At 44.7% G+C, this 144,179-nt stretch overlaps 1 non-coding gene and 1 pseudogene across 1 annotated transcript; one reads left to right on the top strand and one right to left on the bottom strand.

The window, feature by feature from the left end:
- Window positions 1-65,197: 65,197 nt before the first annotated feature.
- On the top strand, window positions 65,198-65,269 carry TRNAA-UGC (transfer RNA alanine (anticodon UGC)). The gene has a single exon. It is a non-coding gene; the product is annotated as a tRNA-Ala (tRNA).
- A 6,744-nt stretch (window positions 65,270-72,013) lies between these two features.
- LOC141221835 (uncharacterized) lies at window positions 72,014-134,467 on the bottom strand (annotated as a pseudogene).
- Between the last annotated feature and the right edge of the window lie 9,712 nt (window positions 134,468-144,179).

The following is a 144,179-nucleotide window of genomic DNA, read 5'->3' as shown; positions in this document are numbered from 1 at the left end:
AGTACATAGCTAACGCACATAGTGAGGTCACAGTACATAGATAACGCACATAGTGAGGTCACAATACAGAGATAATGCACATAGTGAGATCACAGTAAATAGATAATGCACATAGTGAGGTCACAGTACATAGATAACGCACATAGTGATGTCACAGTACATAGATAATGCACATAGTGAGGTCACAGTAAATAGATAATGCACATAGTGATGTCACAGTACAAATATAATGCACATAGTGACGTCACAGTACATAGATAATGCACATAGTGATGTCACAGTACAAAGATAATGCACATAGTGATGTCACATTACAGAGATAATAAATACAGTGACGTCACAGTACATAGATAATGCACATAGTGAGGTAACAGTACATAGATAATGCACATAGTGAGATAACAGTACAGAGATAATAATCACAGTGATGTCACATTACAGAGATAACACACATAGTGATGTCACAGCACAGAGATAATGCACATAGTGATGTCACAGTAGAGAGATAATAAACACAGTGATGTCACATTACAGAGATAATACACATAGTGATGTCACAGTACAGAGATAATGCACATAGTGAGGTCAAAGTAGAGAGATAATAAACACAGTGATGTCACGTTACAGAGATAATACACATAGTGATGTCACAGTACATAGATAATGCACATAGTGATGTCACAGTACATAGATAATGCACATAGTGAGGTCACAATACATAGATAATGCACATAGTGAAGTCACAGTACAGAGATAATGGACATAGTGAGGTCACAGTAGAGAGATAATAAACACAGTGATGTCACATTACAGAGATAATACACATAGTGATGTCACAGTACATAGATAATGCACATAGTGATGTCACAGTACATAGATAATGCACATAGTGAGGTCATAGTACATAGATAACGCACATAGTGATGTCACATTACAGAGATAATACACATAGTGAGGTAACGTTACATAGATAATGCACATAGTGAGGTCACAGTACAGAGATAATGCACATAGTGAGGTAACGTTACATAGATAATGCACATAGTGAAGTCACAGTACAGAGATAATGCACATAGTGAGGTCACAGTAGAGAGAAAATAAACACAGAGATGTCACATTACAGAGATAATACACATAGTGAGGTCACAGTACATAGATAATGCACATAGTGAGGTCACAGTACATAGATAATGCACATAGTGAGGTAACAGTACAGAGATAATGCACATATTGATGTCACAGTAGAGAGATAATAAACACCGTGATGTCACAGTACAGAGATAATACACATAGTGATGTTACAGTACAGAGATAATAAACACAGTGATGTCACATTACAGAGATAATGCACATAGTGAGGTCACAGTACATAGCTAACGCACATAGTGAGGTCACAGTACATAGATAACGCACATAGTGAGGTCACAATACAGAGATAATGCACATAGTGAGATCACAGTAAATAGACAATGCACATAGTGAGGTCACAGTACATAGATAACGCACATAGTGATGTCACAGTACATAGATAATGCACATAGTGAGGTCACAGTAAATAGATAATGCACATAGTGATGTCACAGTACAAATATAATGCACATAGTGACGTCACAGTACATAGATAATGCACATAGTGATGTCACAGTACAAAGATAATGCACATAGTGATGTCACATTACAGAGATAATAAATACAGTGATGTCACAGTACATAGATAATGCACATAGTGAGGTAACAGTACATAGATAATGCACATAGTGAGATAACAGTACAGAGATAATGCACATAGTGAGGTCACAGTACATAGATAACGCAAATAGTGTGGTCACAGTAGAGAGATAATGCACATAGTGATGTCACAGTACATAGATAACGCACATAGTGAGGTCACAGTACATAGATAATGCACATAGTGAGGTCACAGTACAGAGATAATACACATAGTGAGGTCACATTACATAGATAATGAACATAGTGAGGTCACAGTACAGAGAAAATGCACATAGTGAGGTCACAGTAGAGAGATAATAAACACAGTGATGTCACATTACAGAGATAAAACACATAGTGAGGTCACAGTACAGAGATTATAAACACAGTGATGTCACATTACAGAGATAATTCACATAGTGAGGTCACAGTACATAGATAATGCACATAGTGAGGTCAGAGTACAGAGATAATGCACATAGTGAGGTCAGAGTACAGAGATAATGCACATAGTGATGTCACAATACATAGATAATGCACATAGTGAGGTCACAGTACATAGATAACCCACATAGTGAGGTCACAGTACAGAGATAATGCACATAGTGAGGTCACAGTAAATAGATAATGCACATAGTGAGGTCACAGTACATAGATAACGCACATAGTGATGTCACAGTACATAGATAATGCACATAGTGAGGTCACAGTAAATAGATAATGCACATAGTGATGTCACAGTACAAATATAATGCACATAGTGACATCACAGTACATAGATAATGCACATAGTGATGTCACAGTACAAAGATAATGCACATAGTGAGGTAACATTACATAGATAATGCACATAGTGATGTCCCATTACAGAGATAATGCACATAGTGAGGTCACAGTACAGAGATAATGAACATAGTGATGTCTCAGTACATAGATAATGCACATAGTGATGTCACAGTGCAGAGATAATGCACATAGTGAGGTCACAGTACAGAGATAATGCACGTAGTGGGGTCACAGTACAGAGATAATGCACATAGTGATGTCACATTACAGAGATAATAAATACAGTGATGTCACATTACATAGATAATGCACATAGTGATGTCCCATTACAGAGATAATGCACATAGTGAGGTCACAGTAGAGAGATAATAAACACAGTGATATCACAATACAGAGATAATACACATAGTGATGTCACAGTACATAGATAATGCACATAGTGAGGTCACAGTACAGAGATAATGCACATAGTGATGTCACAGTACAGAGATAATGCACATAGTGATGTCACATTACAGAGATAATAAATACAGTGATGTCACATTACAGAGATAATACACATAGTGAGGTAATGTTACATAGATAATGCACATAGTGAGGTCACAGTACAGAGATAATGCACATAGTGATGTCACAGTACATAGATAATGCACATAGTGATGTCACAGTACAGAGATAATGCACATAGTGATGTCACAGTACAGAGATAATGCACATAGTGATGTCACAGTACAGAGATAATGCACATAGTGATGTCACATTACAGAGATAATAAATACAGTGATGTCACATTACAGAGATAATACACATAGTGAGGTAATGTTACATAGATAATGCACATAGTGAGGTCACAGTACAGAGATAATGCACATAGTGAGGTCACAGTAGAGAGATAATGCACATAGTGAGGTCACAGTACAGAGATAATGCACATAGTGAGGTCACAGTAGAGAGATAATGCACATAGTGAGGTCACAGTACAGAGATAATACACATAGTGAGGTCACAGTACATAGATAACGCACATAGCGAGGTCACAGTACAGAGATAATGCACATAGTGATGTCACAGTACATAGATAATGCACATAGTGATGTCACAGTACAGAGATAATGCACATAGTGATGTCACAGTACAGAGATAATGCACATAGTGATGTCACATTACAGAGATAATAAATACAGTGATGTCACATTACAGAGATAATGCACATAGTGAGGTAATGTTACATAGATAATGCACATAGTGAGGTCACAGTACAGAGATAATGCACATAGTGAGGTCACAGTAGAGAGATAATAAACACAGTGATGTCACGTTACAGAGACAATACACATAGTGATGTCACAGTAAAGAGATAATGCACATAGTGAGGTCACAGTACATAGACAATGCACATAGTGAGGTCACAGTACAGAGGTAATGCACATAGTGAGGTCACAGTAGAGAGATAATAAACACAGTGATGTCACATTACAGAGATAATACACATATTGATGTCACAGTACAGAGATAATAAACATAGTGATGTCACATTACAGAGATAATACACATAGTGATGTCACAGCACAGAGATAATGCACATTGTGATGTCACAGTAGAGAGATAATAAACACAGTGATGTCACATTACAGAGATAATACACATAGTGATGTCACAGTACAGGGATAATAAACACAGTGATGTCACATTACAGAGATAATGCACATAGTGAGGTCACAGTACATAGATAATGCACATAGTGAGGTCACAGTACATAGATAATGCACATAGTGAGGTCACAGTAGAGAGATAATAAACACAGTGATATCACATTACAGAGATAATACACATAGTGATGTCACAGTACATAGATAATGCACATAGTGAGGTCACAGTACATAGATAACGCACATAGTGATGTCACAGTACAGAGATAATGCACATAGTGAGGTCACAGTACAGAGATAATGCACATAGTGATGTCACAGTACATAGATAATGCACATAGTGATGTCACAGTACAGAGATAATGCACATAGTGAGGTCACAGTACAGAGATAATGCACATAGTGATGTCACATTACAGAGATAATAAATACAGTGATGTCACATTACAGAGATAATACACATAGTGAGGTAACGTTACATAGATAATGCACATAGTGAGGTCACAGTAGAGAGATAATAAACACAGTGATGTCACGTTACAGAGACAATACACATAGTGATGTCACAGTAAAGAGATAATGCACATAGTGAGGTCACAGTACAGAGATAATGCACATAGTGAGGTCACAGTACATAGATAATGCACATAGTGAGGTCACAGTACAGAGATAATGCACATAGTGAGGTCACAGTAGAGAGAAAATAAACACAGAGATGTCACATTACAGAGATAATACACATAGTGATGTCAAAGTACATTGATAATGCACATAGTGAGGTCACAGTACAGAGATAATGCACATAGTGAGGTCACAGTAGAGAGATAATAAACACAGTGATGTCACAGCACAGAGATAATGCACATAGTGATGTCACAGTACATTGATAATGCACATAGTGAGGTCACAGTACAGAGATAATGCACATAGTGAGGTCACAGTAGAGAGATAATAAACACAGTGATGTCACATTAGAGAGATAATACACATAGTGATGTCACAGTACATAGATAATGCACATAGTGATGTCACAGTACATAGATAACGCACATAGTGAGGTCACAGTACATAGATAATGCACATAGTGAGGTCACAGTACAGAGATAATACACATAGTGAGGTCACATTACATAGATAATGCACATAGTGAGGTCACAGTACATAGATAATGCACATAGTGACGTCACAGTACATAGATAATGCACATAGTGATGTCACAGTACAAAGATAATGCACATAGTGATGTCACATTACAGAGATAATAAATACAGTGATGTCACATTACAGAGATAATGCACATAGTGAGGTCACAGTAGAGAGATAATAAACACAGTGATGTCACATTACAGAGATAATACACATAGTGATGTCACAGTACAGGGATAATAAACACAGTGATGTCACATTACAGAGATAATACACATAGTGATGTCACAGCACAGAGATAATGCACATAGTGATGTCACAGTACATAGATAATGCACATAGTGAGGTCACAGTACATAGATAATGCACATAGTGAGGTCACAGTACATAGATAATGCACATAGTGAGGTCACAGTAGAGAGATAATAAACACAGTGATATCACATTACAGAGATAATACACATAGTGATGTCACAGTACATAGATAATGCACATAGTGAGGTCACAGTACATAGATAACGCACATAGTGATGTCACAGTACAGAGATAATGCACATAGTGAGGTCACAGTACAGAGATAATGCACATAGTGATGTCACAGTACATAGATAATGCACATAGTGATGTCACAGTACAGAGATAATGCACATAGTGAGGTCACAGTACAGAGATAATGCACATAGTGATGTCACATTACAGAGATAATAAATACAGTGATGTCACATTACAGAGATAATACACATAGTGAGGTAACGTTACATAGATAATGCACATAGTGAGGTCACAGTAGAGAGATAATAAACACAGTGATGTCACGTTACAGAGACAATACACATAGTGATGTCACAGTAAAGAGATAATGCACATAGTGAGGTCACAGTACAGAGATAATGCACATAGTGAGGTCACAGTACATAGATAATGCACATAGTGAGGTCACAGTACAGAGATAATGCACATAGTGAGGTCACAGTAGAGAGAAAATAAACACAGAGATGTCACATTACAGAGATAATACACATAGTGATGTCAAAGTACATTGATAATGCACATAGTGAGGTCACAGTACAGAGATAATGCACATAGTGAGGTCACAGTAGAGAGATAATAAACACAGTGATGTCACAGCACAGAGATAATGCACATAGTGATGTCACAGTACATTGATAATGCACATAGTGAGGTCACAGTACAGAGATAATGCACATAGTGAGGTCACAGTAGAGAGATAATAAACACAGTGATGTCACATTAGAGAGATAATACACATAGTGATGTCACAGTACATAGATAATGCACATAGTGATGTCACAGTACATAGATAACGCACATAGTGAGGTCACAGTACATAGATAATGCACATAGTGAGGTCACAGTACAGAGATAATACACATAGTGAGGTCACATTACATAGATAATGCACATAGTGAGGTCACAGTACATAGATAATGCACATAGTGACGTCACAGTACATAGATAATGCACATAGTGATGTCACAGTACAAAGATAATGCACATAGTGATGTCACATTACAGAGATAATAAATACAGTGATGTCACATTACAGAGATAATACACATAGTGAGGTCACAGTACAGAGATAATGCACATAGTGAGGTCACAGTAGAGAGATAATAAACACAGTGATGTCACATTACAGAGATAAAACACATAGTGAGGTCACAGTACAGAGATTATAAACACAGTGATGTCACATTACAGAGATAATTCACATAGTGAGGTCACAGTACATAGATAATGCACATAGTGAGGTCAGAGTACAGAGATAATGCACATAGTGAGTTCAGAGTACAGAGATAATGCACATAGTGATGTCACAGTACATAGATAATGCACATAGTGAGGTCACAGTACATAGATAACGCACATAGTGAGGTCACAGTACAGAGATAATGCACATAGTGAGGTCACAGTAAATAGATAATGCACATAGTGAGGTCACAGTACATAGATAACGCACATAGTGATGTCACAGTACATAGATAATGCACATAGTGAGGTCACAGTAAATAGATAATGCACATAGTGATGTCACAGTACAAATATAATGCACATAGTGACGTCACAGTACATAGATAATGCACATAGTGATGTCACAGTACAAAGATAATGCACATAGTGATGTCACATTACAGAGATAATAAATACAGTGATGTCACATTACATAGATAATGCACATAGTGAGGTCACAGTAGAGAGATAATAAACACAGTGATATCACATTACAGAGATAATACACATAGTGATGTCACAGTACATAGATAATGCACATAGTGAGGTCACAGTACATAGATAACGCACATAGTGATGTCACAGTACAGAGATAATGCACATAGTGAGGTCACAGTACAGAGATAATGCACATAGTGATGTCACAGTACATAGATAATGCACATAGTGATGTCACAGTACAGAGATAATGCACATAGTGAGGTCACAGTACATAGATAATGCACATAGTGATGTCACAGTACATAGATAATGCACATAGTGAGGTCACAGTACAGAGATAATAAACACAGTGATGTCACGTTACAGAGATAATACACATATTGATGTCACAGTACAGAGATAATAAACACAGTGATGTCACATTACAGAGATAATGCACATAGTGATGTCACAGTAGAGAGATAATAAACAGAGTGATGTCACATTACAGAGATAATACACATAGTGATGTTACAGTACAGGGATAATAAACACAGTGATGCCACATTACAGAGATAATACACATAGTGATGTCACAGCACAGAGATAATGCACATAGTGATGTCACAGTACATAGATAATGCACATAGTGAGGTCACAGTACATAGATCATGCACATAGTGAGGTCACAGTAGAGAGATAATAAACACAGTGATGTCACATTACAGAGATAATACACATAGTGATGTCACAGTAGAGAGATAATAAACACAGTGATGTCACATTACAGAGATAATACACATAGTGATGTCAGAATATAGAGATAATGCAAATAGTGAGGTCACAGTAGAGAGATAATAAACACAGTGATGTCACATTACAAAGATAATACACATAGTGATGTTACAGTACAGGGATAATAAACACAGTGATGTCACAGCACAGAGATACTGCACATAGTGATGTCAAAGCACATAGATAATGCACATAGTGAGGTCACAGTACATAGATAATGCACATAGTGAGGTCACAGTACAGAGATAATGCACATAGTGAGGTCACAGTAGAGAGATAATAAAGACAGTGATGTCATATTACAGAGATAATGCACATAGTGAGGTCACAGGACATACATAATGCACATAGTGAGGTCACAGTAAAGAGATAATAAACACAGTGATGTCCCATTACAGAGATAATACACATAGTGATGTCACAGTATAGAGATAATGCAAATAGTGAGGTCACAGTAGAGAGATAATAAACACAGTGATGTCACATTACAAAGATAATACACATAGTGATGTCACAGCACAGAGATAATGAACATAGTGATGTCACAGGACATAGATAATGCACATAGTGAGGTCACAGTACATAGATAATCCACATAGTGAGGTCACAGTACAGAGATAATGCACATAGTGAGGTCACAGTACAGAGATAATGCACATAGTGAGGTCACAGTACAGAGATAATGCACATAGTGAGGTCACAGTAGAGAGATAATAAACACAGTGAGGTCACAGTACAGAGATAATGCACATAGTGAGGTCAGAGTACATAGATAATGCACATAGTGAGGTCACAGTACATAGCTAACGCACATAGTGAGGTCACAGTACATAGATAACTCACATAGTGAGGTCACAATACAGAGATAATGCACATAGTGAGATCACAGTAAATAGATAATGCACATAGTGAGGTCACAGTACATAGATAACGCACATAGTGATGTCACAGTACATAGATAATGCACATAGTGAGGTCACAGTAAATAGATAATGCACATAGTGATGTCACAGTACAAATATAATGCACATAGTGACGTCACAGTACATAGATAATGCACATAGTGATGTCACAGTACAAAGATAATGCACATAGTGATGTCACATTACAGAGATAATAAATACAGTGACGTTACAGTACATAGATAATGCACATAATGAGGTAACAGTACAGAGATAATAATCACAGTGATGTCACATTACAGAGATAACACACATAGTGATGTCACAGCACAGAGATAATGCACATAGAGATGTCACAGTAGAGAGATAATGCACATAGTGAGGTCACAATACATAGATAATACACATAGTGATGTCACATTACAGAGATAATACACATAGTGATGTCACAGTACAGAGATAATGCACATAGTGAGGTCAAATAGAGAGATAATAAACACAGTGATGTCACGTTACAGAGATAATACACATAGTGATGTCACAGTACATAGATAATGCACATAGTGATGTCACAGTACATAGATAATGCACATAGTGAGGTCACAATACATAGATAATGCACATAGTGAAGTCACAGTACAGAGATAATGGACATAGTGAGGACACAGTAGAGAGATAATAAACACAGTGATGTCACATTACAGAGATAATACACATAGTGATGTCACAGTACATAGATAATGCACATAGTGATGTCACAGTACATAGATAATGCACATAGTGAGGTCATAGAACATAGATAACGCACATAGTGATGTCACATTACAGAGATAATACACATAGTGAGGTAACGTTACATAGATAATGCACATAGTGAGGTCACAGTACAGAGATAATGCACATAGTGAGGTCACAGTAGAGAGATAATAAACAGTGATGTCACGTTACAGAGACAATACACATAGTGATGTCACAGTAAAGAGAAAATAAACACAGAGATGTCACATTACAGAGATAATACACATAGTGAGGTCAGAGTACATAGATAATGCACATAGTGAGGTCACAGAACATAGATAATGCACATAGTGAGGTAACAGTACAGAGATAATGCACATAGTGATGTCACAGTAGAGAGATAATAAACACCGTGATGTCACATTACAGAGATAATACACATAGTGATGTTACAGTACAGAGATAATAAATACAGTGATGTCACATTACAGAGATAATACACATAGTGATGTCACAGTATAGAGATAATGCAAATAGTGAGGTCACAGTAGAGAGATAATAAACACAGTGATGTCACATTACAGAGATAATGCACATAGTGAGGTCACAGTACATAGCTAACGCACATAGTGAGGTCACAGTACATAGATAACGCACATAGTGAGGTCACAATACAGAGATAATGCACATAGTGAGATCACAGTAAATAGACAATGCACATAGTGAGGTCACAGTACATAGATAACGCACCTAGTGATGTCACAGTACATAGATAATGCACATAGTGAGGTCACAGTAAATAGATAATGCACATAGTGATGTCACAGTACAAATATAATGCACATAGTGACGTCACAGTACATAGATAATGCACATAGTGATGTCACAGTACAAAGATAATGCACATAGTGATGTCACATTACAGAGATAATAAATACAGTGACGTCACAGTACATAGATAATGCACATAGTGAGGTAACAGTACATAGATAATGCACATAGTGAGATAACAGTACAGAGATAATAATCACAGTGATGTCACATTACAGAGATAACACACATAGTGATGTCACAGCACAGAGATAATGCACATAGTGATGTCACAGTAGAGAGATAATAAACACAGTGATGTCACATTACAGAGATAATACACATAGTGATGTCACAGTACAGAGATAATGCACATAGTGAGGTCAAAGTAGAGAGATAATAAACACAGTGATGTCACGTTACAGAGATAATACACATAGTGATGTCACAGTACATAGATAATGCACATAGTGATGTCACAGTACATAGATAATGCACATAGTGAGGTCACAATACATAGATAATGCACATAGTGAAGTCACAGTACAGAGATAATGGACATAGTGAGGACACAGTAGAGAGATAATAAACACAGTGATGTCACATTACAGAGATAATACACATAGTGATGTCACAGTACATAGATAATGCACATAGTGATGTCACAGTACATAGATAATGCACATAGTGAGGTCATAGTACATAGATAACGCACATAGTGATGTCACATTACAGAGATAATACACATAGTGATGTCACAGTACAGAGATAATACACATAGTGAGGTAACGTTACATAGATAATGCACATAGTGAGGTCACAGTAGAGAGATAATAAACACAGAGATGTCACATTACAGAGATAATACACATAGTGATGTCACAGTACATAGATAATGCACATAGTGATGTCACAGTACATAGATAATGCACATAGTGAGGTCATAGTACATAGATAACGCACATAGTGATGTCACATTACAGAGATAATACACATAGTGATGTCACAGTACAGAGATAATACACATAGTGAGGTAACGTTACATAGATAATGCACATAGTGAGGTCACAGTAGAGAGATAATAAACACAGAGATGTCACATTACATAGATAATGCACATAGTGAGGTCACAGTACATAGATAATGCACATAGTGAGGTAACAGTACAGAGATAATGCACATAGTGAGGTCACAGTAGAGAGAAAATAAACACAGAGATGTCACATTACAGAGATAATACACATAGTGAGGTCACAGTACATAGATAATGCACATATTGATGTCACAGTAGAGAGATAATAAACACCGTGATGTCACATTACAGAGATAATACACATAGTGATGTTACAGTACAGAGATAATAAAAACAGTGATGTCACATTACAGAGATAATACACATAGTGATGTCACAGTATAGAGATAATGCAAATAGTGAGGTCACAGTAGAGAGATAATAAACACAGTGATGTCACATTACAGAGATAATGCACATAGTGAGGTCACAGTAGAGAGATAATAAACACAGTGATGTCACAGCACAGAGATAATGCACATAGTGATGTCACAGTACATTGATAATACACATAGTGATGTCACAGTGCAGAGATAATGCACATAGTGAGGTCACAGTACAGAGATAATGCACGTAGTGGGGTCACAGTACAGAGATAATGCACATAGTGATGTCACATTACAGAGATAATAAATACAGTGATGTCACATTACATAGATAATGCACATAGTGATGTCCCATTACAGAGATAATGCACATAGTGAGGTCACAGTAGAGAGATAATAAACACAGTGATATCACATTACAGAGATAATACACATAGTGATGTCACAGTACAGAGATAATGCACATAGTGAGGTCACAGGACATAGATAATGCAAATAGTGAGGTCACAGTACATAGATAATGCACATAGTGAGGTCACAGTACAGAGATAATGCACATAGTGAGGTCACAGTAGAGAGATAATAAACACAGTGATGTCACGTTACAGAGACAATACACATAGTGATGTCACAGTAAAGAGATAATGCACATAGTGAGGTCACAGTACATAGATAATGCACATAGTGAGGTCACAGTACAGAGGTAATGCACATAGTGAGGTCACAGTAGAGAGATAATAAACACAGTGATGTCACATTACAGAGATAATACACATATTGATGTCACAGTACAGAGATAATAAACATAGTGATGTCACATTACAGAGATAATACACATAGTGATGTCACAGCACAGAGATAATGCACATTGTGATGTCACAGTAGAGAGATAATAAACACAGTGATGTCACATTACAGAGATAATACACATAGTGATGTCACAGTACAGGGATAATAAACACAGTGATGTCACATTACAGAGATAATACACATATTGATGTCACAGCACAGAGATAATGCACATAGTGATGTCACAGTACATAGATAATGCACATAGTGAGGTCACAGTACATAGATAATGCACATAGTGAGGTCACAGTACATAGATAATGCACATAGTGAGGTCACAGTAGAGAGATAATAAACACAGTGATGTCACATTACAGAGATAATGCACATAGTGAGGTCACAGTACATAGATAATGCACATAGTGAGGTCACAGTACAGAGATAATAATCACAGTGATGTCACATTACAGAGATAACACACATAGTGATGTCACAGTATAGATATAATGCAAATAGTGAGGTCACAGTACAGAGATAATGCACATAGTGAGGTCACAGTAGAGAGATAATAAACACAGTGATGTCACATTACAGAGATAATACACATAGTGATGTTACAGTAGAGAGATAATAAACACAGTGATGTCACATTACAGAGATAATACACATAGTGATGTCACAGTACATAGATAATGCACATAGTGAGGTCATATTACATAGTTAATGCACATAGTGATGTCACAGTACATAGATAATGCACATAGTGAGGTCACATTACAGAGATAATACACATAGTGATGTCACAGTACATAGTTAATGCACATAGTGATGTCACAGTACATAGATAATGCACATAGTGAGGTCACAGTACATAGATAACGCACATAGTGAGGTCACAGTACTAGTGTTGAGCCACCCCCGTAGTGTTCGAGTTCGGTTCGGTTCGTCGAACACCTTCGAACACCGTTAAAACCAATGGCAGGCAAACAAAAACACATAGAAACACATAGAAAACACCTTCAAAGGTGTCCAGAAGCTGACAAACTGCTCAGAAGACACAACTAACACATGGAAAAGTGACAAGTACATATAGTCATGCGAAAAGAAAAGAGGTGGAGGAGTAAAAGGAGGGGGAGACACAGATATAGGCATGTCATGCCCTTCTAAAATCCAAAAAGTGAGAAGCCGACACGTTCAGTCCGCTCCTGCCCGTGCCACCTCCGTGTCGCCGGGTTTGTGCCAGAGCCGCGGTGAACCCTGACGGCCAGCCCCCCTCTCCCAATACTGGTGCCTGTCCGCTGGTGGGTCGAGCGAGCCCCCCTGTGGTGGAGGCAGCTCTAAGCTTTTTAATTTAAATTGTCTCTCTAATTTGAATGAATACACTTTAAATCCATTTACAAGGATCTATTGGAGGGCAAGTCTCATGCCAGCAGCCGCGTAATTCCAGCTCCAGTAGCGTCCACTAAAGCTGCTGCAGTTAAAAAGCTTTTATAAGGATCGAGCTCGGCTGTCCACCGCAAGGCATCCTACTGTCAGTCCCAGCCCCTATGCCTTGGGGTGCCTCCTGATGCTCTTCACTGAGTATCCCGTGGTCCCGAAGCATTTCCTTTAAAAAAATTAAGTGTCCAAACTACAGGTGGTGTAGCTTGCTTAACAGCCGGGATAATCCGCTGACTAGCAGACACTGCTACTAGGCACAAAGTATTTCCTGGGCTAGATGCAGTTAAAAATTTGTAATTAGATACTCTCGTTGGATGCTGAGAAAGCATTCCATAGAGTCTCCTGGCACGCCATATATGATTCTCTTAAAAAGCTTGGAGTAGGGGTCTAGGGGACCCTTTTATAGCCAAAATCACGGCCCTGTATCGCAATACGTCACCTAGGCTGAAGATAAATGGAACTGTAGCACCCTGAGGGCTCGGTTGCTACAGAGGTATTGCACCTCACCCAGAGGTGTGATATCTCACTCTCAGGTAAGGATGGAGTGTGGATCAGGACCCGACACCTGCATGCATTACACCACATTGCCGTGGGGCAGGGCGACCAATATGCCCCTGAGATGGGCACGACAGTCCCTGTCCCTGACTGGAGTGGGGGGAGGGAACACTGAGGAAGGGGAACCCTGTAGTGCAGGAGCAGGGAGGAAGCAGTTCCTGGGTGCATTGAGAAGGGAGTATAAAAGGTGGGCACCATCTTAGTTCAGTGCAGAGAAGTCTGAGCAGAAGTGGCAGGGAGCAGGGGCTCTGCGTGAGCTTTGCTCCGGAGGCGGGCCTAGTAACAGAGGCCCAGGCCTGGAAGAGGGAGAAGGAAGGAAGAGGAGCGGAGAAGGCTCCAGGAACGAGGAACGAAGGGATCCCAGGGGTGCGGACGAGCGAGTCGCCACCGCACGCCCGAATCCACCTGCGTGGAGGGGTCAGGCCAAAGGGGGAGACCAGTCCCCGAAACTAGTGGAGGCAGGAAACGACCCTCAGCTAGAAACCAGAGGCTGTGACATTTTATGTGGCGAAGCCCCTCGCTACAACCGCTAGGAGGGCAGCACATAGGGTCAGGGAAACTGGCGCCAAGTTACCAAGAGGAGGCCCGAGGCAGCCGGACAGAAGGGTTGGTAAGAAAGGCCAGACAAAGGACACACAAAGGGGGTCCTGTGAAGCGCTCCAAAGTTATCTGGGAGTTGTCTGAGCCCCTCACCTGGTGAGCACAGTACGACGTGGGCAGCCGTTACCTGCAGACGTGGTCTGGATAATAAGAACTGTGAGTAAAGGCCCTGGACTGCATCACTGACTCCGTGTCGTTACTGCTGCTGCCCTGCACCATCACCCCCATCCTCCGCATACACTGCCCTGAGGCTATACTCCTCCCGTGGGGAGTTATGCTACGCTCTGCTGCACCCACAACACCAGCCTCAGCGGTCTGCCCTGCAGCGGCGGTTCACTCTGACCGCAATCCACGGGTGGCGTAGTCGGACATTTAAACATCAAAACCACATAAATAGTTCCGCCACTGGTTTGACCACCCTGAGCCACGGAACCGGGTCGCCGCCACGAAGACTACAACCACCAGCATCCACCAAAAAGGGTCCGGCTCCGGGTGTCCCAAGGCCCAGGGGGTGCATCAGAACATTTTCATCACCTTTCACAATCACCAATGGGACAAGGCAGGGATGTCCTCTGTCCCCTCTCTTATACATCCTAGTGACGGAGCACCTGCTCTCATCAATTCGCCATAACCCCAATATTAGGTGGATTGAGGTGGGAGGCACCGAGTACAAGTGCTCTCTATTTGCTGATGATGTCCTAGTATATATCACTCAATCACATATATCCATCCATGCTGTTATGGCTGAAATAGATCACTTTGTTACATGGTCAAATTTTAAAATCAATGCAGCGAAGTCTGAGGCCCTCGATATCTCCCTCCCCAAATCCATATAGGATTCCATCCAGTCCAACTTTCCCTTTGCCTGGCCCTCACAGGGTATCAAATACTTAGGAATTCCTATTCATAGAGACCTCTCCCATCTATGTTATCTTAATTTTGGGCCCTTTATTGAACAACTCCATACAGACCACGGTTGGCAAGTTAGAACTGTAAGATTCACTACGTGAACCACTGGTGTTTTGTGGAAAAGCACATGTACACTGTGTTCCAAATTATTATGCAAAAAGTGTTTAGGAGTGATAAGGGAAGAATTTGTTTGTTTGTCAGTTAAACTCATTGATGGTGATGTGTGTCAGGGCTCTTTATATCACTGTAAGCAATTGCAGACACCTGTGCTAATTAGTTTGGCAGGTGTGTCCAATGAAAGGCAAGACTACTTAAGAAGGCTGTCTCACATTATTAAGCAGCCTACATTTTCTGCCAAAATGGGAAAGAAAAAGGATGTGTCGGCTGCTGAGAAGCAACAAATTGTGGAGTGTTTAGGTCAAGGCATGACTACAATCAACATTGTGCGATGATCAGGATGAAGTGTCTTGGCAATCAAGAAGTATGTAGCTGATTCACAGTACACACGTGTGCGTGCTGATAAGGGCAAATTGAGGACTCTTTCCTACAGGCAATTACGTCAGGTTAAAAGAGCAGCGGCAAAAAAGCCTTGTCATAGCAGCAGACAAGTTTTTGAAGCTGCTGGTGCCTCCAACGTCCCCCGAACAACAAGATGCAGGGTCCTTCAGAGGTTTGCAGCTGTGCATATGCCATCCTGTCGACCTCCTCTATCCACTTCACACAAGCAGAAACGGCTCCAGTGGGCCAAACATTACATGAAGACTGATTTCAAAACTGTTTTGTTCACGGATGAGTGCCGTGCAGCGCTCGATGGTCCAGATGGATGGAGTGGAGGATGGCTGGTTGATGGACACCCCACGCAAACACGGCTACAGCGCCAACAAGGAGGAGGTGGAGTAATGTTTTGGGCTGGAATCATGGGGAGAGAGATTGTCGGCCCCTTTAGGATCCCTGAAGGCGCTAAAGATGAACTCCATAATGTATGTGGATTTTCTCAAACAGCACTTCCTGCCATGGTTCAAGAAGAAGAACCATGTATTTCACAGCAAGATCATTTTTTTGCATGATAATGCACCATCTCATGCTGCACATAAAACATCTGCATCTCTGGCTGATGGGCATAAAAGGGGACAAACTTATGGTGTGACCCCCATGCTCCCCTGACCTCTACCCCATTCAGAACCTCTGGAGCATCATCAAAAGGAGTGTCTATGATGGCGGGAGGCAGTTCACATCTAAGCAACAGCTATGGGAGGGTATTCTGTCCTCATGCAAAACAATTGAAGCAGAAACCATCCAAAACCTGACAAATTCAATGGACGAGAGAGTTCAGAAGCTCCTTTCGAACAAGGGGTCCTATGTGAAAATGTAACATCACCTAGAATAAAGTTTTGAGTTGAAAACTGTTTGATTTCAGTTTCTAATAACCTGCTAATGCTTATAATTTCAAAAATGACCATTTTTTTGGTCTTTATTAAAATGAAAAGGTTGATCGAAAAGTTTGGGGGATCTAAGAGTGTGGCAACCCAGTAGTCATGATTACTTCGAATTCTGACAATATGAGGGTCATGCTGCAGGTAGTGCAGCAAGAAGGCACTTATGTGTCTTGCGCATCTCGGAGCCCCAAAATTATTTTCCGGGCTAGATGTGCGACACCCCAGGGGTCTGGTTGCCACAGTAATAGAGATATTATGTCTGAGAGCAAGTGGGAGGTTTCTCTGGTCAGGATCCCTAAGCATGCAACACGGTCCGCCCAGACCTGGGAGGGGAGGAATCTGCCCTTTTAAACTGGGTCTGGGGCGGGATTAGAGCAGTCAGAGTGAAGCTGCAGACAGAGTCAGAGTCTAGAGAGGGAAAGTGAGATCAGGAGCTCTGGAGGAGCAGTAGCAGAAGTCCAGGGGCTGGAGCTGAGCAGAGTTCGCCCTGGACGAAGATACTAAAGCCGGACACAGGAGTCCGAGGCTGTGGGGACTGATATACACCCAGCAGCAGAAACCAGCCGGCAGGGGATTCCAGGTCCTCTGGCCATAGAAGCCCGGAGGCTCAGTCACAGAGAAGGGACCAGCGCCGCCATCCAGGAGCGGAGGCTAACAGAAGGCCCCAAGTCACCAGCCATACGGGTGAGCACCACACGGTATACTCAGGGACGTGGGCTACCTGTAACCGCTGATAGCAAGGTAGCCAGGAAGAGTGCAGATTAACAGGGAGGCCTACAACTCCACCTGGCCAGGGGAACTCCTGCTTGCTCGCAGACTGACCAGGCCCCTTATACTAGCCAGTACTCCCGGGAGGGTCTGCCTTGTACCATCAGTAAATACCCTGAACTGCACCACACGTCTCTGTGATTCCTTGCCGCTCCAGCACCATTAGCACTGGGACCCTCACACCATCACTCCCATCATCTTCCACATTAGCTGCCCTGAGGCAATACTCCTCCCGTGGGGAGTTATCCCATACTCGGCTGCGCAACCAACATCAGCCTCAGCGGTCGGCAGCGCAGCGGCGGTCCCCACTGACCGCAATCCACGGGTGGCGTAGTCGGACACTTATTACAATACAAATAGACTGCCACTGGTTTGACCGCCCTGGGCACGGACCGGGTCACCGCCACGGAGAACTACAACCCCCAGCGATCCGGCTCCGGGTATTCCCCCTGCACAGCAGCAGCACAGGCCCAGGGGGCGCGTCAACTTTGGCGTATTCGGCAGGATTTCGTGCCCGCAACCACCTGGTACTGCGTGCCTGAAAAAGAGACTTTTGTACTTACCTGTGGTGAAGTTTCCCGCCGTCCGGAGTCGTTTCCCGCCATCCGGAGCCGATTCCCGCCATCAGACGCCATCTTGGACCGTTTCCAGCCGTCTTCTGCCTTCTTCCCGCCATCCGCAGCTGCTTCCCGCCTTCGGACGCCATCTTCGGGACGCCGCACGGGAAGAAGAGGGGCGTGGACGCCGAAAGCGCGCGAGATCCGAAGCTCCGCCCCACGCTCTGACGCTGCGCAAGGTTCTGGAAGGAAGGAAGAGCGACGCTGACGTCATCGGAGCGCGACGCCAGGTCCTCAACTGCGACTGCGGAGCCGCGGCCTACGGAAGAAGAGCATCGCAAGGTAGGCCACGGTCCACTAGGGGGGAGGAGGATGCCGGATACCGAGGGGAGCTCCACTGCCACAGCCACCGCCAGCGCAACCGCTGCAGCAGTCATGCCATTCACCATGCCCTATATCCCGGGGGCAACCTGGCTACCCCAGTACTCAGGGGAGTCACATACTCTAAATGACTTTAGAGAAAGACTGGATAGCCTCTTCCAGGTGTACCCCCTCACAGAAGGGCAAAAAGTGAGCATCCTGGTGGCCCAATTAATCGGGGCAGCCCAAAGGGAGGTAAAGCCCTGGCCACCTGGGAGGAAGAGGACTGTCAGAGACATACTAACCCGGCTGAAAGACACATTTGACACCCGCACCTCAGCCGAAATAAAACTAAGATTTTATGGGTGCAAACAGCGAGCACATGAGAGTATAAGAGACTATGCTCTAAACCTACAAGAGGCCCTGAGAGCCATTAAGCAGGCAGACCCTGACAGCGTGGGAAATGAAGATAAGCTGTTGACTGAACAATTTATTGAGGGTCTACTGTGCAATGCCCACCGAACCCAGTTGCGGGCAATGGCCTTACAGGACCCTGACCTGGACTTTGCACAGTTCAATGACAGAAACATCCGGGTGCTCCGAGAACTGGCACCAGGTGGCGCTGTTACCCACAGGCGCCCTGCTATCACTAACCACCAGGAGACGGCGCCCTTGTCTGCAGGGCCTGTGGGAGCTGATGCGCAGGCTTTAAACAGTGACCCGGCTACAGACCTGCACCATCAGGTCCAAGAGCTGACTAAGAGTGTTGCCGCGCTAACCAGAACTGTGCAGTCTTTACAGGTCTCTTCTCCAGGAAAGATCCAGCTGGCATCCGGACCGGAGGACGTCCCGTGGCACCGACTGAGGAGGACCCCACCGGCCAGAGGAAGACCCAGCAACAGATACAACGAGGACGGACGACCCATCTGCCGCCGCTGCAATCAACCCGGACATGTGGCAAGGTACTGTCATTTAAACGGGCACAACCTGGGGTAGAGGGCCAACCCCCAGGCATAAGACCATCAGGCCCATCAAACTGGCGTGATAAATACGTAGGGGGACGTCCAATCTTGCCTGTGGTACTGGATGGCATTCCTATGAGTGCCCTACTAGACACCGGGTCACAGGTCACCACTATCCCGTACGTGCTCTTCAAGCAGTACTGGAATGACTCGGACATAACCCGCTACCCAGATGACGACCTGAGTATCATCGCCAGCAATGGTCAGCCCGTGCCGCAGGTGGGATTCAAAGAGGTGACCATTAAGATCGGTAAAGTCGAACTGGCGGCACAAGGACTGATAATAGTGGACATAGACCGTCATGAGAGTCACCCTAGAATAACCTTGGGAACTAATGTGATTGAAAATTGTCTTGCAGAGGTGATTCTCATTTTACAGCAGGTTGCCAAGAACGCCAGTTCCGGCCAGCAGCGTGTGCTCCAAAAAGAGATCCGGGCACTGATGAAGCGGCAACAGGTGGAACTATCTGGTGGTGAGATAGGTAGCGTGAGAATGTGTGACCCGTTCCCTATTGCCATGCCCCCAAAAAGTGAGATGATGATTTGGTGCCGGGCAGCTATTGGTCTAAGAGGTAGAGACTACCAAGCAATGGTAGAACCCGTCTACTCAGACAGTAGGCCCACCATTTTGACAGCACGGGGGGTGGTCGATGTACGCCATGGGAGGGTGCCCGTTCGCATCATAAATATCGGGGAGAGAGAAGTATACCTGCCCCGGTATGCCACGCTAGCCAAATTGTTCACCATAAACCAGAATTCTGTACAGGCCGTGGAACCCTTGCCTCCATCTCAACCAGAGGAAGGTAACGGCTCTAAGAAACCAATGGAGGACTGGTGTCAGCAACTGCATTTGGGTACTGACTCCACTCCTTCACACCAGAAACAGGGAGTCTATCGGGTGGTTCGAGAGTACGAGAGAGTGTTTAGTAAACACCCGCTAGACTTCGGGCGAGTAAAGGGAGTAGAACATCACATCCCAACGGGAGACCATCCTCCCATAAAGGAGAGATACCAACCCGTACCCCCTGCACACTATCAACACGCCAAGGGGATGCTTAGAGACATGAAGGAGGCTGGGGTAATCAGGGACAGCTGTAGCCCCTGGGCAGCTCCACTAGTCTTAGTGAAAAAGAAAGACAACACCATGAGAATGTGTGTAGACTACAGGAAGGTCAACCGTATCACACACAAAGATGCGTACCCGTTACCAAGGATAGAAGAGTCCTTAGCTGCATTAAAATCTGCTAACTTCTTCTCTACTTTGGATCTCACTAGCGGGTACTGGCAGGTTCCTGTAGCAGAGGCGGACCGGGAGAAGACCGCATTCACCACCCCGATGGGTCTCAGTGAATTTAACTGCATGCCGTTCGGGCTCTGCAACGCACCAGGAACCTTCCAACGGTTGATGGAATGCTGTCTGGGACACCGGAACTTCGAGACGGTCCTGTTATACCTGGACGATGTCATCGTCTATTCCAAGACCTACAAGGACCACCTGAAACACCTGGCAGAAGTGTTTGAAGCTCTGGCAAACTACGGCCTAAATGTGAAACCCTCCAAGTGTCACCTCCTGAAACCAAAGGTGCAGTACCTGGGACACGTGGTGAGTGCTGACGAAGTGGCTCCCGACCCTGATAAGATCACCGTAATTAAGGACTGGCCAAGACCCTCCAGCATAAAGGAAGTGCGGCAGTTCCTCGGGTTGGTAGGCTACTACCGAAGATTCATTCCCGGTTTCACCAAAATGGCAGCCCCTATGCAGGACCTCCTGATAGGTCAATCTTGGAAAGCCAAAAACCAGAAGCCGCCCTTCAGGTGGGAAAAGCTGGAAGAGGAGTCCTTCTGCCAGCTGAAGATGGCCCTCACGGGGGATGAAATCCTGGCATATCCAGACTACAGCCAGCCCTTTATCCTCCACACGAACACAAGCAACATCGGGCTAGGAGCCGTACTGTCCCATATCCAGCAAGGGAAAGAACGGGTAATCGCTTATGCCAGCCGAAAGCTACGGCCCACGGAGAGGAACCCTGAGAATTATAGCTCATTCAAGCTGGAGTTCCTGGCAGTAGTGTGGGCAGTGACCGAACGTTTCAAGCATTACCTTGCCTCCTCCAAATTCACCGTGTACACAGATAACAACCCGTTGACACACCTGGACACTGCAAGGCTCGGTGCCCTGGAACAGAGATGGATGGCCCGCCTGTCCAACTTTGAATTCACCATCAAATACCGGGCAGGACGATCAAATGCGAACGCGGATGCCCTGTCTAGAATGCCAAACTTACCGGACGTAGGGGAAGATCCAGAAGATCTGGAAGAAGTTGAGCTCCCTGCGTTCCACCGTCATGGGATTACCCTGTATTCCCACCGTGTGAAGGACAGGTGCTCCGTGACGTTCAATCCCTTGCCCCACTACAACTGGGCGGAGACGCAAGACAGTGATCCCGCAGTCCATTTGGTGAAGGAAATGCTGACCCAGGCCGATGCCCGTCTTGACCCAGATGTTCCAGAGGAGACCAAGCAACTGTGGAAGGAGAAAAGTAAGCTGTTCCTCTACAGGGAGAAGCTGTGCCGGAGAATGGTTAACTCTCGAACACATGAGTTGACCTGGCAGGTAGTGGTCCCAAGACGAGACGCGGCTATGGTTCTGGAGGCATACCACAACGGAGCAGGGCATTTCGGATGGAAGAAGCTGGAGTTCTTGTTGCGTGAACGGTTCTACTGGGTAGGCATGAGAGGAGCCATCGAGAGGTGGTGCAGAGACTGTGGCCCGTGCCACCTGAGAAGAAAAGACCGAGCCAGCCAGAAGACCCCCTTGCAGCCCATCATCACCAGACAGCCACTGGAACTGGTAGCCCTGGACCATGTGAAACTGGCTCCAAGCAGATCTGGGTATGTCTACGCCCTCACAATCGTAGATCATTACTCCCGGTTCCTGGTGGTGGTCCCGGTCAAGGACTTAACGGCTCAAACAGCAGCTAGAGCCTTCCAGCAGCACTTCTGCCGTCCACACGGGTACCCGGACCAAGTGTTGACAGACCAAGGACCAGCCTTCGAAGCAGAGGTCTTCCAGGAGTTCTGCAACCTGTATGGCTGCAAGAAGATAAGAACAACGCCCTATCACCCTCAAACCAATGGACTCTGCGAGAAGATGAACCAGGTGGTGATAGATCTGCTAAAAACGTTGCCCCTGGAAGAACGCAGTCTGTGGCCTGAGAAACTGCCCGATCTGGTGGACCTGTATAACCACATCCCTGTAGGTTCCACCAACTGTACCCCGGCTTACCTAATGAGAGCAAGACCTGGTAAGCTGCCTATTGACCTGGATATGGGAGTCCTGATGCCTGAGGACACCTCGCCAGAGGCAGACTGGGATACAGAACGGCAGCAGCAGTATCGGAAAGTACAGGAGAGCGTCGAGCGAAGTCTGTCTCAAGCTAGAGAAAGGCAAGAGAAGGCTTATAACCAGTATGCTCCCGCTGTTCCCCTGGTACCTGGAGAGCAGGTCTTGAAGAGGAAGAGGCGGTTCCACAAGTTGGACGACCAGTGGGAGAAAGACCCGTACACCGTACTGCCATCAAGCCATGAGAACCCAAAAATCTGCGTAATCAGTAAGGATGGAGGAGAAACCACAGCCATTGTCTCCAGAGACCACCTGAAGAAGTGTCCCGAGCAGCTGCAAAGCCCTGAAGAACATCAAGAAAACCCTCAACCCGCAGAGGAAAGGGAAGAAATGATCAGTACTGTACTCGGAGACTTCCCCCGGTCTTGGACACAAGTAAACGGCGCTGTCGTAGTACCCGTCCTCACCTTTCTCCAGCCAGCCCCGCAAGTGCCTACAGAGGAACCGGTAGAGCTGGAAGAGCAGCCGGCCCAAGAGGCAGAAGAGTCCACACCAGCAGTACAGGAGGATCAACCCTCTGCTAGTAGTGAGCCTGCTGTGCCCCTAGTGAGCCAAAGAGTGCGCAGAAAGCTGCCCAGCTTGCCCATAACACCTCCTACACCCTGTAGTGCAGAACCAGTTAGTGAGCTCCGTAGGTCCACTAGAGTCACTAAAGGTCAGATGCCCGCTCGCTGGAGAATCTAAACCAGTGCACTGTAAAGTTGACTGTTTATTGAAAAATGTTTATGGTTTATGTTTGTTGCCTGTTACTAATTATGTTTCTCAGTTACCCTGCAGATTTATTTGGACTAACAGGTTATGGACACTGGATAACCGGAACAGTTTTGTAGATAGTTGCACCTTGGTGCCTCTTGTGAAGATGGCCGCAGAAGAGAAAACCTGTCTGGCGTGGCCTACTGGCGGCCCAAAGTAGCTAGCTCCAGCCTTGCAGCCACGCCCAAGGACAACGCAAGGGGTTTGCTTTGGACAGGTCCCCTACTTCCCTTAAAACTTCACCTTGGGTGATATGGACACCCGGTCACGGAAACGCCGTGACCTCTACAGACTAAAGCTTCTTGTAAATATGTTGTCTTGTTATTGTTATACCTTGTATTTATGTTTCTTTAAAAAATGTGTTTAGTCCCGGAGTACTAAAATTTACTAGGGGGGAATGCGACACCCCAGGGGTCTGGTTGCCACAGTAATAGAGATATTATGTCTGAGAGCAAGTGGGAGGTTTCTCTGGTCAGGATCCCTAAGCATGCAACACGGTCCGCCCAGACCTGGGAGGGGAGGAATCTGCCCTTTTAAACTGGGTCTGGGGCGGGATTAGAGCAGTCAGAGTGAAGCTGCAGACAGAGTCAGAGTCTAGAGAGGGAAAGTGAGATCAGGAGCTCTGGAGGAGCAGTAGCAGAAGTCCAGGGGCTGGAGCTGAGCAGAGTTCGCCCTGGACGAAGATACTAAAGCCGGACACAGGAGTCCGAGGCTGTGGGGACTGATATACACCCAGCAGCAGAAACCAGCCGGCAGGGGATTCCAGGTCCTCTGGCCATAGAAGCCCGGAGGCTCAGTCACAGAGAAGGGACCAGCGCCGCCATCCAGGAGCGGAGGCTAACAGAAGGCCCCAAGTCACCAGCCATACGGGTGAGCACCACACGGTATACTCAGGGACGTGGGCTACTTTTAACCGCTGATAGCAAGGTAGCCAGGAAGAGTGCAGATTAACGGGGAGGCCTACAACTCCACCTGGCCAGGGGAACTCCTGCTTGCTCGCAGACTGACCAGGCCCCTTATACTAGCCAGTACTCCCGGGAGGGTCTGCCTTGTACCATCAGTAAAGACCCTGAACTGCACCACACGTCTCTGTGATTCCTTGCCGCTCCAGCACCATTAGCGCTGGGACCCTCACACCATCACTCCCATCATCTTCCACATTAGCTGCCCTGAGGCAATACTCCTCCCGTGGGGAGTTATCCCATACTCGGCTGCGCAACCAACATCAGCCTCAGCGGTCGGCAGCGCAGCGGCGGTCCCCACTGACCGCAATCCACGGGTGGCGTAGTCGGACACTTATTACAATACAAATAGACTGCCACTGGTTTGACCGCCCTGGGCACAGACCGGGTCACCGCCACGGAGAACTACAACCCCCAGCGATCCGGCTCTGGGTATTCCCCCTACACAGCAGCAGCAGCACAGGCCCAGGGGGCGCGTCAGATGCAGCTAAAAATTATTATTAATTTTAAATCTGGTGGAGCTTAGTATAGATGGCCTAATAGGATCAGTGCTGCACACTGCTACAAAGCCCAAATTATTTTCCAGTCAAGATACAGATAAACATGATTAGTAATTTGAAAGCTTAAAACGGTTGGTAGGGTGAATTTAACCAATCATCAAGCTTTTACTCTCCCCAGGATGACACAGGGGTAGAAAAGTCGTTTCGGATCCATGATTTGTTCATCTTTATGAACGTGAGTCTGTCTACATTATCAGTGGAGAGCCGCGTGCGCTTATCTGTCAGCACACCACCAGCAGCGCTGAACACACGTTCAGACAGAACGCTGGCTGCGGGGCATGACAAGATCTCCAAGGCGTAAGTGGCGAGCTCCGGCCATTTATCCAGATTGGAAGCCCAAAAAGAGCAAGGGTCCAGTGACACAGTCGTGGCTTCAATGTTTACTTGGAGATACTCCTGTACCATCGTCTCTAGGCGTTGACTATGTGTCAGACTTCTTGTCTCCTGTGGCCTTGCAAAGGATGGGCTAAAAAAGTGGTGAAATGATTCCGCAAAATTGATGTTACCAGCAGATACTGTGGTTCTGTTACGGTTTGAGTGCTGAACACTTGACAGTCCCACGGTTGGCAAGTTGGAACTGTGAGATTCACTACGTGCACCACTGGTGTTTTGTGGAAAAGCACATGTAAGATTCTGCAACAGTCTCTGCTGATACTCCTGCATGCGTGCATCCCTTTCTATGGCAGGAATAATTTCTGCAAATTTACTTTTGTACCGGGGATCTAACAGTGTGGCAACCCAGTAGTCAGGATTATTTCTAATTCTCACAATTCGAGGGTCATGTTGCAGGTAGTGCAGCAAGAAGGCACTCATGTGTGTTGCGCATCCAGGAGCACCAAGTCCCTGTTGTGTTGGTGGCGAGGTAACAATCATGCTTCCTTCCTCTGTCCTCTCCCCCCAACCTCGCACAACAGAAATGTGATCAAGGTCTCCCTCATCTGATGAGTCTTCCATCAGTTCGTCCTCCACTTCTTCCTGGGCTCCTGCACCTTCCTCACTTGTTTGGCTGCTACCATGCGCCCTGGTAAAACCATCTCCCCCACCCTCACATGCCTGCCGCCTTGGTGCTGCCGACCGTCTGGACCTTGCAGATGTTAGCCCTTCCGCATACAACTCCTCCTCCTCTACTTCCTCCACCTCCTATTGTCGCACCACCTGACTCCGAATTCTGTTTAACATGTGCTCCAGCATGTAAATCACCGGAATAGTCATGCTAATAATGGCATCGTCAGCACTAAACATCTTCGTCGCCATTTCAAAACTGTGCAGAAGGGTGCATAGGTCCCTGATCTGAGACCACTCCTCCAGCGTGATTTGCCCCACCTCCGGATCTCGTTGGCCCAGGCTATACGTCAGAACGTATTGCACCAGGGCTTGTCGGTGCTGCCACAGTCGCTGCAACATGTGCAGAGTTGAATTCCACCGGATAGGCACATCGCATTTTAGCCGGTGAAGTGGCAAGCCCAACGACTTCTGTAGAGATGTAAGTCGCTGAGCTGCGGGATGCGAACGGCGGAAGTGAGCACACAGCGACCGTGCCCTCTGCAGAAGGCCATCTAGTCTGGGATAGTGGGCTAAAAATTGCTGGACAACCAGGTTCAACACGTGAGCCATACAAGGCACGTGTGTGACATTGCCCCGGCGAAGGGCCACACCCAGGTTTGCAGCATTGTCGCACACGGCCTTCCCTGGTTTCAGGTCCAGTGGAGACAACCATTCATGAAATTGGTTCTCCAGAGCTGACCACAACTCCTCAGCTGTGTGACTCACATTTCCCAGACATTTCAAAGTAAAAACCGCCTGATGACGTTGAGCCCTACTGCCAGCATAGTAAGGAGGTGTGCAGGATCCCTTCTGCGCAGTTAGAAAGCTTGTGGCATGACCAGACAGGCTTTGGGTGCAGGTGGAAGACCGAGAGGAGGTTGAGGAGGCAGAAGCAGTGGAGGAACTTTGACATAAAGAGGATTGACGCACAACTCGTGGGGACGGCAAGACTTGGACAGCAGCCCCTTGTCCTGCTGTCACCATAGTTACCCAGTGCCCAGTCAGCGACATGTAACGCCCCTGTCCATGCCTACTCGTCCAAGTGTCTGTGGTGAAATGCACCCTGTCACACACAGAGTTTCTCAAAGAAGCGGAGATGTTGTGTGCGACATGCTGGTGGAGCGCAGGCACACCTTTCTTTGAGAAGTAGTGCCGACTGGGCATCTGGTACTGGGGCACTGCGAAAGACATAAGGTCTCGAAAATCCTCTGTGTCCACCAGGCGGAAAGGCAGCATTTCTGTAGCCAAGAGCTTGCAGATGGTGAAATTCAACCTCTTAGCTTTCTCATGGCTAGGAGGAAATGGTCTTTTACTTGTCCACATCTGAGGGACCGAGGGCTGGCTATTGTGCTTAGACGGGGTTGATAAGGGTGTCCCCGGCAAACTGCCGGTCTGTGAGGAAGATGCAGGCGGACATGTTAGGTTGCCTTGATCCAAAGGTGGTGCTATCGATGTCGGACAGCGCTCAACACCAGCTGGTGTTACCACCTCCAAAGAAAATGATGACCTGCCAATCACGCTGGCTGTTGCGGGTAAAGAGGTGGCAGGTCTGCGCCCCAAAACAGGTGTGACTGCTGTCCCCCAAGTCACAGAGGATGAAGAGGCCGCGGATGCACAAGATATGGCAGACGGTGGTTGGCCCGGCCGGCTAGGCCGCATTGTAGCACACTGAGCTTCCCACTGCAACTTATGCTTCATGTCCATGTGCCGGTTCATGCATGAAGTACTCAAACTATGTATTTTTTGGCCTCTACTTAGCTTTTGCTGACAAATGTTACAGATAACACGAGTTGGGTCATCTTTATCGATCTGAAAAAATGCCCAGGCTATGCAAGGCTTAGCACCCATGCGACCTGAAGAGCCACCACGACTTGTGGTGAGAGGCAGAGTTGTGTTTGAGGATGCAGTTGTTGACGTGCTTCCAGTACTACGTCTCTGTCCAGGAAGGCGCAACCTGACCTCGTCGTCACTAGCATCTTCCTCCACCTCCTCTGCTGACCTCATCTCTTGGCTGACTGTGGGTTGACAGTAAGTGGAATCTCCAGCCTCATCATCATCACCCTGTGCGTTATCACACCCGTCGTCCTCAGAGCCAACCTGTTCCTGCCCTGACAAAAAACTAAAGTTGTCGCTCCAATCAGGTATTTGAGTCTCATCATCGTCTTCCTCATTGTCTCCACCAACAGGAGTTACAGTTTGGGAATGAGGGTCTACATTATGGTCAGAACCTTCTGCGTCTGGTCCTGGATCCGATTCATAAAGATTCTGGGCATCAGTGCAGATCATTTCCTCGTCTGGATTCACAGAAGCGCTGGAGTCGACCTCTGATTCCCAGGCTATAGTATGAGTAAACAGCTCTGCAGACTCAACCATCTGTTCTACCTCATACTCAGACGGGCAGCTGGAGATTTGGGAGCTGTGAGGAAGCAAGTGCGATTGGGGTGACACCTTTGAGGACTGGAGTATTTGTGATGTTGAAGTTGATGTGGAGGAGAGCCCACTTAAAGGAGCACTTGATATCCGTTGAAGCACCTGCTGTTTTTGTGCCTCATCTGGAATTTGTAGCGATTGGCGTGGCCGTAAGAAAGGGATCTTATCACATTGTCCGCTAAAAGAAGTAGACATTTTAGTTTGGCTGGAAGATGGTCTTTCTTCTGCAGATGTTACTGTTGCTTTAACACCTACCCCACGGACACAACCTTTTTTCCCCTTCCCAACACGCCTATTCCCCTTTCCACCAGCAGCAGGCCTTTTTTCCACTCATTTTGGTGGTTAACTAATTCACAACTCTGGAGTTGTTTGCACAAAAAAACAATGGATGGAAACCGAGCAGAGCTGAGTGGCCAAACTGTGGTATTAGGCCAAAACTATTGGCTGGGTTAGATGCAGAAAAAAATTATATTCAATTTGCAACCTGATGGAGGTCAGTATAGATGGACTAATAGAGAAAGTCCCACACACTGCTAGAAGCCCAAATATTTTTTCAGAGCTAGATGCAGAAAAAAATTATTTTTAATTTGCAACCTGATGGAGGTCAGTATAGATGGACTAATAGAACAAGTCCCACACACTGCTAGAAGCCCAAATATTTTTTCAGAGGTAGATGCAGAAAAAAATTATATTCAATTTGCAACCTGCTGGAGGTCAGTATAGATGGACTAATAGAATGATGCTATGCCCAAAAGATTTTACTTCACTAGGTGCAGTAAAAATGGTATTCTATACACAGGTGGTATATCTTGCAACACAGATAGGCTACTCCACTGACTAACACACTCTGCAATAGGCCAAAAAGGATTAGCTTTGCTAGATTCAGCCAAATGCTGTGAAAAAAACTTGCACAGCACTGGCACAGACCTGCCTGGCAAAAACTGATAGGAACTGATGTAACCTAGTCCTGAAAAGGACTGCAATTACAATTAGTCTTTACTCCCACAATCTATCTATTTAAGAGCACAGACCTGCCTGATAAAAGTCGTAGGAAATGCTGTAACCTAGTCCTTAAAAGGACTGCAATCACAACTATTCCCTACTCCCAAGCTATCTGTAGATTTGTGCGAAAATTGGCTTGAAATTAACAAGGTATAGCACACACAGCAACAGCGGTGCCGTCTAACACGCAGCTGCAGCAGTGAGAAAATGGTGGCGACGGGGAAAATGGCTTGGTCTTATAGGGCAAGGACATGTGACATACACTGCCAATGACACATGCCCTTGCTTGTGTGAAAATAAGCACTTCGCTCCGTGTGTGCGCTGCTGATAGGCTGACAGATTGCACCTCCCCACTGTAAATGCGGGAAAGAGAAAAAAAAATGGAGATCTTCATTGTTCCTGCAGAGATCCATCCCCTGCCCCTCCCCCCGCCCCGCTGTACACTCAAACTGCGTATTAACATTAATTTTCATCATTACTGAGAAAAAATCCAGTTATGATTTTGGTGCACGAACAGTTATCGAACATAACCTCGAACAGCCGAATTTTTCTCAAATTGTTCGTGTTCGCCGAACGGCTCGAACACCGCCCAAAACAGCTCGAATTTGAGATTGGCGAACAGTTCGAGTAGAACAACGCTCATCTCTACACAGTACAGAGATAATGCACATAGTGATGTCACAGTACATAGATAATGCACATAGTGATGTCACATTACAGAGATAATACACATAGTGAGGTCATATTACATAGATAATGCACATAGTGAGGTCACAGTACAGAGAAAATGCACATAGTGAGGTCACAGTAGAGAGATAATAAACACAGTGATGTCACATTACAGAGATAATACACATAGTGATGTCATATTACAGAGATAATACACATAGTGCTGTCACAGCACAGAGATAATGCACATAGTGAGGTCACAGTACATAGATAATGCGCATAGTGAAGTCACAGTACAGAGATAATGCAAATAGTGATGTCACAGTACATAGATAATGCACATAGTGAGGTCACAGTATAGAGATAATAAACACAGTGATGTCACATTACAGAGATAATCCACATAGTGAGGTCACAGTACATAGATAATGCACATAGTGAGGTCAGAGTACAGAGATAATGCACATAGTGATGTCACAGTACATAGATAATGCACATAGTGAGGTCACAGTACAGAGATAATGCACATAGTGAGGTCACAGTACAGAGATAATGCACATAGTGATGTCACAGTACAGAGATAATGCACATAGTGAGGTCACAGTACATAGATAATGCACATAGTAAGGTCACAGTACATAGATAATGCACATAGTGAGGTCACAGTACAGAGATAATGCACCTAGTGAGGTCACAGTAGAGAGATAATAAACACAGTGATGTCACATTACAGAGATAATACACATAGTGATGTCACAGTACATAGATAATGCACATAGTGATGTCACAGTACATAGATAATGCACATAGTGAGGTCACAGTACATAGATAATGCACATAATGATGTCACAGTACATAGATAATGCACATAGTGATGTCACAGTACAGAGATAATGCACATAGTGATGTCACATTACAGAGATAATAAATACAGTGATGTCACGTTACAGAGATAATACATATAGTGATGTCACAGTACAGAGATAATGCACATAGTGAGGTCACAGGACATAGATAATGCATATAGTGAGGTCACAGTACATAGATAATGCACATAGTGATGTCACAGTACAGAGATAATGCACATAGTGATGTCACATTACAGAGATAATAAATACAGTGATGTCACGTTACAGAGATAATACATATAGTGATGTCACAATACATAGATAATGCACATAGTGAGGTCACAGTAGAGAGATAATAAACACGGTGATGTCACATTACAGAGATAATAAACAGTGATGTCACAGTTTAGAGATAATGCAAATAGTGACGTCACAGTAGAGATAATAAACACAGTGATGTCACATTACAGAGATAATACACATAGTGATGTCACAGTACAGAGATAATACACATAATGAGGTCACAGTACAGAGATAATAAACACAGTGATGTCACATTACAGAGATAATACACATAGTAATGTCACAGCACAGAGATAATGCACATAGTGATGTCACAGTACATAGATAATGCACATAGTGAGGTCACAATACATAGATAATGCACATAGTGAGGTCACAGTACAGAGATAATAAACACAGTGATGTCACATTACAGAGATAATACACATAGTGATGTCACAGTACATAGATAATGCACATAGTGATGTCACAGTACATAGATAATGCACATAGTGAGGTCACAGTACATAGATAACGCACATAGTGAGGTCACAGTACAGAGATAATGCACATAGTGATGCCACAGTACATAGATAATGCACATAGTGAGGTCACAGTACATAGATAATGCACATAGTGAGGTCACAGTACAGAGATAATGCACATAGTGATGTCACATTACAGAGATAATAAACACAGTGATGTCACATTAGAGAGATAATACACATAGTGAGGTCACATTACATAGATAATTCACATAATGAGGTCAGAGTACAGAGATAATGCACATAGTGAGGTCACAGTACAGAGATAATGCACATAGTGAGGTCACAGTACAGAGATAATGCACATAGTGAGGTCACAGTAGAGAGATAATAAACACAGTGATGTCCCATTAGAGATAATGCACATAGTGAGGTCACAGTAGAGAGATAATAAACACAGTGATGTCACATTACAGAGATAATGCACATAGTGAGGTCACAGTACAGAGATAATGCACATAGTGAGGTCACAGTACAGAGATAATGCACATAGTGAGGTCACAGAACATAGATAATGCACATAGTGAGGTCACAGTAGAGAGATAATGAACACAGTGATGTCCCATTAGAGAGATAATGCACATAGTGAGGTCACAGTAGAGAGATAATAAACACAGTGATGTCACATTACAGAGATAATGCACATAGTGATGTCACAGTACATAGATAATGTACATAGTGATGTCACAGTACATAGATAATGCACATAGTGAGGTCACAGTACATAGATAACGCAAATAGTGAGGTCACAGCACAGAGATAATGCACATAGTGATGTTACAGTACAGGGATAATAAACACAGTGATGTCACATTACAGAGATAATACACATAGTGATGTCACAGTACAGAGATAATACACATAGTGAGGTCATATTACATAGATAATGCACATAGTGAGGTCACAGTACAGAGAAAATGCACATAGTGAGGTCACAGTACAGAGATAATGCACATAGTGAGGTCACAGTATATAGATAATGCACATAGTGAGGTCACAGTAGAGAGATAATAAACACAGTGATGTCACAGTACAGAGATAATGCACATAGTGATGTCACAGTACAGAGATAATGCACATAGTGATGTCACAGTACATAGATAATGCACATAGTGAGGTCACAGTACAGAGATAATGGACATAGTGAGGTCACAGTACATAGATAATGCACATAGTGTGGTCACAGTACAAAGATAATGCGCATAATGATGTCACAGTACATAGATAATGCACATAGTGATGTCACAGTACATAGATAATCCACATAGTATGGTCACAGTACAGAGATAATGCACATAGTGATGTCACAGTACATAGATAATGCACATAGTGAGGTCACAGTACATAGATTATGCACATAGTGAGGTCAGAGTACAGAGATAATGCACATAGTGATGTCATAGTACATAGATAATGCACATAGTGAGGTCACAGTAGAGAGATAATAAACACAGTGGTGTCACATTACAGAGATAATCCACATAGTGAGGTCACAGTACATAGATTATGCACATAGTGAGGTCAGAGTACAGAGATAATGCACATAGTGATGTCATAGTACAGAGATAATGGACATAGTGATGTCACAGGACAGAGATAATGCACATATTGATGTCACAGTACATAGATAATGCACATAGTGAGGTCACAGTACAGAGATAATGCACATAGTGAGGTCACAGTACAGAGATAATGCACATAGTGATGTCACAGTACAGAGATAATGCACATAGTGAGGTCACAGTACATAGATAATGCACATAGTAAGGTCACAGTACATAGATAATGCACATAGTGAGGTCACAGTACAGAGATAATGCACCTAGTGAGGTCACAGTAGAGAGATAATAAACACAGTGATGTCACATTACAGAGATAATACACATAGTGATGTCACAGTACATAGATAATGCACATAGTGATGTCACAGTACATAGATAATGCACATAGTGAGGTCACAGTACATAGATAATGCACATAATGATGTCACAGTACATAGATAATGCACATAGTGATGTCACAGTACAGAGATAATGCACATAGTGATGTCACATTACAGAGATAATAAATACAGTGATGTCACGTTACAGAGATAATACATATAGTGATGTCACAGTACAGAGATAATGCACATAGTGAGGTCACAGGACATAGATAATGCATATAGTGAGGTCACAGTACATAGATAATGCACATAGTGAGGTCACAGTACAGAGATAATGCACATAGTGATGTCACATTACAGAGATAATAAATACAGTGATGTCACGTTACAGAGATAATACATATAGTGATGTCACAGTACAGAGATAATGCACATAGTGAGGTCACAGGACATAGATAATGCACATAGTGAGGTCACAGTACATAGATAATGCACATAGTGAGGTCACAGTACATAGATAATGCACATAGTGATGTCACAGTACAGAGATAATGCACATAGTGATGTCACATTACAGAGATAATAAATACAGTGATGTCACGTTACAGAGATAATACATATAGTGATGTCACAATACATAGATAATGCACATAGTGAGGTCACAGTAGAGAGATAATAAACACGGTGATGTCACATTACAGAGATAATAAACAGTGATGTCACAGTTTAGAGATAATGCAAATAGTGACGTCACAGTAGAGAGATAATAAACACAGTGATGTCACATTACAGAGATAATACACATAGTGATGTCACAGTACAGAGATAATACACATAATGAGGTCACAGTACAGAGATAATAAACACAGTGATGTCACATTACAGAGATAATACACATAGTAATGTCACAGCACAGAGATAATGCACATAGTGATATCACAGTACATAGATAATGCACATAGTGAGGTCACAATACATAGATAATGCACATAGTGAGGTCACAGTACAGAGATAATGGACATAATGAGGTCACCGTAGAGAGATAATAAACACAGTGATGTCACATTACAGAGATAATACACATAGTGATGTCACAGTACATAGATAATGCACATAGTGATGTCACAGTACATAGATAATGCACATAGTGAGGTCACAGTACATAGATAACGCACATAGTGACGTCACAGTACAGAGATAATGCACATAGTGATGCCACAGTACATAGATAATGCACATAGTGAGGTCACAGTACATAGATAATGCACATAGTGAGGTCACAGTACAGAGATAATGCACATAGTGATGTCACATTACAGAGATAATAAACACAGTGATGTCACATTAGAGAGATAATACACATAGTGAGGTCACATTACATAGATAATTCACATAATGAGGTCAGAGTACAGAGATAATGCACATAGTGAGGTCACAGTAGAGAGATAATAAACACAGTGATGTCCCATTAGAGATAATGCACATAGTGAGGTCACAGTAGAGAGATAATAAACACAGTGATGTCACATTACAGAGATAATGCACATAGTGAGGTCACAGTACAGAGATAATGCACATAGTGAGGTCACAGTACAGAGATAATGCACATAGTGAGGTCACAGAACATAGATAATGCACATAGTGAGGTCACAGTAGAGAGATAATGAACACAGTGATGTCCCATTAGAGAGATAATGCACATAGTGAGGTCACAGTAGAGAGATAATAAACACAGTGATGTCACATTACAGAGATAATGCACATAGTGATGTCACAGTACATAGATAATGCACATAGTGATGTCACAGTACATAGATAATGCACATAGTGAGGTCACAGTACATAGATAACGCAAATAGTGAGGTCACAGCACAGAGATAATGCACATAGTGATGTTACAGTACAGGGATAATAAACACAGTGATGTCACATTACAGAGATAATACACATAGTGATGTCACAGTACAGAGATAATACACATAGTGATGTCACAGTACATAGATAATGCACATAGTGAGGTCACAGTACATAGATAACGCAAATAGTGAGGTCACAGCACAGAGATAATGCACATAGTGATGTTACAGTACAGGGATAATAAACACAGTGATGTCACATTACAGAGATAATACACATAGTGATGTCACAGTACAGAGATAATACACATAGTGATGTCACAGTACATAGATAATGCACATAGTGAGGTCACAATACATAGATAATGCACATAGTGAGGTCACAGTAGAGAGATAATAAACACAGTGATGTCACATTACAGAGATAATACACATAGTGATGTCACACTACATAGATAATGCACATAGTGATGTCACAGTACATAGATAATGCACATAGTGAGGTCACAGTAAATAGATAACGCACATAGTGAGGTCACAGTACAGAGATAATGCACATAGTGAGGTCACAGTACATAGATAATGCACATAGTGAGGTCACAGTACATAGATAATGCACATAGTGAGGTCACAGTACAGAGATAATGCACATAGTGATGTCACATTACAGAGATAATAAACACAGTGATGTCACATTAGAGAGATAATACACATAGTGAGGTCACATTACATAGATAATTCACATAGTGAGGTCAGAGTACAGAGATAATGCACATAGTGAGGTCACAGTACATAGATAATGCACATAGTGAGGTCACAGTAGAGAGATAATAAACACAGTGATGTCACATTACAGTGATAATGCACATAGTGAGGTCACAGTACAGAGATAACGCACATAGTGAGGTCACAGTACAGAGATAATGCACATAGTGAGGTCACAGTACATAGATAATGCACATAGTGAGGTCACAGTAGAGAGATAATGAACACAGTGATGTCACATTACAGAGATAATGCACATAGTGAGGTCACAGTACAGAGATAATGCACATAGTGAGGTCACAATACATAGATAATGCACATAGTGAGGTCACAGTACATAGACAATGCACATAGTGAGGTCACAGTACAGAGATAATGCACATAGTGATGTCACAGTACATAGATAATGCACATAGTGAGGTCACAGTACATAGATAACGCAAATAGTGAGGCCACAGCACAGAGATAATGCACATAGTGATGTTACAGTACAGGGATAATAAACACAGTGATGTCACATTACAGAGATAATACACATAGTAATGTCACAGCACAGAGATAATGCACATAGTGATGTCACAGTACATAGATAATGCACATAGTGAGGTCACAATACATAGATAATGCACATAGTGAGGTCACAGTAGAGAGATAATAAACACAGTGATGTCACATTAGAGAGATAATACACATAGTGAGGTCACATTACATAGATAATGCACATAGTGAGGTCATAGTAGAGAGATAAAAAACACAGTGATGTCACGTTACAGAGATAATACACATAGTGATGTCACAGTACAAAGATAATGTACATAGTGATGTCACAGTACAGAGATAATAAACACACTGATGTCACATTACAGAGATAATACACATAGTGAGGTCACAGTACAGGGATAATAAACACAGTTATGTCACATTACAGAGATAATACACATAGTGATGTCACAGTATATAGATAATGCACATAGTGAGGTCACAGTACATAGATAATAAACACAGTTATGTCACATTACAGAGATAATACACATATTGATGTCACAGTATAGAGATAATGCAAATAGTGAGGTCACAGTACATAGATAATAAACACAGTGATGTCACATTACAGAGATAATACACATAGTGATGTCACAGTACAGGGATAATAAACACAGTGATGTCATATTACAGAGGTAATACACATAGTGATGTCACAGCACAGAGATAATGCACATAGTGAGGTCACAGTACATAGATAATGCACATAGTGAGGTCACAGTATAGAGATAATAAACACAGTGATGTCACATTACAGAGATAATCCACATAGGGAGGTCACAGTACAGAGATAATAAGCACAGTGATGTCACATTACAGAGATAATACACATAGTGAGGTCACAGTACATAGATAATGCACATAGTGAGGTCAGAGTACAGAGATAATGCACATAGTGAGGTCACAGTACAGAGATAATGCACATAGTGAGGTCACAGTATATAGATAATGCACATAGTGAGGTCACAGTAGAGAGATAATAAACACAGTGATGTCACAGTACAGAGATAATGCACATAGTGATGTCACAGTACAGAGATAATGCACATAGTGATGTCACAGTACATAGATAATGCACATAGTGAGGTCACAGTACAGAGATAATGGACATAGTGAGGTCACAGTACATAGATAATGCACATAGTGTGGTCACAGTACAAAGATAATGCGCATAATGATGTCACAGTACATAGATAATGCACATAGTGATGTCACAGTACATAGATAATCCACATAGTGAGGTCACAGTACATAGATAATGCACATAGTATGGTCACAGTACAGAGATAATGCACATAGTGATGTCACAGTACATAGATAATGCACATACTGAGGTCACAGTACAGAGATAATACACATAATGAGGTCACATTACATAGATAATGCACATAGTGAGGTCACAGTACATAGATAATGCACATAGTGAGGTCACAGTAGAGAGATAATAAACACAGTGGTGTCACATTACAGAGATAATCCACATAGTGAGGTCACAGTACAGAGATAATAAACACAGTGATGTCACATTACAGAGATAATACACATAGTGAGGTCACAGTACATAGATTATGTACATACTGAGGTCAGAGTACAGAGATAATGCACATAGTGATGTCATAGTACCGAGATAATGGACATAGTGATGTCACAGGACAGAGATAATGCACATATTGATGTCACAGTACATAGATAATGCACATAGTGAGTTCACAGTACAGAGATAATGCACATATTGATGTCACAGTACATAGATAATGCACATAATGAGGTCACAGTACATAGATAATGCACATAGTGATGTCACAGTACATAGATAATGCACATAGTGATGTCACAGTACATAGATAATGCACATAGTGATGTCACAGTACAGAGATAATGCACATAGTGATGTCACATTACAGAGATAATAAATACAGTGATGTCACGTTACAGAGATAATACATATAGTGATGTCACAGTACAGAGATAATGCACATAGTGAGGTCACAGGACATAGATAATGCACATAGTGAGGTCACAGTACATAGATAATGCACATAGTGAGGTCACAGTACATAGATAATGCACATAGTGATGTCACAGTACAGAGATAATGCACATAGTGATGTCACATTACAGAGATAATAAATACAGTGATGTCACGTTACAGAGATAATACATATAGTGATGTCACAGTACAGAGATAATGCACATAGTGAGGTCACAGGACATAGATAATGCACATAGTGAGGTCACAGTACATAGATAATGCACATAGTGATGTCACAGTACATAGATAATGCACATAGTGATGTCACAGTACAGAGATAATGCACATAGTGATGTCACATTACAGAGATAATAAATACAGTGATGTCACGTTACAGAGATAATACATATAGTTATGTCACAGTATAGAGATAATGCACATAGTGAGGTCACAGTACATAGATAATGCACATAGTGAGGTCACAGTTGAGAGAAAATAAACACAGTGAAGTCACATTACAGAGATAATACACATATTGATGTCACATTACAGAGATAATACACATAGTGATGTTACAGTACATAGATAATGCACATAGTGATGTCACAGTACATAGATAATGCACATAGTGATGTCACATTACAGAGATAATAAACAGTGATGTCACAGTTTAGAGATAATGCAAATAGTGAGGTCACAGTAGAGAGATAATAAACACAGTGATGTCACATTACAGAGATAATACATATAGTAATGTCACAGCACAGAGATAATGCACATAGTGATGTCACAGTACATAGATAATGCACATAGTGAGGTCACAATACATAGATAATGCACATAGTGAGGTCACAGTACAGAGATAATGGACATAATGAGGTCACAGTAGAGAGATAATAAACACAGTGATGTCACATTACAGAGATAATACACATAGTGATGTCACAGTACATAGATAATGCACATAGTGATGTCACAGTACATAGATAATGCACATAGTGAGGTCACAGTACATAGATAACGCACATAGTGAGGTCACAGTACAGAGATAATGCACATAGTGATGCCACAGTACATAGATAATGCACATAGTGAGGTCACAGTACATAGATAATGCACATAGTGAGGTCACAGTACAGAGATAATGCACATAGTGATGTCACATTACAGAGATAATAAACACAGTGATGTCACATTAGAGAGATAATACACATAGTGAGGTCACATTACATAGATAATTCACATAATGAGGTCAGAGTACAGAGATAATGCACATAGTGAGGTCACAGTACATAGATAATGCACATAGTGAGGTCACAGTACAGAGATAATGCACATAGTGAGGTCACAGTAGAGAGATAATAAACACAGTGATGTCCCATTAGAGATAATGCACATAGTGAGGTCACAGTAGAGAGATAATAAACACAGTGATGTCACATTACAGAGATAATGCACATAGTGAGGTCACAGTACAGAGATAATGCACATAGTGAGGTCACAGTACAGAGATAATGCACATAGTGAGGTCACAGTACATAGATAATGCACATAGTGAGGTCACAGTACATAGATAACGCAAATAGTGAGGTCACAGCACAGAGATAATGCACATAGTGATGTTACAGTACAGGGATAATAAACACAGTGATGTCACATTACAGAGATAATACACATAGTGATGTCACAGTACAGAGATAATACACATAGTGAGGTCACAGTACAGAGATAATAAACACAGTGATGTCACATTACAGAGATAATACACATAGTGATGTCACAGCACAGAGATAATGCACATAGTGATGTCACAGTACATAGATAATACACATAGTGATGTCACAGTACAGAGATAATACACATAGTGAGGTCACAGTACAGAGATAATAAACACAGTGATGTCACATTACAGAGATAATGCACATAGTAATGTCACAGCACAGAGATAATGCACATAGTGATGTCACAGTACATAGATAATGCACATAGTGAGGTCACAATACATAGATAATGCACATAGTGAGGTCACAGTACAGAGATAATGCACATAGTGAGGTCACAGTAAATAGATAACGCACATAGTGAGGTCACAGTACAGAGATAATGCACATAGTGATGCCACAGTACATAGATAATGCACATAGTGAGGTCACAGTATATAGATAATGCACATAGTGAGGTCACAGTACAGAGATAATGCACATAGTGATGTCACATTACAGAGATAATAAACACAGTGATGTCACATTAGAGAGATAATACACATAGTGAGGTCACATTACATAGATAATTCACATAATGAGGTCAGAGTACAGAGATAATGCACATAGTGAGGTCACAGTACATAGATAATGCACATAGTGAGGTCACAGTACAGAGATAATGCACATAGTGAGGTCACAGTAGAGAGATAATAAACACAGTGATGTCCCATTAGAGATAATGCACATAGTGAGGTCACAGTAGAGAGATAATAAACACAGTGATGTCACATTACAGAGATAATGCACATAGTGAGGTCACAGTACAGAGATAATGCACATAGTGAGGTCACAGTACAGAGATAATGCACATAGTGAGGTCACAGTATAGAGATAATAAACACAGTGATGTCACATTACAGAGATAATGCACATAGTGAGGTCACAGTACAGAGATAATGCACATAGTGATGTCACAGTACATAGATAATGCACATAGTGAGGTCACAGTATAGAGATAATAAACACAGTGATGTGACATTACAGAGATAATCCACATAGTGAGGTCACAGTACAGAGATAATAAGCACAGTGATGTCACATTACAGAGATAATACACATAGTGAGGTCACAGTACATAGATAATGCACATAGTGAGGTCAGAGTACAGAGATAATGCACATAGTGAGGTCACAGTACAGAGATAATGCACATAGTGAGGTCACAGTATATAGATAATGCAGATAGTGAGGTCACAGTAGAGAGATAATAAACACAGTGATGTCACAGTACAGAGATAATGCACATAGTGATGTCACAGTACAGAGATAATGCACATAGTGATGTCACAGTACATAGATAATGCACATAGTGAGGTCACAGTACAGAGATAATGGACATAGTGAGGTCACAGTACATAGATAATGCACATAGTGTGGTCACAGTACAAAGATAATGCGCATAATGATGTCACAGTACATAGATAATGCACATAGTGATGTCACAGTACATAGATAATCCACATAGTGAGGTCACAGTACATAGATAATGCACATAGTATGGTCACAGTACAGAGATAATGCACATAGTGATGTCACAGTACATAGATAATGCACATAGTGAGGTCACAGTACAGAGATAATACACATAATGAGGTCACATTACATAGATAATGCACATAGTGAGGTCACAGTACATAGATAATGCACATAGTGAGGTCACAGTAGAGAGATAATAAACACAGTGGTGTCACATTACAGAGATAATCCACATAGTGAGGTCACAGTACAGAGATAATAAACACAGTGATGTCACATTACAGAGATAATACACATAGTGAGGTCACAGTACATAGATTATGTACATACTGAGGTCAGAGTACAGAGATAATGCACATAGTGATGTCATAGTACCGAGATAATGGACATAGTGATGTCACAGGACAGAGATAATGCACATATTGATGTCACAGTACATAGATAATGCACATAGTGAGGTCACAGTACAGAGATAATGCACATATTGATGTCACAGTACATAGATAATGCACATAGTGAGGTCACAGTACATAGATAATGCACATAGTGATGTCACAGTACATAGATAATGCACATAGTGATGTCACAGTACATAGATAATGCACATAGTGATGTCACAGTACAGAGATAATGCACATAGTGATGTCACATTACAGAGATAATAAATACAGTGATGTCACGTTACAGAGATTATACATATAGTGATGTCACATTACAGAGATAATAAATACAGTGATGTCACGTTACAGAGATAATACATATAGTGATGTCACAGTACAGAGATAATGCACATAGTGAGGTCACAGGACATAGATAATGCAAATAGTGAGGTCACAGTACATAGATAATGCACATAGTGAGGTCACAGTACAGAGATAATGCACATAGTGATGTCACATTACAGAGATAATAAATACAGTGATGTCACGTTACAGAGATAATACATATAGTGATGTCACAGTACAGAGATAATGCACATAGTGAGGTCACAGGACATAGATAATGCACATAGTGAGGTCACAGTACATAGATAATGCACATAGTGAGGTCACAGTACATAGATAATGCACATAGTGATGTCACAGTACAGAGATAATGCACATAGTGATGTCACATTACAGAGATAATAAATACAGTGATGTCACGTTACAGAGATAATACATATAGTGATGTCACAGTACAGAGATAATGCACATAGTGAGGTCACAGGACATAGATAATGCACATAGTGAGGTCACAGTACATAGATAATGCACATAGTGATGTCACAGTACATAGATAATGCACATAGTGATGTCACAGTACAGAGATAATGCACATAGTGATGTCACATTACAGAGATAATAAATACAGTGATGTCACGTTACAGAGATAATACATATAGTGATGTCACAGTACAGAGATAATGCACATAGTGAGGTCACAGTACATAGATAATGCACATAGTGAGGTCACAGTTGAGAGAAAATAAACACAGTGAAGTCACATTACAGAGATAATACACATATTGATGTCACATTACAGAGATAATACACATAGTGATGTTACAGTACATAGATAATGCACATAGTGATGTCACAGTACATAGATAATGCACATAGTGATGTCACATTACAGAGATAATAAACACGGTGATGTCACATTACAGAGATAATAAACAGTGATGTCACAGTTTAGAGATAATGCAAATAGTGAGGTCACAGTAGAGAGATAATAAACACAGTGATGTCACATTACAGAGATAATACACATAGTAATGTCACAGCACAGAGATAATGCACATAGTGATGTCACAGTACATAGATAATGCACATAGTGAGGTCACAATACATAGATAATGCACATAGTGAGGTCACAGTACAGAGATAATGGACATAATGAGGTCACAGTAGAGAGATAATAAACACAGTGATGTCACATTACAGAGATAATACACATAGTGATGTCACAGTACATAGATACTGCACATAGTGATGTCACAGTACATAGATAATGCACATAGTGAGGTCACAGTACATAGATAACGCACATAGTGAGGTCACAGTACAGAGATAATGCACATAGTGATGCCACAGTACATAGATAATGCACATAGTGAGGTCACAGTACATAGATAATGCACATAGTGAGGTCACAGTACAGAGATAATGCACATAGTGATGTCACATTACAGAGATAATAAACACAGTGATGTCACATTAGAGAGATAATACACATAGTGAGGTCACATTACGTAGATAATTCACATAATGAGGTCAGAGTACAGAGATAATGCACATAGTGAGGTCACAGTACATAGATAATGCACATAGTGAGGTCACAGTACAGAGATAATGCACATAGTGAGGTCACAGTAGAGAGATAATAAACACAGTGATGTCCCATTAGAGATAATGCACATAGTGAGGTCACAGTAGAGAGATAATAAACACAGTGATGTCACATTACAGAGATAATGCACATAGTGAGGTCACAGTACAGAGATAATGCACATAGTGAGGTCACAGTACAGAGATAATGCACATAGTGAGGTCACAGTACATAGATAATGCACATAGTGAGGTCACAGTACATAGATAACGCAAATAGTGAGGTCACAGCACAGAGATAATGCACATAGTGATGTTACAGTACAGGGATAATAAACACAGTGATGTCACATTACAGAGATAATACACATAGTGATGTCACAGTACAGAGATAATACACATAGTGAGGTCACAGTACAGAGATAATAAACACAGTGATGTCACATTACAGAGATAATACACATAGTAATGTCACAGCACAGAGATAATGCACATAGTGATGTCACAGTACATAGATAATGCACATAGTGAGGTCACAATACATAGATAATGCACATAGTGAGGTCACAGTACAGAGATAATGGACATAATGAGGTCACAGTAGAGAGATAATAAACACAGTGATGTCATATTACAGAGATAATACACATAGTGATGTCACAGTACATAGATAATGCACATAGTGATGTCACAGTACATAGATAATGCACATAGTGAGGTCACAGTACATAGATAACGCACATAGTTAGGTCACAGTACAGAAATAATGCACATAGTGAGGTCACATTACAGAGATAATGCACATAGTGATGTCACAGTACAGAGATAATGCACATAGTGAGGTCACAGTACATAGATAATGCACGTAGTGAGGTCACAGTACATAGATAATGCACATAGTGAGGTCACAGAACAGAGATAATGCACATAGTGAGGTCACAGTACAGAGATAATGCACATAGTGAGGTCACAGGACATAGATAATGCACATAGTGAGGTCACAGCAGGGTCGGACTGGGGTGTCTGGGGCTCACAGGTAGAATGACTCTAGGGGCCACCTACAGCCATATGCAAATATCTGTTATCCGCTCTCCCTGTTATAGTGGAGCATTGACTGGCGGCTCCTGCACATCTACTGTGCGACACTAACTGGGATGAACGATTACGGTAATTTGCTTTAAAGGGCTTCTTTGGTTAAAACAAGTTATCACCGATCCATGGGCTCTACAGGATCGGTGATCACTTATTGATCGTTTGGGTCCGAACATTGGAAAACGCACCTATCGGAAGAATGGGGAAGTTTCATCCCTGACAGGACACTTATCCCCATTTTAAAATGCAGCGGCAGGTGGGACGTCTGACCGCAGCTCTATTCATTCTCTTTGGGGCTTCCAAAAAAGAGCAGCGCTCACAGTCACTGAGGGAATGAATGGATCAGTGGTCGCATCTCACATGCCGCTCCAGTCTAATGGGGAGAAAAGCTTCACATTCTGCCGATTCTGTGCCAGCAGTCAGACCCCCACCAATCAATATCATCACTGATCCTGTGGAGAAGTGATTACTTGTTTTCACCGGAGAACCCCTGTAAGTGCATCTCTGCCGCTCTGGTCCAAGTATTTAATCTCTAAAGCCACGGCCCCACTATCAGTATTGGGTCAGTATTTTTTCTCAGGAGTGGGAGCTAAAACCAGGTGAGGAACAATCAGAGAAAAGGTATAATAGAAACAAGTCACCAATTCTGCATTTATCACCCACTCCTGGTTTTGGCAGCGACTCCTGAGAAAAAATACTAACCAAATACTAATGGTGGGGCTGTGGCCTAATGGAAAAAAATCTTTTCCTAGTTAATATCAGCAAGAACAAAATGACCGCCATACACAACACAGTCCACTATATCAACACCAATAATACCACATACAAAAGGGACAAATATCGCCAGACCATGACTAGATCACATATTACCACCACATAGTGACCGAATAATACCACATACAAGGAACAAATACGGCCACACCATGACCAGACCACATATTACCACCCCAAAGTGACCAAATACTACAATACTGATCATGAATACAAACCACAATACTAACAACACTGTTATTACCACCAGCGACATTATACACAGGAGCTCTGTATATAGTGTCAGTGTACAGGTAATACAGGGATCACCAGTGACATTATACACAGGAGCTCGGTATATAGTGTACAGGTAATACAGTGATCACCAGTGACATTATACACTGGAGCTCTGTATATAGTGTCAGTGTACAGGTAATACAGGGTTCACCAGTGACATTATACACAGGAGCTCTGTATATAGTGTCAGTGCACAGGTAATACAGTGATCACCAGTGACATTATACACTGGAGCTCTGTATATAGTGTACAGGTATTACAGTGGTCACCAGTGACATTATACACAGGAGCTCTGTACATAGTGTATAGTGTACAGGTAATGCAGTGATCACCAGTGACATTATACACAGGAGCTCTGTATATAGTGTACAGGTAATACAGTGGTCACCAGTGACATTATACACAGGAGCTCTGTATATAGTGCACAGGTAATACAGTGGTCATCAGTGATATTATACACAGGAGCTCTGTATATAGTGTACAGGTAATACAGTGGTCACCAGTGACATTATACACAGGAGCTCTGTATATAGTGTACAGGTAATACAGTGATCACCAGTGACGTTATACACAGTAGCTCTGTATATAGTGTATAGTGTACAGGTAATACAGGGATCACCAGTGACATTATACACAGGAGCTCTGTATATAGTGTCAGTGTACAGGTAATACATTGATCACCAGTGACATTATACACTGGAGCTCTGTATATAGTGTACAGGTAATACAGTGGTCACCAGTGACATTATACACAGAAGCTCTGTATATAGCGAATACGTAATACAGTGATCACCAGTGACATACACAGGAGTTCTGTATATACTATATACACACGTGGTCAGAATTGTTGGTACCCCTCGTTTAATGAAAGAAAAACACACAATGGTCACAGAAATAACTTGAATCTGACAAAAGTAATAATAAATTAAAAATCTATGAAAATGAACAAATGAAAGTCAGACATTGCTTTTCTGCTTCCACTGAATTTTTAAAAAAAATAAACTCATGAAATAGACCTGGACAGAAATGATGGTACCCCTGAAAATAATGTAACAAAAGGGACATGTTAAATCAAGTTGTGTCCACTAATTAGCATCACAGGTGTCTACAATCTTGTAATCAGTCAGTGGGCCTGTATATAGGGCTACAGATACTCACTGTGTTGTTTGATGACATGGTGTGTACACACTCAACATGGACCAGAGGAAGCAAAGGAAAGAGTTGTCTCAGGAGATCAGAAAGAAAATTATAGACAAGCATGTTAAAAGGTAAAGGTTATAAGACCATCTCCAAGCAGATTGATGTTCCTGTGACTACAGGTGCACATATTATTCAGAAATTTAAGATCCATGGGACTGTAGCCAACCTCCCTGGACGTGGCCGCAAGAGGAAAATTGATGACTAATCAAAGAGACGGATAATATGAATGGTAACAAAAGAGTCCAGGAAAACTTCTAAAGAGATTAAAGGTGAACTTCAAGCTCAAGGAACATCAGTGTCAGATCGTACTATCCACCGTTGTTTGATCCAAAGTGAACTTCATGGAAGACGACCAAGGAGAACACCATTGTTGAAAAAAAAAATAATAAAGAAGCCAGACTGGAATTTGCCAAACTACATGTTGACAAGCCACAAAGCTTCTGGGAGAATGTACTATGGACAGATGAGACACAAATGGAAGTTTTTGGCAAGGCACATCAGCTCTATGTTCACAGACGGAAAAATGAAGCATATCAAGAAAAGAACACTGTCCCTACTGTGAAACATGGGGGAGGCTCTGTTATGTTCTGGGGCTGCTTTGCTGCATCTGGTACAGGGTGTCTTGAATCTGTGCAGGATACAATGAAATCTCAAGACTATCAAGGGATTCTAGAGAGAAATGTGCTGCCCAGTGTCAGAAAGCTTGGTCTCAGTCGCAGGTCATGGGTCTTGCAACAGGATAATGACCCAAAACACACAGCTAAAAACACCCAAGAATGGCTAAGAGGAAAACATTGGACTATTCTGAAGTGGCCTTCTATGAGCCCTGACCTAAATCCTATGGAGCATCTTTGGAAAGAGCTGAAACATGCCGTCTGGAAAAGGCAACCCTCAAACACGAGACAACTGGAGCAGTTTGCTCATGAGGAGTGGCCAAAATACCTGTCGAGAGGTGCAGAAGTCTCATTGACAGTTACAGGAATCGTCTGATTGCAGTGATTGCCTCAAAAGGTTGTTCAACAAAATATTAAGTTAAGAAGAAGAAGAACCATCATTTCTGTCCGGGCCGATTTCATGAGGTTAATTTTTTTTTAAATTCTGTGGAAGCAGAAAAGCAATGTCTGACTGTCATTTGTTCATTTTCAAAAAATTGTAATTTATCAGATTCAAGTTATTTCTGTGGCCATTGTGGGTTTTTCTTTCATTAAACGAGGGGTACCAACAATTTTGACCACGTGTGTAGTGTTAGGGTATGTGCACACGATGCAGAAATGCTCAGGATTTTTTCCAGAGCATTTCTGCATCTCCCTGGCAGGAAAAAACGCATGCGGATTGTACATGCGTATTGTACATGCGGATTGTACATGCGGATTGTACATGCGTATTGAACATGCGGATTGTACATGCGGATTGTACATGCGTATTGAACATGCGGATTGTACATGCGGATTGTACATGCGGATTGTACATGCGGATTGTACATGCATATTGAACATGCGGATTGTACATGCGGATTGTACATGCGTTTTCCTGCCAGGGACATGCGGATGTGAAGCGTTCTTCATTTTCATTTCCGCATGCAGGTTGACAAGCGCTTCCCAAGCGATTTTAGCATCACTTGGAAAGTGCTTGTCAACTTCACACTATATAAATCCATGCAACCGGCATGGATTTATATAGTGTGTGAATGTCAAAAAATAAAAAATAAATCTATACTTTACCCTCTGATGGCCCCCGGTGTCCGGCTTCGCTCGGTCCCGGCTGCCGGCAGTGAAGACTTTAGGACCTGCCGACGTCAGCGTCACGTGACCCGTCACATGACTCTGACGTCAGCGAAGGTCCTGCCGGGAACCAAGCAGGAGCGCTGCACGGGCCGTCAGAAGGTGAGTATATATATATTTTTTATTTTATTCTTTTTTTTTTAATGGTACCTGGGTCTGGATGAGAGTCCTCTCCTCCACACCCGGGTACCATCCGCACATTAGACCGCACGGAATGCGCATCAACATATACAGTGATGCAGGTTCCATGCGGTCTAATGCTAGTCAATGGCGGCAAGAAAGCAGCGTTTCCGCAAAATTAATTGACATGCTGCGGATTTTTGAGCGCAGCGTTTACGCTGCGGAAAAATCCACATCATGGGCACAGCACATGCGGATTTCAATTGGGGAACATTGCTGCCCTTCTACCATGCGTTTTTAATGCGTTTCCGCTGCGTTTCTGCACCTGCAAAAACGCCGCGGAAACGCATTAAAAACGCATCGTGTGAACTCAGCCTAAGTGTACATGCAATACACTGACTCACCAGTGATGTCTCTAGGTGAAGTCCTTCATCTTCGCTTTTCTTCTTCATCTGGCACAGACGGCCATCACTTCTTCCAGCCAGGAATCATCTCTGCAGAAAATAACACACAGTTATCGATAACTGATCTCTTCTAGAGAATATTCCCACTTTTCCCCCCCGACTTCTACACTACACCAGTTGAGGAAAAAAAGCAACATAGTGCCGTCCTGCACAATAACAGGACCCCTCTTTTGTCCCATCCCATGGAAAACAATTTCCTAAAAAGTAAATTATATTACAGAAGTAATAATGTAATAATAATAATTGGAATCTAAAGTAATAATGTTCCCCACTGGTCACCATAAACTAATAAAGTATGTTCCTCAATCTGGCCCCCAAACAGTAATTAAGTCCCTTGTCTAGCCAGGCACCCCCATTTGTCCCTTCTGGCCCCCATTTGTCTAGTGTGACCCCTCCATATATTGATCCTAGCACACGTGTATCGAGCCTGCCCCCTCCCGTATACCCATCCTAGCCCCCCCCACATATCCATCCTTGCCTCCATGCTTCCAGCCTGCGCCCTCATATATCCCCCCCCCCATATATCTTCCATGTGTCCAGCCAGCCCTCTACATATCCATCCTGGCCTCCATGTGTCCAGCCTCCCCCCTCATATATCCATACTGCCCTTACCCCCTGCATATATCCATCCTGGCACCCCCTATATATCCAGCGTGCCCCTCCATATATTTATGTTAGCCCATGTGTATCGAGCCAGCCCCCCCACATATCCATCCTAGCCCCCCATGGGTCCAGCCTGTCCCACTCATATATCCATCCTGGCCTCCATGTGTTCAGCCTGCCCCCCCATATATCCATCCTGGCCCCCATATATCCATCCTGGCCTCCATGTGTCCAGGCTGCCCCCCCATTTACCCATCCTGCCCACCCCTTTTGCCTGGGTCCAGCCAGGGTTCCCCCTTGTGTGTCCAACCAGGGCCCCCCCTTGTGTGTCCATCCAGGGCTCCCCCTTGTGTGTCCAGCCAGGGCCCCCCCTTGTGTGTCCAGCCGAGCCTCCCTTGCGCGTCCAGCCAGGGTTCCCCCTTGCGTGTCCAGCCAGGGACCCCCTTGCGTGTCCAGCCAGGGCTCCCCCTCGTGTGTCCAGCTTGCCCCCCCTCATGTGTCCAGCCAGGGTTCCCCCCTCGTGTGTCCAGCCAGGGTTCCCCCCTTGTGTGTCCAGCCAGGGTTCTCCCTTGTGTGTCCATCTAGGATTCCCCCCTTGTGTGTCCAGCCAAGGTCCCCCCCTTGTGTGTCCAGACAGGCTACCCCCTTGTGTGTCCAGCCAGGCTACCCCCTTGTGTGTCCAGCTGGGCCCCTCCTTGTGTGTCCAGCTGGGCCCCCCCTTGTGTGTCCAGCTGGGCCCCTCCTTGTATGTCCAGCTGGGCCCCCCCTTGTGTGTCCAGCCGGGCCCCCCCTTGTGTGTCCAGCTAGGCCCCCCTTGTGTGTCTAACCAGGGTTCCCCCTTGTGTGTACAGCCAGGTAACCCCCTTGTGTGTCCAGCCTGGCTACCCCCTTGTGTGTCCAGCTGGGCCCCCCCTTGTGTGTCCAGCTGGGCCCCCCCTTGTGTGTCCAGATGGGCCCCCCCTTGTGTGTCCAGCTAGGCCCCCCTTGTGTGTCTAGCCAGGGATCCCCCTTGTGTGTACAGCCAGGGCCCCCCCTTGTGTGTCCAGCCAGGGTTCCCCCCTTGTGTGTCCATCCAGGACCCCCCCCTTTTGTGTCCAGTCGGCTCCCCCCTTGTGTGTCCAGCCAGCCTACCCCCTTGTGTGTCCAGCCAGGGTTGCCCCTTGTGTCCAGCCAGGGTTCCCCCCCCCTGTGTGTCCAGCCAGGATCCCCCTTTTGTGTCCAGCCAGGCTACTCCCTTGTGTGTCTGTCCAGCTGGGCCCCCCCTTGTGTGTCCAGCTGGGCCCCCGCTTGTGTGTCCAGCTAGCCCCCGCCTTGTGTGTCCAGCCAGTGGGTCCAGACTATTACACACACACACACACACCTCTTACCTTCCTGCGCTCCCGTGCGGTGTCCTCCTTCTCCTGAGTTGCGCGCCTCCTTCACAGCAGGCGCATGACGATGACGTCATAAGCCGGCCGGCGAAGGGAGACACGCAGCTTCAGCTGCTTCACTGGGACGTGCGCCGCGGTGGTTCAGGTAATGAACGCTGCGTGCGCACGTCCCGGCATACACTGTGCCTGCGCTTTTAAAGTGCCCGTGCCCCTTAAAACCGCAGGATTGTTTTTTTGTTCTCTTCTCCCCCTCTCCTCTGCAGCAGGGGGCGGGGCCCACCGGGAAAATTCCCGGTATCCCGCCAGCCCAGACCGACCCTGTGTCACAGTACATAGATAATGCACATAGTGAGGTCACAGTACAGAGATAATGCACATAGTGAGGTCATAGTAGAGAGATAATAAACACAGTGATGTCACATTACAGAGATAATACACAAATTGATGTCACAGTAGAGATAATAAGCACAGTAATGTCACATTACAGAGATAATACACATAGTGATGTCACAGTACAGAGATAATAAACACAGTGATGTCACATTACAGAGATAATACACATAGTGATGTCACAGTATAGAGATAATGCAAATAGTGAGGTCACAGTAGAGAGATAATAAACACAGTGATGTCACATTACAGAGATAATACACATAGTGATGTCACAGTAGAGATAATAAGCACAGTAATGTCACATTACAAAGATAATACACATAGGGATGTCACAGTACAGAGATAATAAACACAGTGATGTCACATTACAGAGATAATACATATAGTGATGTCACAGTATAGAGATAATGCAAATAGTGAGGTCACAGTAGTGAGATAATAAACACAGTGATGTCACATTACAGAGATAATACACATAGTGATGTCACAGTACAGGGATAATAAACACAGTGATGTCATATTACAGAGATAATACACATAGTGATGTCACAGCACAGGGATAATGCACAGAGTGAGGTCACAGTACATAGATAATGCACATAGTGAGGTCACAGTACATAGATAATGCACATAGTGAAATCACAGTACAGAGATAATGCAAACAGTGGTGTCACAGTACATAGATAATGCACATAGTGAGGTCACAGTACAGAGATAATTCACATAGTGAGGTCACAGTAGAGAGAGAATAAACACAGTGATGTCACATTACAGAGATAATAAACATAGTGAGGTCACAGTACATAGATAATGCACATAGTGAGGTCAGAGTACAGAGATAATGCACATAGTGAGGTCACAGTACAGAGATAATGCACATAGTGAGGTCACAGTAGAGAGATAATAAACACAGTGATGTCACATTACAGAGATAATACACATAGTGATGTCACAGTACAGAGATAATGCACATAGTGAGGTCACAGTAGAGAGATAATAAACACAGTGATGTCACAGTACAGAGATAATGCACATAGTGATGTCACAGTACAGAGATAATGCACATAGTGATGTCACAGTATATAGATAATGCATATAGTGAGGTCACAGTACAGAGATAATGGACATAGTGAGGTCACAGTACATAGATAATGCACATAGTGTGGTCACAGTACAGAGATAATGCGAATAATGTCACAGTACATAGAAAATGCACATAGTGATGTCACATTACATAGATAATACACATAGTGAGGTCACAGTACATAGATAATGCATATAGTGTGGTCACAGTACAGAGATAATGCACATAGTGATGTCACAGTACATAGATAATGCACATAGTGAGGTCACAGTACAGAGATAATGCACATAGTGAGGTCACAATACATAGATAATGCACATAGTGAGGTCACAGTACATAGATAATGCACATAGTGATGTCACAGTACAGAGATAATGCACATAGTGAGGTCACAGTAGAGAAATAATAAACACAGTGATGTCACATTACAGAGATAATACACATAGTGATGTCACAGTGCATAGATAATGCACATAGTGATGTCACAGTACATAGATAATGCACATAGTGATGTCACAGTACATAGATAATGCACATAGTGATGTCACAGTACAGAGATAATGCACATAGTGATGTCACATTACAGAGATAATAAATACAGTGATGTCACATTACAGAGATAATACACATAGTGAGGTAACGTTACATAGATAATGCACATAGTGAGGTCACAGTACAGAGATAATAAATACAGTGATGTTACATTACATAGATAATACACATAGTGAGGTCACAGTACATAGATAATGCACATAGTGAGGTCACAGGACATAGATAATGCACATAGTGAGGTCACAGTACATAGATAATGCACATAGTGAGGTCACAGTGCAGAGAAAATAAACACAGTGAAGTCACATTACAGAGATAATACACATAGTGATGTCACAGTAGAGATAATAAGCACAGTGATGTCACATTACAGAGATAATACACATAGTGATGTCACAGTATAGAGATAATGCAAATAGTAAGGTCACAGTACAGGGATAATACACATAGTGATGTCACAGTACAGAGATAATACACATAGTGATGTCACAGTACAGGGATAATAAACACAGTGATGTCACACTACAGAGATAATACACATAGTGAGGTCACAGTACAGAGATAATAAACACAGTGATGTCACATTACAGAGATAATGCACATAGTGAGGTCACAGTACATAGATAATGCACATAGTGAGATCACAGTAGAGAGTTAATAAACACAGTGATGTCCCATTACAGAGATAATGCACATAGTGAGGTCACAGTAGAGAGATAATAAACACAGTGATGTCACACTACAGAGATAATGCACATAGTGATGTCACAGTACATAGATAATGCACATAGTGAAGTCACAGTACAGAGATAATGCACATAGTGAGGTCACAGTACATAGATAATGCACATAGTGAGGTCACAGTACATAGATAATGCACATAGTCATGTCAGAGTACATAGATAATGCACATAGTGATGTCACAGTAGATAGATAATACACATAGTGAGGTCACAGTACATAGATAATGCACATAGTGTGGTCACAGTACAGAAATAATGCACATAGTGATGTCACAGTACATAGATAATGCACATAGTGAGGTCACAGTACAGGGATAATGCACATAGTGATGTCACAGTACAGAGATAATACACATAGTGAGGTCACATTACATAGATAATGCACATAGTGAGGTCACAGTAGAGAAATAATAAACACAGTGGTGTCACATTACAGAGATAATCCACATAGTGAGGTTTCAGTACAGAGATAATAAACACAGTGATGTCACATTACAGAGATAATAGACATAGTGATGTCACAGTACAGAGATAATAAACACAGTGATGTCACGTTACAGAGAAAATACACATAGTGATGTCACAGTACATAGATAATACACATAGTGAGGTCAGAGTACAGAGATAATGCACATAGTGAGGTCACAGTACATAGATAATGCACATAGTGAGATCACAGTAGAGAGATAATAAACACAGTGATGTTCCATTACAGAGATAATGCACATAGTGAGGTCACAGTACAGAGATAATAAACACAGTGATGTCACATTACAGAGATCATACACATAGTGAGGTCACAGTACATAGATAATGCACATAGTGAGGTCAGAGTATAGAGATAATGCACATAGTGAGGTCACAGTACATAGATAATGCACATAGTGAGGTCACAGTACAGAGATAATGCACATAGTGAGGTCATAGTAGTGAGAAAATAAACACAGTGAAGTCACATTACAGAGATAATACACATATTGATGTCACAGTAGAGATAATAAGCACAGTAATGTCACATTACAGAGATAATACACATAGTGATGTCACAGTACAGAGATAATAAACACAGTGATGTCACATTACAGAGATAATGCACATAGTGATGTCACAGTACAGGGATAATAAACACAGTGATGTCATATTACAGAGATAATACACATAGTGACGTCACAGCACAGGGATAATGCACATAGTGAGGTCACAGTACATAGATAATGCACATAGTGAGGTCACAGAATATAGATAATGCACATAGTGAAATCGCAGTACAGAGATAATGCAAACAGTGATGTCACAGTACATAGATAATGCACATAGTGAGGTCACAGTAGAGAGATAATAAACACAGTGATGTCACATTACAGAGATAATCTACATAGTGAGGTCACAGTACAGAGATAATAAGCACAGTGATGTCACATTACAGAGATAATAAACATAGTGAGGTCACAGTACAGAGATAATGCACATAGTGAGATCACAGTAGAGAGATAATAAACACAGTGATGTTCCATTACAGAGATAATGCACATAGTGAGGTCACAGTAGAGAGATAATAAACACAGTGATGTCACAGTACAGAGATAATGCACATAGTGATGTCACAGTACAGAGATAATGCACATAGTGATGTCACAGTATATAGATAATGCACATAGTGAGGTAACAGTACAAAGATAATGGACATAGTGAGGTCACAGTACATAGATAATGCACATAGTGTGGTCACAGTACAGAGATAATGCGAATAATGATGTCACAGTACATAGATAATGCACATAGTGATGTCACATTACATAGATAATATACATAGTGAGGTCACAGTACATAGATAATGCACATAGTGTGGTCACAGTACAGAGATAATGCACATAGTGATGTCACAGTACATAGATAATGCACATAGTAAGGTCACAGTACATAGATAATGCACACAGTGAGGTCACAGTAGAGAGATAATAAATACAGTGGTGTCACATTACAGAGATAATCCACATAGTGAGGTCACAGTACAGAGATAATAAACACAGTGATGTCACATTACAGAGATAATACACATAGTGAGGTCACAGTACATAGATAATGCACATAGTGAGGTCAGAGTATATAGATAATGCACATAGTGAGGTAACAGTACAAAGATAATGGACATAGTGAGGTCACAGTACATAGATAATGCACATAGTGTGGTCACAGTACAGAGATAATGCGAATAATGATGTCACAGTACATAGATAATGCACATAGTGATGTCACATTACATAGATAATATACATAGTGAGGTCACAGTACATAGATAATGCACATAGTGTGGTCACAGTACAGAGATAATGCACATAGTGATGTCACAGTACATAGATAATGCACATAGTAAGGTCACAGTACATAGATAATGCACACAGTGAGGTCACAGTAGAGAGATAATAAATACAGTGGTGTCACATTACAGAGATAATCCACATAGTGAGGTCACAGTACAGAGATAATAAACACAGTGATGTCACATTACAGAGATAATACACATAGTGAGGTCACAGTACATAGATAATGCACATAGTGAGGTCAGAGTACAGAGATAATGCACATAGTGAGGTCACAGTACAGAGATAATACACATAGTGAGGTCACAGTACATAGATAATGCACATAGTGAGGTCACAGTACAGAGATAATGCACATATTGATGTCACAGTACATAGATAATGCACATAGTGAGGTCACAGTGCAGAGATAATGCACCTAGTGAGGTCACAATACATAGATAATGCACATAGTGAGGTCACAGTACATAGATAATGCACATAGTGATGTCACAGTACATAGATAATGCACATAGTGAGGTCACAGTAGAGAAATAATAAACACAGTGATGTCACATTACAGAGATAATACACATAGTGATGTCACAGTACATAGATAATGCACATAGTGATGTCACAGTACATAGATAATGCACATAGTGATGTCACAGTACATAGATAATGCACATAGTGATGTCAAAGTACAGAGATAATGCACATAGTGATGTCGCATTACAGAGATAATAAATATAGTTATGTTACGTTACAGAGATAATACACATAGTGAGGTCACAGTACATAGATAATGCACATAGTGAGGTCACAGTACATAGATAATGCACATAGTGAGGTCACAGTGCAGAGATAATGCACATAGTGATGTCACAGTTGAGAGAAAATAAACACAGTGAAGTCACATTACAGAGATAATACACATATTGATGTCACAGTAGAGATAATAAGCACAGTGATGTCACAGTACAGAGATAATAAACACAGTGATGTCACATTACAGAGATAATACACATAGTGATGTCACAGTATAGAGATAATGCAAATAGTGAGGTCACAGTACAGGGATAATACACATAGTGATTTCACAGTACAGAGATAATACACATAGTGATGTCACAGTACAGGGATAATAAACACAGTGATGTCATATTACAGAGATAATACACATAGTGGTGTCACAGCACCGAGATAATGCACATAGTGAGGTCACAGTACATAGATTATGCACATAGTGAGGTCACACTACATAGAAAATGCACATAGTGAAGTCACAGTACAGAGATAATGCACATAGTGAGGTCACAGTAGAGAGATAATAAACACAGTGATGTCACATTACAGAGATAATACACATAGTGATGTCACAGTACATAGATAATGCACATAGTGATGTCACAGTACATAGATAATGCACATAGTGAGGTCACAGTACATTGATAATGCACAGTGTGGTCACAGTACAGAGATAATGCACATAGTGATGTCACAGAACAGAGATAATGCACATAGTGAGGTCACAGTAGAGAGATAATAAACACAGTGATGTCACATTACAGAGATAATCCACATAGTGAGGTCACAGTACAGAGATAATAAGCACAGTGATGTCACATTACAGAGATAATACACATAGTGAGGTCACAGTACATAGATAATGCACATTGTGAGGTCAGAGTACAGAGATAATGCACTTAGTGAGGTCACAGTACAGAGATAATGCACATAGTGAGGTCACAGTACATAGATAATGCACATAGTGAGATCACAGTAGAGAGTTAATAAACACAGTGATGTCCCATTACAGAGATAATGCACATAGTGAGGTCACAGTAGAGAGATAATAAACACAGTGATGTCACAGTACAGAGATAATGCACATAGTGATGTCACAGTACATAGATAATGTACATAGTGAAGTCAAAGTACAGAGATAATGCACATAGTGAGGTCACAGTACATAGATAATGCACATTGTGTGGTCAGAGTACATAGATAATGCACATAGTGATGTCACAGTAGATAGATAATACACATAGTGAGGTCACAGTACATAGATAATGCACATAGTGTGGTCACAGTACAGAAATAATGCACATAGTGATGTCACAGTACATAGATAATGCACATAGTGAGGTCACAGTACAGGGATAATGCACATAGTGATGTCACAGTACAGAGATAATCCACATAGTGATGTCACATTACAGAGATAATACACATAGTGAGGTCACAGTAGAGAGATAATGCACATAGTGATGTCACAGTACATAGATAATGCACATAGTGAGGTCACAGTAGAGAGATAATGCACATAGTGAGGTCACAGTACATAGATAATGCACATAGTGATGTCACAGTACATAGATAATGCACATAGTGAGGTCACAGTACCTAAATAATGCACATAGTGAGGTCACAGTAGAGAGATAATACACATAGTGAGGTCACAGTACATAGATAATGCACATAGTGATGTCACAGTACATAGATAATGTACATAGTGAGGTCACAGTACAGAGATAATGCACACAGTGAGGTCACAGTACCTAAATAATGCAGATAGTGAGGTCACAGTACATAGATAATGCACATAGTGAGGTCACAGTACAGAGATAATACACATAGTGATGTCACAGTACAGAGATAATACACATAGTGAGGTCACAGTACATAAATAATGCACATAGTGAGGTCACAGTACAGAGATAATGCACATAGTGAGGTCACAGTACATAAATAATGCACATAGTGAGGTCACAGTACATAGATAATGCACATAGTGAGGTCACAGTACAGAGATAATGCACATAGTGAGGTCACAGTACATAGATAATGCACATAGTGAGGTCACAGTACAGAGATAATGCACATAGTGAGTGGGTGGGAGACGGTGGCGCACGTGTCGGCTTTCTTATTTATTGTTATGGGAGTTCCAAAAACAGAGGAGCAAATACAAGGAGGGAGAAGAAATGTATCAGAATGGTCACATGAGAATAAGGAGAAATATAACCGCAGCGCCGGCGTCATGGATCGTCCATCACTTATGTGACCTCCTATCAGTCTCCATCCAAGGGATGTATCTCAGTGGTAGAGCGCATGCATCCATGTCTTGTGATAAATTAGTAAAATCTCTCCAATTATATTCCAGGAACTTTGTTATTTGATTTTGCACTTAGTTCTCCCTTTGTCAGACCTCCATATACTGTCAGACCCCCATACTGTATACTGTTACACTCTGGAGCATTGTTTGCACACATCCCACTTACTTTCTTTTGTCTTTATATTGTTTCTCTCTTTATTCTTTGCATCACACGACCATCCATTATGTAAATGTCATTGATATTCTGTGTGTGTATACCTATCCATCTTATACAGTTATATGAAAAAGTTTGGGCACCCCTATTAATCTTAAGCTTAATGTTTTATAAAAATTGGTGTTTTTGCAACAGCTATTTCAGTTTGATATATGTAATAACTGTTGGACACAGTAATGTTTCTGCCTTGAAATGAGGTTTATTGTACTAACAGAAAATGTGCAATCTGCATTCAAACAAAATTTGACAGGTGCATAAGTATGGGCACCCTTATCATTTTCTTGTTTTAAATACTCCTACCTACTTTTTACTGACGTACTAAAACACTTTTTTTGGTTTTGTAACCTAATTGAGCTTTGAACTTCATAGCCAGGTGTATGCAATCATGAGAAAAGCTACTTAAAGTGGCCACTTACAAGTTGTTCTCCTGTTTGAATCTCCTCTGAAGAGTGGCATCATGGGCTCCTCAAAACAACTGTCAAATGATCTGAAAACAAAGATTATTCAACATAGTTGTTCAGGGGAAGGATACAAAAAGCTGTCTCAGAGATTTAACCTGTCAGTTTCCACTGTGAGGAACATAGTAAGGAAATGGAACAACACAGGGACAGTTATTGTTAAGGCCAGAAGTGGCAGGCCAAGAAAAACATCAGAAAGGCAGAGAAGAAGAATGGTGAGATCAGTCAAGGACAATCCTCAGACCACCTCCAGAGAGCTGCAGCATCAACTTGCTGCAGATGGTGTCACTGTGCATCGGTCAACTATGCAACGCACTTTGCACAAGGAGAAGCTGTATGGGAGAGTGATGCGAAAGAAGCCGTTTCTGCAAGCACGCCACAAACAGAGTCGGCTGAGGTATGCAAAAGCACAATTGGAGAAGCCAATTTTTTTTTTGGAAGAAGGTCCTGTGGACTGATGAAACCAAGATTGAGTTGTTTGGTCATACAAAAAGGCATTATGCATGGCGGCAAAAAAACACAGCATTCCGAGAAAAACACTTGCTACCCACAGTAAAATTTCGTGGAGGTTCCATCATGCTTTGGGGCTGTGTGGCCAATGCCGGCGCCAGGAATCTTGTTAAAGTTGAGGGACGCATGGATTCCACTCAGTATCAGCAGATTCTTGACAATAATGTTCAAGGATCAGTGATAAAGTTGAAGTTACGCAGGGGATGGATCTTTCAGCAAGACATTGATCCAAAACACCGCTCCAAATCTAATCAGGCATTCATGCAGAGGAACAATTACAATGTTCTGGAATGGCCATCCCAGTCCCCAGACCTGAATATCATTGAACATCTGTGGGATCATTTGAAGAGGGCTGTCCATGCTCAGCGACCATCAAACTTAACTGAACTGGAATTGTTTCGTAAAGAGGAATGGTCAAAAATACCTTCATCCAGGATCCAGGAACTCATTAAAAGCTACAGGAAGCGACTAGAGGCTGTTATTTTTGCAAAAGGAGGATCTACTAAATATTAATGTCACTTTTCTGGTGAGGTGCCCATACTTATGCACCTGTCAAATTTTGTTTGAATGCAGATTGCACATTTTCTGTTAGTACAATAAACCTCATTTCAAGGCAGAAACATTACTGTGTCCAACAGTTATTACATATATCAAAATGAAATAGCTGTTGCAAAAACACCAATTTTTAAAAAACATTAAGCTTAAGATTAATAGGGGTGCCCAAACTTTTTATATAACTGTATTTACACTGCTCAAAATAATAAAGGGAGCACTCAAATAACACATCCTAGATCTGAATGAATGAAATCTTCTCATTGAATACTTTGTTCTGTACAAAGTTGAATGTGCTGACAACAAAATCACACAAAAATCATCAATTGAAATCACATTTATTAACCAATGGAGGCCTGGATTTGGAGTCACCCCCAAAATTAAAGTGGAATAACACACTACAGGCTGATCCAACTCTGATGTAATGTCCTTAAAACAAGTCAAAATGAGGCTCAGTATTGTGTGTGACCTCCACGTGCCTGTATGACCTCCCTACAACGCCTGGGCATGCTCCTGATGAGGCTGAGTATTGTGTGTGACCTCCACGTGCCTGTATGACCTCCCTACAACGCCTGGGCATGCTCCTGATGAGGCTGAGTATTGTGTGTGGCCTCCACGTGCCTGTATGACCTCCCTACAACGCCTGGGCATGCTCCTGATGAGGCTGAGTATTGTGTGTGGCCTCCATGTGCCTGTATGACCTCCCTACAACGCCTGGGCATGCTCCTGATGAGGCTGAGTATTGTGTGTGGCCTCCATGTGCCTGTATGACCTCCCTACAACGCCTGGGCATGCTCCTGATGAGGCTGAGTATTGTGTGTGACCTCCACGTGCCTGTATGACCTCCCTACAACGCCTGGGCATGCTCCTGATGAGGCTGAGTATTGTGTGTGGCCTCCACGTGCCTGTATGACCTCCCTACAACGCCTGGGCATGCTCCTGATGAGGCTGAGTATTGTGTGTGGCCTCCATGTGCCTGTATGACCTCCCTACAACGCCTGGGCATGCTCCTGATGAGGCTGAGTATTGTGTGTGGCCTCCACGTGCCTGTATGACCTCCCTACAACGCCTGGGCATGCTCCTGATGAGGCTGAGTATTGTGTGTGGCCTCCATGTGCCTGTATGACCTCCCTACAACGCCTGGGCATGCTCCTGATGAGGTTGCGGATGGTCTCCTGTGGGATCTCCTCCCAGACCTGGACTAAAGCATCCGCCAACTCCTGGACAGTCTGTGGTGCAACGTGACGTTGGTGGATGGAGCGAGACATGATGTCCCAGATGTGCTCAATCGGATTCAGGTCTGGGGAACGGGCGGCCAGTCCATAGCTTCAATGACTTCATCTTGCAGGAACTGCTGACACACTCCAGCCACATGAGGTCTGGCATTGTCCTGCATTAGGAGGAACCCAGGGCCAACCTCACCAGCATATGGTCTCACAAGAGGTCTGAGGATCTCATCTCGGTACCTAATGGCAGTCAGACTACCTCGGCGAGCACATGGAGGGCTGTGCTGCGGGCTGGTATGTTTATGCACAATCACCAGGGACCTTCCCAGCCTGATAATATCAGCTCTCAGTTGTCTGCTTTAATTAACTTTGCTGGTTACATGGGGGGATACACCACGTCATTTTTTTTTGTTTGTTTTTTATTTAATCATTAAAAGCTGCCTGATAAGCTCCACAGGGTGCAAAGTTATTATATGTTGGGTGGTTGTGCAATTATTTGTCTATATGTCTGTTCCTATGTCTAAATGTCTCTCTGTACGTCTGTTGGTCAATATATCTGTCTATCTATCTACTCAATCTATCTCCATTATCTATCTCCATGTCATTTATTGCTGTCTAAAAACGCTAGAAAAATGCAGGAAAAAAAGCACGTTTTTGCCGCTGCGTTTTTCCTGCCAAGAGATGTGGAAATGCTGCAGAAATTTCTGCTTTCAAATAAGTGTGAACATACCCTTAGGGTTTTGCATATGAGCATAACACACATGCAGGGGATGTAGCTCAGTGGTAGAGCGCATGCTTTGCATGTATGAGGCCCCGGGTTTAATCCCTGGCATCTCCATTGTCATGTATTCCACAGAGATCACTCTATATCTCACCATGCTGTCACTGTGTCAGGATTTCATCAGGGATTCCAACATATGGAATATATGTTAATGCCCTCTGTACAGTCACTGCCAGCTTCACAATAGCCCAATTATTAATATTACTCGCTGCCACCACCGGCCGAGTTTGAAATATAGTACAAGGCCTTGCCTGGCCAAACGCCTGCATTCTGGTAGTGTATGGCTTCTGGGAAGGGAACGATTACAGGACAAAAGAAACAGAACGATTAGACTTTATATTTAATCCAAATGGGAGGCAGTGTTTAGGAAAACTATACAAAAATGTTTACAAAAGGAGACAATACAATACATTAATAGTTACACCAAATAATAAGGATTAAAGAAGAGACTTACTATAAGATCGCTGAGACGATTCAATATAGGTGGATTTGATTTGAACGTTATCGAATATGACCCATTGCTTATAGTATCTATACCCCCCAGCCAACTATTTTATGCTGAAGGGAGAGACCCCCCTGGGATGACGTCACAGGGACTGGGCTCTAGCCTGCACATTTTATTAAAAACTTCTGGGATAACTCATCGCTCGTTGATCCCAGAATCCCAAAAGTGATACCATATTTCTATTATGATTTTACCTTCATTTAAGGACCACACACTGCATAGTTGCGACCTGCTATCCTAGTGCTTTAGTGCTACAGCTCCATGGAGGGGTTTGATAAAATATGCATAGCGTTATGTGATATTTCAGTTTTTCTTTTTTAATAATTTTGCAAAAATTTCTACATTTCAGTTTTTTTTCAGTCAAGATGGGGTGCAGAGTGTACTTTAATGAGGAAAAAATGAACTTTTTAGAGTTTACCAAATGGCTGCAATGAAACAAAGAGTGAAACATTTAAAGGGGTCTGAATACTTTCCGTATCCAATGTATTGCTCCATACAGTATGGGCCCCATATAATGCTCCATACAGTATGGCCCCATATAATGCTCAATATAGTATGGGCCCCATATAATGCTCCATACAGTATGGCCCCATATAATGCTCAATATAGTATGGCCCCATATAATGCTCCATACAGTATGGCCCCATGTAATGCTCCATACAGAAAAAAAATAATAATCAAATACTACCCTCTCCTTGTTCCCCGCTGGCCGCAGGTCCTGTCTCCACAGCGTGTTCCGGCTCTCTGCACTGTGACTGCCCAGCACAGAGGGGGCGCTGTAGTGATCGCGCCCTCTTCCCTGAGATGTCACAGAGTCGGAAGACACCGGAGCTGCGGAGGAACGTGGAGAGATGAGTATCGCGAGCAGTTTAAAGCAATGTGGGACGCGGTGCCAGAGCCCATGCTGTACTGCTCTGCCAGCTATATAGTGGCCGATTCCGGGTACTGCACACCTGACCCTATTCATATGATCTGCAGTACCCCGCTGTAGCCACTATGCAGTTGTTGGCGCTGTGCTGTTCCAGTCTGCAAATAATCACATCCAACCGGCACCAAGAACAGCTGATCGCGCGTGCCGGGGGTCGCGTCCCCATTAATCTAATATTGGTCGCCTATCCTAAGGGTAAGTCATCAATATAAAAGAGCTGGACATCCCCTTTATCTGTTGCCACTACCCCTATACCAACTAATGGTAAATCCCTCCCTCACTTATCATTATGTGCTGCTAATGTTACGTAACAACATTCTATATAGTGAAGTCACAACCAGACATAGAGATGGTAAATATTATTTATTTTTAGGAACATTTGGACAAATAATGGAATATATGAGGATATCATAGTCTGGGGCTGCAGCTGTTATCAGCATCTCTGCACATGATGAAATCAGGGTCTCTATGAAGCAGATGAGGGATCTGTGGATCATTATGGAAATGATCTGTAACTTCTGCAGATTTCTGTAAAGAGAAGACACCAAATTATTACATCTCATCAATAGATTCCCAGTAAAAAGTTAATAATCAGCTGGAAAATATAAAAAAGCAAATTCTAATATCTACTTACATGAAGGACAAGTCATTCTGATCTAATTCCTCAATGTTCTCCAGACTTGGATCATCCTTCTATGAAAAGGAGAAAAGAACAATTACTTATATGTCACATGTGATATAGATATCATGGGGCAGCGGGAATGAGAGGTGACTTACCATCGGGTGTTTTTGGGGTGTTCATGGCCCTTCATGCTTGGTAAGATGTTGACCAAAGCTGATGGTAAACTAAAGAGAGATCAGAACAGCAGGAGGTTAAAGGTGATATTTTTTACAGTCTTGTAATGAATGTAGTGTTAATGTATGCATTGCTCCCTTACCTGGGCTGGGGTCAGTATGTTCTCCACCACTGTCTGCACCATGAACATGGTGCTTCAATGGAAGCAGTGGTTACGGCACAGGGGGCACAGAGGGTTGGAGCGGAGCCATCTAGTAATACATCCCTGATGGAAGGTGTGGTCACATGGAAGGACCGTGACCTGCTCTCCGATCTCATATTCGGTCATACAGATGATACATGACTCGGCCTCCTCCTGTGCGGTTAAATCCCTTGTTGGGAGATTTGCAATTAGCAGTGCTCTCCTGCGAACCCAATGCTGCCGCCTCTGCCGCACAGGTAGATTTTGTGCAGGTGGCTCCACAGCATTGCTGTCGCTCTGACGTCCATCACTGGTAGAAGGTCTTTCCTCGTCTCTTGGAGGAGACCGTCCATCACTGGTAGAAGGTCTCTCCTGCACAGGTAGGTTTTGTGCAGGTGGCTCCACCTGTGGCAGTGGTGGTGTCATCACACCCACTTCCTCCAGTTGAATGGGTGGGAGGGGACGGCCGCCATCCCTGCTGCTCTCTCCGGAGGGCTCTGCAGGGGCTGGTCTTAGAGGAGAGCGGCTTCTATCCCTGCTCTCTTCCTGTCCTCTACGCCGTGGAGGATCTCTGGCCCGTCTCCATCTCCTCTCAGTGACATTGCTGTCTCTCTGACGTCCATCACTGGTAGAAGGTCTTTCCTGATCTCTTGGAGAAGACCTTCTTCCATCACTGGTAGAAGGTCTTTCCTGATCTCTTGGAGGAGACCTCCTCCGTCCATGGACAATTATGGCCTGACCTATAAACAAATAAGAATTTATCTGAATTATTTCCAATTTTAGTAAACACTTTTTGGCTATAGTGATGGGTCCTTCTACTGCTGTGGTGTTTAGGGAGAGGGGAACCCTAGAAAGAATTGACTTTATTTTGGCCTTAGTTAACCTGCACTGTCTGTCCTGAAATGTGTGCCATCATACCCCAGGGATATCTCCTCCCAGGAAAGCCCTATAGTGTGGGAATATTGTGGATCTCCCCCAAATATTTCCCTTACCTTGATTTTCTGGTCGGCGCAGCCATGCCTCATTGTCAGCAATCAGCTGGCGCAGCTCCCGGGCGCTCATGACTTAGGTACCTGGAGCTGGCTGATAGAATATTGGAGAACTAAGCTCTCCGGTGGCACCGGTGTTATTGTGCTCTGATCAAAGATCAAGAAGAATAAATGGAAGTAATCACCAGATGTGTAACACAAACTAGTTCGCTCTTCCACAACCAAAGTGAAGTCTCAGCAAAAGCATCAACTCAAGAAATGGCGCTGATGTCACAGTGCTCAGAGATTATATACCCTCAGGACATTCCATGATGTCATTATGACATCATAACTGAGTGACCCCCTAATCCTGAGCATTGTGACATCAGAGCAGCCAGGCCGCCATGTTTGCTGCCAACTGGTGAATGAGGCAGAGAATGTGGAATAGAAATATCCCATCTGATTAATAGAATATAAATGTATATAAATCTGTGTTGGAAAAGATAGAAAAATCAGTTTTCTCCATGTTTGTAAATAGTCGTTTTTTTGCTTTGGTAGATATTATATACATGTTATATATGGTATAAATTATCCTCTGCTGTAAATGATAAGAATGGAATGTTATTCTTTATCATTTATAGTTGTGGGTGATACATTATTGCTAAACAATAAACAACTCACCGACCTGTCAGGGAAATGATCAGGTTATATAAATGAGTGAAAATAGAATAAATAATAATAGAAGGTAAAGTATACAAATGCCTCTAAAAAAAAAAGTCATCAGTTTTTTTTACTTTTCTGTACCACCAGGGCCGTCCTACATGACATACATGGATTTTACCTGGGTGTCTCGTGCCCCTATAATAATGTGTCCCTATCACTCAGTTACCCCAAATCCACAAAACTATCTATTAGAACAGGACCTGGACTGGTAATCTTCCTACCTGGCAGATTCCCTGTGGACGCCTCGGGTGGGCTGGTCAGTGGATCACCAGCAAGGTGCAGATTTAGCCCTCCTAAAGTATAACAATAGTACAGTGGTGGCCAAAAGTATTGGCACCCCTGCAATTCTGTCGGATGATACTCAGTTTCTTCCTGAAAATGATTGCAATCACAAACTCTTTGGTATTATTATCTTCATTTAATTTGTCTTCAATGAAAAAAAACAAAAAGAATTGTCCTAAAGCTAAATTGGATATAATTCCACACCAAACCTAGAAAAGGGGGTGGACAAAAGTATTGGCACTGTTTGAAAAATCATGTGATGCTTCTCTAATTCATGTAATTAACAGCACCTGTAACTTACCTGTGGCACCTAACAGGTGTTGGCAATAACTAAATCACACTTGCAGCCAGTTAACATGGATTAAAGTTGACTCAACCTCTGTCCTGTGTCCTTGTGTGTACCATATTGAGCATGGAGAAAAGAAAGAAGACCAAAGAACTGTCTGAGGACTTGAGAAACCAAATTGTGAGGAAGCATGAGCAATCTCAAGGCTACAAGTCCATCTCCAAAGACCTGAATGTTCCTGTGTCTTCCGTGCGCAGTGTCATCAAGAAGTTTAAAGCCCATGGCACTGTGGCTAACCTCCCTAGATGTGGACGGAAAAGAAAAATTGACGAGAGATTTCAACGCAAGATTGTGCGGATGGTGGATAAAGAACCTCTACTAACATCCAAACAAGTTCAAGCTTCCCTGCAGTCCAAGGGTACAACAGTGTCAACCCGTACTATCCGTCGGCGTCTGAATGAAAAGGGACTGTATGGTAGGATACCCAGGAAGACCCCACTTCTTACCCCGAGACATAAAAAAGCCAGGCTGGAGTTTGCCAAAACTTACCTGAGAAAGCCTAAAACGTTTTGGAAGAATGTTCTCTGGTCAGATGAGACAAAAGTCGAGCTTTTTGGGAAAAAGCATCAACATAGAGTGTACAGGAAAAAAAAGAGGCATTCAAAGAAAAGAACACGGTCCCTACAGTCAAACATGGTGGAGGTTCCCTGATGTTTTGGGGTTGCTTTGCTGCCTTTGGCACTGGACTGCTTGACCGTGTGCATGGCATAATGAAGTCTGAAGACTACCAACAAATTTTGCAGCATAATGTAGGGCCCAGTGTGAGAAAGCTGGGTCTCCCTCAGAGGTCATGGGTCTTCCAGCAGGACAATGACCCAAAACACACTTCCAAAAGCGCTATAAAATGGTTTGAGAGAAAGCACTGGAGACTTCTAAGGTGGCCAGCAATGAGTCCAGACCTGAATCCCATAGAACACCTGTGGAGAGATCTCAAAATGGCAGTTTGGAGAAGGCACCCTTCAAATATCAGGGACCTGGAGCAGTTTGCCAAAGAAGAATGGTCTACAATTCCAGCAGAGCATTGTAAGAAACTCATTGATGGTTACCGGAAGCGGTTGTTCGCAGTTATTTTGGCTAAAGGTTGTGCAACCAAGTATTAGGCTGAGGGTGCCAATACTTTTGTCCGGCCCATTTTTGGAGTTTTGTGTGAAATGATCAATGATTTGATTTTTGCTTCATTCTCTTTTGTGTTTTTTCCTTGCAAGCAAATTAAATGAAGATAATAAGACCAAAGAATTTGTGATTGCAATCATTTTCAGGAAGAAACTGAGTATTATCTGACAGAATTGCAGGGGTGCCAATACTTTTGGCCACCACTGTAACTATAACAATAGTATGTTTGCATACTATAGCGCTACAGAGTGCTACTTTATTTGTTGGTTATATATGGAGATGGCTACTCTTAGTAAGCACCTGTACACACCGGTTTTCTGTTTTGAAAGTGACGGTCAGTCTTTTGATATTTGTATACATAGGATTTCTGAATGATCACTCCACCCCTAAGCCTCAGGAGGTTTTAATTATAGCAGGATCCTACCCTCCCATATACATGTAGACTTTAGTATAAGATTGGATTCACACTAGGTAGGTTCCTGGCAACGAGAGTCGCCTTACCATGGCTATCGGGTACACATGAATTGGCTAATTTATGCGCTAAGAATTCTCATTTATTTCTATTTTCTAGAGCAGTAATGCAATTCAAATTTCATACATTTCATGTTTTCATGCTATAGCGCTACAGAGTGCTACTTTATTTGTTAGTTATATAGATGGCAACTCTTAGTAAGCACCTGTACAGACCAGTTTTCTGTTTTGGAAGTGACGGTCAGTCTTTTGATAGCTGTTATTAATAACCAGGGAACATTTTGGGCTAATGGCCCCTTTCCCTGGCTAGTAATATCAGCCCCCAGCAGACGGCTTTCCCTCTGCTGGTTATGAAAATTTGGCCAGAGCCCCCTCTGTTTTTTTAATCTAATTCTTTATTTTACACATAATGTACACTGGGCTTGAAATAAAGACAAACACTCCTTTATTAAAATAAAAATAAAAAAGTATTATATTCACCTTTACACCTAATTCACCAAAGCCTTTGTCCCCTGTAAAAGAGAAAAAAATAAAAAAACACCATAATGCTCACCTTAACACCTAATCCCTGATGCCTTTGTCACCTGTAAACGACAAAAAGTAGTAAACCACCATAATACTCACCTGTCTGCCGTGAATATAATCCATACTGTCCCACGACAATCCGGATGACTTGGAGAAGAGTCACATCAGCAGTCACTAATGTGACTGCTCTCCACGACAGCCCGCTCACACTGACACAAGAGTGTAATCTCTCCTGCAGGTGATGCCGCCTTTCTACCGCTGCTGATGGCCTGCAACCAATCATCAGACATAAGCAATGTCAGGAGATCATCATGGGGTGCAGTGCTTGTCACGGTGCGTATCTGGGAGGTAAGTGCTCTATGCTTTCTTCTTAATTCATTGGGACAATAGAAAAGCGCCATCCAGTAGGGAACAATCTCTTTAAAATACGGGAAAAGGAGAATTGCATTTTTTTTTAATCTGTTCAATAAAAGGCATAAAAAATAAAATCGCCTCCTTTTTTCCCCATATTTTAAATATAAACAAATAATGAAAAAATTAAAGAAAAATAGTTTTGTCTTGTCCCTAATAGTCCAGACTATGAGAATATGATGTTATTTATGCTGCATGATTATAAAAGAGAAAAAATAATAGAGAAAATCTATTAGTAGATAGTCATAGATTAGTGACTCTTGGAGATGAGAACAAATCCATGGGTGTCCATACAGGGGATGTAGCTCAGTGGTAGAGCGCATGCTTTCCCTGTATGAGGCCCTGGGTTCAATCCCCGACATCTCCATGTTTTGTGATAAAAAAAACTAGTAAAGCTTCCAAATATTCAGGAATCTGATACGTGTGAGTATACAGCGGCTCGTCTGTCTGGGTGTAACACAGAACTAAATATCAGATATTTGCTTTTGAAAATGTTATGCAGAGTGATTGTTGGACACTAGGGGGCAGTGTAATCAGCACAATACACCTACATACATCGCTAGAGACTAGAGAGGAGGAAATCAGTTTTCAGGACCAGCGGCCGCAACAGTTATTCTGTGGCCGCTGGACAGGAGCCCCCCAAACCTAATCCCACCTGCTGGTATATTATGTGAGTGCTGTGTGCTATTAGTACAGTGGGGAAAATAAGTATTTGATACGCTGCTGATTTTGCCAGGGGCGGACACAGACTGTAGTGAGCCCCACATAACACTGCATACAGAATACTGGCCCCCATATAACGCTCCATGCAGGCTGTTCCCCCCTTACAATGCCCCATTACACGAGCGATATCTATTGTGAATTCTACAATAGCCCAGAAACCGGCAAATCCTCACAGCGCACAGTGCAGACCGGACAGTATAGTCCTCCATACAGTATTATGGGCACCATATAATGCTCCATACAGGATACTGACCCCCTTATAATGCTCCATACAGGATACTGGCCCCCATATAACGCTCCATACAGGATACTGACCCCCTTATAATGCTCCATACAGGATACTGGTCCCCATATAATGCTCCATACAGGATACTGGTCCCCATATAATGCTCCCTACAGGATACTGGTCCCCATATAACGCTCCATACAGGATACTGTCCCCCATATAATGTTCCATACAGAATACTGACCCCCATATAACACTCCATACAGAATATTGGCCCCATGTAATGCTCCATGCAGGCTGTTCCCCCCTCATAATGCCCCATGCAGGATGTCACACATCCCCCCACCAGATAATGCCCCATGCAGGATGTCACACACCCCCCCACCATATAATGCTCCATGCAGGATGTCACACCCACTTTCCCCCCACCATATAATGCCCCATGCCCCATACATGAAAAAAATAAAAAAAATCCAATACTCACCTCACTTCTTACCTGCTGCTGGCGCTGCTCCGGACTCCAGCGTCGCCCGCGTCTTCCCGCTCTGCACTGTGACAGGTCAGGAGAGAGCGCGCGCGGTGTAAAGACATCACCGCGCCCTCTGACCTGAGACGTCACAGTCAGAGGACGCGGAAGACGCTGAGGAGGCACGGGGAGGGGTAAGTATTGTGCCGGCGCCGTCACATGACCGGAGATGTCCCTGCGCTCAGCATGGTGCCGGGGAACCATGTGGAGCGCAGGGACATCTCCGGTCATGTGACGGCGGGAGGTCCTGCGGGGGGGCTCCATGAAGAGACGCACAAGAGGGGGGTCCCGAAGGGGCCCCGACCGGCCGGGCCCCATGCTGGAGTCAGGGCAGTCATGCCCTGATGGCGGCCCTGCTGGAGGCTGGAGGGGCCCCCTCTCCCTCGGGGGCCCCCGTTCAATGAACCGGCTGCACAGGCGGTAGTTCCGCCCCTGACTCCACCAGCAGAATAGTGTGTGCAGCTCTGGATTATAATACAGGATGTAACTCAGGATCAGTAATGTAATGAATGTACACAGTGACTCCACCAGCAGAATAGTGTGTGCAGCTCTGGAGTATAATAAAGGATGTAACTGAGGATGACTAGAGAATCAGTAATGTAATATATGTGCACAGTGACTGCACCAGCAGAATAGTGAGTGCAGCTCTGGAGTATAATGCAGGATGTAAGTCAGGATCAGTAATGTAATGAATGTAGACAGTGACTGCACCAGCAGAATAGTGAGTGCAGCTCTGAATTATAATACAGGATGTAACTCAGGATCAGTAATGTAATGAATGTAGACAGTGACTCCACCAGCAGAATAGTGTGTGCAGCTCTGGAGTATAATAAAGGATGTAACTGAGGATGAGTAGAGAATCAGTAATGTAATATATGTGCACAGTGACTGCACCAGCAGAATAGTGAGTGCAGCTCTGGATTATAATACAAGATGTAACTCAGGATGAGTAATGTAATGTATGTACACAGTGACTGCACCAGCAGAATAGTGAGTACAGCTCTGGAGTATAATACAGGATGTAACTCAGGATCAGTAATGTAATGTATATACACAGTGACTGCACCAGCAGAATAGTGAGAGCAGCTCTGGAGTATAATACAGTATATAACTCAGGATCAGTGCAGGATCAGTAATGTAATGTATGTACACAGTGACTCCACCAGCAGAATAGTGAGTGCAGCTCTGGAGTATAATACAGGATGTAACTGAGGATCAGTAGAGGATCAGTAATGTAATGTATGTGCACAGTGACTGCACAAGCAGAATAGTGAGTGCAGCTCTGGAGTATAATACAGGATGCAAGTCAGGATAAGTACAAGATTAGTAATGTAATATATGTACACAGTGACTGCACCAGCAGAATAGTGAGTACAGCTCAGGATTATAATACAGGATGTAACTCAGGATCAGTAATGTAATGTATGCACACAGTGACTGCACCAGCAGAATAGTGAGTGCAGCTCTGGAGTATAATATAGGATGTAACTAAGGATCAGTACAGGATCAGTAATGTAATGTATGTATACAGTGACTGTACCAGCAGAATAGTGAGTGCAGCTCTGGAGTATAATACAGGATGGAACTCAGGATCAGTAATGTAATGTATGTACACAGTGACTGCACTAGCAGAATAGTGAGTGCAGTTCTGGGGTATAATAAGGGATGTAACTCAGGATCAGTACAGGATCAGTAATGTAATATATGTACACAGTGGTGCACCAGCAGAATAGTGAGTGCAGCTCTGGAGTATAATACAGGATGTAACTCAGGATCAGTAGAGGATCAGTAATGTAATGTATGTACACAGTGACTACACCAGCAGAATAGTGAGTGCATCTCTGGAGTATAATACAGGATGTAGCTCAGGATCAGAACCGGATCAGTAATGTAATGTATGTGCACAGTGACTGCACCAGCAGAATAGTGAGTGCAGCTCTGGAGTATAATACAGGATGGAACTCAGGATCAGTAATGTAATGTATGTACACAGCGACTGCACTAGCAGAATAGTGAGTGCAGTTCTGGAGTATAATACAGGATGGAACTCAGGATCAGTAATGTAATGTATGTACACAGTGACTGCACTAGCAGAATAGTGAGTGCAGCTCTGGAGTATAATACAGGATGTAACTCAGGATCAGTACAGGATCAGTAATGTAATATATGTACACAGTGGCTGCACCAGCAGAATAGTGAGTGCAGCTCTGGAGTATAATACAGGATGTAACTCAGGATCAGTACAGGATCAGTAATGTAATGTATGTACACAGTGACTGCACCAGCAGAATAGTGAGTTCAGCTCTGGAGTATAATACAGGATGTAACTCAGGATCAGAACCGGATCAGTAATGTAATGTATGTGCACAGTGACTGCACCAGCAGAATAGTGAGTGCAGCTCTGGAGTATAATACAGGATGGAACTCAGGATCAGTAATGTAATGTATGTACACAGTGACTGCACTAGCAGAATAGTGAGTGCAGCTCTGGAGTATAATACAGGATGGAACTCAGGATTAGTAATGTAATGTATGTACACAGTGACTCCACCAGCAGAATAGTGAGTGCAGCTCTGGAGTATAATAAAGGAATTAACTGAGGATGAGTAGAGGATCAGTAATGTAATGTATGTACACAGTGACTGCACCAGCACAATAGTGAGTTCAGCTCTGGAGTATAATACAGGATGTAACTCATGATCAGTACAGGATCAGTAATGTAATGTATGTACACAGTGACTGCACCAGCACAATAGTGAGTTCAGCTCTGGAGTATAATACAGGATGTAACTCAGGATCAGTACAGGATCAGTAATGTAATGTATGTACACAGTGACTACACCAGCAGAATAGTGAGTGCAGCTCTGGATTATAATACAGGATGTAACTCAGGATCAGTAATGTAATGTATGTACACAGTGACTGCAGCAGCAGAATAGTGAGTGCAGCTCTGGAGTGTAATACAGGATGTAACTCAGGATCAGTAATGTAATGAATGTACACAGTGACTCCACCAGCAGAATAGTGTGTGCAGCTCTGGATTATAATACAGGATGTAACTCAGGATCAGTAATGTAATGAATGTACACAGTGACTCCACCAGCAGAATAGTGTGTGCAGCTCTGGAGTATAATAAAGGATGTAACTGAGGATGACTAGAGAATCAGTAATGTAATATATGTGCACAGTGACTGCACCAGCAGAATAGTGAGTGCAGCTCTGGAGTATAATGCAGGATGTAAGTCAGGATCAGTAATGTAATGAATGTAGACAGTGACTGCACCAGCAGAATAGTGAGTGCAGCTCTGAATTATAATACAGGATGTAACTCAGGATCAGTAATGTAATGAATGTAGACAGTGACTCCACCAGCAGAATAGTGAGTGCAGCCCTGGAGTATAATACAGGATGTAACTGAGGATCAGTAATGTAATGAATGTACACAGTGACTACACCAGCAGAATAGTGTGTGCAGCTCTGGAGTATAATAAAGGATGTAACTGAGGATGAGTAGAGAATCAGTAATGTAATATATGTGCACAGTGACTGCACCAGCAGAATAGTGAGTGCAGCTCTGGAGTATAATGCAGGATGTAAGTCAGGATCAGTACAGGATCAGTAATGTAATATATGTACACAGTGACTGCACCAGCAGAATAGTGAGTGCAGCTCTGGATTATAATACAGGATGTAACTCAGGATCAGTAATGTAATTTATGTACACATTGAATGCACCAGCAGAATAGTGAGTGCAGCTCCGGAGTATAATGCAGGATGTATCTCATGGTCAGTAATGTAATGTATGTACACAGTAACTCCACCAGCAGAATAGTGAGTGCAGCTCTGGAGTATAATAAAGGAAGTAACTGAGGATGAGTAGAGGATCAGTAATGTAATGTATGTGCACAGTGACTGCACCAGCAGAATAGTGAGTGCAGCTCTGGAGTATAATACAGGATGTAAGTCAGGATCAGTACAGGATCAGTAATGTAATATATGTGCACAGTGACTGCACCAGCAGAATAGTGAGTGCAGCTCTGGAGTATAATACAGGATGTAACTCAGGATCAGTACAGGATCAGTAATGTAATGTATGTACACAGTGACTGCACCAGCAGAATAGTGAGCGCAGCTCTGGAGTATAATACAAGATGTAACTCAGGATCAGTAATGTAATGTATGTACACAGTGACTGCACCAGCAGAATAGTGAGTGCAGCTCTGGAGTATAATACAGCAGGTAACTCAGGATCAGTACAGGATCAATAATGTAATGTATGTACACATTGACTGCACCAGCAGAATAGTGAGTGCAGCTCTGGAGTATAATACAGGATGTAGCTCAGGATCAGTAATGTAATGTATGTACACAGTGACTCCACCAGCAGCATACTGGGTGCAGCTCTGATCAGCTGCTAGTCAGTGTGCTGATTACGGGTGTGGTGGCTGCAGATCCTGCTGTGAGCTCCTGATCTCTGAGAACCAACACCTCTCCACCTGGGGACCTGCTCTCTCTCTTTCCCGGAGGGAGAGCTGGTTTCTGGGATGAGTGATGGAGCCAAGTCCCATTCTTCTGCTTCCCGAACCAGGCCGGCGGGGGGCAGAAGAAACCAGCAACCGGCCTGCACATCAGAGGACTCGGGGGTGAGACGCTGCACCAGGAGTCACAGCAATGTGGCTCCTACTCCCCCCGGGATTGTGGAGACCCCCAGAAGCCGCAAGGCTTCCAGCATGGAGGAAAAGCCTGACAGCGGCGTGCAAGATGGCGCTCCTTCCAGAGGAAAGCTGAGTGCTCACGGAGGTGAGGCCGACCTCCCTGAGGGGGGGTGGGCGCAGCAGGGACCCCGGGAGTCTGTGTCCACATATGCCTCCCGGGTCATGATCCACCTCCGTGAGTATGAAGATGCCAGTAAGCTCATCAGGAGGCTACGGGAGGAGCTGCGCTGCACAAGCGCCAAAGCTGCAGGGGCCTCCAAACCAAGGAAGGCCAAGCTCCAAGCCAAGGTAAAAAGACTGAGCAGTGAAATTCAACGCCTGGAACTTAGGAAAGCCACCATCAGGGAGCAGAGTGGTCCTTTCAAAGAAAAACTTATAAATGAAGACTGCTTTAGAGAAATGGCTGATACCAGAGAGCAAAGGCAGATGGGGCTGCAGCCTGAGAGCCAGGTGGATGATGAGAGTGATGATGACCAGCAGGAAGCCCCACCTGGTAGCCTGCAAAGTCACCCGCAGGCCACGTGCAGCGAGCTCCCTGCAGGACAGGCGACAGTGACATCCGGTCGCAGTTCTGCCGGCTCTGGGGAGGACAGTGACAGCAGCGGCCAGGGAGGGGCGCTAATGGCGGAGATTAAACTCCTGGAGTCCCCAGTGTGCCTCCAAAGCTTCCATCTTGGTGACGATCTACCAGAAGAGGCACCTGGGGGCCACAAAAAGGCAAAGAAGACCAAGCCAAAGCTGCAGGAAGCGGTAAGATACGTATATGCCCCCCTCCCTGTACCCCCTGAGTCGGCGGCAGGCTCAGCTCGCTGTATAAGCCCCGTTGCTCAGCCCAGCCCGGGTTCTGCTGTGGATCCGGTGCAAAGGCGCGGGGAGATTACAGAGCGCGGTAGTGAGGCGCAGAGCTCCGTCTCTGCTTGTAGTAGTGGGAACGTAGCAGGAGGTGCATCAGCCGAGAGGCTGGACAGTGAGGGCGGCCCGGCGGCGGGCGTTCCATCAGGCCACGATGCTGTGGTGCGCTCCTCAGTGGGAGGGGGGAGCAGCCCGGTGTCGGGGGCAGCTCCGGTAGCCTCGGCTCCTCTGAATGCTGTTGCCGCTGATCACTTAGTTGAGAAGCGGCGGCAGTGTGAGGGGGCAGTTGGGGCTGAGCGCTCCGGTCCTCCCACGAAAGTGCTATTTTGTGTTGGCGTTGCTGGTCCGGAAGATCCTGATGCTAAAGATCAGCGGCGCCTAACTGCAGCTAGAGATCAGTGGCACATTATACCAAATGCCAAACAGCGGAAATTACCGACCGATGATGTGGAGGGCACACATAAGACCGGGGGTGAGGTCGCCTCCAGTTCTATGGAGGTGACTGAGCCCCTTGTGCCTGATGCGGAGGTCAAAAGGTCATCCACCATTGTTACTGGTCCAGCAGGAATGAATGTGGTGGTGGAGGTGAATGAGGATAATTCATTGTCTGGTGGTGTGGTTGCTGGTTTGGTGGAGGGTAAGATGGAGGTGGGTAATGGTGATACTGTTGGGGCTGACGTGGTCACTGGTCCGGTTGCCCCCCCGGGGGTGGCAACACCTGTCCGGAGTTATGCCAGTGTCACCTCCGGGGCAAATAGGGCATCCTCCTCGTCTCCGGGCTTTGGGGACGGCATGTTGCAACGTCGCCTTCTGGAGGCTCTAAAGAAGGGGGAGAGATCACTAATGGTAGAGGGTCGAGAGGTTGATCTATCGTTCTGGATAGAGAGGCATGGCCTCGGGGCCTTCCGAGAGCAAAAAGGGGGAGATAGTGTGGTCCCTCCCAACAGCCGGGCCAGGCAGTGTGCGTAGGAATGTGGTCCGTCTTCGGTGGAGGGGCAGTGATGCATGTCCTCCAAGGTCTAAAGTTGAGGAGCTCCTGCTGAGGATGGGCTTCAAGGCGATTGACATCTACGTCTTGATACATCCCTATTCCACGCCTGAGTTTGATGTCAGCTTTGTTCGGCCGGAGGGGCTTGAGCTCTTCTGGGCGAATTATGAGTTGGCAAAAAATGAGCCCGGCTGGCGAGACTTTGCCGTTCAGGCAGTGTCTCGCCAAAAACAGATCAAGAAAGTGACCGTGATGACTCGTAATGAGTCGCTTTCTTGCTATGACATCATGACTTCGCTTGGTCGGTATGGAGAGGTGGTGGAGATGCCAAAGAAAAACCGCGACGAGTTTGGTATCTGGTCAGGGGCCTGGACGTTTATGGTAAAACTTAAGCGTTCAGGTGGTACGGTTGCCCACATTCCATCGTCTGCCTTCCTGGGTAGGGATCGTGTCCTGGTCTTCTACCAGGGGCAACCGAAGCTCTGTCACAGGTGCGGCGACCCCACACACTTCAGTGCAAACTGCACCGTGCAGAAATGCGCGTTGTGTGGGGGTGTCGGCCATCTTGACGCCTCTTGTGTGGAGATTAGGTGCCACCTGTGTGGTGAGTTAGGTCACCCATTCAGCCGTTGTCCTCGCTCCTTTGCTAATGCAGTCGAGACCCCGGTGGGAGTAAGCCGTGAGGCCGATTCTGCTGGGGAGGGGACTAGCAGGGGTGGGGGAGCTGAGGGGCCAGGGAAGAAAAGCAATAAAAAGACGCCTGCCCAGCTGAGGCGTCTAGACAAGCGCAGACAGGAGAGGGAGCGGGGCGAGCCCCAGACTACCGGGGCAGCCCCTGTCCTGGATGCCAGTCTTGCTGCTGAGGCCCCGAGGGATGATGAGTTGGATGAGGAGGTCAGGAGGATCCACAGGGAGGAAACTGCCTCTTCTTCAGAATCCTCCCATTATGAAAGTATGGATGAGGATAATAAGCGGTGGCTAGAGAACAAGCGTAAGCTCGGCACCAAAAAGAAGAAAAAGAAGGGAGATAAAACATCTTCTCCCACTCTGACCAAGGTACCTAAGGAAGTTAAAACCGACTCCCCTCTAGTTGGTCTTTCTAACCGGTTCCAAGCCCTTGATAACATTTCTTCCTCTGAGGAGGAGGCTGAGGGTGAGGATCCGGCTTCAGCGGAGCTTACAGGGGGCGCCGAGTCTCCTTCTCCTGGGGATGCAAGGTCCTTGGGGGGAGGGAATGGCCCAGAGTCCGGAGACGAGGACGAAAAAAGAAGGAAAAATGTGGGAATGGACACCTCTGTGTCATTAAAGAGGGGGAAGGATTCCTCCTCTGAGGCAGAGGATAAGGGGAGTGGGAAGAAGAAAGTCATCTAACTCAATCACCAATGATGGCGGTACCCACTCCGTTGACGCTGGCGTCCATTAATGTCGCCAGCATTAAGTCAAACATGGCTAGATTTGCGGCCTTTGATTTTCTCAGCCGGGTTGAAGCTGACATTTTCTTTTTGCAAGAGACCAGGCTGCCAAATATGGCAGAGGTGTTTATAGCTAAGAGGGAGGGGAGACTCGGGCCCTCCTATTGGTCTCTTGCGGCTGAGCCGTATAGCGGAGTGGCGGTCCTTTTTACCGCACCGGTAGAATGCCGACGGGTTATTGAGTTAGAAATGGGGAGGTGCCTGATATTAGATGTCCTCATGAAGGGACAAGAGCTTCGGCTCATTAACATCTATGGTCCCCAATCTAAATGGGATCGGAAGTGTCTCTTTATGAGGATCAAGCCCTACCTTTTTACGAGTCGGCAGGTCGTCTTTGGAGGGGACTTCAACACTGTCACGAGGCCCCGGGATAGAGGAGGTTCCAGAGACAAGCTGACTTATGATAGCGTCGCCCTTAATAGTATAGCTAGTGAGGCTGGCCTGGTGGATGTCCACATCCGGCACACCGCAGGCCACGAGGGGTTCACCTATCATAGAGGTAACTGTAGGTCCAGGATAGACAGGTTTTATTTAAAGGAGGAAGCCGTCTCTTCAGCAGTATCTGTTGTTGAGGTGGAGTTCTCCGATCACTGTTTGATTTTGTTTTCCCTGAATGTTACAGAGACCCCCGGATGGGAAGAGGCTTTTGGAGGCTCAATTCGTCTCTCTTGGAAGAAGCGGAGATAAGACAGTCCTTTGAGGATTTTCTTCAGAGCCAGGTACCCTTACTGGATCTTTGTAGTAGTAAGTCAGAGTGGTGGGAGATGTTTAAGAAAAGGGTGGCGAGATTCTTCCGCCAGCTCTCGAGCCTCAGGAGCCTGGACAGGTACCGCCTGTATCAGGGCCTGAGGAGGAAACTCGAGCATCTTGTCTCAACTGGAGGTAGCCACGAGGAGATCTCCAGAGTGAAATCTTTGCTAATGAGGTGTCAGTATGATAGACACGCATCTTTGGTTTTTGAGAGGGATTACGGGAAGTACCGCTCGCCCGACCCTTACAGAAACTGCAAGATGTCAGTGAATAGTAAAGTTGTTACAGGACTGGTTGACACTGCGGGGTCCCTGAAAAGATCCAGATCAGGGATCCTGGAGGTCGTCAGATCCTTCTACTCGCACCTCTTGGGGAAGAGGGATCCGGAATGGGATGAGATATCGGCATTTCTGGCTGAAGCTGTCCCCGAACCAGGGGTAGACCCCTCTTTGGCGTTTTGACAGAGATGATCAGGGAAGAGGAAGTTAAGTTGGCGATTGAAGGGCTTGCCCTGAAGAAATCTCCCGGTCCGGATGGCTTAACATCTGAATTCTATAAGATCTTTAAGGGCGCCTTGGTTCCCCTCTTGACTGAGGTATTCAATGAGTGTCTTTCCTCGGGCACTCTGCCAAAGTCAATGAGGAGGTCTGCCCTGATCATCTTGTCAAAGGGTAAGGACCCATCTTGCATTGAGAATTGGCGTCCCATAGCGCTTCTCAATGCAGACAGGAAGGTTTTGGCAAAGGTGCTGTTTAATCGGCTGGTGAAATTTGCACCCCAGCTCCTTTCGGGAGCCCAGCATTGCTCTGTTCCGGGCCGCAGTACAATTAGTGCTGTACTCTGTGTCCGAGAGGCGGTGGAGCAGGGGAGGGGTGGCCACTGGAAGGGGTACATGCTGTCATTGGACCAGGCAAAAGCGTTTGATCGGGTTAATCATGAGTACCTCTGGTCTGTCCTTCTGAGGTATGGCCTGCCGGGGGGGTTCGTTGATTGGCTTAAGACCTTGTACTCTGGGGCAGAGAGTTTCCCGCTTGTGAACGGTTGGATTGGCAGCTCTTTTGAGGTTGGGTGTGGTGTTCGCCAGGGTTGTCCCTTGAGCCCGCTACTGTACGTGTTTGCGATTGACCCACTTCTTAGGAGGGTGGAGCGTGGACCGTTGGCTGGGATCGGGATGGACCGGGCAGCACCGGAAGCCACTCTGAGAGTGGTGGCGTATGCCGATGACGTCACCGTTTTTGATTCCTCTGATGGGGAGGCAGAATGGCTGATGTCAGAGGTAAATCGCTACTCGGAGGCATCCGGGTCTAAGATCAACCGGGATAAGTGTGAGAGTCTCTGGCTGGGAGGAGGAGATCCTGGTTTTGATCTCCCGGACACCCTTCCAGAACCCAAAGTCTCTGCAAAAGTTCTTGGCATCGAATTTGGCCAGGGGGATTACCCCAAACAAAATTGGGACAGCAGGCTAGAGATCACCACTCAGAAGGTGAACCAATGGAAGGGTTGGTCTTTGACCCTAAGGGAAAGGATAAACCTGATCAAAACTTACCTGCTCCCTTTGCTGATCTATCTGGGCAGTGTGTGCATCTTGCCAGAGCCTCTCTGGACTCGGGTCTACAGTTTGTTCTTTCAACTGTTATGGGGGAATAGACTGAACCTGGTCAAGAGGGAGGTTACTTACCGTACGAGGAGACTAGGAGGGTTGGGTATGGTCAACCCTGTGGTATTCCTTGTGAATACCTTCATTAAGATCAATATTGCAAACCTCTGGAAAGAGAGGGCTCCTCTGTGGGTATTCTCCTGTAAGGGATGGTTTCAGCTTTTCTTCCAGGAATGGGAGACAGGAGGGCAAGTGAAGGATCTCCGCACACCGCATGGACATCTCCCGGCTTACGCTACCGTGGTTCTGAAGGTAATTCGCCGGTGGGGTCTGGGAATGTGGGAGGTCAGGACTCTGCCAAGGAAGCTCCTTGACAAAAGGGTTCTGTTGACCCATTTTCAGAGGCCTCTGGTGCTCAGGGATTGCCCAAGTCGGGATCTTGGGGTGGGTCTGCATCTTTTGAATTCTATCAGGATCCCTTCGAAGGTTTGGGACTTGGCTTGGCGCTGCTTCCATGGGAAACTGTGTGTGAGGGACAATCTGAAGTGTAGGAGCTCTGAGGACAGGAACTGTCCTCGGGAGCATTGTGGTACCATGCTTGAAAGCATGGACCACTTCCTGCTTCGTTGTCCCTTTAACACAGAGGTGTACAACAGGGTGGGCACCTCCATTGGCTGGCCCTGGCTGGCCGGTCTCTCTTATGCGGAATGGGCCTATGGGGCATTCGGGGACCTGGGTGGTCGGGACCGTTGCACCTTATTTCTAGTTAGCACAGTGGTTAGGTATCACACGTGGAACGCACGGTGCTTAGTATCGACGCAGCGGAAAATCCTCCCAGTGGACGATGTGTTTAGGACCATACTCGGTGACCTGGTGAAGGTGCGTTCTCTGGAGTATGAGAGACTGGGTACACGGAGGGCCGCTCTCCTCTGGAGGGGCTTTTCTTTTAGTGTGCCCTAGTCTGGTCATCTCCTCTCCTGGTGGTGGGCTGCTGCTGACACCATAGATTTTTGTTTTATTGATCAGTAGACAGTGATGTAGGGCTGCAGGCACCGAACTTGGGCTTTGTCAGTTGTGGTTATTGTATTGTTTGTTTCTGTATATATTGTATATATGGGTTTGGGTGTAGGTGTTAGGTTGGGTGGAGGGAAAAGGGGGGAGGTGGGTTCATCTTTTGGGACACTGGTTATTTGGGTGAAAAACTGGCACTGCCTGATCTGGCCTATGGACGTTGGACATGGACTGAGGCGCAGGACCAGCTCTCAGGTCAGTGCCGGGGAGGGACTGGTGGGCTTGAGTGTGGGGGGTTTTGTTTTGTCTTGTATATATTTGTATAGTTAGTATTTATTTTAATTTATTTTATTTTATTTATTTAAAAAAAAAAAAAAAAAAAAGAATGTATATATTAGTTTGTATATAATTTGTCGGTTATTGTTTATTATATTGTTATTATTTGTTTGGTAACCGGACCAGAAGTCTGCAATATGAGTAGTTATTATTGTGTATATATGTATAATATGTGTGTGAGGAGAGAGGGAGCGGCTGGACCAGTTCATTACATTGTTTATTTTCTTGTTATTAATTTTGTTATGTTTTTCATTTTTATAATAAAAGATCTACAGGATGTAACTCAGGTCAGTAATGTAATGTATGTACACAGTGACTGCACCAGCAGAATAGTGAGTGCAGCTCTGGAGTATAAAACAGGATGTAACTCAGGATCAGTAATGTAATGTATGTACACAGTGACTGCAGCAGCAGAATAGTGAGTGCAGCTCTGGAGTATAATACAGGATGGAACTCAGGATCTGTAATGTAATGTATGTACACAGTGACTGCACCAGCAGAATAGTGAGTGCAGCTCTGGAGTATAATACAGGATGTAACGCAGAATCAATACAGGGTCAGTAATGTAATGTATGTACACAGAGACTGCACCAGCAGAATAGTGAATGCAGCTCTGGAGTATAATACAGGATATAACTCAGGATGAGTACAGGATCAGTAATGTAAAATATGTACACAGTGACTGCACCAGCAGAATAGTGAGTGCAGCTCTGGGGTATACTACAGGATGTAACTCAGGATCAGTAATGTAATGTATGTATGACGCGCCCCCTGGGCCAGTGTTGTTTGGGGGATACCCGGAGCCGAATCAGGTGGGGGTTGTAGTCTCCGAGTGGCGGTGACCCGGTCCGTGCCCAGGGTGTCAAGCTCAGTGTGTGGCAGTCCTACAGATGTTACTGGATGTTCTTTAGTGTCGACTACGCCACCCGTTGATTTGCGGTCAGTACGGCCGCCGCTGCAGCAGGGTCCGCTGAGGCTGGTGGTGTGTGCGCAGCTCAGGTAGTATAACCCCCAACGGGAGGGGTATAGCCTCAGGGGGTCAGCTGTAGAGGGTGGTGGTTGTGGTGGTGCAGTGAGAGTAGTAATAAGACTCCGAGTCGGGCTGTGCAGTTCAGGGTTTTACTTACTGCTTTTGTGTTGGTCACTCCGGCCTTGAGTGACCGCCCGAGCCGTGCTGCGTCCACCAGGTCCTGGACTCGGCCAACCCCCAGGCGATTCCGGAGCGTGGTCCCGAGCTCCCTTTCTGACTTGTCCTTCTCTCTGGCCTTCCCCACCAGGGATCCACCTAAGTCCGGCTCCCTCGGGCCTCTTGTTGGTAAAACCCTTGTCTCTGGGTTCCCTGACCCTATTCACGGTTTGCCTTCCGGGTGGATTTAGTGGGTGGTCGTGGCAGATCCTGCCCACGACCTCCGGTCTCTGGCTAAGGATTAGGGCCCTCCACCAGCTTGGGATCCGGTACCCTTGTGCCAACTCTTCACCCTCTGGTCTAATTTTGGGTTCTTGGAGTTCCCTCTTCTCCCCCTCTGGGTCCTTCTTTCTCCTCTCTCTCTCTCTTGGCCTTGGAGCTGGCTGAGCTGCTCTGCTTCTCTGACTCAACTCTGACAGACTGACCCTGATCTAAGATGGTTCCCACCTTATATACTCCCTCTATGTGTGAGCTCAGGTGACCAGCACCCAATGAGCTCCTAGCATTACCCAGACTGCTCCCCCTATCTGCCCCTACACTACTGGGATGTTCCACCCCCCTCCCACTCCAGCCAGGGACAGACACTGTCGTACCTGCACATTTCTCTAGTGGGAGTACCATAGGTCTGTCCCCCGGAAATGGGATGTATGTAGTGCATGCAGCCTACTGAGCTCAGTTCCACACTCCATCCTCACCCGGGAGTGGAATACCACACCTCTGGCTTGAGGTGTAATACCCCTGTAGCAGCCGAATCCTCAGGGTGCTACATTCCCCCCTGGTAAATCACAGCACGTCCTCGGGCTGTAAGATATAAAAACATCCAAAACATACAATTTTTTTCATAAACATGAACATATAAAACATCACATAAAACTTTTCATAAAAACTCTTCATAAATAACGTCCTTGTAAACACTCTTGCTCCTCCGGCCACGGTGCAACTTGTGACCGGGAAAAGCGCGACAGTCTCTTTAAGAAAAACAACAGTTTACTATAAAACCGGTAGGGGGCGCCTTAGGAAGCGCAACTATATACAAGGGGAATATGGCCGCTCTCAGTCCTCGGCCAGGTAATGGGAATAGGGACACACGGGTTAACAGTTCACTCTTGTCCCAACGGGGACTTATTTAAAGCAGCAACAGTTCACTGTACCCCGATGGGTAACTATTTACAGTCTCTTTACCGTACTTTAACGACGGTGTTCTCCTGCTCCTTCTTTGGATTTAGACCCGTCCGGGTCCTCCTGCTCCTCCTCACACCGCAGCTCCTCCTCCGTCAGGCGATGTACATGGAGGGCGTAGGGTCCTTTGGCACACTTGTGCCGGGTGAAGGTGACCTCGTCCCCTACGTACAGGTCACGACCTCTGTGTCCCTCCGGCAGATGGCTTTCTACGTCTCTGCGTGTGACAAAGACGTCGCCGGGGGTATGATGGTCTTTTATGAAGCCCCACCCATGCTGCAGGTTGAATTTAATCACAGTCCCGGTGGTACGGGGACCATGAGCTGCACGGGGGTTCCTCCTGGTCCGGCTCTTCTGCTCCGCGCTCCTTATCTGTACTTGCTGTTCCCGGACCCGCCTCTCTCTCCGCTCCTTCTCGAAGACCTCGAGCTGCTGGCGGCAGCACTCTGTACGCTCCGCTGCGGCCACCCGAGTCTCCTGAGTGAACCCCATGAGGTCTCCTCCGGTGGGGTCCCACTCAAACTGTGTCTCCTCTAGCGGGGGCTGGGTCCTCCTGACGGGCTTCGGAACCGGAATCAGGGGTTCATCTAGGGGTCTTTCTTTCCGGAGTCGGGGATGGTGAAACTCCGGTGGCCATATGAAGGGCTGCCCATCCGGGCACGTATGCTGGGCGAACAGGTCCTCACCCAGGTGCGGTACTTTAGGTGTTATGGGCGCTGTGGTGGTAGCGGCGCCCGGGTTGACCAGGCCTTGCGACCAGGCTTGGGGCACGCTAAAGGAAAAGGGCACCGTAAGTACGGCGGCGCCCGTGGTTACTCGGCCCTGCGACCAGGCTGGTGGCTCCGCGGAGGTAGGGGGCGCTGTTGGAATGGCGGCGCCCGGGTGTACTAGGCCTTGCGACCAGGCCGATGGTATTTCCTGCTTTGCCGCGCTCAGGGTCGAAGCGCGTGACGTCACAGGGGTCGCGGCCGCGGTTTCCGGTTGAGGCCTAGTCTGCGGCGGTGACGATGCAGCGACGGGCACGGCAGGGGGAATTTCGGGCTCTGCGACGGGGAGCTGGGGCAGGCACACGGTTTCCCGGCTCGGGGTAGAGACGTCCCCTTTACCTGCCTCCGTCCGTTCAGCTCCCTTCTCGGCGCCGTCTCCGGCCTTGAGTCCTCCTGCACCATCCTCAGAGGCGGTCTGTCTCCTCGTCTCGGGTGGCGTGCTCCGCTGACGGGTTTCGGTCTGCTGGGCCATCTCTCGGCTCCACTCCGCCAACGTCTCTCGCTGCACCCGGGCCATCCTCCGTGCGAGGCCCTCCAGCGCAGTCTGTGCACACTCCCGGTCTCGGGGGAGCTGTGCTAGGATCTCCACTAAGCCTAGTGGGGTTGTTGCTTGCAGCAGGCTCCTGACCACTGGGTCGGTGCTGCCTGACTCTCCCTCCATCTCCGGGTAGGCTTTCTCTGGACTCCTCTCCAGACTTCTTGTCTCCGGGTGCGCTCTCTCCAGACTGCTCCAGGCGACACCCATCTTTGCTCTCTTGTTCTGTCTCCGCCCACATTGAAGGTGGTCCCGGGGCAACTTTGTGATTGTCAGTTCCAGGGGCAGTTCTCTTACGCTGATGGACACTTCCAGCATCACAGTCTCTGTTGGTGGGCGCGGTTTCCGCTTTTGGCGCCATTCTTCGACCTGGCCCACGATGGGAGGTGGCCTCTTGCCACCCTCTGGCACGCCCATAATGGCGTCCGCTCTTCCAAGGCGGGAAATCTTTGGAAATGGCGGGAATCGTCTCCCAGTGGCGGGAAACTCCATGGATGGCGGGAAAAAGCTGCAAATGGCGGACAACCGGCGGGAAACGACCTGTGATGGGGTCCGTTGGCGGGGACCCTCCGGAACCGGCGGGAGACTTCTTGTTAAGGTAACGGTGAACTTTTCTTCAGGCACGCAGTACCCGGTTGTTGCGGGCACTTAATCCTGCCGACTACGTCAAAGTTGACGCGCCCCCTGGGCCAGTGTTGTTTGGGGGATACCCGGAGCCGGATCAGGTGGGGGTTGTAGTCTCCGAGTGGCGGTGACCCGGTCCGTGCCCAGGGTGTCAAGCTCAGTGTGTGGCAGTCCTACAGATGTTACTGGATGTTCTTTAGTGTCGACTACGCCACCCGTTGATTTGCGGTCAGTACGGCCGCCGCTGCAGCAGGGTCCGCTGAGGCTGGTGGTGTGTGCGCAGCTCAGGTAGTATAACCCCCAACGGGAGGGGTATAGCCTCAGGGGGTCAGCTGTAGAGGGTGGTGGTTGTGGTGGTGCAGTGAGAGTAGTAATAAGACTCCGAGTCGGGCTGTGCAGTTCAGGGTTTTACTTACTGCTTTTGTGTTGGTCACTCCGGCCTTGAGTGACCGCCCGAGCCGTGCTGCGTCCACCAGGTCCTGGACTCGGCCAACCCCCAGGCGATTCCGGAGCGTGGTCCCGAGCTCCCTTTCTGACTTGTCCTTCTCTCTGGCCTTCCCCACCAGGGATCCACCTAAGTCCGGCTCCCTCGGGCCTCTTGTTGGTAAAACCCTTGTCTCTGGGTTCCCTGACCCTATTCACGGTTTGCCTTCCGGGTGGATTTAGTGGGTGGTCGTGGCAGATCCTGCCCACGACCTCCGGTCTCTGGCTAAGGATTAGGGCCCTCCACCAGCTTGGGATCCGGTACCCTTGTGCCAACTCTTCACCCTCTGGTCTAATTTTGGGTTCTTGGAGTTCCCTCTTCTCCCCCTCTGGGTCCTTCTTTCTCCTCTCTCTCTCTCTTGGCCTTGGAGCTGGCTGAGCTGCTCTGCTTCTCTGACTCAACTCTGACAGACTGACCCTGATCTAAGATGGTTCCCACCTTATATACTCCCTCTATGTGTGAGCTCAGGTGACCAGCACCCAATGAGCTCCTAGCATTACCCAGACTGCTCCCCCTATCTGCCCCTACACTACTGGGATGTTCCACCCCCCTCCCACTCCAGCCAGGGACAGACACTGTCGTACCTGCACATTTCTCTAGTGGGAGTACCATTGGTCTGTCCCCCGGAAATGGGATGTATGTAGTGCATGCAGCCTACTGAGCTCAGTTCCACACTCCATCCTCACCCGGGAGTGGAATACCACACCTCTGGCTTGAGGTGTAATACCCCTGTAGCAGCCGAATCCTCAGGGTGCTACATGTACACAGTGACTGCACCTGCAGAAAAGTGAGTGCAGCTCTGGAGTATAATACAGGATGGAACTGAGGATCAGCAATGTAATGTATGTACACAGTGACTGCAGCAGCAGAATAGTGAGTGCAGCTCTGCAGTGTAATACAGGATGTAACTCAGGATCAGTAAAGGATCAGTAATGTAATGTATGTACACAGTGACTCCACCAGCAGAATAGTGAGTGCAGCTCTGCAGTATAATACAAGATGTAACTCAGGATCAGTACAGGATCAGTGATGTAATGTATGTACACAGTGACTGCACCAGCAGAATAGTGAGTGCAGCTCTGGAGTATAATACAAGATGTAACTCAGGATCAGTACAGGATCAGTAATGTAATGTATGTACACAGTGACTGCACAAGCAGAATAGTGAGTGCAGCTCTGAAGTATAATACAGGATGTAACTCAGGATCAGGAATGTAATGTATGTACACAGTGACTGCACCAGCAGAATAGTGAGTGCAGCTCTGTAGTATAATACAGGAGGTAACTCAGGATCAGTAATGTAATGTATGTACACAGTGACTGCACCAGCAGAATAGTGAGTGCAGCTCTGGAGTATAATACAGGATGTAACTCAGGATCAGTAATATAATGTATGTACACAGTGACTGCACCAGCAGAATAGTGAGTGCAGCTCTGGAGTATAATACAGGATGTAACTCAGGATCAGTAATTTAATGTATGTACACAGTGACTGCACCAGCAGAATAGTGAGTGCAGCTCTGTAGTATAATACAGGAGGTAACTCAGGGTCAGTAATGTAATGTATGTACACAGTGACTGCACCAGCAGAATAGTGAGTGCAGCTCTGTAGTATAATACAGGATGTAACACAGGATCAGTAATTTAATGTATGTACACAGTGACTGCTCCAGCAGAATAGTGAGTGCAGCTCTGTAGTATAATACAGGAGGTAACTCAGGATCCGTAATGTAATGTATGTACACAGTGACTGAACCAGCAGAATAGTGATTGCAGCTCTGGAGTATAATACAGGATGTAACATAGGATCAGTAATGTAATGTATGTACACAGTGACTGCACTAGCAGAATAGTGAGTGCAGCTCTGGAGTATAATACAGGATGCAACACAGGATCAGTAATTTAATGTATGTACACAGTGACTGCACCAGCAGAATAGTGAGTGCAGCTCTGTAGTATAATACAGCAGGTAACTCAGGATCAGTAATGTAATGTATGTACACAGTGACTGCACCAGTAGAATAGTGAGTGCAGCTCTGGAGTATAATACAGGATGTAACTCAGGATCAGTAATGTAATGTATGTACACAGTGACTGCACCAGCAGAATAGTGAGTGCAGCTCTGGAGTATAATACAGGATGTAACTCAAGATCAGTAATGTAATGTATGTACACAGTGACTGCACCAGCAGAATAGTGAGCGCAGCTCTGGAGTATAATACAAGATGTAACTCAAGATCAGTAATGTAATGTATGTACATAGTGACTGCACCAGCAGAATAGTGAGTGCAGCACTTGCTTGGGGCCACCACCATTTTATTTGTTATCCTGTGTTATGATACAATGACAATATAATATATTGTTGAATGAATTCCACTTAGAATGTTGGACTTTCTTATATGTGTTATATAGTCATATCTGGTTGCTCTTGGCTTGAGCGCTGTTGCATATCTTTGGGATAGGTACATACGAGTATGAATATTATTAGTGTATATTATTGATCCATTATTTAACCCTTACTTATACCACTACATAATGTTGACACTTCCACAATGTCCCCTATCACATGTGTGACATCTTCTGTCCTCAGGTTTTCTCCACTTTGCTTCTTCTGATCTTCATCTCTTGTGTCCATGGAAGAGAAGGGCAGGTCCCTGGCGCTGATGGCTGGGAGGCCCCTCTAGTGTCCGGCGGGGGATGTCTCTTCACACCGGACACCACATTTCCTCCACGTGTGAAGGTGGATATGAAGGTCGGCAGTCGGAGTTCTGCACAAGTAATGGCGGACAGTGTGAGGAGCCGCTCCATCTCTCCATGGGAATACAGGTGAATGTACATGGAGTAATGGCAGAAATAATAATAATGATATATGGGGGTCAGCAGGCCGGGGTATGGGGGACTAAACATGGTTACTGCTGTGTCCTGATTTCTCTCATCTCCTTCCACCAGCTCTAATGTGGACAATAACAGATTCCCTGCGGTCATCAGCGAGGCCCGATGTCTCCACCGCGGATGTTTGGACCCGGAGGGTCATGTGGACCTCAGCATGAACTCAGTCCCCATCAGACAGGAGATCCTGGTCCTGCGTGGTGAGATGAGAGGATGTGTCCCACCTATAGGCTGGAGAAGCAGCTGGTGACGGTGGGCTGCACCTGTGTCCGGCCCATCATCCAGTACCTGGAGTAACAGACGCCATTGTCACGGAGCCTCAGCTGTCATGTAGCGTCTTTGTTACCCCTAGCGACCAATCAGAAATCACGTTTATTTATCTCGGGTAAATTACAAATGTAAAAGCTGAATTCTAATCGGTTGCTATCGGCAACGAGAGTTCAAGGATTATTTATACAGTGTAGAGAATAATGAAAGTGTTGCCCGTAGCAACCAGTCAGATTCCAGCCATCGATTCCGCACTGCAAGAGGCAAAACGGCAGAAATCTGATTGGTCGTCAGGAGCAGCAGCGACAAGAACTTTGTTACTTTTATAAATCGCTGAGTAATATTATTATAAGACGTATTTCTTGTTTTATAATTGAAATATTTATTATCATTTGTTGTATTTTTATATAAATGTTTCTCATATTTTTACAAATAATTATTAAAATCATTAAAACTATTAGTTAACCTTTGTGTTGTGAGTATATACTGTATATATAGTGGAAAGACAATCCTGGAATCATTTCTAGTTGTTAGAAGATCTTTTACAGTATTTTTTTTTATTTGTTTCCTTAAAATAAAAAATGAAACAAATTTGTAAATCTTGTGTAGTGTATACAGCTCTTATGCAGCCTATGTGTCTCCATGGTTACAGATTAGAATGCGCCTGATTCTTCACTTATTTTCTCTTTCCGGTGCTTTGAGGCTCTTGGAATACAAATATGGTGGTGATCGGAGAACGTAGGAGGAGATTTATTAGGACAAGTGTTTCATTCCCCAAGATTATAGAGGATCTGTCACTTGCTCAGAAAAAATTAGCTAAATATCTAAACATCCCTGAGCTCCACTGATTTCGACTCTTTTTTCTGTTTTGTAGAAAGAATTAAAAAGAATTAACTTAAAATGTAGAATTTCTCTAATGTCAGGCAGGGTTATTTATAATAGAGACCTGGGTGTGGTGGTGAGTAATAATTAGCGATGAGCGAGCGTGCTCTCAACTGCTCGGTACTCGCCACTCGTCACTGTAATGCTGCAGCCATGTTGGTTGTGGCATTACAGTGATTGGCTGGCCACACAGCATCATCAGGTCTATATCAGACCCGGGACCCTATGCTCGTCACAGTCTACCCTTCAGACAGGCAGAGTAGGGAGAGCTGCTGCTGAGCGAGGGAGAGAATTGGCGGTTGATTTAGTCAGGTATTCCACAGCAATATACATCTATACTAACAGTCCTGCTAAGGACTAATCCAGATGCATATATTACTGGTGATAGCAGGAGTTAGGCAGAGTTTGTGGAGAGTGTATACAGCACAATAAATCCATTGAACGTTCTGTCTGCTGCTGTTACTCATATCCACAGCCTTAGATAACAGGTTTAATATTCTTTTTGCGCTTAATCCTAATTATTTGGTTGAAAAGCGATATAATACACCACTTTTACTGCTCCATTTGCTTGTTAGCAGCATACAGCCAGATTTGTTTGATTTTAATAGCATTGCTGTATTGTGGAAGCAGAGAAACTTGTCCATCTCAGGTGATACGATGTTACTGCGGTAATAATCCTGACATTTTTGGGAACGTGACAAATATTATACTCCATTTAAAATGGGCAAGGCACGTGGCAAGGGACTGGAAAGAGGACATGATGCTGATGGTGCACGCAGAGGCCGAGGTCGTGGGCAAGCTGAAATTATGCCTGCTGAGGGAGCACTAAAGCACCCATATCATGTCGACCTACCTTCCTGCCCTACTTTGAAGGGGGCCGCGAAACACCACTATTGAAGCCAAAGCAGTGTGAAAAGGTTGTTGGTTGGATAGCAGATAATGTTTCCAGTCAGTTTGCCACCACCACCACCCTGTCTTCCATATGGTCCAGTTTCAGTAGCTGTGAGCCTGGACCGCATATTCCTCATTCTGATCCTCCTTTCTCCCCCCATGCCGAGTGCCTGGAGACAACTGATCCCACACTTGGACACTCTGAAGAGCTGTTCACATTTCCATTTAGGGATTCAGGACTCTCGGCCGGCGCGCTTCAAGCGGGGCAAGAGGAGATCACATGTAGCGATGCCCATGTATTTGAGCAGCTACAGTCACATGAAGGCGATGGTGGGAAAATGCAAATACTGTCGCAAGAGGTGGATGATGATGAGACACAATTGCCAGCAAGTCATCAGGAGGCCCAGGGTGCGTACTTGGAAGACAAGGTGGTGGACAATGAAGTCACTGACCAACCTGGCAAGGTGACATGCATAGCGAGGACAGCAGCACACAGGGGGAGGGAGGTGTAAGCACCACAACAGGCAGGAACAAGCAGTGGGGTGGCCACAGACACAAGGCGGGCAACAGTTCTCCGGAACACCAACACGAGGGAAGTTACCAGTCCAACTGTTAGGTCTTCCATAGTCTGGCACTTTTTTAAAGACTGTCAAGTTAATTCCAAACAGGCCATTTGCAACATCTGCCATGCCAGCATCAGCAGGGGCTGCAAAACTACCAGCCTAACCACCACCAGCATGATCAGGCACATGACAGCAAAGCACCTGACTAATTGGACCAAATGCTAGGGTCCAGAAACAGTTTCTGTGGGGGACACCACTGCCTGTTCTGCTGTTGTGCGTGCACACCAATCCCCTGTCCATGGCGCAGGCAAAGATGCCTCTTTTTGCACACTTGCAACAACCACCATCAGTAACCACGTCCACGTCCTTGTCACAACGCAGTGTTCAGTTGTCCCTACCCCAGTCCTTTGAATGCAAGGGCAAATATGCAGCTAACGCCCCACAGGCCACAATACTAAACTGCCACATTTTTCAAATGCTTGCACTTGAAATGTTGCCTTTTAGGCTCGTGGAGACAGAATCTTTCGGCAAATTTATGGCGGCGGGTGCCCCTCGGTACTCGGTCCTCAGCCACCACTATTTCTCCCGGTGTGCCGTCCCCGCCTTACACAAGCACGTGTCCCAGAACATTTCACGTGCCCTTACCAGCACAGTCACTGGGAAGGTCCACCTAACCACGGGCACGTGGACAAGTGCTTGTGGCCAGAACGGATTGCGGGCCCAGGGTCAACCAGGGTTGCCCTCAGATTCTACAGCTTCTGAAACTCCTCCTCATCAGCCTCCATCTCCGAAATGACCACTTCAGTCGGAGACTGGAAGCACTATAGCACTGCTTCGGCCAAGTGTCAACAGGCACTGCTGAAGCTGATATGCTTAGGTGACAAACTGCACACCGCTGCAAAGTTGTTGACATCTGTAATAGAGCAGGCAGATCTGTGGCTGTCACTGTTGAACTTACAGCCAGGCAAGATCATGTTTGACAATGACCGGAACATGGTTGTGACTCTGAGGCTTGGCAAACTCGCACACATGCCATGCCTGGCCCATGTGATAAATCTAGTGGTTCAGCGGTTTCTCAAAACCTACACGGATCTGCATGACCTGCTTGTGAAAGAACGCCACGTGTGTGCCCATTTCAGGAAGTCACTTACAGCTTCCCCCACCCTAGCCATACCAACTCACTGACTCGTGTGCGATGTCACCACACGATGGAACTCAATCTTTCATATGTTGGGAAGGATTTGTGAGCAGCAGGTGGCAGTTGTTGAGTTCTAGCTTCAACATCCCCATCGGTATTCAGGTCAGCCTCCGCAAATTAGAGCTGATGAGTGGGCATGGATGTCTGACATCTGTGCCGTCCTCTAAAACTTTGAGGACTCCACCAAGATGATGAGCGGCGATGACGCCATAATTAGCATCACCATCCTGCCTCTCTGTCTACTGAAATGCTCTGTGCTCACAATTAAAGAGGAGTCATTGTAGGCGGAGCACGATGAGATGGAGCAAGGAACTATACAAGGTGATGTCACAAAGCCCAGCCTCATCTCATCTCAACATGGATTGGGTGATAATGAGGAAGAGGAGGAGGAACAGGAGCTGTTTTCCTGCACTACAGACGGTACTACGCACACAACAGTCATACCGTTTGTTCAATGTGGATGGCCTGAGGAGCGGGAGAACAAGGAGGAGGACGAGGAGAGCATGGACAGTGGTCCTCTGGGTCAGGAGAGGGAAGTCTTGGCTGTTGGCAGTCTGGCACACATAGCTGACTTTATGTTCCACTGCCTTTCCCGTGACCCACGCATTTTGGCCAACAATAATTACTGGTTTGTCACATTTCTAGACCCATGCTACAAGGACATCTTTCTATCTCTCCTTCTCGGGGCAGAGCGGTCTAATAAAATGTTGCAGTACCAGAAGGCCCTTGTTATAGAATTATTAAAAAAATTCCCATCTGAAAATGCTGGCAGCAAAGGTCACAGTTTGTTGGACAACCAAAGAGTACAGGTGAGGGAGACACAAATACGATGTGGCAGAGGTAGGGGAACACTGTCAAAGGTCTGGGACAGTTTTCTCAGACCCTCCCAGTGCCCCTGCCCTGATGCGTTGGGTACTCTGACAAGAAGGAGAAAGTTTTGGAAGATGCTGAAGGAGTACCTTGCCAAGTGTACCAACGTCTTCGGTGATTCCTCTGTGCCTTATAACTATTGGGTATCCAAGCTGGACGTGAGGCATGAACTGTCTCTCTACGCCTTGGAGGTCCTGGCCTACCCTGCCGCCAGCATTTTGTCAGAGCGGGTTTATTGTGCCACTGGGGGTATTATAACTGAAAAGTGCATCAGCCTGTCAACTGAAAATGCTGACAGGCTGACTATTATCAAAATGAACAAGGGCTGGATTAACCCAGACTTCTCAACACCACCGGATGATAGCAGCAGAACATAAAGTCAAATTCAGTGTTTTTTGTTGGGGGGGTCTATTCCCATGCACCTCTTCACACCCAGACATGGGTATACGCTTCCTGATTTTGTCTGTTTTATGTCACCCTCCTCCTTCTCCTTCTCCTCATCCACCATCACCATATCAACAGGGTGACCATCATGCAACACCCACATAATTTTTTTAAAAGGTGTTTAAGTTGCCCGTAGGAAATATTTTTAGGCCTACCTCTAACATTCTGTATGTTATACAGTATGGTCATGTATACCCCCAATGGGTAAATGTTTTTCAGCCCATGCGCTTAGTGCATGGGCATTACCAGTGTAGGAGACCCACTCCTTAATAATGGGAACAATTTTTTTAATGAGGACTTCCTCTACGTCTCTTCAAACGGGTATTTGGTTGCGTCCTAAATTTTGACAGCCTTTGCACTTAGTGCATAGGCATTACCAGTGTTGGAGACCCGCTCCTTAATAATGGGAACATTTTTTTTAATGTGGCCCTCTTCTACGTCTGTTCAAAGGGGGTATTGGAGTGCGTCCAAATTTTTGTAAGCCCTTGCAGTCACTGCTCATGCAATAACAGTATAGGAGACCCACTACTTTATAATGGGAACATTTTTTTAATAAGGCCCTCCTCTACGTCTCTTCAAAGGGGTATTGAAGTGTGTCCTAATTTTTGGCAGCCATTGCAGTCACTGCATATGCAATAACAGTATAGGAGACCCACTCCTTTATAATGGGAACAACAAAGCATAGCCGGCTGATGGCTCTCTAACAATAGTGAGGATAGACTGCTGGCCCTCTATCAATAGCAAGAGCCGCCTAATGACCTTGTAAATATAGGCTTTGTGACTTTTGACAGTCCCTCCTTCATAAATATAACAGGATTTGTCCGATCATGTCTCACACACCACATGACAAGATAAGGTAGTAAAATGTTAAAATTTCTTTTACTAGTAAATGTATTTTTCACCATTGAAAGCAATGCAAAAGTGCAAAAATGCATCAAAAACGCTACTTGTGAACATAGCCCAAGGTGTGGAGGAGCCATTTTTGTTTTTGGTTATTTATTTTGCCTTATATATAAGTCATTACCCTGGGAAGGATGTTCCTTAACATTTTTTGTTGGAAAATCCATTTTGGTTTCGTAATTGTATGATTTATTGTGAGTCCGTAAAAAAGTGGCATAATACTCTGACAATATTGTTCACAGCAGTGGCCTGGGAGACAGAGATGCTTCCAGGGGTCTTCCCCATGCTGTTCCCATATCATGGCCAATTTATAGGCCCCCTCCAGACCCCGGGGAGGGGGGGGGTGCCGAAAAAATGCTGAAGTTTCCCATTGGCTCACATTGGGCTCGCTACTTGGGTTGAGCACCCAAGCATTATGATTTTCTTGACTCGAGCAACGAGCTCCCATGCACTTTAGTGCTTGATCATCACTAGTAATAATATACATTTTACTGTGTATAACAGATATAAATGATTTATCTTAGAACATAAAAATCCCCCCACTGGTCAGAGGAGTAAAGCCCCCACAGCTCTTTCCTCCATGTCTGCATCTGGTACTGATGCTCAGCCTGTAGTACTGCTGCCTTATTTCTTGCTAGGCAACCTCTTTATAAGGTGAGGTGCTCTATATAAGGTAACATCTCAAGATTCCATGATGACATTACTACAAGATTCCATGAATTTACCATCATTACTTATACCAGTGTTTATAGCAGGGCTGTGGAGTCGATAAGAGAAATGTCCGACTCCTCAATTTCCCTGGGTCCAACTCCCTCATACATAGCTCATGTTTAAGTGATAAATTTACTGTAGTAAAATGGTAACATCAGGCTTTTAATCATCATTATGATACAATAATCAAGCTCTTTTTATAGAACCTGAAATATTTTTATTGGAATACAACATTAAAATAAAAAAAGCGTCAATAAATTGTAAACATGCAATGCACTATGCAGTAAGTGGGAGCAAAAACAGTTTTCAACAGAAACAAACTGAATAACATTTGTGCAGTCTATGAATTTGTTCTAATATTTAAGCTTATTTTCCTTATGTAATGATAATGAAGCTTCTACCCAGACCGTTTTGAATAGATATGATGACATTTTTTACAGAAACAGTTTGAAGGGCTGTGGTTGTTTCTGGACCTAGGTGTGAATAACAGATTTCACTCCTGTAACAATTTATTCGCCCCTTTCTTATATTGATACATTTCTGGGTTCATGTAACAAAAGATAGAACCATAGATGACCTTGTGGTACAAAATTAGTGAAGTGTGTCATTGCAAATGAAAGTTTGGATACTTGGACATCCCCATAAGCAATGATAAAGATTTGCTTTTGGAGTTATTTGTTGTGTATAGTCCCATTCTATATCCCCTTGAGGGGGTCCGGTACGACCTGGGACAAACTTTTAGCCTCTTTTCTAGATACCTGGATGATTGAAGATATTTTTGTGCTTGAACTAAAGAATCCAATATGTTTGAATGAGTTAGATTTGGATCATCCATATTCCATATTTTGTCATTGGAGTTTGTGTTTAGTATTGTCTATAAGGGCATAGAGAAATGTATCATTCAAGGATACTTGTCCTTTCATTATATTCACTTTGGAAAGCCATTGAATGATTTGGGGTCCCAGTCTTGTTTTGTTAGATTAATGATGATGACAGATGTGATATAACTGGCTTATATTTGGATATTTTGCCATAATTTCGTCAATTTGGGCGCCTTGTGTGGTTAGTACCTAGTAGCGCCCCCTTTTGCAAGTATCACAGCTTGTAAACGCATTTTGTAACCAGACAAAAGTCTTTCAATTCTTATTTGAGGGATTTTCATCCATTCTTCCTTGGATTATAAGGCTGTGTGCCCACGATGCGTTTTTTAAGCGTTTCCACAGCTGCAATTCCGCCGCGGAAATGCTTAAAAAACGCTTGGTAGAAGGTCTGCAATGTTCCCAAATGATAATCCGCATGTGCTATGCACGTGCTGTGGAAATTTCTGCTGCGGATTATCATTGCGTAAAAATCCGCAGCACTACCATTAATTTTGCGTACCGCCATTGACTTGAATTGAATCGTATAATATCCACATGACTACATGTGCACATGAGGATATTAAGCGACTCAATGTGCGGATGGTACCCTGTTCTGGAGAAGAGGAGACTCTCATCCAGACCTGGGTACCATGGTACCTGCAAAAAAAAAGAATTTAAAATAAAAAATAAAACATTATACTCACCTTCTGATGGCCCCCTGTCTCCTTAGCGGTGTGTCCTGGGTCCCCGGCGGCTCGCAATGGTCTAAAAGGACCTTCCATGACGTCATTTAGTCATGTGAAGGGTCACGTGACCGCTGACGTCGGCGGTCGCGTGACCTGTCACATGACTAAATGACGTCATGAAAGGTCCTTTTAGACCACTGTGAGCTGCCAAACACACTGGACGCACCGGAGAAGGAGACCGGGGGCCATCAGAAGGTAAGTATAATGTTTACTTTTTTACCATTCTTTTTAACTATTACTTGGTCACACTATATAAATTCATGCCGGTTGCATAGATTTATATAGTGTGACCAAGTTGTCAAGCACTTTTCCAAGTGATGCTAAAATTGGTTGGAAAAGCGCTTATTACTCCGCATGCAAAATCGCATGTGAAAAAAGCGGGACATACACTTGTCCCTGGCAGAACAAACGCATGTACAATCCGCATGTACAATCCGCATGCGTTTTTTCTGCCAGGGAGATGCAGAAATGCTCAGGAAAAAATCCGGAGCATTTCTGCATCATGGGCACATAGCCTTACTCCAGTTCTGTGAGATTCCTGGGTTGTCTTGCATGCACTGCTATTTTGAGGTTGAGCCAAAGATTTTCAATGATGTTCAGATCAGAGGACTGTGAGGGCCATTGTAAAACCTTCAGCTTGCTCCTTTTGAAGTCTATTGTGGATTGTGACATGTGCTTAGGATCATTATCATTTTTAGAAGCCATCCTCTTTTCAACTTCAATATATATATATATATATATATATATATATATATATTGCCTAAAATACAAAGGAAATGCGTCATCTTTAACTTTAGGCCTTTTAGAGATCAATTCATCTTCAACTTGCTTAGCTGTTCACTATAACATTAATTTTGACCGGGGGTGCCCAAACTTTAACATGTCACTGTATATCCCCAAATATTTCAGCGCTGTTTCAATCCAGCAGAACTGGAATCTCTTTGTCCATAGTGGCTTTGAAGGGCTTCTTAATAATAAGGTCTCAGTTTTGTCTATATCTAAGGTGTAACTCAATAGTCCTCCCAGTTCTTCTATTTCTTTAATAAAGAGTGCAGGCAGGGTCATATTCGTAATAGAGACCCCCATCTTGGGAGATTGGGGGGTGGTGAGGCGTGGGCTTCTGACTTTCAGTCCCTGGACCCCCCAGATAAAGATACTTCTTTTAGATCCTGAATCCGGATTTCTTATAAATACGTAATTATGATTTTTATTGTGTATACAGATATTAATAAATATATTTATAAATCCCCTCACTGATGAGAAGAGCCCGGTGCCCACAGCTCCCTCTTACATACAAGCACTGATGCTCACCCTATGGTTTTACCATCTTCACTGTTGCTAGGCAACTTCCTTATAAGGTGAGAAGCTCCATATAAGATTCCATCACAAGATTCCATGATGACATCACCGCTATTATGACATCAGAATTCACCACCACTACAGTTTCTTTCTTTTTTAATGGTATGATATGAGTGACGATGAATAAATAAATAAATCTTCCATCACTTTTTTATTTTCCTTCTTTTTTTCCGCTCACTGTAGACAAATTATCTTTATTCTGCAGGTTGATACAATTACACAGATATCCAGTTTATTTTGCTTTTTTAATCATTGACCCATAACTTTCATTTTTCTGCTTAGATTTAGGCAAGAGCTTTTTTTAATGGAACGAGCTACAATATTTATGGGTAACAGTGCGCGGTACATGAGATGTTTTCATCATTTTTTTTTTGTGTAGTGAAAAGAACAAAAAATATTCTACACGGATTTGGTGGAATCTTGATTTCTTTTATAGATTAAAAGTGTTCTCCGGCCGCTTCCTTCCACATTGGGAGGTGAGTGAGCTGCCGTCTGAGGAACCTACCAAGTCACAGGCATGATGGCGGCCACACTTACACCGTCCCATCATGTATCTGTAGACGTGATGTCACCTCCCAGTATGGAAGTAAGTGGCGCTGAACAAACCCTTGAAGATCCCATAGGGGCCATTTATGTCACATGTGGTTGACTACAATCCTTTTGCCTTTGAAGAGAACCACAACTCACAGCATTTCTTGAATTTCTGCAGCTTCCAGGGCATTCTGGGGGTTATAATTCACCAAAGAAGTAGAGTCATTATTTTTTTACCTAGTGACATAGGAGTGGATGCAGGGCTTTTTTTAATAACTTATTAATGCTTGCCTCTGACACTTGCTTTATTTTTACCTCTGACAATGCTCACTGCCGACAGCCTATAGAGTTGCTGCTTGTGTTGCTAGGCAACTTCCTTTTATGGAGAGAAGCTCCATATATGGTAACATCTCAACATTCCGTGATGATATTATGACATCATAATGCACCACCATTACTTGTGCCAGTGTTTACAGCTCCAGTGTCACTTTGACATTCCGGTGTCATTGTTGTTGGTGATTAGCTACATAGCTAGTGATTTACTGACTGCGATTTGGATTTATTTGGATTTATTTGAAATGTCTGAAATTCCTTCAGACAATTTTCAGGTGTTGGCACTGCTGCAGGGGATTCTTACCACCTATGCCCCTGACATTGTGCTGCCGCTACCCGATGGCGTCCTCAGCTTCACTTACCGGCTGGTTATGGAGCTGTTGAGAGACTGCCTGACCAAATATCAGCAAGGTTGTATAAGCTCAGCATATCTTGAGCATTTACAGAAGAACATCAGGACATTGGTGCAACAGGTAAGTGGCAGAAATCTGCATAAACATCGAAAAGTTATAATAACAGAATATAAGTTTATTCACATAAAATAGTTCTTTAGGCCGATAATAATATAATATATAACTGGCACTAAGTCACTAGATATGTAGTAATTGTAGAGCAGATCGCAGGAGTAAAGTGGTGACATAATCGGCCTCCTCCATGTTCTCTCATGATTTTCCTTTTCTATTTATTTCCATCTTTATAGGCTGAAGAAAAATCCACAAGTGGAGAATTGGCCTTTATTATACAACTGGCACAAAATGTCCTGTATGTACTGGAGCGTCCGGCCGGCTCACTGGAGCGTCTGGTAAGGATCCATCACCTTCTATATCACACGTCCTGGTCTAATCTTCTCCAGATTAGCCGTCAAATAGCAGAGTGGCAGATTTATGATGTCAGAGGCGCAGGATGTTCTATGGCAGCCTGTCTCTGCAGCTCAACCCTCTGTAGTGACATTCTGTACTCAGCGATGCAGAGGTTGTGTTTCCACCTCTGTCTCACTTCATCATCACAATCTTCATTCTTCTAAATGCTGCAGTTCTGACAATAGAAGTTATTAGAGAACAGTTGTAGATACAACTTATATATTCATGTTGATTTTCTGGAGGGAGCGGCCATGTATAGTCCGTCCAATACTGAGATTGTCCCATAGATCCAGGTTTAGTACTTCGTGCCTTATGTAGAGTCCGTCCAGTAATGAGATTATCCCATAGATCCAGGTTTAGTCCTTCCTGCCTTATGTACAGGCCGTCCTTGGGTTATGAACTAGATATATCCTATAGTTTTGTTTGTAACCCAAATTTGAATGTAAAATGGAAAGAGTAAAAAAAAAACAATAATATTTTGCTCGCTGTCCGCCACCCGGTCCTCTTATTCCATCATAGTGTGCCACATTTCCAGCCTCTTCACTATGGGGCAGGACTTCCCGTCTCGTCCTTATGACCTTATGATGAGCAGTGAAATCTGGGTCCTGAATGTGGCCAGAAGTCCTGCACTATAGTGAAGAGACCGGAGAAGTAGCACATGACATTGGAAAGAAGAGGACTGGACGATAGGTGGTGAGCAGCGGGGCGGCCGGAGAGGAGAGTGGTGAATATTAGCTTTTTTTTTCATCATCAACCCTTTGTATCTTGGAGTCGTTTGTAAGTCAGATGTTTCTAAGTCGAGGACGGACTGTATACGGTGATTTAGTATTTGTGAAATGCTACATTAATTGTACATATTGTGACGAACAGGAAACATCAGAAGGTGACTCTGAAGAGGGGGAAAACCTGACTATCCCGGACCCTAATACCAGTCAGCAGGGGCTGAACACTGATCTGATGGAAGGTGAGCAATCATCTAATATTCTTACATTCACATATCGAGATATTATAGAGAACGGCAGAGAACATGTAGATTTACTCTCCATCCTCTGTATGAGGCCGGTGACGGCTCCGGAGCCCCTTATAGACTATAATGGAGGGGGCGCAGGTAATTCTGCTTCTCTCCTCTGTGCTCTTCTTTATCATGTACAAGGAGGCTCCTAGGACCCCGATCATGTAATTGTTCTAGGATGAATCAGATCCTGAACAATGGCCATTTATGGTCCAGAATATCCATCTATGGAGGAGCCATAAATATATACGTTGTGTGCAGAATCCCATATACCAGTATTACACCGTGTACAGAGCCCGTCTCATCTCCTTCTTTATATGGATGTTATATATTATGTACTGATATCGTCTAATACAAAACGTTTCCTCATTATTATAGGAATATCTGTGCCGGCAATTACTGACGGTGGAATATGTGAGACCCCCGAGGTCCAGGAATCTGTCAGTGTAAGTATCAGCGGAGACGTCTGTGTATGATCAGGTAACGGGGGTGAATTACACATATAATATTATCCCCCATATGACGAGGGGATATCCCTATTCTTCTTGTAGATCAGATCTATTGTGTGTGATGGCGGCATTATTATTCCTGCCCCCGCTATGTGATCTCCTGTCTCCTCCCCTGCAGTACAGTGATGTCTGTGTATGGGGGATATCCCATATACATAATGTTGTCTGTGGGGGTCCGGCATCCACAGATGTTATCTTTCTGCAGATTTTATGCTTTAATGCCATTTCTTATTATTTCTAGGCCTTGATCGGATCATTGAACCCAGGGAGAAATCCTTGTAAGAGCGACTACGAACAGATCAAACAGTTCAGCTGTGGAGCTTTTGGGTGAGCTTGATGTCGGCATAATATTCGGTTTCTAGGGCTCCTTATGACGATCCCTCTGTCTCTGTGCCCGTACAGTGTTACCATAGAGGAATTATTGGAGTCCACATCCCTGTTCTCTAGAGAAGAGCGGATCTGGCATAATTCACATTCGCCTTTCGTGCAGACTTTCCTGGGAAATGTGATTGACGTAGAAGTTATCACTCGGCAAATGTAATATCTCTTATTACGCTCTGGGTTCTCTCCAGACCCCAGATCTTAATAAATGTAAGATGTACAAAATGGAAAAAATACTCATACTGACCTTACTGCTCAGCTCTCCGACCCCTCCGCTTCTCAGCCTCATCTGTCCGATCCTCACCGCGTCTTCAGATTGCTGCCGCTCACGCTGGGCCAGAACTTCTAGCTTGGAGAAGGTCCAGGAGGATTCTATGCAAGAGCAGGAAGATTTGCAATGTCATGCCACCATGACCTTTTATGCGTTTGTGCAGAATCTTCCTAGACGTCATCAATGCCAGAAGTCCTGTCTCAGCCTTAGACATTTTCTTGTTCTTCAGCACTGGCAGCAGCTTTGAAAGTACAGTGAGGACCAAAAGGTTGAGATAGAGGAGCCAGAGAGGTAAGTGTAAGAGTTTGTTTATTTTTTAACATTTTGACGGACTTTTAAGGTTTAGAAAATAGTAGCCAATGTTCACCATTTTGCCGAATCCATGAGGAAGAGAATTACAAAAATTTCTCCATTTTGGCCAATGCGGATATATGTAAAATTTGAGTAGAATTCTAATCCATTGTATTTTATTCGCTCATCTCTTCTGTGCACATCTAATTGTCATTATTCAATTCATTTACGATGGGGCATGGATGAGGACCTCCCAGTGGAGATCATCTATGTAGCGATGGCAGCTCATCTAGTATTCACCATTAGTACAGGAGATGTGATGAGGTCTATAGACAGACTGTTAGTAAGAATACATTATAAACCACCGATTTTCTTCCTCTACAGAACCGTCCACTTAGTGCGCCAAAAAGACTCCAAACAGTTATACGCCATGAAGAAACTGGACAAGCAGAAGCTGAAAGATCCAGTAAGACTTGAACGGGCCTTTCTAGAGAGGGACATCCTAACATTTGCAGATTGTCCCTTCGTGGCCTCCATGTTGTGCTCCTTTCCAACTACACGTCATCTGTGCATGGTCATGGAGTATGTACCAGGTAGGACATCTCCATCGTATCTATATCCAGCGCTGGTCTGCTCATCTCTAGGACCTTCTCCATAAGCAGAATGTGACCACATAGATGGTTACATGTCCACACTGCTTTTACTATAAGTTATCTGTTAACAACATGCCAGAAAAATGATTATGTGGCAGAAATTTTCACTATAGATAAAGGAGGGTTTGACTGAATTTTTACAGTTTGTACAGGGTTTTTCCAAAAAATAAGACAGGGTCTTATATCAATTTTTTGCTCCAAAAGATGGGTTAGGGCTTATTTTTAGGGGATGCCTTATTGTTTTCTCATAAACAACAATACACATTTATTTAAAAAAAAAAAAAGGACATATTTAAATATAATCATGTCATGACACACACACTGCACATACACATCTATATACACATATACTGCACATACACATCTATATACACATATACTGCACATACACAGCTATATACACACACACTGCACATACACAGCTATATACACATATACTGCACATACACAGCTATATACACACACACTGCACATACACAGCTATATACACATATACTGCACATACACAGCTATATACACATATACTGCACATACACATCTATATACACATATACTGCACATACACAGCTATATACACATATACTGCACATACACAGCTATATACACACACACTGCACATACACATCTATATACACATATACTGCACATACACAGCTATATACACATATACTGCACATACACAGCTATATACACATATACTGCACATACACAGCTATATACACATATACTGCACATACACAGCTATATACACATATACTGCACATACACAGCTATATACACACACACTGCACATACACATCTATATACACATATACTGCACATACACAGCTATATACACATATACTGCACATACACAGCTATATACACATATACTGCACATACACAGCTATATACACATATACTGCACATACACAGCTATATACACATATACTGCACATACACAGCTATATACACATATACTGCACATACACAGCTATATACACATATACTGCACATACACAGCTATATACACACACACTGCACATACACATCTATATACACATATACTGCACATACACAGCTATATACACATATACTGCACATACACATCTATATACACACACACTGCACATACACATCTATATACACATATACTGCACATACACAGCTATATACACATATACTGCACATACACAGCTATATACACACACACTGCACATACACAGCTATATACACATATACTGCACATACACAGCTATATACACATATACTGCACATACACAGCTATATACACACACACTGCACATACACAGCTATATACACATATACTGCACATACACAGCTATATACACACACACTGCACATAGACAGCTATATACACATATACTGCACATACACAGCTATATACACATATACTGCACATACACATCTATATACACACACACTGCACATACACATCTATATACACATATACTGCACATACACAGCTATATACACATATACTGCACATACACAGCTATATACACACACACTGCACATACACAGCTATATACACATATACTGCACATACACAGCTATATACACATATACTGCACATACACAGCTATATACACACACACTGCACAAACACAGCTATATACACATATACTGCACATACACAGCTATATACACACACACTGCACATACACAGCTATATACACACACACTGCACATACACAGCTATATACACATATACTGCACATACACAGCTATATACACATATACTGCACATACACATCTATATACACATATACTGCACATACACAGCTATATACACATATACTGCACATACACAGCTATATACACATATACTGCACATACACAGCTATATACACACACACTGCACATACACAGCTATATACACATATACTGCACATACACAGCTATATACACATATACTGCACATACACAGCTATATACACATATACTGCACATACACAGCTATATACACACACACTGCACATACACAGCTATATACACATATACTGCACATACACAGCTATATACACACACACTGCACATACACAGCTATATACACACACACTGCATATACACAGCTATATACACATATACTGCACATACACAGCTATATACACATATACTGCACATACACATCTATATACACATATACTGCACATACACAGCTATATACACATATACTGAACATACACAGCTATATACACATATACTGCACATACACAGCTATATACACACACACTGCACATACACAGCTATATACACATATACTGCACATACACAGCTATATACACACACACTGCACATACACAGCTATATACACATATACTGCACATACACAGCTATATACACATATACTGCACATACACAGCTATATACACACACACTGCACATACACATCTATATACATAGTATAGCTTCACATTTTTATATGGGACGTTGTTTCCTTGCACTTATTTCTGCAGCTTTTGCACATTTGTGGTTTTGCTTCATAGACATTCAGCGCAGTCCTAGTTACTAGTAGGGTACGCTCCATTGTTTTTCTTTTGCATTATTACACAGTATATCTCTATGTGTGACATCCTGCCCCAATGTCTCCGCTTATTTCTCATTTACACGCATCAGGTGTAATTTACATTGTAACAAACCCTCTCCTGTCATATTTGCTTTCTCCTGTAGGAGGAGACTGTGGCAGTCTTATGAACATCTATGGACCTTTACCTGTCCCCTTGGCCCGAAAGTACATTGCAGAAACAGTCCTGGCTGTGGAATACCTGCACAGCTTTGGTGTGGTGCACCGAGACCTGAAGTCTGAGAAGTAAGTGCCCCCTCTAGGAGGAAGAAAGTTAGAGATTGTCATAAAGTCTATGGGTTATTACTTGGGGCTGACACCGTCTGTTTTTTCACAGCCTCCTGGTATCGGCATCTGGTCATATTAAAGTCACGGACTTCGGACTTTCCAAACTCGGCCTCATGAGACCAACATCAGAAACCTACAAGGCTCCAACCGAGGACGTCACCAGAGAGTTCCGTGATGATGAGGTCGGCTTTACTTACAGGATCTTGTTCTTTACTCTTCTCATCTATTTCTTCTTCTCTGATATCTTCTCATCTAGAAAACGTTTTCCTCTGATGTTATTCGTCACAATTATTTTCTCAGCTCCTCATCTCCTTCTTCTGTTGCTTTCCAGATTGCTGGCTCCCCTGAATACATCGCCCCTGAAGTCATCTTACAGGAAGGCTATGGGCGGCCTGTGGACTGGTGGTCGGTAGGGATCATCCTACACGAATTCCTTCTATTCCGTGTACCATTTCATGGGGATTCCAAATATGACACTTACTGCAGTATATTAAGGGGTAAGTAAAATAATCTGAATGCGGAGTGGTGTCATTGTTATTTGCTTAGATTGGTTCTGTGGTTTAGCTACTTGTTGTGTTAATCCAAAAGATTTTTGTTTTAATAAAGTAAATGAAGAGGTTTTATTTTCTGTAACATTTTCTTTTAATATAACAGATGAGATAACTTGGACATTTGATAATCGCACTCCTCCACCTGATGCTCAGGACATCATCACTGAGCTGCTCAGAAAAGATCCGGCACATAGACTTGGGACAGGTAATGTATATAATAGTATTAATAATGAATTATTACACATCTGTGAGCAGACAAATGATCACGCCCCTGAGGATCAGCACTGAGGTTTTCTGCTTTACTTTCAGCAACTTTTCTTCACATCAGCTCTGTTACGTCTTTAGTTCAGAGTAACATAAACTGTTCAGATATGGAGCTGTCTATCTGATAATGTCTAGATCACTTTTTATTGTCTTCCTTTCCCAGGAGGAGCGAAAGAGATCAAAATGCATCCATTCCTATGTGGCATAGACTTTGACAGTCTTCTAAGTAAAGAGCCACATTTCATTCCTAACTTTGAGTCAGAAGAGGACACTGGCTACTTTGACCGTAAGTAGAAGGAGACGTCATCTGCAGAAAGCTTTTGTGTGTCTTGTCTTTCATATTTTGTGACAATCAGTCCCAATCATTTTTAGTGATAAAATGGTGACTTTCCGTGATCGGGTCTCATACTAATAATCTCTAATAACACTTGTGCTTTTCAGCTCAATGTAGCAATTACGAACTTATTGATTCAGATGAGGGGGACACAAGCGAGGATAATAACTGGCCAGAAAGCCTGAACTTTATATCATCGTCTCAAAGGCTTTCTAAAGTAAGTGTGACCGGTAAGATCTATAAAACTTATAATTAAAATAAAGTTTAAATATATATTTATTTTATTTTTCTCTATGTTTTAGCTCTGTTCCACCAATACCAGGGTGATGAACGATGAAGAACTGAAGCCACCTCCAGTGTATTCCCAAGAGAGTGCAAAACACTCAGACATGTGAGTAAATTATTATTATCGGGTTTGGATCTGATATATCAGAAGATGAACTGTAAGATAAGTGTAACTCAGCACTATATCCAGCGCCACCACCCCATGATTGATGATCACTGTGGTTCTGGCTTGTGATAACGCCGGCGATAACAGCCGATCATTGCAACCAGTCAATCATTTCCAGTTCATTACAGGCCAATATTACTAGCGATTCTCCATTCTTAGTGATAGAAGTGGGTCCTGAGCAGGATGCCTCCTCCATGTTATCCAAATGTCCTAACCGGCCTTGCAGACGGGTGTTCGTCCATTTTGTATTGTTTTCGCTTGTAATTTATGTTTTTCTTCTACCAAACAGGCAGCAAGAATCTTCCCCTTCTAAACCTGATGGAGACAAGCAGTGTTTCACTGCTAATTACAGCGAGTCCTCCCCATTGTCAGGTGTGTACAGGTCTATATGACATCCTATCACAGTTTGTGGTCAAAACATGTAATGTGAACGTGCACATAAAGGATCAGAAAATTACTACTTTTTTCTCCCTATAAAGCGATGAGCAGTTCATTCTGTAAAAATCTCCATTCTTTTATGCGTTAAAAGTTCTAAGGGGCCGTTCAGTCTTCTGCCAAACTGACTCAAATCCTGCGCCCACGGCCCCATATGGCCCATACTGACCCCTTTATGGCCTCAATGTTACACTGAGGTTTATGTAACTGATTATAAGGCAACACTGCGGCACATTACAAGTAATGTCATGGTAAGAAGGGACATAGCTCCTTGTCGAGACCCCACATGGCAGGTTTCATATTAATCAGTTCTCTGGGTAATCTAATTCTCACCCCTCTGCTGATGTTATGTATGTGTGACATATTTCCCCCATTATGGGGCAATAATCGATTACCAGGGCTACAAGCCACGAGAATAACACCATCCTATAGAACCATACAAAGCTCATCTCTTAGGAGTTTATAATCAACATCTTTTTCTTGTTTTTTATTCGAATTTCCAGTTCAGGGGAAAAGAAAACCGAAAAAACAACAAAAACCAGAGAGAGAAGAAGAAGGGGAAAGGAGAAGAGGTGAGTGTGACAATAAGCCCCATGTTGTGTGGTGTCGGCCGTGGAGCAGATCTGTCAGTGGTGGGATTGTCACATGTATGATGGCGGACAATCCCCCCGTACCTGTGTATGGATGATTCCTCTGCCGTCTGGCCACAGTGACCGCACAGCCGTGTCCTCTGATATGGAGTCCTGTTACTGACATCAGTGTTACGTCTCTTCTCATAGGTTCTCTCTTCCGCCGGGTGATCTCATCCTGCCGGCGTGGACTATCCAGGGCTGCTCACTCCATCCGAGAAAGCTGCTTATTTGGTGTCTGTCACCGCGGCTCCATAAACATCGCGAGGGCAGAAAACCGCCACGTCTAGCACCCTGAGGAAAGTACAGCACATCCACCATCAATGCTGTACCTGTATGGAAGGACTGGCACCATCTACATGTGGCCTCCTGACCAGCAAGGAACATCTGCTGAAGAAGGAGGCTCCTCCAAGAACATCTACTCGTCCTTCCATGCAATTCTTAATTTAAAAATAAAACTTTTAAATTGATTAATGTCCCTTTGTATTTAATAGAGTCCTCCTGACATTTATGGGGTGTCAGTTGTTTACGACATACATGTCTGATGGGTGGGCTACAAACAGGAGAACATCTGTTCCATGTGTCCCAGTAATCCTCCAGACTTCGGCCAAAAGTGGAGGAGAGGACCAGTGATTCTGTTACACCTAAAAATGATGGTCAATGTAGGAAAAACATGTTCTGATCCATAGATTTTATCCATAGACTCGGACCCTTTTACCTAAATGTGGCTCGACCTAAGTTTTATGCAAAGGAACCAATTGGATTCGGTGCTGGGCGTCCTGGGGAGTCCAGGGGTCACATCCCCACTGTGACATAATAAGACCTTCTGTATTCTAGAGACCACCCTTCTCACCAGGGCTGTGGGGTCAGTAAGACAATCTCCACCTATAATAATGACTAATAGAAAATAATTGTGAATATTCAGCAATTTTTGCAGGAAAATCTTTAATATTACACAAGGTATCCCCTGATCCACCGCAGGGAGACAGCTGAGTTCATTTGTACTAGGTATGTACAGCACCGTTGGTTCCAGCATTCAGATGAATACAATTTTGTTAGCAGTCCTCCAGCTCCCACTCCATGGTAGTGACTATGGTAGGGTCCTCTGGCAAGGTGGAAATGTTGCGGGAGCAACATCCCGAATCTGCCCCTCTCCTGTGCCCGTCCGGAGTGATGTTCCAGCCGGAAGCGCTGTTGGTGAGTGGGGGATGTGAACAATTGTATTTATTTTTAGTTTTTCATTAATTTTTATTCAAATAAGAATGGTAAAATGGGACAGTAAAAAAAGGAAGGAAAAGAGGGGAGAATTAAATACTCAGTGTGGACAGTACTATATAAAAAAAAATTCATAAAAGCACTATGAAATTAATCCCCAAGGATTTTATAACCCCAGTTGGGGGATTAAAATGTGCTATCTGGGGAACAGGCATCAATGTCACCCATCGCTGTATATGTATGAGAGTGCCATTGAAACAAGACGGAATTGGTATGCAGTTGTTAAAAATTGTTATATGCCTAACTCTAAAAAATGAATATTGTATATATATGTACATACAGTGGGGTAACTATAGTCTGATGGGCCCGGGACCGCGCCCCCCCCCACATCCTGAATAAATATATACAGTGGGTACGGAAAGTATTCAGACCCCTTTAAATGTTTCACTCTTTGTTTCATTGCAGCCATTTTGTAAATTCTAAAAAGTTCATTCTTTTTTCTCATTAAAGTACACTCTGCACCCCATCTTGACTGAAAAAAACAGAAATATAGAAATTTTTGCAAATTTATTAAAAAAGAAAAAAACTGAAATATCACAAGATCATAAGAATTCAGACCCTTTGCTCAGACGCTCATATTTAAGTCTCACGCTGTCCATTACCTTGTGATCCTCCTTGAGATGGTTCTACTCCTTCATTGTGTCCAGCTGTGTTTAATTAAACTGATAGTGTGGCACCCCAGGGGTCTGGTTTCCACAGTAACAGCAATGTTATGTCTGAGAGCAGGTGGGAGGTCTCTTGGTCAGGAATCCTATGCATGCCACACCTCCTGCCCAGTCCTGGGAGGGGAAGAACTTCCCCTATATAAACCTGGGGCTGAGGCAGGGTTAGAGAGTTCAGAGGGAGAGTTCAGCCAGGAGGGCTGACAGGGAGCTGTGGCTCCGGCTGGGCCCAGCTCCTGGTCCATGCCAGGAGTAGAGAAGAAGTAGAGACAGAGAAGAGAAGCAGATATAGGAAAGAACATCAGGAGCTCTGTGGGAGCAGTGCTACAAGGAGTCAGGGGCTGGCAGCTGCAGAGCTCGCCCTGACTGAGAAGTTATCACCGGACCCGGAGTCCGAGGCTGTGGGGACTAACTCCTATCCAGCAGCAGAAACCGAACGGCAGGGGATTGCAGGTCCTCTGGCCAAGAAACCCGAAGGCACGGTCACACGCGTGGGACCAGCACCGCCGTCGTGGAGCGGAAGCTACTAGAAGGCCCCGAGTCACCGGCCATACGGGTGAGCCCCACCCGGTACACTCAGGGACGTGGGCTACTTATACCCGCTTCTAGCAAGGTAGCCAGAAGAGTATCGTTAGTTTGGGAGGCCTACAACTCCGCCTGGCCAGGGGAGATCCCATCTGCTCAAGGACTGACCAGGCCCCAATCGCTAGCCAGTACTCCGGGAGGGTCTATCGTTGTCACCAGTAAAGACCCTGAACTACACCGTACCGTCTCTGAGTGGTTCCTGCTACCCCCATCATCCACGTCGACTGCCCTGAGGCCATACCCCTCCCGTTGGGGGTTATACTATCACGCTGCACAATCCTACCACCGGCCTCAGTGGTCTGCCCTGCAGCAGCAGCTCCTTAGCTGTACTCAACGGGTGGCGTAGTCGTCGAACATCTACCGCTAATACAGCGCCACTTAGTCTGACTCCCTGGGCACGGACCGGATCACCGCCACGAGACTACAACCCTCAAGAGATCCGGCTCCGGGTAAGCTCCCGCATGCGCAACGCAGCGCGACACAGGCCCAGGGGCGCGTCAACTTTTGGCGTAGTCGGCAGGATTTCGTGCCCGCAACCACCGGGTACTGCGTGCCTGAAAAAGACTGTTCAAACTTACCTGTGGTGAAGATTCCCGCCATCCGGCGCCATCTTCCGCTTCCTTCCCGCCATCGGTGGAGTTTTCCCGCCATCCGGCGCCATCTTCGGCCTTCTTCCCGCCATACGTGGAGTTTTCCCGCCATTGGACGCCATCTTGAGGACGCCGCGCGGGAAGAAGAGGGGCGTGGACTCCGAATGCGCGCGAGAACTAAAGCCCCGCCTCACGTCCGGACGTTGCGTAAGGTCCTGGAAGGAGCCCAGCAGACGCCGACGTCACAGGAGCGCGACGGAAGGTCCTCAACCCTGACGATCCACTGCGGAGCCGCGGCCTACGGAAGAGGATCATCGCAAGGTAGGCCACGGTCCACTAGGGGGGAGAAGGATGCCGGATACGGAGGAGAGCTTCACCGCTTCAACCCCCGCCAGCGCCACCGCTGTTGCGGTCATGCCTTTCACCATGCCCTATATCCCGGGGGCAGCCTGGCTACCCCAGTACTCAGGGGAGTCACATACCCTGCATGACTTTAGAGAAAAGCTGGATAGCCTCTTCCAGGTGTATCCCCTCACAGGGGAGCAAAAAGTGAGCATCCTGGTGGCCCAATTAACCGGGGCAGCCCAAAGGGAGGTAAAGTCCTGGCCACCTGAGAGGAGGACTGTCGCAGAGATACTAACCCAGCTAACCGAGGAGGAGCTGCAGTACTACCAATACGAGGAAAGCCAAGAGGACCCGGACGGGTCTGAGGACTACCCTCAGGAGGGAGCACAAAGAGGACATAGCTACTGAAGGGAAGTAGCGTGAATAAAGAGCTGTAAATAGTTACCCGTAAGGGTACAAGGACTGCTGCTAATTAAAATATGGTCCCCGTTGGGATTAGTGAATTGTTCCCCATGTGCCCCTATCTTAAACCAGGCTGAGGACTGTGAGCAGCCATTCCTTATCCCCACTGGCCGAGGACTGAGAGCGGCCATATCCTGTAAATAATTATGTGTTTCTAGTAATTTATGGGAGTCTTTGGTGGATTTGCCGGGAATCCTTTGTACATGGTTGGAGCGTAACCCAGGAATGGACTAAAGACTGTTAAGGACTCGGGGCAGGACAGACCCCTACCTGGTTACGTCTCCCTGTTTTGGTGAAATGGACACCTTGCTTTTCTTCAAAACTGCACCCGGTTGCGGACACGCCGTAACCATCTTTATGTGTTTTTCTTATTGTATTATTATTGTTTATACCTTGTTATGTTTTTCTAAAAATATGTTTAGTCCCGGAGTACTAAATTTCACTAGGGGGGAATGTGGCACCCCAGGGGTCTGGTTTCCACAGTAACAGCAATGTTATGTCTGAGAGCAGGTGGGAGGTCTCTTGGTCGGGAATCCTATGCATGCCACACCTCCTGCCCAGTCCTGGGAGGGGAAGAACTTCCCCTATATAAACCTGGGGCTGAGGCAGGGTTAGAGAGTTCAGAGGGAGAGTTCAGCCAGGAGGGCTGACAGGGAGCTGTGGCTCCGGCTGGGCCCAGCTCCTGGTCCATGCCAGGAGTAGAGAAGAAGTAGAGACAGAGAAGAGAAGCAGATATAGGAAAGAACATCAGGAGCTCTGTGGGAGCAGTGCTACAAGGAGTCAGGGGCTGGCAGCTGCAGAGCTCGCCCTGACTGAGAAGTTATCACCGGACCCGGAGTCCGAGGCTGTGGGGACTAACTCCTATCCAGCAGCAGAAACCGACCGGCAGGGGATTGCAGGTCCTCTGACCAAGAAACCCGAAGGCACGGTCACACGCGTGGGACCAGCACCGCCGTCGTGGAGCGGAAGCTACTAGAAGGCCCCGAGTCACCGGCCATACGGGTGAGCACCACACGGTACACTCAGGGACGTGGGCTACTTATACCCGCTTCTAGCAAGGTAGCCAGAAGAGTATCGTTAGTTTGGGAGGCCTACAACTCCGCCTGGCCAGGGGAGATCCCATCTGCTCAAGGACTGACCAGGCCCCAATCGCTAGCCAGTACTCCGGGAGGGTCTATCGTTGTCACCAGTAAAGACCCTGAACTACACCGTACCGTCTCTGAGTGGTTCCTGCTACCCCCATCATCCACGTCGGCTGCCCTGAGGCCATACCCCTCCCGTTGGGGGTTATACTATCACGCTGCACAATCCTACCACCGGCCTCAGCGGTCTGCCCTGCAGCAGCAGCTCCTTAGCTGTACTCAACGGGTGGCGTAGTCGTCCAACATCTACCGCTAATACAGCGCCACTTAGTCTGACTCCCTGGGCACGGACCGGATCACCGCCACGAGACTACAACCCTCAAGAGATCCGGCTCCGGGTAAGCTCCCGCATGCACAACGCAGCGCGACACAGGCCCAGGGGCGCGTCAATAGGACTTGATTTGGAAAGGCACACACCTGTCTATATAAGACCTCACAGCTCACAGTGCATGTCAGACCAAATGAGAATCATGAGCTCAAAGGAACTGCCCAAGGAGCTCAGAGACAGAATTGTGGCAAGGCACAGATCTGGCCAAGGTTACAAAATAATTTCTGCATTACTCAAGGTTCCTAAGAGCACAGTGGCCTCCCTAATCCTTAAATGGAAGAAGTTTGGGACCACCAGAAGTCTTCATAGACTTGGCCGTCCAGCCAAACTGAGCAATCGTGGGAGAAGAGCCTTGGTGAGAGAGGTAAAGAACAAACCCAAGATCACTGTGTCTGAGCTCCAGAGATGCAGTAGGGAGATGGGAGAAAGTTTTACAAAGTCAACTATCACTGCAGCCCTCCACCAGTTTGGCCTTTATGACAGAGTAGCCCGATGGAAGCCTCTCCTCAGTGCAAGACATATAAAAACACGCATAGAAGTTGCTCAAAAACACATGAAGGACTACCAGACTATGAGAAATAAGATTCTCTGGTCTGATGAGATGAAGATAGAACTTTTTGATAACTTTGGTGATAATTCTAAGCGGTATGGGTGGAGAAAACCAGGCACTGCTCATCACCTGCCCAATACAATCCCAACAGTGAAACATGGTGGTGGCAGCATCATGCTATGGGGGTGTTTTTCAGTTGCAGGGATAGGATGACTGGTTGCAATTGAAGGAAACATGAATGCGGCCAAGTACAGAGATATCCTGGATGAAAACCTCTTCCAGAGTGCTCTGGACCTCAGACTTGGCCGAAGGTTCACCTTTCAACAAGACAATGACCCTAATCACACAGCTAAAATAACAAAGGAGTGGCTTCAGAACAACTCTGTGACCATTCTTGACTGGCCCAGCCAGAGCCCTGACCTAAACCCAATTGAGCATCTCTGGAGAGACCTGAAAATGGCTGTCCACCAACGTTCACCATCCAACTTGACGGAACTGGAGAGGATCTGAAAGGAAGAATGACAGAGGATCCCCAAATCCAGGTGTGAAAAACTTGTTGCATCATTCCCAAGAAGATTCATGGCTGTACTAGCTCTAAAGGGGGCTTCTACTCAATACTGAGCAAAGGGTCTGAATACTTATGACCATGTGATATTTAAGTTTTTCTTTTTTAATAAATTTGGAAAAATTTCTACATTTGGCCTTATAGAACTGACTCTCGTTATTTCAATGAGAGGGATGCGATGATACCTGGTCTAGTGAAGGAGACAGTCAGGCAAATGTGCTGACTATGTGGGTCTGTGCGCCGGCCGGCTTTCCGTGTCCCAGTGACATGAGGTGTTGTGGCTATTCTGTAGCCCCCGCTTCTGTCACATGACGCGGATGCTGGCCGGCGTCCGGATCCCAATGGTGACGCACACGTCACTTCCGGTCCCGCGGTCTTTGTGTTCTAAAGGTGTGTGGCATCAGGGCTTATGCCCCGCCCCTCTGCTGTCACATGACGCGGATGCCGGCCGGCGTTCTACCTCCGCAATGACACTGTGCGTTTCAGCGGTGTGTGGCGTTAGGGCTTAAGCCCCGCCCCTCCGCTGTCACATGATGCGGATGTCGGCTGGCGTCCTGGTCTCCGCAGTGACGCTGATATCACTTCCGGTCTTTAAATGTGCCTGGCGCCAATATAAGCAAGTGACAGCGAGGCAGCAAACATGCCCCCTGACGAAGGGAACCACCAAAACGCGCGTCGGGGCTTCTCTGCTCCGCATGTGCCGACCTTAGACGGACCTCTAAATCTTTGACTATTCCCTGACTGTCTTCTGCTGAAGCTTGATATCTCTGGTATGTATATATAGTGACTTAGCAGGTCACTTATGGTTATATCTGGCATATGATAGGGAACGTACACTCAGCAGTATAGAACAGCATGGGTATTCTAGTCCAGTATAGGTGCTGTACTTGAAAATATGTATTGACATATCATCTATGTATGGTGTTACTCCTCAAATACTTAGATAGTCTATATCCGACTTAAATTGTACTGTTTGGTCCTGCATGTGTCCGCCATGTGGAGAGGGTTGTTGCGGGTTTCTATTCCTCATGTGTTTTCCACACTGATTCCTGCTTTTGTCTGATCATCTATGTACTAATAAATTTTGATGCATATCTTTAAAACCATTGGCTCCTTTTTCGTTGCTTTGTTTTGGTTGGATTTGCCACTGTATATAAAGCCAAATAAATAACCAAAAGCAAAAATGCACCTCCAGACCTTGGGCTAAGTTCACACTTATCGTTTTTGATGTGTTTTTGCACTTTTGCATTTTTTTCAACGGTGAAAAATGCATTCACCCGCAAATGTCATTTTAACATTTTGCTACCTTATCTGGCCATGTGGTGTGTGAGATATGATCAAACACATCCAGAATGAACACTCATTTCCAGCTGATAATACCATCTAGCACCTGTCCCTATTTTAAAAGCAGCTAACAGCGTTCTCAATAGGGAATAGTTTTTTTCAAGCACGGAGTACAATGCAATAATCCCTGACTAGATGCCTGTAAAACGCTATCCTAACTGATATAGGTCTCCTGTACACGAATCTCAGATAAGAGAGGTAATATACAAGTGCATCTCACTAAATTAGAATATCATCAAAAAGTTAGTTTATTTCAGTTCTTCAATACAAAAAGTGAAACTCATATATTATGTAGAGTCATTACACACAGAGTGATCTATTTCAAGTGTTTATTTCTGTTAATGTTGATGATTATGGCTTGGTCAGTGTGGAGAGGTGGTGGAGATGCCAAATAAAAACCGCGACGAGTTTGGTATCTGGTCAGGGGCCTGGACGTTTATGGTAAAACTTAAGTGTTCAGGTGGTACGGTTGCCCACATTCCATCATCTGCCTTCCTGGGTAGGGATCGTATCCTGGTCTTCTACCTGGGGCAACCAAAGCTCTGTCACAGGTACGGCGACCCTACACACTTCAGTGCAAACTGCACTGTGCAGAAATGTGCGTTGTGTGGGGGTGTCGGTCATCTTGCTGCCTCTTGTGTGGAGATTAGGTGCCACCTGTGTGGTGAGTTAGGTCACCCAGTCAGCCGTTGTCCTCGCTCCTTCGCTAATGCAGTCGAGACCCCGGTGGGAGAAAGCCATGAGGCCGATTTTGCTGGGGAGAGGACTAGCAGGGGTGGGGGAGCTGAGGGGCCAGGGAAGAAAAACAATAAAAAGATGCCTGCCCAGCTGAGGCGTCTAGACAAGTGCAGACAGGAGAGGGAGCGGGGCGAGCCCCGGGCTACGGGGGCGGCCCCTGTCCTGGATGCCAGTGTTGCTGCTGAGGCCCCGAGGGATGATGAGTTTGATGAGGAGGTCAGGAGGATCCACAGGGAGGAAACCCCCTCTGCCTCAGAATCCTCCCAATATGAAAGTATGGATGAGGACAATAAGCGGTGGCTAGAGAACAAGCGTAAGCTCGGCACCAAAAAGAAGAGAAAGAAGGGAGATAAAATATCTTCTCCCGCTCTGACCAAGGTACCTAAGGAAGGTAAAACTGACTCCCCTCTAGTTGGTCTTTCTAACCGCTTCCAAGCCCTTGATAACATCTCTTGCTCAGAAGAGGAGGCTGAGGGTGAGGTTCTGGCTTCGGCGGAGCTTACAGGGGGCGCCGAGTCTCCTTCTCCTGGGGATGCAAGGTCCTTGGGGGGAGGGACTGGCCCAGAGTCCGGAGACAAGGACGAAAAAAGAAGGAAAAATGTGGGAATGGACACCTCTGTATCATTAAAGAGGGGGAAGGATTCCTCCTCTGAGGCAGAGGATAAGGGGAGTGGGAAGAAGAAAGCTATCTAACTCAATCACCAATGATGGCGGTACCCACTCCGTTGACGCTGGTGTCCATTAATGTCGCCAGCATTAAGTCAAATATGGCTAGATTGGCGGCCTTTGATTTTCTCAGCCGGGTTGAAGCTGACGTTTTCTTTTTGCAAGAGACCAGGCTGCCAAATATGGCAGAGGGAGTGGAGACTTGGGCCCTCCTATTGGTCTCTTGCGGCCGAGCCGTATAGCGGAGTGGCGGTCCTTTTTACCGCACCGGTAGAATGCCGACGGGTTATTGAGTTAGAAATGGGGAGGTGCCTGATATTAGATGTCCTCATGAAGGGACAAGAGCTCTGGCTCATTAACATCTATGGTCCCCAATCTAAGTGGGACCGGAAGTGTCTCTTTATGAGGATCAAGCCCTACCTTTTTACGAGTCGGCAGGTCCTCTTTGGAGGGGACTTTAACACTGTCATGAGGCCCCGAGATAGAGGAGGTTCCAGAGACAAGCTGACTTATGATGGCGTCGCCCTTAATAGTGTAGCTAGTGAAGCTCGCCTGGTAGATGTCCACATCCGGCTCACCGCAGTCCACGAGGGGTTCACCTATCATAGAGGTAACTGTAGGTCCAGGATAGACAAGTTTTATTTAAAGGAGGAAGCCGTCTCTTCAGCAGTATCTGCTGTTGAGGTGGAATTCTCCGATCTCTGTTTGATTTTGATTTTTCTGAATGTTACAGAGACTCCCCGGATAGGAAGAGGCTTTTGGAGGCTCAATTCGTCTCTCTTGGTAGAAGCGGAGATAAGACAGTCCTTTGAGGATTTTCTTCAGAGCCAGGTACCCTTACTGGATCTTTGTAGTAGTAAGTCAGAGTGGTGGGAGATGTTCAAGAAAAGGGTGGCGAGATTCTTCCGCCAGCTCTCGAGACTCTGGAGCCTGGACAGGTACCACCTGTATCAGGGCCTGAGGAGGAAACTCGAGCATCTTGTCTCAACTGGAGGTAGCCGCGAGGAGATCTCCAGAGTGAAATCTTTGCTAATGAGGTGTCAGTATGATAGACACGCATCTTTGGTTTTTGAGAGGGATTATGGGAAGTACCGCTCGCCAGACCCTTACAGAAACTGCAAGATGTCAGTGAATAGTAAAGTTGTTACAGGACTGGTTGACACTGCGGGGTCCCTGAAAAGATCCAGATCAGGGATCCTGGAGGTCGTCAGATCCTTCTACTCGCACCTCTTGGGGAAGAGGGATCTGGATTGGGATGAGATGTCGGCTTTTCTGGCTGAAGCCGTCCCCGAACCAGGGGTAGACCCCTCTCTTGGCATTTTGACAGAGATTATCAGGGAAGAGGAAGTTAAGTTGGCGATTGAAGGGCTTGCCCTAAAGAAATCTCCCGGTCCAGATGGCTTAACATCTGAATTCTATAAGACCTTTAAGGACGCCTTGGTTCCCCTGTTGACTGAGGTATTCAATGAATGTCTTTTATCGGGCACTCTGCCAAAATCAATGAGGAGGTCTGCCCTGATTATCTTGTCAAAGGGTAAGGACTCATCTTGCATTGAGAATTGGCGTCCCATAGCGCTTCTCAATGCAGACAGGAAGGTTTTGGCAAAGGTGCTGTTTAATCGGCTGGTGAAATTTGCACCCCGGCTCCTTTCGGGAGCCCAGCATTGCTCTGTTCCGGGCCGCAGTACAATTAGTGCTGTACTCTGTGTCCGAGAGGCGGTGGAGCAGGGTAGGGCTGGTCACTGGAAGGGGTACATGCTGTCATTGGACCAGGCAAAAGCGTTTGATCTGGTTAATCATGAGTACCTCTGGTCTGTCCTTCTGAGGTATGGCCTGCCGGGGGGGTTTGTTGATTGGCTTAAGACCTTGTACGCTGGGGCAGAGAGTTTCCCGCTTGTGAACGGTTGGATTGGCAGCTCTTTTGAGGTTGGGTGTGGTGTTCGCCAGGGTTGTCCCTTGAGCCCGCTGCTGTACGTGTTTGCAATTGACCCACTTCTTAGGAGGGTGGAGTGTGGACCATTGGCTGGGATCGTGATGGACCGGGCAGCACCGGAAGCCACTCTGAGAGTGGTGGCGTATGCCGATGATGTCACCGTTTTTGTTTCCTCTGATGGGGAGGCAGAGTGGCTGATATCAGAAGTAAATAGCTACTCGGAGGCATCCGGGTCCAAGATCAGCCGGGATAAGTGTGAGAGTCTCTGGCTGGGAGGAGGAGATTCTGGTTTTGATCTCCCGGACACCCTTCCAGGACCCAAAGTCTCTGCAAAAGTTCTTGGCATCGAATTTGGCCAGGGGGATTGCCCCAAACAAAATTGGAACAGCAGGCTAGAGATCGCCACTCAGAAGGCGAACCAATGGAAGGGTTGGTCTTTGACCCTAAGGGAAAGGATAAACCTGATCAAAACTTACCTGCTCCCTGTGCTGATCTATCTGGGCAGTGTGTGCATCTTGCCGGAGCCTCTCTGGACTTGGGTCTACAGTTTGTTCTTCCAACTGTTATGGGGGAATAGACTGAACCTGGTCAAGAGGGAGGTTACTTACCATACGAGGAGACTAGGAGGGTTGGGTATGGTGAACCCTGTGGTATTCCTTGTGAATACCTTCATTAAGATCAATATTGCTAACCTCTGGAAAGAGAGGGCTCCCCCGTGGGTATTCTGCTGTAAGGGATGGTTTCAGCCTTTCTTCCAGGAATGGGAGACAGGAGGGCAAGTGAAAGATCTACGCACACCACATTGACATCTACTGGCTTACGCTACTGTGGTTCTGAAGGTAATTCGTCGGTGGGGTCTGGGAATGTGGGAGGTCAGGACTCTGCCAAGGAAGCTCCTTGACAAAAGGGTTCTGTTGACTCATTTTCAGAGGCCTCTGGTGTGCAGGGATTGCCCAAGTCGGGATGTTGGGGTGGGTCTGCATCTTTTGAATTCTATCAGGATCCCTCGAAGTTTTGGGACTTGGCTTGGCGCTGCTTTCATGGGAAACTGTGTGTGAGGGACAATCTGAAGTGTAGGAGCTCTGAGGACAGGAACTGTCCTCGGGAGCATTGTGGTACCATGCTTGAAAGCATGGACCACTTCCTGCTTCGTTGTCCCTTTAACACAGAGGTGTACAACAGGATGGGCGCCTCCATTGACTGGCCCTGGCTGGTTGGTCTCTCTTATGCGGAATTGGCCTATGGAGCATTCGGGGACCTGGGTGGTCGGGACCACTGCACCTTATTTCTAGTTAGCGCAGTGGTTAGGTATCACACGTGGAACGCACGGTGCTTAGTATCGACGCAGGGCAAAATCCTCCCAGTGGACGATGTGTTTAGGACCATACTCGGTGACCTGGTGAAGGTGCGTTCTCTGGAGTATGAGAGACTGGGTACACAGAGGGCCGCTCTCCTCTGGAGGGGCTTTTCTTTTAGTGTGCCCTAGTCTGGTCATCTCCTCTCCTGGTGGTGGGCTGCTGCTGACACCATAGATTTTTGTTTTGTTTTGATCAGTAGACAGTGATGTAGGGCGGCAGGCACCGAACTTGGGCTTTGTCAGTTGTGGTTATTGTATTGTTTGTTTCTGTATATATTGTATATATGGGTTTGGGTGTAGGTGTTAGGTTGGGTGGAGGGAAAAGGGGGGAGGTGGGTTCATCTTGTGGGACACTGGTTATTTGGGTGAAAAACTGGCACTGCCTGATCTGGCCTATGGACGTTGGACTGAGGCATGAGGCGCAGGACCAGCTCTCAGGTCACTGCCGGGGAGGGACTGGTGGGCTTGAGTGTGGGGGGTTTTGTTTTGTCTTGTATATATTTGTATAGTTAGTATTTATTTTACTTATAATAAAAAAAAATAATAAAAAAAAAAAAGAATGTATATATTAGTTTGTATATAATTTGTCGGTTATTGTTTATTATATTGTTATTATTTGTTTGGTAACCGGACCAGATGTCATGGTGTAGGTAGTTATTATTGTGTGTATATGTATAATATGTGTGTGAGGAGAGAGGGAGCGGCTGGACCAGCAGAATAGTGAGTGCAGCTCTGGAGTATAATACAGGATATAACTCAGGATCAGTGCAGGATCAGTAATGTAATGTATGTACACAGTGACTGCACCAGCAGAATAGTGAGTGCAGCTCTGGAGTATAATACAGGAGGTAACTCAGGATCAGTAATGTAATGTATGTACACAGTGACTGCACCAGCAGAATAGTGAGTGCAGCTCTGGAGTATAATACAGGATGTAACTCAGGATCAGTAATGTAATGTATGTACACAGTGACTGCACCAGCAGAATAGTGAGTGCAGCTCTGGAGTATAATACAGGATATAACTCCGGATCAGTAATGTAATGTATGTACACAGTGACTGCACCAGCAGAATAGTGAGTGCAGCTCTGGAGTATAATACAGGATGTAACTCAGGATCAGTAATGTAATGTATGTACACAGTGACTGCACCAGCAGAATAATGAGTGCAGCTCTGGAGTATAATACAGGATGTAACTCAGGATCAGTAATGTAATGTATGTGCACAGTGACTGCACCAGCAGAATAGTGAGTGCAGCTCTGGAGTATAATACAGGATATAACTCCGCATCAGTAATGTAATGTATGTACACAGTGACTGCACCAGCAGAATAGTGAGTGCAGCTCTGGAGTATAATACAGGATGTAACTCAGGATCAGTAATGTAATGTATGTACACAGTGACTGCACCAGCAGAAGAGTGAGTGCAGCTCTGGAGTATAATACAGGATGTAACTCAGGATCAGTACCGGATCAGTAATGTAATATATGTACACAATGACTGCACCAGCAGAATAGTGAGTGCAGCTCTGGAGTATAATACAGGATATAACTCCGCATCAGTAATGTAATGTATGTACACAGTGACTGCACCAGCAGAATAGTGAGTGCAGCTCTGGAGTATAATACAGGATGTAACTCAGGATCAGTAATGTAATGTATGTGCACAGTGACTGCACCAGCAGAATAGTGAGTGCAGCTCTGGAGTATAATACAGGATATAACTCCGGATCAGTAATGTAATGTATGTACACAGTGACTGCACCAGCAGAAGAGTGAGTGCAGCACTTGCATGGGCTACCACCATTTTTTTTGTTATCCTGTGTTATGATACAATGACATGACAAATTCAGCCTTAAAGAACGAGTCATTACTACTTCAATCATAAAGTAAATATCAATATCAATTTTATTAATCACAAGAGAGACACACATATATGAGATTAGTTGGACGGGGGGGTGGGGGGTGGGGGAGGGGACGTGGTTTTAGTGGGGGTGCCAGACCAATTACATATCTGACATAGATATAGCAGTATCACATAGATCCCCACAACAGTATTATAGTGCTTAGGTCCTAACTCAGTATAATTAAATCAAAATCAATAAAGAGGAGCAGCACACATCATATAGGTGGAGATTACATAAAAACAGGCACACAGGTGGTAAAACAGAGCGCCATGGCTGAAAGGGGATGTCCACTACTTTATATCCCCCCCATGTATCCCCCCGGGGCCCCTAAGACTTCTTGTAAATACCTTCTGTTGCAGATACGGCCTGTGAGTGGCGCTATCACTGGCCGCTCACAGGCATCATGTGACCCCCGGCTGCAGCCGGCTCTGACATCCGCTGATGTCACGACAAGTGCTGGCAGCAGCCGGGGGTCTTTGTCTTCCAGGTTCCAGGGTGGACTCCAGGCTGTGGGCGGGGTTACCCCTCCTCGTCACACCCAGCATCCACCACGCCCTCTGCCTCTCTCCATTCATTGGGAAAGCACGCGGTGGATGCAAGGTGTGACGAGGAGGGGTAACCCCGCCCACAACCCAGCGGCCACCGCGGGGACCCCAGTGCTGAGTCACGCCTCACTTGTCATGACGTCAGCGCGGAGTCACGTGATGCCTGTGAGAGGCAACCGATAGCGCCGCTCACAGGCATTATCAGCAACAGAAGGTATTCACAATAAGTCTTAGGGGCCCCGGGGGGGGATACATAAAGTAGTGGACAACTTCTTGAATGTTAGAGATAAGTATACTGGTAATGAATGAGGCACTTACCCGTGAGTCCGCACGTCATGCCCAACTGCCCCAACGCACGCACCGGCACCCCCTGAGGAAGATTCGAAATGTGCATTGGGGCAGTTGGACATGACGTGCGGGGCTCATGGGTAAAAGAAGAAGTAATGACTCGTTCTTTAAGGTTGAATCTGCTTTGGTCTTTTGAGTCTACTTCACCTATAATGTACTAGCTATTGAACCACCCGTTCTACGCCCGGGTGGCGAGCATTTATATTGGTATATGGCCTCCATCCTGTCATGTGCTCCTCCCATCCTGTGCCCCCATCCTGGTATGTGCTGCTGCCATCCTGTGCCCCCATCCTGGTATGTGCTGCTATCCTGCGCCCCCATCCTGTCATGTGCTGCTCCCATCCTGCGCCTCCATCCTGTCATGTGCTGCTGCTATCCTGTGCCCCCATCCTGGTATGTGCTGCCCCCATCCTGCGCCCCCATCCTGGTATGTGCTGCTATCCTGCGCCCCCATCCTGTCATGTGCTGCTCCCATCCTGCGCCCCCATCCTGTCATGTGCTGCTCCCATCCTGCGCCCCCATCCTGTCATGTGCTGCTCCCATCCTGTGCCCCCATTCTGTAATGTGCTGCTGCCATCCTGTGCCCCCATCCTGGTATGTGCTGCTATCCTGCGCCCCCATCCTGTCATGTGCTGCTCCCATCCTGCGCCCCCATCCTGTCATGTGCTGCTCCCATCCTGTGCCCCCATTCTGTAATGTGCTGCTGCCATCCTGTGCCCCCATCCTGGTATGTGCTGCCATCCTGCGCCCCCATCCTGTCATGTGCTGCTGCTATCCTGCGCCCCCATCCTGGTATGTGCTGCTGCTATCCTGCGCCCATCCTGGTATGTGCTGCTGCTATCCTGCGCCCCCATCCTGGTATGTGCTGCTGCTATCCTGCGCCCATCCTGGTATGTGCTGCTGCCATCCTGCGCCCCCATCCTGTCATGTGCTGCTGCTATCCTGTGCCCCCATCCTGGTATGTGCTGCCCCCATCCTGTGCCCCTATCCTGGTATGTGCTGCTCCCATCCTGTGCCCCCATCCTGGTATGTGCTGCCCCCATCCTGTGCCCCCATCCTGGTATGTGCTGCTCTAATCCTGTGCTCCAATCCGGTCTTGTGCTGCTGCCATCCTGTGCCCCTATCCTGGTATGTGCTGCTATCCTGTGCCCCCATCCTGGTATGTGCTGCTCCCATCCTGTGCCCCCATCCTGGTATGTGCTGCCCCCATCCTGTGCCCCCATCCTGGTATGTGCTGCTCTAATCCTGTGCTCCAATTCGGTCTTGTGCTGCTGCCATCCTGTGCCCCTATCCTGGTATGTGCTGCTATCCTGTGCCCCTATCCTGTTATATGCTGCTATCCTGCGCCCCCACCCTGGTATGTGCTGCTGCCATCCTGTGCCCCCATCCTACTATGTGCTGCTATCCTGTGCCCCCATCCTGGTATGTGCTGCTCCCATCCTGTGCCCCCATCCTGGTATGTGCTGCCCCCATCCTGTGCCCCCATCCTGGTATGTGCTGCTCCCATCCTGTGCCCCCATCCTGGTATGTGCTGCTCCCATCCTGTGCCCCTATCCTGGTATGTGCTGCCCCCATCCTGTGCCCCCATCCTGGTATGTGCTGCTGCCATCCTGTGCCCCCATCCTGGTATGTGCTGCTATCCTGCGCCCCCATCCTGGTATGTGCTGTTCCCATAAAATAGTGCCTGAGTCAACGTGTGCGCATCTCACAATATCTGGCGCCATTTTCTTGAAGACACTGTGTCTGGGAATTTGCACACACAGTGTCTTCAGTAAAATGGCATCGTAGTGCAGTGTGCACACGCTCTGACTCAGGCACCACACTGCACAGCCGCCACCCATTTTGGCTTTGAACAGAAAGACACATTCACTGTTTTATATAACATTTTACATTTTATTAAACTATTAGCTGGAAAAAAAAATTATTGTGCAAAAACTTCTGTGTAAAGAACATTTTTGGTGTAAACTCTGTGGTCTTTCTTTAAGTTGCCTTGTTGATCAGTAGCAAAAACTTTGACTTTGACTTGTTGGAAGGATTTTGTCTTTGAAGAGGCGACATAAAGTTGGCCATGGCTGAAGGCTGGAGATGGCAAATATATGCCAACTGAATCCAGTGTTTGCCCTTGACTTTTGTTGATGGTCATAGCATAAGCCAGTCTTAAGGGAAACTGTTTTCGTTTTAAAGTAAAAGGAAGATGAGGATGGCTTGGGGCAGAATAACTCTGGGAATGATACCCTTGTACCTTTAAATGATCCGCTGAGGATTTTACAGTCAATGACTTTTGACATCATTTGCTTCACAACCATTCTGGTGCCATTGCAAAGACCTCTTCTTGAGTTAAGGTTTCTTAATGGCATGACTACTGCTCCAACTTTCAAATGTAATCTATGAGGAGGCATACCACCAGGCGTTAAGCTGTTTAAGAACTCCATCGGATAGTTTGCTGCTTCCTCAGCATTTGCAGTATCTTGCTGAATGGAATCAATACTGGTGTAGCATTTCAATTCAGACTGAATTCGTCTAAGAACATTTTCATTCAGTTCATGTGAATGTTGGTTTTTTGGAGTTAGGATTGCACGGTTTGCAATGCTTTTATCTTCTGGTTGTATGACTTGAGGGAAGACAGCATCAACAATACATCCATTTTCAATGCAGACAGAAGGAATTTCAAAGATACCTTCCTCTAGTCCTGGTTCTTGAAGTTTTCCATCTCCAAGGTTTAAAAGCCATTGGGAAAAGCCTTGATGTTCTTGGGGGACATTGTCCTCATTGGTACGCATGTTTAGGTCCAATTTGAGGACTTCAATATTCCTCCAACAATTGCTGTTCTTCATGCATGCTGAAATTATTTCGGTTCTGGTGCCATGTGGTACAACAGGAAGGATTTGTCGAAAATCTCCACCAAAAACAGACACTGCACCTCCGAACGTTTTTTTGGAGGGAACTTTTGGATCTTCAGCCATGAGTTCTTTGTAGAAGGTGTCAACTGCATTTACAGCATGAGCTGGAGCCATAGAAGCTTCGTCCCAGATTATGAGTTTGGCGTTTTTCAACTCATTGGCAGTATTGCTGCCATGACGAATATTGCACGTCGACGTTTCATTAATTGGTATAGGCAGTTTGAACAGATTATGGGAAGTTCGGCCTCCTTCCAGCAAAGTAGCAGCAATGCCTGTAAATGTACATGGCAAGACTAATTCATTTTTGCTCTGAACGTAATGCATGATTGTATTATACAGGAATGTCTTACCACTTCCACCAGGTCCGTCAATAAAAAATAGACGTTTTTGCAAGTTGGAATCTCAAAAGCTTCTCTGATTTTTTCGAAAGCCTTTCGTTGTCCTGGGTTTAACATTTGGAATTTCTCCTCAAAGCCTTTTCCGCAACAGGGTCGTAATATTTGCCAGAATTGATTGGATCATCGTACTTGCCAACAGGAAGGTGTAGGCCAAAATCTTGTAATGACTTTCCATGTGTCCGTAACACAGGCTCAATTTCATGTAATGTCATATAGACGGCCTTTTCTACATGAGGGAAACGTCTGGTATAGTCTTCCATAAGATTTTTATTGTGCCTTTGAAACAATGCTGCAGCATTAGACGGCTCACACATGATGCAAATAAATGCAGACAATTGTGTAAGTTGTATTGGCATTTGATAAGTGGCAGCTTCTGTTAGGCGAGTATCCCATTCAGAGTCATCATCAGTTAACCCTCTTGCAATACAGGCTTCTTGGAAAGTAGCAAAACGGTTTCCTTCAGTTGTTCTGAGATCCTCAAAAGATGTTGCGCCTCTAACATTGAGAAGGAGAATTCGGAGAAAGTATTTTTCTCTGTCTAATGGACTAACGTTAAACATTCTGCCAATTGTGGTTTTATGACATTTGCAACGTGGTTTCCATTTAACGTTTTTTTCATCCCAAGTGAAATGTTCAGGGATTTCAATGTAGAAATATTGTTGGGCATTAGGATCTTCCCGATTCAGTTTAAACCCAGCAAGAAGTTTAGACTTGGTGTTTTTCCGCTGCACAGCTTCAGCTTCTTTACCTGCTATAAAGCATATTGTATGCTTGTCCTCAAGGTGGACATTTCATCTTTCCACATGGTCAGGTTGATGGTGCATTTTATATTCCCTGAGTCTCCAGCATGCTTCAGGTGCACTTACATATCGAGTTTCTAAGTCATTTTTTACTTCATCCCATTCAACCGTGGCTTCTTGTTCTGTGGCAGCAGTAACACACTGTAGATTTGCACAATCATGCCCTTTGTAAACATATTTGAACAAATATTTTACACTTTGTAGAACTGCAAATCTCAACGTTTATGTGGGCATTGTATTTTAAGGAAAGATAAGGATTGTAAGGTACAACCCATCTATTATCAACCCTGTTTCCACCAAGTTCAACAAAGTTGTTCTCATCCCGGCGTTGATATTTAGGGGATCCATTTACATTGCTATTAGTTTCGGAACAGAAATCCTTGGGAAAACCTTGTACAGTTTCCATTGTCCATGCATGGTGCATTTGGATTAAGTGGACCACATGGACCGTGCATCATGCAAGATTGTACAATTTCATAAAGCTTCGGATGCGTGTCTTTGTGCGGGAGCTCTGCACAAACAATTTTGTCAATTCTTTCTTTTTCCCAGGATTGGTATTCCGGGGCCATAAATGCCAATATGTGTCCATGAGGGAGCCCTCTTTTTTGGAACTCAATTACATACACCATACCATTAACACGTCCAAATCTGTGGTATGTGGTTAGGTCTCCAAGTAGCAATTTTAGTTTCATGTTAAATACTCGAGCTACTAAATCGGGCCTGTCGCATGGTTGCTGAGAGGGAAGTAAGTTTTCCCTGATTTCCCTCCATTTTGGACTGCACGTTACTGTTACAAATAGGTCTGGTTTGCCATATTTCCTGACCATTGCCATGGCATCTTGGTAGTTTTGTGCCATATTTCTTGGACTTCCTTGGAAAGTCGATGGCAATATGACTTTTTTTCCAGGTAGGATATTTATGTTCATGAAACGGTGGTTGGTCACGAATTGGTGAAGGACGCCATATTCTTCAGCTCTTACAGTACTTTGATTTGTGCGCACCCAATTCAAACGGTTTGCCTCAGTTTTGCAATAGGCATCAACCATAAATTGGTGTGTCAGCTTTCCTGCATTAAGGAACTGGTTAAAGTACCATCACGAATGGCAAAGTGGTATGAATACCATTGAAGTGGAGTCACATTTCCTCGACCAACTGTTTTTTTTAGTTCTGTAGTCCACCCAGAGTCCCCATAAGGGAAAAGCAAAGCGTAGCTCATTGGGTCACAGAGTCTACTCAGAATAGATATATTTTGTAAAATTCCACTTTTTGGATGAATGGTAATGTCACGGTTTTTTGGGGTTGCACCATCTGTGCTGTGGAAAATGGCAGCAATTTCCCCTCTGGCAGTTGGAGCATTGATTCTGCCGGGGTGCATAGTATTTACTTTTTCTCTCACGAAAGTCATGCTATATTCAATTGGCATTCGGTTTTCTAGATTTGCTTTTAGCATTTCTTCTTGTTCAAATTGCAACATATTTTTGTATTCTCTGGAGAAAGGATTGATATCTTCCAGAATTCTTTGTAGATTTTCCATAAGATTACGAATGCACCCACTGTTGGCTGGATTGTGCCGAATCCAGAATATATAACTGGGAGTATGTTGGTGATTCACCTTGGTTAGGGTGCAACGCAGATGTTGCATGGTAAATTTGCCCATGGATTCTGTAACAGAAAGGACCTGATCGCCTGTTAATTGATTGGTCAATTTGTGCGCCCATGGATGCAAAAGCGTTTGCACTATTGTATGATCTTATGTTTTCCATGAAATTCTTGGAGTTTGGTTCTGATCTCTTCATGCAATTAGTAATATAGGGATGCATTCACACTTCTTCCAGTTTGATGGTTCCACTATGACAACAGTTTGTTGCAATTTCATTTTGGAAATGGTTGGTATTACAAAATGAGCATTTGTTGTTCATTGGGCCAAGATAGCATGCCCCAATGTCGTCTTCATTGAAGTTTTCAGTAAGCAAAGCAGTGTTGCGAGATCTTCCGTTTTTACCCCAGCGGGCAGGTTGTTTAGTACGGGCTCCTCTGTGTCTCTCAGCATTGGCACTGCGATGCTGCTGAAGCTCAGCGTCTGTCATACTCTCTGGGGCTGACCTATGCCTCTCTGGGGCAGACCTACGCCTCTCTGGGGCAGACCTACGCCTCTCTGGGGCAGACCTATGCCTCTCTGGGGCAGACCTATGCCTCTCTGGGGCAGACCTACGCCTCTCTGGGGCAGACCTATGACTCTCTGGGGCAGACCTATGCCTCTCTGGGGCAGACCTACGCCTCTCTGGGGCAGACCTATGCCTCTCTGGGGCAGACCTATGCCTCTCTGGGGCAGACCTACGCCTCTCTGGGGCAGACCTATGCCTCTCTGGGGCAGACCTACGCCTCTCTGGGGCAGACCTATGCCTCTCTGGGGCAGACCTATGCCTCTCAGCGTCAGCGTTGCGCATCTGTTGACGCTTTTTTGGGGTGAGATTATGATGGGCAGCCTTTCTTCTGACAGTATTTTTTTCACGCTGCAATTTAAGGTGCTGTTTTTTACCCCTACTTCTACCAACCTTTTGAGCTTCAGCCCTTTTTGATTTTTTTGCCTGAGTTTCCGCCTCAGAAAGAACTTGCTGGCGTTTGGGGGCCATTATAATGGAATTACGGAACGAATAAGGTTGTAAACTTTAATTAAAATATTTAGCTCTGCTGACGTTTGATAAAGTGGCTGGATCGCTCCGCTGACGTATTATATATATTCAGAGGAAAGTGGCTGGATTGCCCTGTTGACGTATTATATATATTCAGAGGAAAGTGGCTGGATTGCTCCACTGACGTATTATATATATTCAGAGGAAAGTGGCTGGATTGCTCCGCTGACGTATTATATATATTTATATTCAGTAGAAAGTGGCTGGATTGCTCCGCTGACGTATTATATATATTTATATTCAGTAGAAAGTGGCTGGATTGCTCTGCTGACGTATTATATATATTTATATTCAGTAGAAAGTGGCTGGATTGCTCTGCTGACGTATTATATATATTCAGTAGAAAGTGGCTGGATTGCTCTGCTGACGTATTATATATATTCAGTAGAAAGTGGCTGGATTGCTCCGCTGACGTATTATATATATTTATATTCAGTAGAAAGTGGCTGGATTGCTCCGCTGACGTATTATATATATTTATATTCAGTAGAAAGTGGCTGGATTGCTCCGCTGACGTATTATATATATTCAGAGGAAAGTGGCTGGATTGCTCTGCTGACGTATTATATATATTCAGTAGAAAGTGGCTGGATTGCTCCGCTGACGTATTATATATATTTATATTCAGTAGAAAGTGGCTGGATTGCTCCGCTGACGTATTATATATATTTATATTCAGTAGAAAGTGGCTGGATTGCTCCGCTGACGTATTATATATATTCAGAGGAAAGTGGCTGGATCGCTCCGCTGACGTATTATATATATTCAGAGGAAAGTGGCTGGATTGCTCCGCTGACGTATTAAATATATTTATATTCAGTAGAAAGTGGCTGGATTGCTCTGCTGACGTATTATATATATTTATATTCAGTAGAAAGTGGCCGGATTGCTCCGCTGACGTATTATATATATATATATTCAGTAGAAAGTGGCCGGATTGCTCCGCTGACGTATTATATATATATATATTCAGTAGAAAGTGGCCGGATTGCTCCGCTGACGTATTATATATATTCAGAGGAAAGTGGCTGGATTGCTCTGCTGACGTATTATATATATTCAGAGGAAAGTGGCTGGATTGCTCTGCTGACGTATTATATATATATATATTCAGTAGAAAGTGGCCGGATTGCTCCGCTGACGTATTATATATATATATATTCAGTAGAAAGTGGCTGGATCGCTCCGCTGACGTATTATATATATTCAGAGGAAAGTGGCTGGATTGCTCCGCTGACGTATTAAATATATTTATATTCAGTAGAAAGTGGCTGGATTGCTCCGCTGACGTATTATATATATTTATATTCAGTAGAAAGTGGCCGGATTGCTCCGCTGACGTATTATATATATTCAGAGGAAAGTGGCTGGATTGCTCCGCTGACGTATTATATATATTCAGAGGAAAGTGGCTGGATCGCTCCGCTGACGTATTATATATATTCAGAGGAAAGTGGCTGGATCGCTCCGCTGACGTATTATATATATTCAGAGGAAAGTGGCCGGATTGCTCCGCTGACGTATTATATATATTCAGTAGAAAGTGGCTGGATTGCTCCGCTGACGTATTATATATATTCAGAGGAAAGTGGCTGGATCGCTCCGCTGACGTATTATATATATTCAGAGGAAAGTGGCTGGATTGCTCCGCTGACGTATTATATATATTTATATTCAGTAGAAAGTGGCTGGATTGCTCTGCTGACGTATTATATATATTTATATTCAGTAGAAAGTGGTCGGATTGCTCTGCTGACGTATTATATATATTCAGTAGAAAGTGGCTGGATTGCTCCGCTGACGTATTATATATATTTATATTCAGTAGAAAGTGGCTGGATTGCTCTGCTGACGTATTATATATATTTATATTCAGTAGAAAGTGGCCAGATTGCTCTGCTGACGTATTATATATATTCAGTAGAAAGTGGCTGGATTGCTCCGCTGACGTATTATATATATTTATATTCAGTAGAAAATGGCTGGATTGCTCCGCTGACGTATTATATATTTAAATTCAGTAGAAAGTGGCTGGATCGCTCCGCTGACGTATTATATATATTCAGTAGAAAGTGGCTGGATTGCTCCGCTGACGTATTATATATATTCAGTAGAAAGTGGCCGGATTGCTCCGCTGACGTATTATATATATTCAGAGGAAAGTGGCTGGATTGCTCCGCTGACGTATTATATATATTTATATTCAGTAAAAAGTGGCTGGATTGCTCCGCTGACGTATTATATATTTAAATTCAGTAGAAAGTGGCTGGATTGCTCCGCTGACGTATTATATATATTCAGAGGAAAGTGGCTGGATCGCTCCGCTGACGTATTATATATATTTATATTCAGTAGAAAGTGGCCGGATTGCTCCGCTGACGTATTATATATATTTATATTCAGTAGAAAGTGGCTGGATTGCTCCGCTGACGTATTATATATATTCAGTAGAAAGTGGCTGGATTGCTCCGCTGACGTAGTATACAGTTATATGAAAAAGTTTGGGCACCCCTATTAATCTTAAGCTTAATGTTTTATAAAAATTCGTGTTTTTGCAACAGCTATTTCAGTTTGATATATGTAATAACTGTTGGACACAGTAATGTTTCTACAGAATCATACATCCAGCCGTTACAGATAAGAGGAGTATATGGCGCCGGAGATCGCGGTATGCGTAGAAACTGAACGCATCCCGCGATCTCCATACATACATACTTACCTGCCTGGGGGAAGCGTTGCCACGGCGCCTCTTTTCGCCGAAGTCCGGGGCGGGAGTGAGGCATCGGATCGGCTCATGCGCATAGCGCTATCCGGCGCCATTTTACTGAAGACACATTTGCAGTGTGTCTTCAGCAAAATGGCGCCGGACAGCGCGGTGCTCCAGCGCCGCACTCCTCCACAGGCCCCCGGCAAAACAGGACGCAGCAGCGCTGGAGCACAGAGAAGAAAGGTGAGTATAACTGTTTATTTTTTTTGTATGTGTGTACAGTGTGAAAGGGATGAGGGGGCCACACATACCAGGATTGGGGGTGAGGGGACCATGCATTCCAGGATTGTGGGGCGAGGGGATCATGCATACCAGGATGAGGGGTACCACACATACCAGAATTGGGTGGTGAGGGGACCATGCATACCATGATTGGGGGGTGAGGGGTACCACACATACCAGGATTGGGGGGTGAGGGGACCATGCATACCAGGATTGGGGGGTGATGGGTACCACACATACCAGGATTGGGGGGTGAAGGGACCATGCATGCCAGGATTGATGGGTGAGGAAACCATACATACCAGTATTGGGAGGTGAGGGGTACCACACATACCAGGATTGGGGGGTGAGGGGACTATGCATACCAGGATGAGGGCTACCACACATACCATTATTGGGGGATGAGTGGCCCATGCATACCAGGATTGGGAGGTGAGGGGTCCATGCATGCCAGGATTGGGGGTTGAGGGGACCATGCATACTAGGATTGGGGGGTGAGGGGACCATGCAAACCAGGATTGGGGGGTGAGGGGACCATGCATACCAGGATTGGGGGGGTGAGGGGTGCCATGCATACCAGAATAGGGATGAGGGGTACCAAGCATGCTAGGATAGGAATGCGGGGTACCATGCATACCAGGATGAGGTATGGGGTGCCATGCGTACCAGGATGAGGGGTATCTTGCATACCAGGATAAGGATGAGGGGTACCATGCATTCTAGGATGAGGGATTGGGTGCCATGCATACCAGGTTTCTGGGATGAGGATGCCATACATACCTGAATTGGGATGAGGGGTACCAAGCACACCAGGATGAGGGGTACCATACATACCAGGAGAGGGATGAGGGGTACCATGTATGCCAGGATAGGGATAAGGTGTACCATGTATAACATTATTGGGGATGAGGGGCCCATGCATACCAGGATTGGGATGAAGAGTGGCATTCATACCAGGATTGGGAATGAGGGGTGCCATACATACCGGGATTGGGGATGAGGGGTGCCATGCATACCGGGATTGGGGATGAGGGGTGCCATGCATCTCGGGATTGGGGATGAGGGGTGCCATGCATACCAGGATTGGGCATGAGGGGTGCCATGCATACCAGGATTGGGCATGAGGGGTGCCATGCATACCAAGATTGGGCATGAGGGGTGCGATGCATACCGGGATTGGGGTTGAGGGGTGCCATGCATACCAGGATTGGGGGGTGAGGGGTACTATGCATACCAGGATTGGGGTTGAGGGGTGCCATGCATACCAGGATAGGGGGATGAGGGGTACCATGCATACCAGGATTGGGGGATGAGGGTTGCCATGCATACCAGGATTGGGGGATGAGGGGGGCCATGCATACCAGGATTGTGGATGAGGGGTGCCATGCATACCAGGATTGGGGAAGAGGGGGGCCAGGCATACCAGGATTGGGGATGAGGGGGGCCATGCATACCAGGATTGGGCATGAGGGGTGCCATGCATACCAGGATTGGGGGGTGAGGGGTACTATGCATACCAGGATTGGGGTTGAGGGGTGCCATGCATACCAGGATAGCTGGATGAGGGGTACCATGCATACCAGGATTGGGGGATGAGGGTTGCCATGCATACCAGTATTGGGGGATGAGGGGTGCCATGCATAGCAGGATTGGGGATGAGGGGTGCCATGCACACCAGGATTGGGGATGAGGGGGGCCATGCATACCAGGATTGGGGATGAGGGGGCCATGCATACCAGGATTGGGGATGAGGGGTGCCATGCATACCAGAATGGGGGATGAGGAGAGCCACGCATACCAGGATTGGGGTAAGCGGTGTCATGCATACCAGGATTGGGGGTGAGGAGTGCCATGCATACCAGGATTGGGGATGAGGGGTGCCATGCATACCAGGATTGGGGTTGAGGTGTGCCATGCATACCAGGATAGGATCGTGGGGACAGGATGGGGGCAGCACAAATACCAGGAGGGGGGAACACATACTCATACGATATATGGGAGACCATATATCAATAAAAATGCTCGCCACCCGGGCGTAGAACGGGTTCAATAGCTAGTATAATAGATTGTTGAATGAATTCCACTTAAAATGTTGGACTTTCTTATATGTGTTATATAGTCATATCTGGTTGCTCTTGGCTTGAGCGCTGTTGCATATCTTTGGGATAGGTCCATACGAGTATGAATATTATTAGTGTATATTATTGATCCATTATTTAACCCTTACTTATATCACTACATAATGTTGACACTTCCACAATGTCCCCTATCACATGTGTGACATCTTCTGTCCTCAGGTTTTCTCCACTTTGCTTCTTCTGATCTTCATCTCTTGTGTCCATGGAGGAGAAGAGAAGGTCCCTGGCGCTGATGGCTGGGAGGCCCCTCTAGTGTCCGGCGGGGGATGTCTCTTCACACCGGACACCACATTTCCTCCACGTGTGAAGGTGGATATGAAGGGCGGCAGTCGGAGTTCTGCACAAGTAATGGCGGACAGTGTGAGGAGCCGCTCCATCTCTCCATGGGAATACAGGTGAATGTACATGGAGTAATGGCAGAAATAATAATAATGATATATGGGGGTCAGCAGGCCGGAGTATGGGGGACTAAACATGGTTACTGCTGTGTCCTGATTTCTCTCATCTCCTTCCACCAGCTCTAATGTGGACAATAACAGATTCCCTGTGGTCATCAGCGAGGCCCGATGTCTCCACCGCGGATGTTTGGACCCGGAGGGTCATGTGGACCTCAGCATGAACTCAGTCCCCATCAGACAGGAGATCCTGGTCCTGCGTGGTGAGATGAGAGGATGTGTCCCACCTATAGGCTGGAGAAGCAGCTGGTGACGGTGGGCTGCACCTGTGTCCGGCCCATCATCCAGTACCTGGAGTAACAGATGCCATTGTCACGGAGCCTCAGCTGTCATGTAGCGTCTTTGTTACCCCTAGCGACCAATCAGAAATCACGTTTATTTTTCTTGTGTAAATTACAAATGTAAAAGCTGAATTCTAATCGGTTGCTATCGGCAACGAGAGTTTAAGGATTATTTATACAAACAGTGTAGAGAATAATGAAAGTGTTGCCCGTAGCAACCAGTCAGATTCCAGCCATCGATTCCGCACTGCAAGAGGCAAAACGGCAGAAATCTGATTGGTCGTCAGGAGCAGCAGCGACAAGAATTTTGTTATTTTTATAAATCGCTGAGTAATATTATTATAAGACGTATTTCTTGTTTTATAATTGAAATTTTTATTATTATTTGTTGTATTTTTATATAAATGTTTCTCATATTTATACAAATATTTATTACAGAAAATCATTAAAACTATTAGTTAACCTTTGTGTTGTGAGTATATACTGTATATATAGTGGAAAGACAATCCTGGAATCATTTCTCGTTGTTAGAAGATCTTTTACAGTATTTTTTTTTCTTGGTTCCTTAAAATAAAAAATGAAACAAATTTGTAAATCTTGTGTAGTGTATATGTAGCACCCTGAGGACTCGGCTGCTACAGGGGTATTACACCTCAAGCCAGAGGTGTGGTATTCCACTCCCGGGTAAGGATGGAGTGTGGAACTGAGCTCAGTAGGCTGCATGCACTACATACATCCCATTTCCGGGGGACAGAACAACGGTACTCCCACCAAGTATATGTGCAGGTACTACAGCGTCTGTCCCTGGCTGGAGTGGGAGGGGGGTGGAACATCCCAGTAGTGTAGGGGCAGATAGGGGGAGTACTCTGGGTAAAGCTAGGAGCTCATTGGGTGCTAGTCACCTGGGCTCACACATAGAGGGAGTATATAAGGTGGGCACCATCTTAGGACAGGGTCTTTTTAGCAGGGGAGCTCAGCCAGGAGGGCTGACAGGGAGCTGTGGCTCCGGCTGGGCCCAGCTCCAGGGCCAAGCCTGCATTGAAGAGAGAGAGGAGGAAGAAAGGCCCAGAGAAGCAGAGTCAGAAGGAACCCTAAGAACCCCATCACTGCTGCACATATACCACCGGCCTCAGCGGACTGCTCTGCAGCGGCGGCGTACTCAACGGGTGGCGTAGACGATCAAATTAACATCTACTGCCATAGACTGCCACTTAGTTTGACACCCTGGGCACGGACCGGGTCACCGCCACAAGGACTACTACCCCTATCCAGATCCGGCTCCGGGTAATCCCTTGAACATGGCCCAGGGGGCGCGTCATATACAGCTCTTATGCAGCCTATGTGTCTCCATGGTTACAGATTAGAATGCGCCTGATTCCTTAGTTACTTGCTCTTTCCGGTGCTTTGAGGCTCTTGGAATACAAATATGGTGGTGATCGGAGAACGTAGGAGGAGATTTATTAGGACCAGTGTTTTATTCACCAAGATTATAGAGGATCTGTCACCTACTCAAAATTTGAGCTAAATATCTAAACATCCCTGAATTCTCCTGATTCCGACTCTTTTTTCTGTTTCGTAATAAAAATTAGTAATAATTAACAAAATTTAGATTTTCTCAAATGTCAGGCAGGGTTATATTTGTAATAGAGACCCCCATCTTGGGAAGTTGGGGGGTGGTGAGGCGTGGGCTTCTGATCTTCATTCCCTGGACCCCCCAGATAAAGATACTTCTTTTAGATCCTGAATCCGGATTTCTTATAAATACGTAATTATGATTTTTATTGTGTATACAGATATTAATAAATATATTTATAAATCCCCTCACTGATGAGAAGAGCCCGGTGCCCACAGCTCCCTCTTACATACAAGCACTGATGCTCACCCTATGGTTTTACCATCTTCACTGTTGCTAGGCAACTTCCTTATAAGGTGAGAAGCTCCATATATGATTCCCTCACAAGATTCCATGATGACATCACCCCTATTATGACATCAGAATTCACCACCACTACAGTTTCTTTCTTTTTTAATGGTATGATATGAGTGACGATGAATAAATAAATAAATCTTCCATCACTTTTTTATTTTCCTTCTTTTTTGCCGCTCACTGTAGACAAATTATCTTTATTCTGCAGGTTGATACAATTACACAGATATCCAGTTTATTTTGCTTTTTTAATCATTGACCCATAACTTTCATTTTTCTGCTTAGATTTAGGCAAGAGCTTTTTTTAATGGAACGAGCTACAATATTTATGGGTAACAGTGCGCGGTACATGAGACGTTTTCATCATTTTTTTTTTGTGTAGTGAAAAGAACAAAAAATATTCTACACGGATTTGGTGGAATCTTTATTTCTTTTATAGATTAAAAGTGTTCTCCGGCCGCTTCCTTCCACATTGGGAGGTGAGTGAGCTGCCGTCTGAGGAACCTACCAAGTCACAGGCATGATGGCGGCCACACTTACACCGTCCCATCATGTATCTGTAGATGTGATGTCATCAGCGCTGTTCACTTCCCAGTATTGTTGTTGCATTTTTATTGTAGTTGTTGTATTTTTATTTGATTTTACTCTAGTAGAGACAACCTTAGATTGCATGATTAACTAATCACATGCATAAACCAACTCAATTAACATGAATAATTAACTGGGCGGTCCATGACCCTGATGAACCTGATCAATGCTTTATATAATGAAGAGACCTTCCATAAGCATGACTACGAAATTGTACCTGATGAAGACTCTGTAATGAGTAGAAACGCGTTGTACATTGCTATTTTATATTCTAATTAATAAACCCTGAATGTAAATA

Source organism: Phyllobates terribilis, unplaced genomic scaffold (assembly GCF_046119375.1).
Source record: "Phyllobates terribilis strain yellow unplaced genomic scaffold, ASM4611937v1 Scaffold_339__1_contigs__length_2057567, whole genome shotgun sequence".
Classification (NCBI taxonomy): domain Eukaryota; kingdom Metazoa; phylum Chordata; class Amphibia; order Anura; family Dendrobatidae; genus Phyllobates; species Phyllobates terribilis.
This window is presented reverse-complemented; position numbering and strand designations above follow the sequence as displayed.